This window comes from Trematomus bernacchii, unplaced genomic scaffold (genome assembly GCF_902827165.1).
Source record: "Trematomus bernacchii unplaced genomic scaffold, fTreBer1.1, whole genome shotgun sequence".
In the NCBI taxonomy this organism is placed as follows: Eukaryota; Metazoa; Chordata; class Actinopteri; order Perciformes; family Nototheniidae; genus Trematomus; species Trematomus bernacchii.
Window position 1 is genome coordinate 1,036,993 of NW_022987638.1, and position 144,179 is coordinate 1,181,171.

Genomic DNA, 144,179 nt, shown 5'->3' on the forward strand with positions numbered 1-144,179 from the left:
AACATGATGAACTCGTAATAAACACCAGTGCGACAGCAAAGTTCATCCAGCTCAATTTAGTCCGGATTAAAGAGGTTTCAGAGGGGGTAGGGACTATATGATCTCTCTCAATGGGAATCCAGTGGGGCACCTTGACTCGTGCCTCCACCCTTGTATACAAGTCCTTAGATCGGTGCCTGAAGACCGTCCAAGAGCAATAACTAGCTTATCCTCTTGCGACCCCACTATCCCTGCTCTAGTGGTGCTATGCCCCCCCCGATCTGGAGCACATAGACTTTTTTCCTCTACCCTTTCTATCCGAAACCACACAGTTAACTGTAGTCCTACTCGACCAGCCTACACACCTCCCATCATGTTCATCCCAACGATGAAACACAGTTTTGCTCTACACTTGCATACCACTGCCCACCCATGATCAATTAGCCTATAATTTTATGTATGCACCCCGGACCGACACCAACTCCTCCAGCAATGTAGGGAGCCTGTCGCATCAGGTAATGCACGCACCTCGCACCTGCCTGCACATCGTAAACGGCCACAAGCCACGAGAGTGCTTTTAAACCGTCTCGTTTTTAATAGACGGCGGTGGTGTGAGTTAAAGTTATAGACAAAAGCTGTGATTTTCTCCCTCTGAGTTCACTTCACCAGCTCATGCAGATACGGGGAGGTATTTTACACACATTCCCCGGAGCCGCAGCTGGAGCCGTGTTTTTTTTAGAGGCGCTGGGGGTAATATCTCTGCTTTAGTTAACTGCTAGTGTTGGCCGCTGAAACCCCCGGAATCTCGGCGATTTGTTCATTACAAATCTCTATTTTGATTTCACACAGAAGTTCCACTTTACTGCTGCCCTCATTGAGGTCTTTTTAAACATCTCCGTGTATGCCTGCACGGCACATACGTCCCGAGCAGCTAGGGTGACCAGGTCCCAACAAACCAAATGTGGGACAAGGAGTATGTTTGTGTGGGACAATGTGGGACACCCTCTCAACACCCCCCCCCCCCCCGTTGAAAATGTACTAGCGGTGGTTATTTGCGGTACCGAGGTGGGCCGGTCGAGAGTCCCGGGCTGATTTGTAGTCCCAGTCCGCCGCTGCCCACGGGTAAATGTCTTCCCAGTCTTTGTTGTATGTGCATCTTCTTCTTTTCTTAGCTGTAGTTTCCTCCATTTTCCATAACCTGCTGCGTCGCCTGCGTTATTGACTTTCATTGTTGTTGTTTGGCGGGGCCGCGGCGGTGTGTGTGTGAGTGAGTTACTCTCATTGGTTAACACTTGACCAGCACCCGCCGTGTCTTACAGTTTGATTGACAGCAAACACAGCTCCGTGATGATAGCCTTCCCTGCTTTCTCAACAGCCATTGGATAAATCTGATTTTAGAAAAGCGTTTTAGCCAATCAAAATGAAATATGCGGGACATCGTCTCAATTTGCGGGACGCACCAAAAGTCGTGAAAATGCTGTGCAGTCCCGCGCAAAGCGGGACATCTGGTCACCCTACGAGCAGCACACACAGAGGGAACCAGCCAAGACAGAGTCCCTGGATGATCCCCTGGGGTTACTAGCCCCAAATGTTCATTAACCAAAACGAAACACAGCCGCTTAGCTTCACAGATAATTTTAGGATACCGTCAATCACAGATTCTGGTAAGGCAATGTCCACATGTAGATTTGAAATCACACTTACCAGTCTCTGAAGATCTGTTGGTATCCTGCCGACAACGCCAATTTGTGGAGGAAACTTCTGTGTAGTAATGCATGGAGTCACCGACTCAGGAAGGAGACACGGTGAGAGTTGGAGCTTTGATGTCAAACACTGATGGGTTTATTCAGAGTATTCGGCCGGAGGATTCACATCACAAATCAAAGAGTCAGAGGTTCTGACCACACGGTAGAGTTGCCACGTCAATTCTGAAGAACCTCTCTCTATGCTAGACCTTTTAACAGGTTCACAGAGAGAAATCCACATCTCTGAAGGAGTAGACTAAACACTGAATCATCTGCGTCCGACGCTCATGGCCTCAAGGATTTCACATCCTAGAGCCCACAAACACCGATAAAGAAGTGCTTCAGTGTTCTCACAACAATTACCCTACGTGCCAGTCAAGTTGACCGGTCTCACACTGGTGACAACAACACATATGGCACCAAGGCCTTTCCTTAAAGGAGATAACACATGTCAGAGTAAAAGGTTAGATATCTAGAAGAATTATTCCTTAACTACAATGACATTGCAAAATCCCATACCTACAAATTCAAATCAGAGCTAATATAAATGCGTTTGTTGAGGACAGATTAATTAAAGTTCTTCGTTTTCAGGAACTCTATACTTTCTGACGCGGTCCCTTTAGAAAGGACAGGTGAATAAAGCCATGAACTCTAATGTGCACCTTTTATTTATTTGAACACTTATTTGGAAAATTGACATCAGAACACATTTGCAAATGTCAAGTTGGAAAACCTGCACTGTGACAGATATATGTAAAATAGGGATTTAACATTTTGATGTGCTTGCATTCATTATTTAACATATTCTGAGGTTAGTGGATGATTTTAACATTTGGATACCGTAATCTCTATAGAAAAAGTTATGTTTACCTTTTTTCTTGAAGACTTTAAATGTTCTATGTTAAACCAAAATATCTTGAAGCTATAATTTATTTTAATCTATTTTCTTTTACATTTATATAAGAAATATTTGTATCCTTTGTTTGGTGTTTGCACAAGTTTGTTAAAATGTGATTCAGAGCCTCAGCGTAAATGTAATCCAGTAGATGTGCACTAATATGTAATATCTAAACTTTGAAATTAACATGTTAATTATAAAATGTCCATGTTTAAAATATAAGGACTAGCAGAAGGTGAATATTGTGTTGAATTTCGTTCAAAGTATTTTGACCAATCAGAGTTCTGAGGGAAAACAAATCAGAATTCTCTTTTCTTCTAATTCTGGGATTAAAGTGAAAATTGTGACTTTTTTCTTCGAATTCTGACTTTAATCTCAAAACATAACAAAAAAATAACTTTTGGTGAGTCCTCAAACAAAGTTTCCGTGTCCCTTTGTCTTCTTCAGTGCAATTATATCTGGAGCTGTCTTCAGGACAAGTTGAATGTAATTCTCTTGCAGACCTCCGGACGGCGATCTTTGATAAAATACTACATGCTCTGCTTTCTCTCCCTCTCTACTGGCCTTAGAAAGAAACCACGTATAAAGAGAAAGAGGGAAACACGACTTAAAATCTTGTTTACTTTTTAACCTTCCGACATCAACACTCTCAAATTAAGTTCCACTTACAGATCAGCTATTTGTGGCGCTTTTGACTTCATTAGAGCCGAACATTTCAAAGCTGCTGTTTCCCCTTTAACCCTGCAGTTTGAATAGTAACTCTTCTGGCTCCTCGGCTTCTGTTTGAGCCTAATCCATCAATGTACCCAGTCCAGCTGAAATACATGGGGGCGCCTTTAACAACAGTCAAAAAAGTATAAAAGTATATCTAAACACCTGTTTCGCAGATAACTTGTTGTTCCTACAAGTCCAAAAGAGTAGATGATTATGTTGTTGAAGGTGCCCCTTACTGTCCTTTTTATACAGCCATGTGTAATTCATAAAGACGCTTTGTTCAACAGTAAGGAGTGTGAGGGAATTGATTCAGAGATACTTGCAGATTACAGGTCAGTTACAGATGTATAAATCCTGTAACCTGTGTGTGATTTGGATCTAGCATCTGCAGTCTGTGGCATTGTCAATGCTGAGAGTGAATTGTTGAATATCCGCTTTAATGCAGATGAGCTGTAGTGTAGACAGTCAGTGATGTGTTGATGATGTGATCCTACAATAGATCATCAAGTGTCATCACTCACATGTCTGTTGGAGTTTTGAAGCAAGCTGGGACTCAGTGGTCCCTGCTGCTTCATCACTGATGTACGTATAGGAGGGATAGGGGATAATCAACCTGTGTAACGGTAATTCACACTTTATGCAGCCACTGTCCAGGCGAGCACACGTGTTTAAAGTTGTGCACCCTAATGTTTCAAACTGTCAGCCATCAAAAGCAAAGTGGCTCTATGGATGGCCATCTGTTGTAAACAGATTCACCTTTCATAGCAGGAATTGTAATATTTTGGTGATCCTCTTTTCATCTCGAGCCAACATGACTCTCTCTCTTTGCACACGTCTGCACAGCCCTCCACTTTAGAATATAATTCACTGAAGTTTGCCATATATTGTCGCATATTCATTGTCCTAAGTGTTTTAGCTTTTTAGGTTCTTTGTATATTTAAATTAAAATGTGGTGTAAATACTTTAAATAGTTTCTTAAAAATACTTCTTTCTATTATATTAATATCTTTGACCTACTCTTACAACTTATTTTCTTAGTTTATGTTCGCACCACCTGACACCAAAGCAGATTCCATGTATGTGTAAACGTACCTGGCAACAAACGTGATTCTGATTCTGAACATGGTTTCATAGTCCTCAGCTCTGTTTGGGGGTAGCCACGGGCTTTGTTAGCTCAGCATTTATTCTTTGATAATAATGTAGTGCCGAGAGAAGGGAGTCGGAGGCGGTGCATCGGAGGTACAAATCTGGCTTTATTGAGCAGCAGAAATACACATGCTGTCGGGTCGAGCCGAGAAGAGTAGAGAAAGTGAAAGGGGGAACACACAGTAGGTACACAGTAGGTACCGTAAACACATGTGTCCGTGCGGAAACAATACCCCCAACCTGTAGTTCCATGATTGGATTATGTAACCCCAGTGTATGAATCAGTGATCACTACAATAAGATGATTTCTTTGTATTACTTACAGACAACTAAAGACAGAATTATTGGAAAGAAAAGAAGGAAGCACTCAGATTCAGCCAGCCCTTGGGATGATGTAGTTTATTTGAATGATAATACCACACATCAATCTGACCTCAAACACTACATGTCAGCTCTGTGTTTCAGTTTGTTGTGAAGCGTTACATGATTGGATCCATCAGTTGTAATCTGGTTCCAGTGTGAATGGAAACAGTGTGAGCTGTGCTGTGAAGGATTGGATTACAGCTCCTCACACAGAAACACACTTCCTGTCCTGCATCCTCTTCTTCTCTTTCATCATGAAATAACACACTCTTCCTCCTACAGCAGAGGAAGGCCATAACAGTTATACACATTCCTCTCATGTCATGTTTTTAAATGGATGGTTGTATCAAAATATTTTGGTTGATGTTTGGATCGTTCTCATAACTGAAAATATTGAATAGTAGGGGGATCTGCAAAAGCTGTGTTAACTCTCCTGATAAACTCCCACTTGTTTCTATGAGCTTTCTTCCTTCAACTGTATCCTTTATTTTATCTCTGTTTTCATGTAATCATTCCTTCTTACCTAACTCCCTTTCTTCTTTGATTATTTCTTTCCTTCCTTCCTTCCTTTCTTTCCTTGCTTCCTCACCTCTCTTGTCCCCTGCTCTCACCCTGCCTCTCTCCACCTCTCTCTCTCTCTCTCTCTCTCTCTCTCTCTCTCTCTCTCTCTCTCTCTCTCTCTCTCTCTCTCTCTCTCTCTCTCTCTCTCTCTCTCTCTCCTCTCTCTCTCTCTCTCTTTTCTTCTGGCTCAGTGAGTCGCAGTAAATCCTATTGTGATGGTAAACTGAAATTCGGAGAGAGAGAGAGCAGTCCTGTTTTAGCTCTGGTCTTGTTTCAGTTTGAGGAATAAAGCGGTGTTTCGGACTTCCTCCTCTCAGTAACCTGTTGCCGCTCCTCACAGCCTCGGTAGTTTTGGTTGGAGTCTGCCGGAGAACCAGCCTCTCTCTAAGGAATGCACTTTGCAGGACCCGCAGCCCGGTGCTCGGACACCTCCTTCCTTCTTTTTCTTATAGAGAAGTTTTAAATGAATGAAGGAAATGCGCTCGTGAAGGATAACCGGTTTTCCGCAGTCCGGTCCCCCCCTCAGTCCGCCGGGCCGCCGACGGGCTGAGGAGCCAGCAGCCGGGATACAGCGCTCCCTGGCCGGCATGGAGAACGGAGTCCGGGCGGGGCTCCGGCAGCAGGCGGGCGGCTGGGTGCTGCTGGAGGCCCGGCTGCAGGGCGGAGCGCCCTGGGGCTTCACCCTGCAGGGAGGCCTGGAGCACGGAGAGCCGCTCATCATCTCCAAGGTGGGACTCCATACTGTCATGTGTCTGTCATCTCTACAGGGGGAAAAGTACTCAGATGGTGTACTTAAGTAAAAGTAGAAGTACCAGAGTGTAGGAATAATCTGTTACAGTAAAAGTAGGCCTACTGCATTCAAAATGTTACTCAAGTAAAAGTAAAAAAGTATTGCCATCTAAAACTAGTCATTGTGCAGATTAGTCCATTTCAGAATAATATATATGATATGTTTTATAATGATTGATCATGAAAGTGTTCTCAAAGCTGGTAAAGGTACAGCTAGTTGTAATGACTTTGTATACTGCAGGGTAGCTTGTGAATTTACTCCAGGTGGAACTAAAGTCTGATTTAACACTTGATTATATTTCACATCATTCATCCACATCTGTAAAGTAACTAAAGGTATTAAAAACTTGTAGTGGAGTAATAGTAAAAAGTAGCATAACATGGAAATACTCAAGTAAGCAACAAGTACCTCAATATTGGACTTTAGTACAATACTTGAGTAAATGTACTTAATTAACACCACTGCTACTGAGACCATGCAGTGTCTCTGTTGTGTAATAACCCTAATATACTAACAAATATAGTCAAACTATAATTTATTTGTGTTTATCTATGACCAATGATTGTTTCGATAGGAGGCGTATACAATGTTATGATTCCTTTTAAGGTAAAGTAAAATACTAAAATAAATAAAAAATCCTACTCTATTTGATAAGAATTTTAAACAAAAGGCGTGCATGTTTATTATTATTTTTGTAATTCCTTTCTGTAAGTGTTTTCCATGTCCTCCTTGTGACCTATATTGAGTCTGTGATTTAAAGGGCAGGGCCTGCTCCAACATTTTTATATTTCACTTCCTTAAAGTCGTACAACAGGCAGATTTAAAATAATCAAAATCAAAGCAAAGGAGGAAGAGATTTCCTGATTTTAATTATGGGTCAACATTCTCATTTACCCTCAACAACAACAAGAGTACAGGAAAGTGCTTAAAAACCAGCTGGATACCTGTTTCACCCTTTCAGGTGGTTGAATCATCATTAATAATGTGAGGGATAGCCTGAAGTATTATGGCAGTGTGATTTTGATTTAAAATGTAGCCTTGTATAGATGTTGCCACGGTGAGTCTGCTGTACCATAATATTTTAATAACTGCTGACCTGTCGTGATTTCTACTAAAACCAGAAATCACGATGATTTCCTCTGTGTGTGTGTGTGTGTGTCTGTGCGCGTGTGTTTGTGGGTGCGCTTGTGTGTGTGTGTTTGGAGGTTATTCTGGGATGGAGGCCAAACTGCTGTAAAATAGGACAAGAATGTGAAAAATGTGTTTTCCTCCATGCTTTGGAACAAACTCATGCTTTTATTTGGTTCTATGATACTGGAATAGAATCTCAGATAACATCTGATAAAAACATTGATTGTTGATTGATTGATTGATTTTAAATAGGATTAGCGTTAGTGCTACCTCCACTCTGAATCTCTTCTTCCTCCTCTTTGAGTCAACAGAGAACTGATCAGTGGGGATCTCCATCACGTGTTGAGCGGTCACACAGCTGTGTGTGCTGTGTGTGTCTCAGCTGTTAGACCTTTGTATGTTGCTTTCTGCTCCCGCTCACCCACACGGAGTAACCATTCAGATTATGTTATTAGTTCTTAAAACTCTATTTATGTTTCACCTGTCATGAAAACTACTCAGCTATAAAACACTGATTTGATTGAGTGAGGTAGGCCGATGGGATCCCACCAGCCATGACATGACATGACACACACACATACACACACACACACACACACACACACACACACACACACACACACACACACACACACACACTCACGACCTTAGCTTGTTTATCATCAGTGCAGTGCATTTCATTGGCTCAGAGGTCACAGTAAAGGTTCCGCTCAGGTTAAACAGTCTTAATGAGTGTTAATCTGAAGGTCCCATGACTGGCATCACACTGGATGAGCACCAACACTGCAATGGTTACACATTCAAATTGAGGGGCTCTCACCACAGTGGCCTGGGTCCTTTATAGAAGCTGCCCACTGCTCCTAATACTAGGATGAGTTAGAAGATTTTCACTGTGTGTGCAGCGCTGTGTAAAATGTGGCGACATTAAAGAAGATTTCATATGTATCCTTTATTTCCATTTGCATTCCATCTATAGCAGCAGCTCTTAGAGTTGCTGTGCTCATGAATCAACGGAACTGTGGAACTATCTGGAGAGCAGCTCAGGCACCAAGGAGAGGCAAACATACTTTTAGGGACACAATCTGGACATGATGAGTGATATACATTCCACCTACATTCATTTTGATTGGTTTACCTTAAAAGAGGTGAAAAACAGACCCAAGGATTATTAGACCTTCATTTGCAATGCGTTAATTTCCGCTTCTGATAGATAGATGGATAGATGGATAGATAGAGAGATAGATAGATGGATAGATAGAGAGATAGATAGATAGATAGATAGATAGATAGATAGATAGATAGATAGATAGATAGTTAGATAGAGAGATAGAGAGATAGATAGATAGATAGATAGATAGATAGATAGATAGATATATAGAGAGATAGAGAGATAGAGAGAGAGATAGAGAGATAGATAGATAGAGAGATAGATAGATAGAGAGATAGAGAGATAGATAGATAGAGAGATGGATAGATGGATAGATAGATGGATAGATAGAGATAGAGAGATAGAGAGATAGATAGATGGATAGAGAGAGAGATAGAGAGATAGAGAGATAGATAGATAGATAGATAGATAGAGAGATGGATAGATGGATAGATAGATAGATAGATAGATAGAGAGATAGATGGATAGAGAGAGAGATAGATAGATAGAGAGATAGATAGATAGATAGATAGATGGATAGAGAGAGAGATAGATAGATAGATAGATGGATGGATAGATAGATCGATAGATAGATACTTATTGATCCCAATTTGGGAAATCATTTTGTTACAAAGCAGCAGTGTGTTCAGACATTAAAATACAAATACTTAAAAAGTGGAATAGAGAAAATAACAATTACAAATAAAATAAAATAAAATACAATTCAAATTCTGCCGTCAGGTCCAGTAATAACATAACATTAAGATGGCTTTTTAACGACTACATTCCAAAATTAAGTTTTCCAAACTGTTATACACATGCATTTCTTTTTTGTTATACTTACAAATACACACACAGGCATTTGTGTTACAAATGCACACACACAATACACCCATGCTAGGGATGATTAATAATCTTACCCACAAAATGTTTTCCAACTTTAGGAAAGGGGATCACAAAATCTGCTTTAAATCACAAACCTAACATTGAGCAAGTCCCTACAGTTGGTCACCTTATCCAGGGCTCTGTAGCTTCAATGATTTGCTTGTTTGCCTTTCATATATACTAATAGTGTAGTAACAGACCAGAGGCAGACGTCCCTGAGTGTGTGGCATTTGTCCTAACCACTTTGATTCTTTGCTTAACTTTTAGATATTTAGCTTTCCCCCCCTTTAAAATATTGGAGATATTGACCTATCATTTTCCTCCAGTTGAAACAATCTAAAAGGGTTCAAACTCATTTTGGTTGAACTGCATCACTCGCATCCACACCAAAGCACCCTGTGATGAAGGCTGGGTGTAGATACTGCTTCAATTTTTGATTCAAGCCAACACAAAACTATTGAGAACCTTTCAGTAACAGAACCTTTTTCTAGGCAGAACCCCCCCCCCCCCCCCCCCGCTCTGTCTGAGGATTTCTTCCCAAATCACACAGTCTTTATTGATTAGAGGAGGTATGTTGTTATAGTCACGGTATGAGCTCTGTTTGGATATCTCGGCTGCAGGATAATGAATTTCAGCTGGAATACCGAAGTCCGTAACACACACAGACACACACAGGGTTACTGAGTGATCTGCACGCCTTATTTGGGTATATTTATTCCTGAATCAGGCACACAGTGAAGGCATGTGCACTGCTCCTCAGAGCTGAGCAGCAGTTTACATTTTAACTCTCTGTTTTTCTTTCACAGCTCTGAGAGGATGTTTCATTTCTCGAATAACAACACATCATGTACTCAGACATACTTCTGAACAATTTTGATTCTTCTGTAAACACATCTGTATCATTCAGTGGCCTGGGCCTCACCTCATTCTCACATTGGGTGATACATGTTATGAACTGCCATGTTGTCTTGTGTAATGTTGTGAGTTCCCCCTCAGGGCCATCACACATAGTTGATTCAAGTCACTCAGTGAATACAGTTCATGAGCAAAAACACTTCAGTGTGTGGGCCAAGACACACTATGTTTTGAATGAAAGGTAACACATGTTGTAATTCAGCAGGGTCAGACACACCCTGTGAGAAATTCTTGGCAGTTGTTTTAACATTCAAAGAGTCCAGATAGGCGGGGTTCATTGTTTCAGAACAGAGCTAGAAACCACTGTCGATCACTGGAAACAGTTGAGGGTTGTCAAAACAAATACGGGCACTTTGGTGTTCGGTACTGCCGGTTCCCTCAGGGTAACGCAGACCTCTGATCTGTGAGGTCATATAGAGGTACCTGAGGGGAGCAAAGTTTAGTTTCAGAAATCTAGATTTAGGCAAAGACAGGATGTATGTCAATGAGTCAATGAAGAAGCAAATAATGCAAACTGTATTTACCTCGATCTGTACTAGTTTCGGGCTTACTTTTAACTATAGTCAGAGGTTTCTTGTATTAGCATCTTGTAGCCATGACAGGAACCACATGCTGTTTCTCTTACATCACGAGGTAACATTTACATTTCAATAGTAGGGCTGATTCCACTGGAGCTTTCTGAACCTTTCCTCTCAGGTTCAGAGCGAATCCGGTATTGTTTGCTAAATGACAGGTGTACAATACAAATACACACATGATAAGGAAGGAAAATAAATCCTTCTTATTATCTTGATTCGGTCCTAGTTGTGGTCAGATCTCATGCTGATTAGATACGCTGGGGGAATTAGAACAAACATGGTGCATGGAAGCAATTTTGGGTACTGTGCATGGGCCACTTGGACTTGGCTGACGAGAGTCACCTCAGAGACGCAGGACAGCAGAGGCATCCATGCACTAAAATACAATTCATACTCTGGACATCTGACATTGGATGTTGGGAGGTCTCACTCTCAGTGGTGCTGGTAAGCCTGAAGCATGCGCTCTCCTCACTTCACCCTGCAGAGGAACCTCTCTGACAGGCAGCCTGAGGCGCCGTTTACACGAGGAGAAAACGGCTTGTATCTGCATAGTTTCGCGTGCGTATAGCCCTATTATTTAGACGAGGCCGATAGAAACTGACCACACAAACGATAACGGGTCCCAAGGTGGATAGATTTGCAAACGAAACGCTCTGGGGGGTCAACCGAGTCCGTTTAATCGCCTCTATACGAATATTGCCTGAAAAAATAACGACAGCCCCGCCTCTTCGCACCTCTTCCCACCTCTCCCCCGCCTCATTGCTGATTTGTTTCTACAACAACAACAACAAGAATGGCGGATCACAGGGTTGCTGTTGTGCTCCAGACGCTACTGACCATGATTAATATGTTAGTAGCTACAACTACGGTGCTTCTACGACAACCACAAGCAACTAGTGGACATGAAGAACCACATACACGACATGTGGCTAAATCCACCGCGGAGAACAACCAGAAAGGCGACCAGGAGAAAGTTTTGGGTAAGACCGGGCAGAACTAGCAGTTGGTGGGACAATTTTGTCAATGGCGTTGTCGTGGACGATGAATGGAGGGAGAACTTCCGCATGTCCAAAGCCTCTGTCGTTGCCCTGACTGAAGAACTGCGCCCATATATCGAGAAGAAAACTACAAACATGAGGGCGCCAATTGATCCACTGAAAAGGGTTGCTGCGGTTCTAAATTACCTGAGCGACGAGGGAAGGCTACGGAAGACTGCTAACGCCTTCGGAGTTTCCCGCCCGTCTTTGTCCCTCATTATTAGGGAGACATGCAGAGCGATCACCATCCACCTGGGTCCAAAATACATCAAGCTGCCTTTTACTGAGCCCGAGACCGCGGATCTGGTTGAGGGGTTCCATTGTACACATGGCATGCCACAATGTTTAGGAGCAGTGGACGGAACCCACATCGAAATCAAGCAGCCATCTAACGACTCCACTAGTTACATCAACAGGAAAGGAAAATATTCCTTTAATGTACAGGCTGTCTGTGATTACAGGTACCGATTCATGGATGTCGTGGTAAAGTGGCCTGGGAGTGTGCATGATGCACGGGTCTTTGCTAATTCCAAGCTAAACATGTACTTAAAAACTGGAAAGATCCCTGCTCTGAAAAAACAGATTGTGGACGAAGAGGAGGCCATACCATGTATGTACATAGACTGTACATTTTTTTTAAAGGTGTTTATTAAGATGTGATAAACATTCTTTGTTACATTCCCTGTCCTCACTGTGCAGCTCCTTCAGCGACAGGCTGCTGTACAATATTCATATACCTGGCTAGGTATATGTACCTGGCTGCTAAATCTGAGGACTGTTACAGGATTTTTTGTATTATATCCTAACTGTTTTTAGTACTTTTTAATGCATGTCACATGTGTGAAACTAAGCAAATAACTATGTGATTCTCCAATGTCAAAAGTGTGAAACTAAAAATAAAATTGGCTGCAACCACTTCCAGACTTTCTTTGAACTTAATGTGCAACAAATGTCATCATCCTCATGAATGAAGTTATATGGCCCATTCTACCGAGTCAGGTTGTCCATATATATTTTGTACCGTATTTATTTACACATATAGTAAAAGAACCGTACATTTTGATATGGTATTTTCAGACTGTATTGGCCACTAGCGAAACATAGTACATACACTGTAGTAAAAAACTATTATATTAACCTGTTAAGATTGTGTTACCTTCCCTTCTCTAAATAGTATTTTAACCAATATTTGAGGATTTTCAGTAAAAGTAATATAAGCAAATGTTGAATCAAAGTTGAATTTATACAATTCATAAAAAACATAATGAAAACTTTCTTTGTGAAATGCATAATACTGATCATATTGATTCCAGAGATGAAATAGAAGGGAATGAGGCTATAATTTTTTTGGTATTTTGAGCAAAACACTTCATAGACATGTTTTTTATACATCTGAGACTATAATATATGCCTAACAATAGTTTGGGCTTTACCATTAAGGCCCAATGTGACATATCACAGTTCAGATATTTGACACTAGGGGGGGGGTTACTTTTCATAAATGTGGTGTATTTAGTCAAAATTAGGTTTACAAGGTGAAAAGGACTTACAGCCTCCCACACACTGATATAGATATCTCACTGACTGTAATGAGGGAGAAGGAAAGAGAGTGAGGAGAGTGCTTGCGGAGTACATTGACCCTTACATGAAAGACAAGACTGTTCTTTTATTTTAATAAGGTTTTTTATTAATAACATTATTTATAAATGTGTACACAGTAAAAGGGAAAAAAATACCTTTGCTAGCTAAAACAAAAAGTGATTCTCCGGCTGGTTGCTTCCTCCATTAAGTCCAACATCCGGCTTTTTAATCGCAGCTCTTCCTGCACCGCATGTTCAGCTGGAAGCTTCCTCTTCATGCGGTCACTTCTGTGGCCGTCCAGCCGTGCCTATAATAAACCAGAGAAAGTTTGAATTAATACACAATAGGACCATAGCCACCAGATAACAGAACACAAAAGGCATGTTGTGAAATAGCTCTCAATACATTTTACAAATAAAACAGCTCTAAATACTTTCTAATTTTACCAAGCTTAAACCGGTTCAGTTTTTCAGTGGAAGGTACTGCATCATAGTATATAGCAAGCCCTTTAAGATTGAAATCATGAACATACCTGGAGCAGATCCCTGCGATGACTCACAACCGCAGCAGTTGGCAGAGTTCCGTTGGATCTACTCGACTCTGGCAAATCCGTGGAATGCTCCAAACTCGGGGATGAACTTGGTCCGGGCGACGACTCTTCCATGTCGAACAAGTCCCCTTGTACCTGTTTTAGTTTCGCTGTAAGCTGGCCCTGTGAAATTGTGTTCTTCTCGTGAGGGAAATCTTTTTCAGTCGGGGTCCTCGGATATTGCGCCTGAAATAAGTCGGCTATCTCCGTATATTTAGGCTTGCAGGACTCCCAGTCTACATTATCCTGTATTTTTGTCGTCTTATACTCAAGTGTTACACTTAAAAGAAGTTCCACCTCGTCGTCGGACCACGAAAATAGCTCCTTTCTTGCGCGAATAACAGCCATCTTCGTTTGTTTGTTTTGTTTGTGCCTCACACACATCCGGGGGGGATCTTATACTCGCTGCTTTTGGTGTATTTTGTGGCGGAAGTTACAGCGCCACTTACAGTCCCGCCATATGTACTACAGCTTTCGAGCGGTCTCGTGTGGAAGTACAGCGCCACTTACAGTCCCAGCATATGTACTACAGAGTTTCCAGCGGCCTCGTTTGAACAGACACGTTAAATGAAACAAATGCATGTGAACGGAAGACTTTTTTGAATACGAATACTGTGCATAAAACGCAAACGGCCTCGTGTGAGCGGGGCCTGAGATACTGAAGCAGGAAGAGAGAGGCATGTTGAGTTGAGCTGCACGCAGGTCATTTACACCTGGCTGTAATCTGATGAGAGTCTGGATGATCCAACCACATGCTGATTACTGTGTGTGCTTTCGCCTGTTACACCTGCATAAACATGAGTTCTTCCTGATGCACAGATACAGACCACTTTAGTAGTACCAGGTGGACATGGACACTTAACATTGCACTCACATTATATGGTCAGCTTTAACGTCCTCTGTGTTCATAAAGATGAAGACAATGACCAGGCCAACTGCAGCACTGTGAAGCCATTAAAAAAAGAGTTATCTCAAGTTTTATAATGTCAGAGGAACACGGAGCACGTTGCCTGGAGTCTAAATTTGGCATCAAAATGTAGAACAAACTACTGCTACTGTGATCAAATCTGTCCAATGAGTATGTTCTGCAGAGATGTTTTGACTACCATCTCAGGATTTGATTTAGCTCATCTCAAAGAGGAGACAATGTGACCTTAAAGAGGACGAACATTACATGTCATTTGTTAGACGCTTTTATCCAAAGCGACTTACATGCATTCAGTTCTGTGGACAATCCCCACAGGAGCAATTTGGGGTGAAGTGTCTTGCCCAGGGACACAACGACATGCTGACTGCAGTGGGACTCGAACTTGCTATTCCCTGATTCGAAGTCCAACACAATACCCACTGAGCCACAGCCTGCCCACGAACAGACACACACAGACACAAAGTGATAAACACACAGGCGCTAGACGTTCAGATACTGCTGCACACACGCTGACAGGCTGCTAAAAGGCATCATCGGCAGCACTGATAATGCAGGGGGTCATGCTGATAAATACAGAATGTGTGTGTGTTTGTGTGTCTTTTGTTATGGAGTTTGCTTGTTGAAATGACACTAAGATTGTACCAGCTATAGCTCGAGAACATGAAAACTCACTCAATAATGCAAAAATGTTGGTTATCAGTTGATAATTCATGTGTTTAGAAAATATAGGACGAATAAGAAAAAAATTCAAGGACCTTATTTTGCAGTACAGCGCTAGTTTGTCCTTGTATAAGTACTTTATGATACAATTGTTTTTATTTCACACTGATACTTCTTTCCAATGTGTAATGCCTTTCAGGTATATTTTACTTACTTGAACGCATCCACTTCTATAATCAGTTCTCTTTAAACATCCATAATAAGCAGGTGTAGTACAGTTGCCAAAGTTATTTTGAGTTTTAAAAAAATGAAACCCCCTATAGAGAGGCAGACAGGACGTGAGAAGGACAAAGCCATCTGGCAAACAGCCAAACCTTCCACTTTTCCCGACAGTGACACACATGCACACACCACCAGTGTTTATATGGTTCAGTTTGAACCCAGTAGAGACTTAAAGAATGTGTTTGGAGCTCAGGACTGTAATGCATTATGAGCTTTGTAAATCATCAGCTAAAGACATGCACATTGTGGCAGCAAAATCATTGACCTCTGCAGCTCTTATTCCATTTCCTCAGTGAATCTGGCCTTACTTGTTTGTGTGTGTGCAGGTAGAGGAGGGCGGTAAAGCCGACAGTTTGGACCAGCCTCTGCTGACGGGGGATGAGATCGTCATCATCAACGACGTGGAGCTGACCGGGTTCAGACAGGAGGCCATCGCTCTGGTCAAAGGGTCCTACAAGACTCTGCAGCTCACCGTCCGCAGGTACGTGTGTGTGTGTGTGTGTGTGTGTGTGTGTGTGTGTGTGTGTGTGTGTGTGTGTGTGTGTGTGTGTGTGTGTGTGTGTGTGTGTGTGTGTGTGTGTGTGTGTGTGTGTGTGTGTGGTGGTGTGGTGTGTGTGTGTTGTGTGTGTTTGTGTGTGTGTGTGTGTTTTCTTCCGAGGCATATAACAGACCCAGTGTGTGTAAAGGTGTTTTAATCTTGCTTTTATTCAATCTTTTCTTCCTAAATTGCTTCCTTACTTCCTTTTAGCCAGTTGAATCTGTAACTGGTCATTATTCTGGTTGTCAGCACTGTTCACTGTTATCTGCCTCACTGAGTACTTGCTGCTGCCATTACTCTTAAATAGTTCAAAGTTAACTAAATTATATTTCAACATCCTTCATAAATTCACTTTTTTCTTTACATACCGTTGCATTTACCATTTACTAAATGAAGGATTTCTAGACAGATGTGGACAGGTATTAACCACATCTGTTTAGCTTAGAGGAGATGGACACAAACTATATCAGTCACAGTCAGTGGTGAAAAGTAACTGAGTACATTTACTCAAGTACTGTACCTGTTAGAGCCATTTTCTGTGTTGACAATGAGTGTATTATTTTCTTATTAATTTAGATCTTAATATATTCTTTCCATTTATGTATTAGTACCGAATTAAATATTCGGAGGAAAACTTTGATTTACTGTGAGCCACACCTGTTATATAAGGAAGGGGTGGGACTGAGCGTGACGTGGAAATCGTCTCCAGCAATGAACGGGGAATCGGAACAGTCTTTGACCTCACGTTACACTGATCAGTTTGTTTATTTTGTTTGTTTAAATATATGGAAGTAAATAAATCGGCCAAGGAAGGCAAAGAAATCAGCGCCTACAGAGCTTTATTTGGATGGTTTTTAACGTGTGAGTCAAGAAGCGGATCCCTGTTGACGTGGCACAGTTTTAGATATCCCACAAGAATGGGCCACGACAGTACCTAAGTTACATTTTGAGGTACATCCATTTTATGCTACTTCATACTTCTACTCCACTACATTTTGGCTGCAAATATTGTACTTTTTACTAGTTACTTTTGCAGGTTTATATTATTTATAATATACAACTAACTAATACACTGTGATGTACTATTATGGATAGAGACATCTGGCACCATAAAAAGTAATCAATGTGATCAGGATCTGAGATCTTCTCCCATCACCGGTCACAGTCATGTATTTTGGGATGGAGGAGTTGAGGTTGATGCAGGTACAAAGCCAGGAATGTACCTGGGTTTGGGGTGTGACAGCTAGCATGTTGCTACTTCAGCTTTTATTCACCGGAAGACGCGTGAGAGGCATGACACAGGACTTTAGACTTCAGACACACACACACACACACACACACACACACACACACACACACACACACACACACACACACACACACACACACACACACACAGGTAAAGGTATATATATATATATATCCTAAATCCTTGTGTGCTCATATCTATATCTGTTGCGTTCTGTCTGGCTTGTTCAGCAGCAGCTTAGAAGTGGACCTTGGTGTGCGTGCTGTCAGGGGACTGCAGCAGGTCAAACTGCAGTCACACACCTGGGACTCACCTTTGGACTAAAGTGTCTTTTGGCAATCCAAGCAGACAATAACAAGCTCATTTCTAATAACATACACACTTTGTGAGTCAGCTAACAGCTACAGCTCTCACGGTGCAGACAGAAACATCTGGGCTAGGAGAGGATGATAAACCGCTGCTTTTCGGAGAGTTGACCCAGGTTGTCTTTGACAGAGAGCACAGGTAACTGACTCCTCTCTTTGTTATGTCTTTAGGCTTCTTCTATCTACACTGAACAAACTGAAACGTTGACTTTAAAGGTGGGGTAGGTCATTTTGGAGAAACCTGCTCGAGATCGCTAGAATTTGAAAATACACAGCTGGAAGAAATCTGCCACTTCCTTACAGAGCCCCTCCTCCAACACACACAAACGCGCACATGACCAATGAGGGCACGAGATAAGTTTGTGCACAGATGGAAGGCTGACAGGCAGGTAGGCCATCCAGTCATTTTAGCCGGGCCGGCTAAAATGATTGGTCGTGCTTTTTACAGTACTACGGCTTCCACAGATGACATTTTTTTATGGATTTTTTTGTCAAAGCACTTAAGATATTCATTGCTATCGGGATGTTAAGAGCATTCCATGGAATATAACAAAAAGTGTATCTCGAGCCGGTTTCTCAAACTTACCTACCCCACCTTTAAATAAAGGTTTTATGTCAACAAATTCCACATAACTGTGTTAGGTTAGTTGGAAGCAATAATATGAAGTTGAACATAATATGTTTTATTTAATTCAACGTTTCAGGTTTTTCAGTGTATTTCCAACACAGCTGTTGTTTTTTTGAGAGATACATATCCATCAACACCTTGTAGGAAGTGTAGTTTTTGTAAGCTATATATTTTGTCTTAGTCCTTTGTCTTGTGTTCTTCTTAGTTTTCACCTATTAGTCAACCTGCAATACAAAGATATAGTAATCCCAGCGCTGAGCTTTGTGTTGACCTCTGCTTCAGCTCTGCAGCATCAAACACTGCTCACTGTGAAACTGCAATCCACTCCTGTCTGTCCCATCAACACTATTGAATATCATAGTAGGTTTTTAATCGGTTCCTTTTCATCATCGTTTTGTCATATTCGTGGATAAAAAGGGTGATTTGCAACATATATTAGTAGTTTAGTGGGAATGCTGATACAGCATTCCAACTATATGTTATGCTACGGACAAAAAGTTTATTATTCCACCGACTTAATTTGGCCCTCTTCTCCTCCCACATTCAACATCGCAGAAACTCCGTTCAAACATCAAAACGTTCAGCTCGGTCGGGAATCGCAGGCTATTACTTTTATCATTCATAACTTTCATAATTCCAGAGATACATCCCATAATACATCACATTTTTAACATTTTAACTTTAACATTGCGCAGCTCGTTAAGGCAGAGTGCGTGATGTCACAGCTAGAGTGTAGGAAATCTTGAAATTTGCCTTCATATATGTTTTTATAACTGCCATAATTCCCAAACCCTACATTCCTGAGACATAATTTTTCATGACAAACGTAGGAAAACATCTCGTAGCTTGAAAAATGACAAATAATTAAGCAAAAATAATTAAACAAAATGCCTCTTGAGGGCATGAAGTGACAAACATTTTCAACATGTCTCCATTAAAACCCATTGTAATTTCAGGCTGATATTTCCTCACAGCAGCAGCCGCACACCTTTAGTTAAACTGCCAAAAAGGCCACATTATTAACCCGAAAGTACACAAAAATTACACTTCAGATACTCAACTTCCTTGACATGCTTCACGTTTTGAAATTTCACAGATATCTGTTATCATTCTTCCACAAAACGTTCACACGTAAGAGGTTTATCTCTCATTCAGAACAATGGAAACCTTTGATCTCTGGACACCTCGTTAGCTCAAATATAAACACCTGTGTCATGGAACACGATGATGTCATCACTCCAACTGACATGCTCAGAGCAGCAGACTTCAGATAATGGTTAATGGTCGTGCCCTCAACAGCTCTACGTCAATTATGGGGTGTCATCATATGCCGTTCAAGAGAAGAGAGAGAGGGCGATCAAGAGTCAGTTCTAACTGTTCATTTCATTCTCTCTCTCTCTCTCTCTCTCTCTCTCTCTCTCTCTCTCTCTCTCTCTCTCTATCTTCCTCTATCTTCCTCAATATCTTCCTCTATCTTCCTCTTCCTCAATATCTTCCTCTATCTTCCTCTTCCTCAATATCTTCCTCTATCTTCCTCTTCCTCAATATCTTCCTCTCTCTATCTTCCTCTTCCTCAATATCTTCCTCTCTCTATCTTCCTCTTCCTCAATATCTTCCTCTCTCTATCTTCCTCTTCCTCAATATCTTTCTCTCTCCATCTTCCTCTTCCTCAATATCTTCCTCTCTCCATCTTCCTCTTCCTCAATATCTTCCTCTCTCCATCTTCCTCTTCCTCAATATCTTCCTCTTCCTCTTCCTCAATCTCTCTTCCTCAATCTCAGGTATTCCTCCGTCTGCCTGTCTCTCTCTCTCTCTCTCTCTCTCTCTCTCTCTCTCTCTCTCTCTCTCTCTCTCTCTCTCTCTCTCTCTCCTCTCTCCTCTCTCTCTCTCTTCTCTCCTCTCTCCTCTCTCTCACACACAATGTTCCAAACGGCCCAAAACTTCACAGGTTTGGTAACGATGCAGCCATCAACGCATCTAAGCGTATTATGGGGTGTCATCAATGCCGTTTGCCATGGCGACAGACCACTCGCCATGAAACACGATGTCGCTGTAAGTCAATGGACACGGTCCAATCGTCCCCCAATCTTCACTTGTATATCACCGGTCCATGCCTCAACAGCTCTACGCCAAATTTGAAATCTCACCATATGCCGTTTCCATGGAAACGCATTCCTCGCCAATTATGGGTGTGTCATCAAATGCCGTTGCCATGCGACAGACCACTCGCCATGAAGCACGATGTCGCTGTAAGTCCAATGGAAACGGTCCGATCGTCCCCCAAACTTCGCTTGTATATCACTGGTCCAGCCCTCAACAGCTCTACGTCAATTATGGGGTTTCTTCAAATGCCGTTGCCATGGCAACACAATGCTCGCCATGAAACACGGTTTTCTCATAACTTCAGTGAAAATGTTCCAAACGGCCCAAAACTTCACAGGTTTGGTAACGATGCAGCCATCAACGCATCTAAGCGTATTATGGGGTGTCATCAAATGCTGTTGCCATGGCGACAGATCATTCACCATCAAGTTAGTTCAAAAGTTTGCAGTTAAAATATTCTGCTGCTTTTCCAAGCCTTTTTACTTTCTTTTCTTCACTCATCACACATTCAAGCCCCCAGTGTTCATGTATCATTTCAATCTAAAGTCTTCACTTTCTTCTTACACATTACATTTCAGCATAGCAGTTTAGCGTCAGCTTTTCAGCATAAAGCATTCCCACTAGCAATTTCTTCAGGAATTGCATTCTCTAGTTTCTATTTAGTGTTCATTGACAAAATTAACACAGCTTGAAGTGCTTCCATTGTCAGTCACCCTTAGAGTGAGAATATCACTCTACTTATTTAACCTTCTCCACACTGAACAATCATAATAATTAATAAATTAATATCTCACATTTTATGTGGCCCTAATCCTCTTCCGTACTTAATATATAAATATTTTAATAACAATCCAATACTAAAGTGAAATGTTTTTGAAAAATAAAGATTATGATTTTTGTATTATTAGCTACTTCATTATTGCTTGCCTTTTATCTGCTATGTCTCTTTTGCTGTAACGTTGTACGCTGACAAGTTAATGAATCTGATTTGGTTTTGTATTTCTCAGCCAGCTGCTCATCATCACTGCCAGTATCATCACTTGATCACATGGCATTTGTTATAGACGCTAATGTTCCTCACATAACGGAAGTAATCTGCACAAAATGGTGCTTTTAATGAAGAACTGCAATTAATTCATTTACAGACAAAATTGTTTCAACAGCTGAAGTACTTCTAAAACAACAGTAGTAGTAATTGCATTAATTGTAATTATTAGGCAGATGATTATTCGTAATTCCATCCCAACATTAAATCAATAGCCTTCTTGGAATATTACCAATTGTATTCCTCTTTAGATGATGTTACCACATTTTATTTACCTGTTATGGTCTGCTGTTATAGGACGATTAGCAGAATATTCCTGAGCTGCTCAGCCTTTCTGGTTGGTTTTGTCTCAAGACACTCTGGGGGCCCCATGCAGAAGAGACCTGTACCCCCCCCATTTTTGTATTCACATCCATACAAATTGACAGCCTTATGCAGCCATGCAGCCTTGTATATTTGGAAACTTGTGCATCTCCTCTTTAATTTGAATGAACATACTGTGAACAAGGTTTCACCAAAAAGCATGAGGTTCAAGGTTCAACCTGAGGTTATACGACGCCTGCCTTCCTCTGCCTGTGTGTGTGTGTGTGTGTGTGTGTGTGTGTGTGTGTGTGTGTGTGTGTGTGTGTGTGTGTGTGTGTGTGTGTGTGCCTTGCGGCTGCTTGTGTCTCTTTGATCCTGTTAGCAGTCTGCTCTTCATGGTGTTTGGTTACACATGAAGAGTTTTCGTTTTCCTGGAGGCACCTGAGCTACTCCAATAGCATGCATCATTTTTAAGTAATTCCCTAATTGCAATATTTTGTGTCAGAGCAGGATGTCTAAACTCACATTTTGGGCCAGCTTTTAACCTCAGAAATGGCTTGGCTTCTTTAGGGTCAAACTCAGCGGGACAGAATGTGAATGCTCTCAGTCTGTGGTCTGTAGTGGTCATTAGCAGCACTGCCTCTGTGAGCTGCAGCAGCTTTGAATGTTGGCCATGTTTTATACATAACCAACAGAGCAGTACACTGTGTCCCACCCTTATAGAGTATGAACTGCACGTGCCTTTTCAGATCCAAGGCCCAACTTTCATTTCATATTGAGGGATGCAGTTTTCCACATATTTGTAAACTGATCACCACCCAGCACCCTGTGTGTTTAAAACTACCTGTTTGTTCATTCATCTCACCTAAATCCATCTTTAAATAAACCAAAGCTTTGGACAAATAACAAATGTGACTTGTTGATTTTCCATTCATTTAGCCATATGACATTCAGCATGTGGTGAGATTTCTCCTCCATATGAATGACCCCACCATGCTGGGGCTGCTCTGCAGTCGGTCAGCTGGTGTCATGGAGCAGCGGTGGGAACGTGTTCCTGTTCTGCAGGAGTATTTGCATGTTCTTTGTTTTGTTTTGTTTGTGTGACTCAGACAGAATGCAAAGCTGACCGGGCCAGTCCGTGTGTTCTGGAAAGATTTGTCTCAAACCACGGAGATTCACCTCCACCCAATAAACTAAAAAACCTTTCTGCCATGAAGAGCACGATACCTTTAATCATAATGACTTTGATATACACTACACAGCATGAACGTGTTTAGAAAAATAGCCTATTGGCCAGAGTTTTTGGGGAGTTTTTCCTTGTACGCTGCATGTATGTATGTATATATCTATTTATATATATATATATATATTACAGAACAACAGCATAATCAACAGTAATACAAAAAGCTGAAGATGTTTCAAACTAATAATAATTATTCTTGTTCTTAAAATCAATGTGGTGTAGGTCTTTGACATGCCTTTAAAAATGGTGGCGGTCTTCAGGTGCTCCCCCAGCAAATATATGTGCAGGGAGGAAACTAAATCCACCAATCCCCTGAAAATGCCAGGGTTGAAGAGTCAGTGTCGTCATGCCCACGCAAAGCCAGCTCAAAAGCCCCAGCACAGTACTTCAGTCATACAGTGTACTAGGAAAAGCATATATTTTGTGCAAATTATTTTAAAATCATATTTTACACATATTTCTGGGTGCATATATATATTTGTATGTAAATGTACAAGTTTTAACACTGTCATATTATTTGCCAGTGTGAGGCTGACTGCAGGTATTCCCTCCGTCTGTCTGTCTGTCTCTCTCTCTCTCTCTCTCTCTCTCTCTCTCTCTCTCTCTCTCTCTCTCTCTCTCTCTCTCTCTCTCTCTCTCTCTCTCTCTCTTTGTCCTCTTCCATTCATCTCCAGTATCTCTCTGTCTCTGTGCTCTTTTGTTGTTGCTTGACGTAATCGAGCTTAATGAATGTTTGAGTTTCTCGCTGAAAAAGAAGAGGAAGAAGTCATTACAGGGACGGACCGCCACAAAACCGTTTCCTGGGCAACTGCTCTATGTGCGTGTCTGTGTGTTGACAGCATTGTGGGACACAGAGCTCTCCCCACAGGGACGGGGGGACGGGGGTTCATCTGTCAGCCCTCTTTTAGAGAGTCACTGTGTACATGTTAGTGATCCTAAAACGTCTTTTAAAGTCAGACTGCTGTGGAGAGGATCACAAAGCTAACATGTAACCCACCAGGTCCTGGTGGCTCCTAGCCCTTTAACGTAGGAATTAGGACGACCTTTTCAAGGAGCTTTATAACTTTGTTTAACTCAGTGGGCGGCACGCTGTAGTACAGAAGAGAACTAGAGAATACAATTCCTGAAGAAATTGCTAGTGGGAATGCTTTATGCTGAAATGTAATGTGTAAGAAGACAGTGAAGAATTTAGATTGAAATGATACATGAACACTGGGGGCTTGAATGTGTGATGAGAGAAGAAAAGAGAGTAAAAAGGCTTGGAAAAGCAGCAGAATATTTGAACTGCAAACTTACTAAAGTGAAATGTTTTTGAAAAATAAAGAAGATGATTTTTGTATTATTAGCTACTTTATTATTGCTTGCCTTTTATCTGCTATGTCTCTTTTGCTGTAACGTTGTACGCTGACTAGTTAATGAATCTGATTTGGTTCTGTATTTCTCAGCCAGCTGCTCATCATCACTGCCAGTATCATCACTTGATCACATGGCATTTGTTATAGACGCTAATGTTCCTCACATAACGGAAGTAATCTGCACAAAATGGTGTTTTTAATGAAGAACTGCAATTAATTCATTTACAGCCAAAATTGTTTCAACAGCTGAAGTACTTCTAAAACAACAGTAGTAGTAATTGCATTAATTGTAATTATTAGGCAGATGACCCCCACTCTGGGGGCCCCATGCAGAAGAGACCTGTACCCCCCCCATTTTTGTATTCACATCCATACAAATTGACAGCCTTATGCAGCCTTGTATATTTGGAAACTTGTGCATCTCCTCTTTAATTTGAATGAACATACTGTGAACAAGGTTTCACCAAAAAGCATGAGGTTCAAGGTTCAACCTGAGGTTATACGACGCCTGCCTTCCTCTGCCTGTGTGTGTGTGTGTGTGTGTGTGTGTGTGTGTGTGTGTGTGTGTGTGTGTGTGTGTGTGTGTGTGGTGTGTGTGTGTGTGTGTGTGTGTGTGTGTGTGTGTGTGTGTGTGTGTGTGTGTGTGTGTGTGTGTGTGTTCAGGTGTCTTCAGGGTGTTGTGGCTGCCACACATTCCTCTGACCAGCTCGACAGGTTTCACTCTAATGGGTGTGTGTGCGTGTGTGTTTGTTGTACACAACTTTGTTCTGAATACTCATCAGTGGAATGTCCCCGGCGAATAATATAACTTTGGGTGTGTTACTGTGTGTGTTTGTCAGTTGTGTATTGTCTGTATTATTCTCTCTGTTGAAAAGGATTGTAGATTTAAATGGCTCTGCTGGGTGGAGGGAGGAAGAGCTCTGACTTCATTGAAGATGGATTATTGAAATATCTCTATGGCAGTGAGACGAGCCTATCCAGTAGGGTTTTGTTTCTCTCATCACCTACTGTAGTGTCTTGCAGTAAATCCCCCCAGCATTCACGTTCAAAGGGTCCGTAGTGAGGGTCTGAGCTGTATAATACTACACACTAATACAGAGCTTTGTCACATATTCTAAATCCAATGTATACAACAAGTACTATATGAACTTCTAACTTCACTTGCTCTAACCATCAGTGGCCCCAAGCTCTCTCTCTCTTTTTTTCCTTTTTTTGTTATCTGCATTTTAAAGCTCCCATGTCATGCTTTTCCGGTTATTACCCGTCCCCTTGTGTGTTATGAAGGTTTTTATGCATGTAAACGGTGTGCAGAGTCAAAACCCTCAAAGTACACCCTGTAGCGAGTAAAACTCTAACTATACCTCCCCAAAACGCCTCGTTGGAGATACGTCATTGTCCATTTGATTCTTCCGGGTACGGGGTGACGTAACCCCGTACCCGGAACGAAATGGACCAATCCGTGGAGCCGAAGATTTTTTTTCAAATGTTGAAGTTAAAAGCATCAATCTGGTGCACTTTGAGAGCAAAATGAAGAGATCTATGGATACATCTCTCAACACCCATAGGAAACAGAACTGTAAACAGATTTTCTTTTTCTTTATGGATATTTTACAAATCACTCCACTTTTAAACTGTATTCTTATTTTACTGTCATATAGTAGGCTATTTCATAACTGTTTTTCATTTATTGTCTTGTTTTTTTTATAACTATAAGGATCGTATGAAGGTGTGCCTCGGAAATAATCTTTTACATAAAAAGACCAAACCGTTTGAGACCCACTGAGATAACTTAGACTAAAGTTACCTATCTAAACACTCCTTGAGCTCACCTGAGCCTCTCAGTCTGACAGGAGAGGACTCTCCTCCAGCTTGTTGTGGAACAAACAGCTCCTTATGTCCGTTAGTGCAGCTAGCTAACCAGATGTTAACAACACGGTCCCTGCTGGCACCGGTGCTTGCCTCTGTTGCATTCACTGAACACGGGAAATGACAATCCTGCCGTCCTCTCTAGTGTCATGATGAGGTTCAGGTAAAGCACGGTTAATGTATTATATTATTGAGTGAGAATTGTCCGGGGCTACAGAAAAAACATTCGGGGGCCAGGCCAGGCGACGCCACTGGTACCCACATCTTTTAAAACAACGCTTTACAACGAGCGGATACAGATTTGCTGCCGATATTACGTAATTTCGGATGGTGGACCCACAGAGAGTTGCTATCAGAAACAATGCCTGACGTGTTTTGGACGTAATATGGTCTTTTTTTTAGGGCTGTCAAGTTAACGCGTTAACGCAAAAAAAGATTAACGCCACTAATTATTTTAACGCGATTAACGCATGTGTATTTTTTGTCCTCGCCCGCCCCGCCCCGTAGTTTCAGAGCGCATCGAGTTTAAAATACCATCTACAAGCTGATGCTGACAGCCCCGCTCCTACCGCCCGCTTGTGGCAGACCACACTTCCACGCTCACCGGCAGGCCCGGACTGGCCATCGGGAGGACCGGGAGGGTGTGTGTATGTGTGGCGCGACTCGAGCGAGGCACACCTTACGTGTTGTTGTTGTTGTTGTTAGCATCTGGTGCTAGCTAGCTGCGCTAACGGATATAAGGAGCTGTTTCAATGAAAACAGAGGAGCGGCATTTCGCCGACAACTGCGCCGAGCACTTGACTTTATGCAGGTAGCCAGACAGTGGGACATTGTACGAAAAGTCAGCACACTCAGCACGGATAGTGCGCGCAACATGATTGCAGCGTCCAGGCAGCTCCCATTCGAGCATATATGCCTTGAGCTGCACATAGCTCCAACGATCCATCACAGTGTCTCCACATTCTCTCTTTCTCACACACACACACACACACACACACACACACACACACACACACACACACACACACACACACACACACACACACACACACACACACACAGTATTATTGTATGAGAGGTTCCAGGTTGAATCGAATATTTGTAATGTTCAGGTTGTTGTGTTTAATATTCATGAGAATATTTGTCATTGTTCAAATGATAATAAACAAACATATAAAGCATATTTGTCCACTCATATCTTGATAAGAGTATTAAAAACTTGAAAAATATCCCTCTAAGGTACATTTAGAACAGATAAAAAAATGTGCGATTAATTTGCGATTAATCGCAATTAACTATGGACAATCGTGCAATTAATCGCGATTAAATATTTTAATCGACTGACAGCCCTACTTTTTTTACATTAGCAAGCATCGCTAACACTCAGAGCTAACCTGTACTGGAGAGCAAATGTGTTTAAAAAGCAAGAAATAAAAAAAGGAACTCACCTTGTGGTAAACCCGCAAGAGAAAAATAATTTGAGCTCCATACTGTTTCAGAAATAATCCTTGATGTGGTTTAGAACAGGATGGCGTTTTATCACAGCAGAATTTAACTTTATCTCCGGTAGAATTCTGATCAGGCATTAGCTCCGCCTCCTCTTTTTTTTTGTTTTCAAGCTAAGTCCGCATTTCTCTAAACAGGGCTGGAATAGAGGGATATGAGGGATGTCTAAAATGCATGATATGTTTGTATTTTGAGAAAAACACATCATAGACATGTTTTTATATATTTTTATATATCTGAGACCCATAATATATGCCTAAAAATAGCATGATAGGTGCACTTTAATACTCAAACGTGTCACATCTTACCACCTGGTCATTATACATTTTTCGTGTTGAAATGTATACACCGGTTCAACTAACAAAGTCTCAGCGCCGAGCTAGCCTATCACATCCCTGACCTGTCTCTGCACTGAGCTCAGATTAATACAGCTGCTAATACTGTAACTGGACTGGTGCTTTAAAGAAGCTATAAGACAGGAACAGATAGAGACTTGTTGGAAAACATTTACCTCAGGAGTAGGTAAAGACAAAAACAGAGCAAGAACTTCAACAAATCTATTTATGGTGATATGTCAGTGTCCACAACGTGTTTCAGCTGCCCCCAAGTGGCAAACACATTATGTTCTTAGGTTAAGTACAGATGTACCAATAATTAGTCACTGCGCTAAGTAAACCTGTGTGTGTGTGTGTGTGTGTGTGTGTGTGTGTGTGTGTGTGTGTGTGTGTGTGTGTGTGTGTGTGTGTGTGTGTGTTTGTGTGTGTGTGTGGGGGGGGGGGACAGATGATTGGCTCAAATTCTTAAACCGAAGGTAATTTACTTCTCTGTTTGTTTGGATAATTAAAGGGCTTAAAGGAGTTTTTCTACTGCCAGGATCATGTGACCTGTACTCTCTATCACTGTTTTTGATACCATCAACCATCTTGGGACTGCAGCTCCATGAGCCACTGTTCTGACCAAATTATGAATGTGATGTGAAGTGAAAGAGAAACAGACATGCAGACAGTCCTGTTTGAACCGGTCAGACCTGAACGCAGCAGGCCTGCTTTATTTTGGCAATCATGGAGTGATGGTTGTAGATTAGCCAATCTGCTCTGAGCCAGCATTTTTTTGGGGGTTTTCCACCTCTCTTCAATGTAGAGCCATTTGGCGATCCGCTTTTATTTTGGAAATTTACATTATAAACATATGTAAGCAAACCTCTTGCTTCAAGTGTAAGCCAGTGTATAAATGATGAAACAACATGCAGCATGAGGAGGGATCGTAACCACGTTGTGCCTCTCTCCTCAGGGAGTTGGATCCAGGATACATCAAGGAGTTTGGTACTTCACGTCCCTCCCTGCCTGCTCTTCCTCCTCCATCCACTCTATCACCGTCACCCCCATCACCCCCATCACCACAAACACCACCCTCATCCCACCACAGTACACCATGCTCGTCAGGAGGAGTTCAACTGCGCATCAAGAAAAGGTAGGAGACGGCTGAGACCCTGAACCCTCCCTCGTGGCTGCTATCAGAGTTTAGGCTACTGTTAGCAGCTCAGTCCAGCTCTGTTGGACTTTTAACTTAACACTCCATCAATCCTAGCTAATATTGGCTACTCAATATAGTGCTCAGCACACACAGTGATCAGTTCCCTATACGGTGGCCGACAGGTGCAAACGCATTACAACGGCCAAAAACACTTCCATTAGGAGAAACGTGCTACACTTTCAAAATGTATTCAAATATAAAAGACAAATGTGCCGAAACACATGAAAATAAGAAACATCTTTACTAACTTGACGAAACACGAACAGCGTTTACTCAAAGCGCTGCCTAAACGAAACGCTGCAATAGCTCAAAACACAACAGAGGACACTGAAAAGTGACACACACAGCTGGGAGACCAGGGGACACTAAAAAGTGACGCACACAGCTGGGACCGGAGCGCTTGGTGACGTTCAGGATTATAAAGCTGGACAACTTTCTCTGTTGCAGAGTTAGTCTGTCTCATGACTGTAAGTGTTTGTCAGTATATCTGAAATGACTAGGTTAGCTACGTTAGCTAGTGTAACGTCCGAGGTGTTAAGGCTTCAAGAATACTTCTGTGTAACAAAAACTCAGGAACTTAGTACTTTTTGGAGCGTCACAGATAGCGCCTCCGTTTATTCTCGTCGAGTCACACCACACTCTCCTTCACCACTCCAGGACAGACTGCGCATGCTCACAACACATGACCTCTCAACCCAATGCTTACATGCGTCCCCCCTTCCTGAAAGAAATGTCCCCATTTCCACACACATGGTGAGAACACAACAAAACATTAAAAAACAATACACAACCACGAAAAAAACCCAAAACATAACAAAACTACACAATACCCTGCAGAATAATACATGCAAGCATGATGTACATTTGACGAAAACATTTTTTTTGAATAAAAACAATGACAACAAAACACATCCACAGCCCAAATAAAACATCAACTAGGTATGACATAACCCATTCCCCTGTCCTGCACACTTGAAACATGAAAAAAACACAATTATGCAGCATAGAATACACAGGAGAAAATAATCACACAAGCATGTAAACACCAGTCATTCAGCCCATAACAAAGTCCATAAAGCGGACAGGAGGCCGCGCTAACCTCCCAGCCCGGGACACCGTCGGTGCGGCTTGTTCGAGCTCAGGGGAATCACCAGCCCCAGAACCCGGCCCAAGATCACAGTCACTTTCTCCATCGGAAAACCTCAAGCGTCCAGAGCTCTGTAACTGCATCTTGCAACGGAAGAGGCTGAGAAAGGTTTAAGAGAGACCTTGATGGTCCCTCCAAGGGAAAGGCTACCGGCAGGTTGTATCGCCGTAGTCTGTCGTAATGAACAGTTTGGAGAGAGGCTTCATCCCCAAACGGGCTACTTAGTTGGTACGTCACCCCCACTTCATCACCCCTATCCATTCGCCTCTGCACCAGATAAGGCCCCTTCCAGTGGGGAGCCAGCTTACGGCGGCTCTCAGTGGGATCATTTAACCACACCAAATCCCCGACTTCATACGGGTCACACCACACTCTCCTTCACCACTCCAGGACAGACTGCGCATGCTCACAACACATGACCTCTCAACCCAATGCTTACACTAGCTAGCTTACAGCAGATCTGCAGTAATATCAGAAGGAGTCATGTGATCACATCGTTAAAATAAGCCGATTAAACATTTTAGGTACGTTTCCAGTGACACAGTTACAGTTGGCCAACTTCATCATCCCTGAACATCAGCGTTTGGTTTAAGCAGCGCTTTTAGTAAATGCTGCATATGTTTTGTCAAGCTGGTGAATGTCTTCTAAATGCTGCACATGTGTTGTTAAGTTGGTGAATATCTTTTTTCATTTGCATGTGTTTGGGCACATTTGTGCATTTTTAAGTGCAATCTGTTTTTCTGAATGGAAATGTTTTGGGCTGCTGTAGAGCGTTTGCACCTGTCAGCCACCGTAGTTCTCATCTTTAAAATCTCTCCTCTTGTAGTGTTGAACTTAAACGAAATGTAAATACAAATAATAAATGCCAATTATAATACATTTAAAAAAAGTTATTTGAAGAGAGAGGGACGGCCCATGTGAGACAACTCCTGTCTGGAAGCTGATAACAGTTTCTTCTGTCATATATAAATCTCCTTATTTTTCTAACCTTATTGTACTGGTTAAAACAGGAAGTGATGTCAGATAAGGGACAGGTTTAGTGCGGTCAGCTGAAGAGGTCATCATCTCTGGGTTAGCATGTCCTGTCGGTGCTTCCTTTGTGTGTCTCGGCAGAGGATTCATCATTGTCCTGTTGTGTGTTTGTGACTCAGGGTTCGGAAAGGAAAACAAACTGTGCGAGCAGTCTGATAAGTTGCTATGGTAACCACCTCCTGTGTCTCTATTAGCTGCTCAGTTCAGCTGTTTGTTAGTTTGCTTTAGTTTGTGATTTTGTCACTGTCCAAGAATCATTTATGTACTATAGGGATATCACCAGTAACCGAAAAGTGATGTTCCATCCAAATATTGACCTGAATATGATCGAAGCTGGGATAAGAATCAAAACAGGGAAAGCAAAGTAAGTAAATGATTTAAAAGACATCAGGTTATTTACACAATAGTATATTATGTGTATGACATAGTACCGACATTTCATTATTTAAATATCACACCAGAACAGTGTTTTAGGTGTGTGAAAACGGTGCATCTGTTGAACTCCTTTCAGGTACATATCTTCAGACGATGGCCTGTAGACAGGTAACTTGAAACTTCAGAGTGTGATCTGTTATTCACTTTTAGAAGCGGCGCAAATAAGCCAATATTTGGTGCAGACAGTGGACATGGACAGTGTGGTGCTCCTTCTAACCTCGCTAACAGGAGGGTTTACATGTTTACGCATAAAAGTATAGTTAATACCCACTATGTTGGCGAACGTACTACAGAGGTCACAGCTACAGGGAAAACCGTGCTTTTGTGGACTGGAACATTTTCTCTAGAAAAGAAGGAGGAAAAAGCCTGTTTTAGAATAGAATAGAATATAGAATATAGAATATCTTTATTGTCATCACACATCAGTGTAACGAAATTCAGTTGGCATCTCTCACTGCAGTACATAAATAAGAACACATCCATAAAAGCAGTGATGAAGCAGAGATAGTAGCAATAATCAGGGTCATCACTTAAATGCAATTTACCAGAATGTTAAAATACATTTTTAAAGATGATTTAATAAAGAAAAACTACAATGTTTAAATATAAATAGTTACAAAAAATATCTGTTTGATACTTAATAAATATACAAATAAATAACATATGATATTTTTGGCTGCAGTCTTTGATGGGAGGTAGTGTGTTTGTATGTGTGCATGTTCAAAGTTATAGTGAGTTTTGTGGTTGGACAGGGATGGGAGGGATGGAGGCCACAGCTCTGGGAAAGAAGCTGTTCTTCAGTCTGTTGGTGCGTGACTTTATTGACCTGAACCATCTGCCGGACGGCAGCGGTTCGAACAGTGAGTGGCCGGGGTGTGTGATGTCTCTGATGATACTGCTGGCTTTCTTCTGCAGTCGACTTTTGTAGATGTTGTCAAGGTTGGGCAGCTCAGTCCCAACGATGCGCTGAGCAGCCTTCACCACCCGTTGCAGGTCCTTCCGCTCTGCGGCTGTGCAGCTGGTGTACCACACAGTTATGCAGCTGGTCAGGGTGCTTTCAATAGTCGACCGATAGAAGTTTACCATCAGTTTTTGTGGAAGCCTGGCCTGTCTCAGTTTCCTCAGGAAAAACAGTCTCTGCTGTGCCTTTTTCACCAGGTTTGAGGTGTTTGAGGTCCATGTTAAATTATTGGAGATGTTGACTCCAAGGAACCGTAGGTCCTCCACGCTCTCCACTGCTTCTCCACGGATGTGGAGGGGAAGATGAACTTCCTTTTTTGTCCTCCTGAAATCAACAATGAGCTCCTTAGTTTTGGAGGTGTTAAGGACAAGGTTGTGCTCCTTACACCAGTCCCTCAGATGTTTCACCTCGAGCCTGTAGGCTGTCTCCTTATTGTCTGTAATAAGACCGACTACTGTGGTGTCGTCTGCAAATTTGACTAGTTGGAGGTGTGGATGGGGGTGCAGTCGTTGGTAAAGAGTGTGAAGAGCATGGGACTAAGCACACAGCCTTGTGGGGTTCCTGTGTTTGAAACGTCTCTGTCAACATGTGCAGCAGTGCAATTGGAACTGTATAAAAATGTACTATTATTTTTGTTCTATTATTTAGCATTTCCACATTTCTTGGACAGATGACAGTTTAAATATGGGAGAGGATCACCAGCATCTAACTCCAGATAATCTAAAATGGGTATCATCTGTTAAATGAGATGGGCAGACAGCAAGCAGCTAGCGACATTAGATGGCACCCACCTGTCACTCAAAGTGGTCCCTCCCCTTATTATATCTGACAACAAGCTGTGATATAATTAAACATATGAACAAGAAAGGGCCAACACACTTTGTGTGTGTGTGTGTGTGTGTGTGTGTGTGTGTGTGGTGTGTGTTGTGTGTGTGTGTGTGTGTGTGTGTGTGTGTGTGTGTGTGTGTGTGTGTGTGTGTGTGTGTGTGTGTGTGTGTGTGTGTGTGTGTGATGAACAGCTCAGCCTCTGGAGGGTGCTAGTGTCACTACAGACTTGTACCCTGTTTTCTTTTTCTTTCTAAAACCTTAAGTAGGATTGATTGATTGATTGATTGAAAAGTGTATTAACAGCTTGTATATTGGGTACAGTACAGTACAGCTCAAAACATACAATTGTTAAGGGGATGCAGACCAGAGAAAGACTTTCGTCTTGTTTACATCAGGGTCCCCCATTTCCAATTCATCATATCATTTAAGACATATAAGACATATTTGACATACAGATGACTTATTTACAATTTACATACAGGTGGTTTTTTACATACAGATGGCTTATTTACAATTTTCATTTTAGATTTCGTTCTAATACATCCTAACCGGACATTTAAGACATACCAAGTCTACAGATATACAGTTAGTAACAGAGTCTAAAATGCGAGTATATACATAGATGGGGGGGGGAAGCTGTCCATTGTACGACAGGTTGAGATTTGTACCATTACCGGGGCCAGTTTTGCAATGCTCTCCCCCGAAGGTGCTCTTTAAGAGAGGTTTTGAAGGTAAGTATAGTTTTACTTTCCTTTACCGTTGTGGGAAGAGCGTTCCACCTTGATGTGGCAGAATTGCGAAACGTGTATTCCCCCTTTTTTGTGCCAAATCTGGGTTTTACATGATTTGTGGAGCTCCCTCTGGTGTTATGATCATGGTATTCCTTGACCTTTGGGAAGAATTTTGACATGTACATGGGTACCATAGAGGTGTAGTGGATCTTGTAGACCAGGCCCATTGCAAGTAGCTGTACTCTGTCGTCTACTCTAAGCCATATAGGTTGTCAAAGTGGGCAGAGGTGAGGTGGGTTCTAGATGAAAGGTCAAGCAGTAGTCTGACCAGTTTATTTTGCGATGTTTGAAGTTTTATTTTTAGCGCCTTGGAGGTGCTATGGTACCATGACGTGCAAGCATAGTCATAGTACCCTTGAATGAGTGCTCCTGCCAGAGTTTTCAGGGTGCTTTTGTTTACCAGAGAGGAGATCCGGTATAGGAATCTAGTTCTTTGATTGACATTTTTTATTACATTGGATGCCATTTTGTCACAGGAGAGGTTTGCCTCAAGAATAGATCCTAGGTATGTAATTTCCTTCTTACTAGTGACAATAATGTCACCCACTGCAACTGAGAAGTCGTCGGATTTGCTGAGATTATGTTTCGAACCGAAGAGAATGGACTCTGTTTTACCCAGGTGTAATGATAATTTATTATCGGCGAGCCAGTTGCAGATTCTGCCGAGCTCGGAGCTGAGGGTTTTTTCAACCTGCAATCTGCTCCTGTCAGAGACCAGCAGGGCTGAGTCGTCCGCGAACAGGAACAAGTTGCAGTTACATGCTGATGACATGTCATTTGCATAAATTAGGAACAGTAACGGACCTAATATGCTTCCTTGTGGAACACCACAGCTCACTGGGAGGGGGGGGGATAGAGTACCGTTTACCTCCACCAGGAGATGTTCTCATTGCTCAAAGTAGTTCAAATACCTGAAATATTTGGAACTGTGAAGTTACAGATACATGGTCTTGTGATCTGGAAAACTCACAGCTCCATGATATTTAGAATACTTTTATGTTGGAAGGGTGACAGTTCTATTGAACGTCAGGTTTAAAGGTATTCCTCAGCTTCCTGCTGAAGTGCCTTTAAGCAGCAACATGTTTTCAGGTGATTGGAACAACAGAGTCGTTCAAATGTATGCTAATGAAGCTCTGGCTCTTTCCACCCACAATCCCCTGGGCTCTGGGTGGCTATCAGATACAAAAAGAGAGAGTAGGGGGTTGAGTGGGCAGGAAGTGGGCTCTCAGAGCCCCATGAGGCTGAGTGTTCATTTTGAGAGGACACTGTGTTTATCTGACTCCTTCTTTCCTCTCCTCTTTTCTCCTTTCCTGTCCTACCTTGCTCTTTGCACCTTGTTCAATCCTATCATCTCTTTTCCTGTGTTGTCCTTCTCATCTGTCCTTAATCTCTCTCTTTTCTTCTTTCTCCTCCTCTCCTTTCTATGAATCTCTCCTTTCCTCTCCTAACATGTTTCTTTAGTTGAATCATCACATTTTTCTAAAACGACTTCATTGTGTAATTGCACAAAACACATGCATGCGCAGTACCATCACACTCCCTCACACACGCACAGCTGGGCTCTGTTAGTTAGCTGTCGGACACTTCCGGCAGCACGCGTACAGAACGCTCCGGCACATCTATCAGCCTTTCTGAGTTTCCTCTACAACCTGCTGCTTTCCTGTCGCCTGACGTGTCCTTCCTCAGCCAGGCATCATCTGGCCTGTCTAGGTCATGGTCCAGCAACCTTCACTGTCAAAAAAGACATTTTGCCCCCTTTGCCACAAAATTAAATATGTCTGGAGCCCAAGACATATTTGACAACACAGATTCTCAAGTTGTATACTATATGCAATAACTAGTTTGTAGCATCTGCAAACTTATATATCGACAACGCAGAAACATGTTGAAAGTCTATTGCTATTTTTACCTGGAAATGTCTTTCAAAATTACACTTTTGTGGTTTGCTAATTTATCCCAATATACAGTATCAAGCATAGGTAACCCAGCATTGCTGTAACTTATCTTTCTGGATTTATTTATGGTTAGTTTTCGTAAAATGTAGGATTAGCCTCCCCCATAGACGTAGTGGGATGTGAGGCATATTTTAGCTGTCCACTGGAAAAATAGCTCTTATTTATGTCAAAGTTATTTTTGTCAAAGGTACAGGAAGAAACGGCATAGGGGCTGATGAGCACTATCTGGTTCTAGAGCCACGGGTTGCCTACCCCTGGTCTAGGTGGTGCCTAGACCCCCTACGGCACTCCCATGCTGTACCTAGCCTACAATATCCCCTGGTAACATGGTATGAAGGATCAATAATGTCCAATAATGATCAATAACTGTTGTTTGGTTTCTTGCAGTTTCAGTGCCAAGTGTAGCAGTGGTTCAATTGTTGACTAGAACTTTGTTGCCAGCCTATCAAAAAACAGGATTAGTAACGATACATTTCCTTCATAGACACAGCATTTCCATATATATTTTACGCACAGGAAAGCTATTGGCATAGTTTCACAAACATGTGGAGTGTCCCCAGTATCCACTGTAGCCCACCTACTCTCTCCCATTTTGGTTCAGAGTAGATCTAAGCGATTATTATTCTTGAGGAACAGTTTCCCACGGCAACAGATAAGGTCCCTGTTCATAGAGACACACCCTGCACACACACCCTGCACTAACACACTAACACACACACACACACACACACGCACACACACACACACACACACACACACACACACACACACACACACACACACACACACACACACACACATACACACACACACACACCACACACACACACACACACACACACACACACACACACACACACACACACACACACACACACACACACACACCATGACACATTCAGGAATTCACTGATTTGAGTGCCATGAAACATGGGTGCCTGTTGAAGAACTAGAAGGAGCTACATCTCACATTTATCCTGCAGCAGTTTCTTCTTCTCTGTCTGATGACAGGATGGTCACAACCAAAAACATGAGAACAGATGAACTGATATTAGTTTGGAACAGACACGCATGAGTATTGACTGATATATGCAGTCTCAGCTTTAGTCCTACTCAAAGGGGTCCTGGTGGTCCACCTGTCTTTGAGGAGGCTTTAGTGGTCCCAGGAGAGATGCTGGGTTCCTTAAAAGGCTACCAGATGTTGTAACAGAGGTCCAAAGACATTACGAGAAAATGCACTGGTCTTCGAGAAAGCTTAGGGTTTTTGCGTTGATTCCAGGGACCTTGAGATCTCCCCAGGAAGGTTCAGTAGTCCTAGAATAAATCATAGTTGTCCTCACAGACTCCTTTACCGTTTGTGAATGAAAGATGTTCTCGAGGAAGCATCGAGTCCTTCAGTGGGTTGTGGAAGAGATGAAAATATTCCTTAAGGAAAGTGGAGTCGAGAGTGATTTCCAGAGATCCTTGAGAAGTTACCAGAGGTCTTTGAGTAGGGACTGTTTCACCACGAGGACAGAAAACATTTAGTCATTTTAGTTTTTAAAGGTTACCGGTTTCAGCTCGTTTTTAATATTGAAACAAAATGAAGATTCCATAACAGGCAAGCAGAACTAGGCGATGCTCTGAGCTACATGCTAGCTACAGCTCTTTTAAGCTTGTCAACTTACTAGCATTAGCTAGTTAGCACATACAAGTCAACTAAGGATGATGGGAATGTCATTCGTTATATTGGACGTATTGAAACTTTGACCTGATGCCGCCAGAGGAAAGCTTGAGTATCATCAAAGTCACTAGCATTGACTTTCTAGTGTGTCTGTAGCAAATGTCCTGGCCATCCATCTGATAGTTGTCAAGTTGGATTGAAGGGAAATATCCTTCCAAATAATCACTTTTCAAATTAAGGAACCATTAACAAAGACAGTCATTTGCTGCATTTCCCCACTACTGGTCAGTGATTCCTATCTTCTGACATCATGTTTGTTTTTGTGTTTTGGACTCCAGTCTTGCAGTGATAATCTAACAATCAATAAGAGTCAGTTCATTGTTCAGTGTGGAGCACACGCTGCATCATGGGACATGTTCCCCCCCGCGGCTCTGCTCAGCTGTCCTCTGTGTTCACAAACTATCTCTCTTTGCACTTGCACTTCCTCAAGTTATTCTCTGTTTTATTTTTATTTTTAGACTGTTAGACAGGAAAGAAGATATTGTGGATTTCCATTTCTCTCGTCCTCCTGTCTTCCCTCTCTTCCCATTCCTTTACCTCTCTCCCTATTTCCGCATGATGTCTCTGAAAATCTTTCAGTTGCTTCATTCCACAGTATCTTCTCCCTAACAACTCTTATCTCCCTCCATCTCCCCTCCCTTTCTTGCTACTCCTTCTTTCTCACTATCTTGTAGCCGTCCTCCCTCTCTCTCTCTTCAGACTCTGAATGTCCCTCGCTCACACACTGTATCAACAGCTACCATCCAGAACAAGCCAGTCCAAGGATGTTTACTTTATGCTTTTATCATACAGCCTAATGACTTCTAATTGCTCCGTTTGCTTAACGAGCTCAGGGACCAATGCAATGCGACTTGACCAGGCAGCCCTAGACTGGAGCGACAGCAACAAGACAGATCAGAGTACAGTGGAGACGGATCAGCAGTGCAGAGTCTCTGCAATGGAGTTTTGATGGACATGAGGAATAGCTGAAGATAGAACATCCAGTAAAAAGGCAATTCTTCTTGTCTGGGTTGCACATTTTTCAAAGGATTGACTGACAGTGGACTGCAGCATGTGGGACACATTTAACAAGGAGAGAGGTGTTTGTGTGTATTACATATACAGTTGATTGAGTTAAAGCAGAGAAGAAGCAGGTAGGGTATCTTAGGTTAAAGTTTAAAAGAGGAAAAGTACAGCACAAAGGTAAGAAAAGATATCGCAAAAAAGAAAATAAAGGTCCAAGTTGTGTAGTGGGCTATGCATCCAAGTATTCTAATTTCATGAGAGAACAAGACGTTTTTGGAAGTACTCTTCTACACAGGAGATCATGTTAGCTGTTGGGTTGGTGCAGTTGACATAGACAACATATATTTTCTTGTAGCTTTCTAGAAGGAAACATCAAACAAACAGTCCCACTTCAAGGGTGTGGAAATGGGACTTTCTGGGATTTTCTAAAAGAAGACGAACCAATTTGACAGGAAGAGTACAGCTAAGAAGAAAGCAGGAGAGAAGAGTCATTTGAATTGTAGCCATGGAACTGCTGGAGGCGTTCTACCGCAGGAAGCTCCGGAAAAAGCAGAAGAAAGCAGAGCTGGGCCGGTCTGACGGGGCGCTCTGCCGATCCCCGTCAGAGGCCAACGTCAGCGTCCTGGCCACCGGCCTCATCTCCAGGGTCTTGCGGTTCACCTCCAGGTAACACAGGGCACATGCTGAGTTTAGTCAGAAACACAGAAGACATTTAGACAAGTTGGAAGCCTGGATTAGCTTTGATCTGTTCAAGAAAAGTTTTGCAGAAAGAGATTTTACATAATAAATACTCAGAAGTAAGTTAACAATAGACTGGTGCATTATGCTTTAGTATTTGTGCAAGAAAGAAAACTGTTTGAGGATCTCTTTGTAACTCAATCCATAACTGTTGGCTTGGATCAAACTAATTATAATGGTTGCTGGAGAAATGGAGTCTGACTTTAGTCCTAACCTTTTCATTTTGACAAATTTGCACACTGAATATTCTGGACTTATATTGTAGCACAAACTAAAACAACTACCTGACCCTCTTCTGGTTTTTTACAATCTTTAAAACAGAAAGGATCTAAAGCAGAGTGTGGCTAGACACAGTTTGGGTGGGGGGTCAGTTAATGGAAGACATGTAAAGTAAACCGGGGGTTTATTATAACTGGAAAGATATATGTATTTAGGACAACAAACTACATTTTTAACTTTGATATGCCAAAACATTTATGACAGGATGTGACATTCATTACTCAGACATGACATAAGGACTCCGAAAGGATATCTATGTTTTGGACCCTGGTTGCTTGTGAATGCAGCGTCAGGACATGTCAGTGACGTCCAGGTTTCAAAAATGATATTTTGATTTAAAACTCTGTGGTAAAACTCAAATGTTACCACACTGTCTTCAGGCCAGTCCCCAGAGAGGGTGAATATCTGCACACGTGTCACAGCCATGATAACTTGTCGAGGTATTCCAGTCACGTCCGGCTGTACCCAGGTTCCTGCTGTCCGCAGACATGCAGGCTTTCATGTCTCTGTCTCCTACTTACTCAGATACAATCTCTTCCTGTTTATCTGTGTGGATAAATACAGAACATTTCACATCAGACGAGGGAACCACCATGCAATTCAACGTCTCTCTTATCACAACACATTCAAATAATGATGGTGAGGTCATAAATATTCTTATTTGAACTAAACACAAAAATGTACCAATTTAATGAATATCAGCGCCAGCGAGGCCGCTGCTTTATATTTTTCACAATGTGCGGCATTCACATACAGTACTTTTCACTTCACATTTTGACATTACATTACTGTTACAGAGGTCAAATATTGTATTTCTCTTTGGATTATCATCAAGGTAAATTCAACTCTTCTCAAACACCCAATTTACATTAAACGTCAATCAGAGAAGCAGTCATGTTGCCCTTTGAGCCACATGAGAGCTGTCAATGTGAACTATTTGCAGTGTTGAGTTTCAGTGACAGTAGCTTAACAATGGCAAAACATTTACTGAAGAAAAAGAGGAACTGAAACGAACAGAATGGAGAATATGACATGGATGATAGGAATGTTTCTCTGTGAACTGGCATTATACATAATTTATCAAGACAAAATTCAGGACATATTGAGTCTGGATTTACAGAAAACAGTGTGTCAAGTAGGACTGTGCAATTAATCGTATTTTAATCGCAATTACGATTTTGGCCTGCCACAATTACGAAAACAACATAATAGAAAAAAACGATTATTTTGTTTTGCTAGGTTGTGACAGTGCACTGCAACATATTTGATCTAATGTATTTGTATTTATCATATTTATATATGTTTAGTAGCTTGTTGAAGTGCGCTCCAAAATATTTGTTGATCTTGTTTATTGGTATTTATTATTTTGATATTATTTATTTAAATGTAGATATAAATGTATCATTTATTTATTTTTGTATTGGTTTTTCAGTTGAATTATACGTTCAGGGAAATCAACAGTTAAAAAGATACTGTTCAAATTATTATTTGTATTTAAAAGTTCAATAAATGGATGTTTTCAAGGTCAATGAATAATCCTATTTAATAATCGTGATATCAATTATTGACCAAAATAATCGTGATTATGATTTTTGCCATAATCGCACAGCCCTAGTGTCAAGTGTGCGTGCGTGCGTGAAGACAACATTTTTAATGTTGAAATTGTCTTTTTTCTGGGCGGAGCTTTAAAAAAAAAAAGACTTTCTTTGAATGAGGACCTGTGCAAGAAGGAAAGGACACAAACTAGATCAAAATAGAAACCATGACTGTGCATGAGTCGCAGCTCTGTGCTCATCAACTCGTCTTTCCAGAGACAAACGGATGTGCTTCTTTTTTCTTGGCCTGATGTCTTTTTTCCATTAAATCCAGCGTTTTCTTATTTTGTTGAAACATAATGATCAACGCTGGCAGCTGGCTCAGCTACAGATGTACAGATATGGGGGTGGGATGATTTGTTAATCAATCTTGACAAAAATAAAAATAAATGTGTACTTCCCAAAAAATCACGATTCCTTTAGAAAATGGCTCTTTTGCATTTCTCCTCTTCTGTTGTTTTCTTTCATTTAGTACTTTTTTCACCTTTTCTCTCGTGTCATGTGCCGATGGTGGAACAGAAAATGACACAGAGCTGTTTACATCATGGCTGACTGTGTGATGGTTTTCGTCCCCGCTAGCTGTATCATACACTTTCCTTGAGTTTTACGTCAGAATGTGGACTGGAAGTAAAGGAGTGCGTGTACACAAACCCTCTCTCTGTGTTTCCTCTCACAGACGCAGTGAGCCAGCGTCTCGGCCTCACTCCTGGCACTCCACAAAGCTGGGGGAGGGTCCGCAGCAGGTGGACCGGGGCGGGATGGACACCATGAGCAGCGCCTGGCACCACAACTACCACGCCAGGTCCGTCTACATTTCTAGAACAGACCACTCTGACAATGCATATCCATCGTTAGGGCCCTTGGTAGAGCTCTTTGCTAGCTGTGTAGCTATGTTGCTACCAGAGGTAAATCTGTCAAAATCAGTGCCAAAATAGAGACAGCAGCCTTTTGTATTCTTTTTTATTTTGTATTTAATGGTTTTGCACCATTTAAAAATACACATACATAACAGATAACAAATGATAAATAGTGCAGGAAGAGGCAAAAAACCCATTGGGATTATTTAAAGCTTCCACCTAAATAATGTAAAAAAATCACAATTGTATATAAAACACAAGATCAATATACAAAAAACTGCTTAAATTCAATAACAAAGACACATTTTAAGAACAACATATGCTATACCTACAATGTACGTTAAATGACACTGATGTGAATATGAAAACCACGCAACCCAGATCTTTTCCCCCAAGAACAGTTTGAGCTTATGGTCTTTCACATTCACGTCACATTATACCTTATATCTCAGCTCCTAGCTCAAAGTCCTATGAATGATCTCTGCACGTGTTTTTTTAACTTGTTGGTACAGTTTCCATGGTGCTCCATGTGTTTTTACTGTCGCTCGCAGGAAAAAAAGTTCTTGACTGCACGGTTTAACTGTGATCTCACAAACACAGTGTGAATTTAAAGACTTTGCCAGTGTCTCAGCCAATCACGGTTACTCTTACACACACCAGATGATTTAGTATTTTACTGAACATGCACAGTGTTTCCATTTGAAATGTTTTGAGGCGACATAGGTCAACAGACGGATCAATGTGAGGAGCTCACAGGTGCTGTCTGTCTGTGATATGACGTGACCTTTGACATCTGACTGTCTGTGCACACGCTGTGTTTTCATTCTGAAGTGAAAATATCTGTTTGTACCAACACTGACCACAAGATTTTACATTACACCTTACAATATGTGATTGAACTTCTTTGGGAAAAGAACATTTTCAGAATGAGAGGGCCTTTTTGGAAAAAGGCCTTTTTTTGGAAAGTGAGGATATTTTTGGGAAAGAGAGGACTGTTTCAGAAAGTAAGGAACTTCCTGGGGAGAGAGGACATTTTTGGAAGGTTTTTACAATTTCTAGAAAATGTTCTTTGACGTCATCTTACTGTTGGTTAAAAAATATCATTATTTAGTGTTGTGTGTGAAGCAGAGCAGCTTCAGAAGGAATTACATCACTATTTATTTTAAACAGCAGTGAAGAGAAAATAAAAGCCTATGAGGTGTGTGTGTGTGTGTGTGTGTGTGTGTGTGTGTGTGTGTGTGTGTGTGTGTGTGTGTGTGTGTGTGTGTGTGTGTGTGTGTGTGTGTGTGTGTGTGTGTGTGTGTGTGTGTGTGTGTGTGTGTGTGTGTGTCTTTGTTGGATAGGGCATTGACGTGGATGCCTGCAGTAAGGGGCATGCCCTTCCCCCCCAACTCCCGGTCTCCCATGACAACATCTCCCCACACACACACTGTTGAATGTCGTGTCATGTTAGTAAAGTGGCGATTTTAATAAAAGGTTTGTGGTGACCTTTCTGCAGCTCTACTTTAACAGAAGTTAGGAAACAGAAAGTAGAAAGAGAGACAGAGAGTACAGAGTGGAGACACAGAGAAACTGGTGAAGACGGAGACTGTCCCCTTTCCAGTAATTGCATTGTGTGTTCGGTTGAAGGACTTGGTGGGTCAAACTGTGACGTACACACATGCACACAGGCACACACCACACACACACACACACACACACACACACACACACACACACACACACACACACACACACACACACACACACACACACACACACACACACACACACACACACATTAAAATTCCGGCAGATTCAGCAGCAAATCACAGACTTTTCGTCCTTTTGAAACATGCAAGTGGTTACATAATTTATCTTGTTAGTATCATGTCTAAATATTCCTAATTTCTTTTTTCTTTTATTTAATTGAAATTCTTACGACGCCAATCTGACCCTGTTCCAACCTGTTACCTGTCTGTATGAATATGTACATATGAATATTTACACATTAAACTAAACACTGCAGCAGGACCCCCTCTTGATTTCATTCATTGCATGGATTAGGAAATTAAACATAAGCAAAACTGTTTAATAGTATTTTCTGAGCAAATAGTATTTCAATTCACTCTACATTTTAAATAAGCTTTATTGGATGACAGTTCAGAAACCTTTATTACCAAAGCAGTACAGATTATCATTAACATTGAGATGATTATCAAAAAATATATACCATAATATGCAAAAGTGTTGACATGCCCATCAGCCTAACGCTGATGATAAATGTTAATGTGAATGTAAAATGTAATTAACATGCCAAACTGAGCTATGTGAATATAGGAGTTTTTACCTGCTAAATATCAGCATGTTACGGCCTTAGTGAGCTCAAAGCACAAAGCACAGTTGTGTTTAAGTTTAAAGGTCTCTTATCATGCAAAATGCACTTTTTTATGTCTTTTATACATAAATATGTGTCCCCTTTGTGTCAGAAAATACAACCCTCTCTCTTTTCCTCCGTACCCAAATCTTAAAAAACTGGGCTACAACGGAGCTGATCCAGATTTGCTGCGGTCATGACGACATTACTAAAATGTGGGCTGGCTTTACACCCACGGCCCTATCAGAAACGTTGCTGTATCAGAAACAATGCACGACGTGTTTTGGAAGTAATATAGTCTTTGTTTACATTAGCAGGCATGGCTAACACTCAGAGCTAACCTGTACTGGAGAGAGTATGTGCAGGATTTAAAAAGGAACTCACCTTGTGGTAAACCTGAAAGAGAAAAAGTGTTTGAGCTCCATACTGTTTCAGAGGTAATCCTTGATGTGGTTTTGAACATGGTATGGCGTTTCATCACGGCAGCATTTAGCTGAGTTTCTGACGAATTCTGAGCAGGCACAAGCTCCCCCTCCCCCTCTTTTTTCTTTTAAAGCTAAGGACCCCGAACCTGCAGTTCTCTATCAGGGCTGAGATCTCTATCATATGGCTATGAGGCATGGCTATAATGAGTGATCTGTTTGGTATTTTGAGCAAAACACTTCATAGACATGTTTTTTATACATTTTTATATATCTGAGACCTATAATATATGCCTACAAATAGTATAATAGGAGACCTTTAAGTCTGTGTGGTAATTTAGCAACATTCCCATTGCCAGAGCTTTCCTGAGTCTCCTTCTGAAAGAGTAAATGTTGTGTCTCTGTGTCAGTGCCTCCACCACAGACCTGTCCGGGGGCTACGACTCCGGCGGCAGCTCCCTGAGGAAGAGTCCGGACCAGTACAGCTCGAGGGGCAGCATGGACAGCCTGGACCCCCCCCAGTCCACTCACCTTAACCCCGGAGCTCAGAACCACCACACAAACAGCGGACCCCACCCCGCCTACTCCTCCTGCCACCAGCTTTCCTCTGCCAGGTACCTTCACCCCCCCCCCTTATTTTAGTTACAGGCGTAAATTAGAATAAGTGAACGTTGACTGCTTTTTCACACTTAAATACTGGTATCATGGGTGAAAATCCATTGTTGTTTTATCCATCCATCCTGTCTTCTTTATAACATAGACTTCTGCAAACTGTGATTAAAATGTATATGCGGGACGGTGAAACCCAACATAATCTGGGAGGAAACACTTTCCCTTTAATTGATAATGTTCTTTTCTGTATAGGAACGTTATTATTTAAGGGGACATTGTTCTTGTAACTAAAGTTGGTGTTGAAGCTATCACCAGTCATACTTATTTAAAGGTTTTATGTTGGGGCATGATTGGGGGTCATCGCTGCTCCACTGACATACCCCACGCCAAGATGGCAACTTTGAGAACCGCCCACATTAAGCCTTAAAACATAAAGCAACAACCATACAGAAACATATGACATCACAGAGACTACTTATTATTCAATTATTTATTCATTATTATTCAACCCATTTTCCCCAATTCACCCCTTAGACACTACAGGAAAGAATGAAAGGACCATGGGAGCTTTATTTAGTACGATGCATTAAGCTTTTGTATAATTAACCGGTTGCTTTGTGTTCTCCTTCTGAAAATACAAAGTCCAGCTTCACCAGCCATTTGCTTCAGAGCTGTAGATATCTCAATGTCATGACTTTAAATGGAATCTCTCGTCATGTTCCAGGTCCTCCAACAGCATCGACCACCTGCACAGCAAGCGAGACTCCGCCTACTCCTCCTTCTCCACCAGCTCCAGCATCCCAGAGTACCTGGCCTCCACGCCTTCCTTCAGCCCGGAGCGCTCATATTCTCTCGAGACGGTCCTTCAGAGAGAGAGAAGAGGTGGAGACATGCAGCAGGCGGACGTGTGCTACGCCCAGACGGTGTATGACGTCCAGAGGGGCCACGAACACCAGCTGAGCTCCACCTCCGCCGCATTGCTAAGCAACAGAGAATCCAGAGGCGAGGGAGAAGCGAGGCCGGGGCACAGCCGAGAGCTACAAGGTGAACTTCCTGTTTCAGGAATAGTTTTGGGATGTTCTAATTCTTATCTGATTACATCATTGCTTCTCTTTGTGTTCTTGGTGCATTAGGTGGGGTCTGTTACCGTGGCAGCAGCAGTGGCAGCAGCAGCAGTGGCAGCAGCAGTGGGGGTGTACCGGCATCACAAAGACACAGTGTGGGGCCAATATGGGGCCCCTCAGCCAGCCGCAGCTCATACGAGAACCTGAAGGGGGCGCCAGCTCCACCGATGCGCAGCGATAGCTACGCAGCCATCAGGAACCACGAGAGACCCAACTCCTGGTCCAGTCTGGATCACGCCCGCTCACTACGGTCAGTCACATCAGGGGGATATCCATTCTCATCCAACAAAACTCTAATAAAAACAATGGTGATGAGCATTTAATTCAAGAGCACAATGTCCGCCCTAACTTCAGTCATTCACGTTCCAAAATGAGTTTTAGATCCATTTAAGCTTCCAGACCTGCAGATATGAAACTGGGCTACACTGTCTCTTAAGTTAAATAGGTATTAATTCATTTACAGTAAAATCAACTCATTATTTTATTCTTGTATTAATAAATGATGTGCATCATAGCTGATGGGCTAAGAATGTGGCGGTTTTTATATATCTTTTTTTATTGACCAGGTGATATAAGTTAAAGTGGACCTATCATGCTATATTTGAAAAATATATTGTAGGGCCATAAAACATGTCTGTGAAGTTTTTTTTTTCAAAATACCAAACAGATCATGCATTTTAGCCATGCCTCATTTCGCTCTATTTGCTCTTTTCCAGCCCTGTTTTTGCAAGGGCTGATTCTGTGACGTAGCTTTAATGCAAATGAGCTGCAGCTGACCACGCCCCCCTGCAGGAGAGGGGAGCGTGCTCTGAGATCAGCTGCTGGGCTCTCAGAAGAGGGGGAGGAAAAGAGAGAGTCCGTCCTCCGTGTATTATTCTTATATTATTATATAGAGTCATTATTCATTTGTTTTAAAGCTCAATAAATAACAAAGAAGACCTTTGACCGGCACTTTTCTAATTTTGTCCAGAAGATTTAAACTTTAACGGACATGTTGACCGGCGAAAAAAAATCTACTTCATAAACATGTCCGTGGTAAAATGTTTAGAACACACAAGCAGAAATCTGCCGGAGTCTTCTGGCACATGTCCCTTGAAAATGAAGTCTAGCCATAGATTCTTGTCTTTTTCCAGGGATGGCATTGCATGCAGTCCCTTATCCCGATTCTTACAGCCAACAACAGCACAACGTTTAACTCCCTTAGACATCCTGGCAAGAGCAGGCAAAAACACAGATGTGACTGGAGGAGATTTAGCTTTCCGACAGCCTATATGCGAATGAGAGGTTGGGCAATGGCCGTGGCCGTGGCCCAACCTCTCATCCCCCTGATAGGTGGAGAGTTGCCCATATAGGCGGAGCACCCCTTTTCTGACGTCAGAGAAATTCAAATCTCTCTCAGCTCCGTTGCAGCCCCGTTTTTAGAGATTTGGAGATGGAGGAAAATAGAGAGGGTTGTGTTTTCTGACACTTGGTGAGTTCCCTGGAACACCGGGGACACATATTCATGTATAAAAGACGTACAAAAGTGCATTTTGCATGATAGGTCCCCTTTAAGTAGTAGAGTAAAAAATACAGGTGTTTGTAAAGTACTAGTTAAACAAACAACAACCTTTGTAAATGACATTGTAATTACTTGTACAATTTAATACATTATGAAATATTCTAAGATACATTACATAGCCTATTATGCTACAGTACAGTAAAAATGCAATATATGATACAATGATATTAACACATTACACTATGATACAATTAGGATATCATGATACGATAAGAAACATCTCGCAACAATATGCTGCTATCCTATAAAACTATACAATAGATAGAATCTGCAATAAAATGCTATGATTAAATACATTTGGATCAAATCAATACAACACAATGCAATATGCTACGCTATGTTACCATTCTCTACGATCCAGTATAACACAATACATTATAGAATTGCCCTGTAAGGTACAATATGATATAAAACAGTTAGTATAAATTGTTGTTGTAAAATACTTGTGTAAAATGAACTTCCACTATAATGAATTGTGTTTTATATATTTTATTCAGGTCTCTGCAGAAAGGTTCCTGGCATCACTCCAGTGGCCCTGTAGCATCAAGTGCAGGTATATATCAATTCTATCTCCATGATTGTACACTTTTTTAATCTGCTCTAGCAATTAAAGGTTGCTAAAAAGCCCCAAATACAGAGCTCTGCTATCTTCTTCCCCTGAATGACCCCCAACAACACTGACTCGGTTCCTCTGGTTGCAGCTAAATGCTCGTACGGGGCCGAGGGCCAGCTCCACACCGTGATAGAGAAGAGTCCGGAGAGCAGCCCCACCATAAAGCCCCGGCTGGGCGGAGGCTTTCCCAGCCCCCCCTCCTGTCCTGGCCCTACCTCTGGACCTGCAGGCCCCGGCCCCCAGCTCATTGTGCCCACAGGGATACACCCTGTCCCCCAACATCAGCCCCTCAATGCAAAGATACCCGGTCCTATCCAGGGGCCAGGCTCCTTGGGAGGCTACCCTGCTCCCACCCAGCAGCAGCAGGGCATCGAGGGGAGAGAGGAAGGAACAACCGAGGGACGGGAGGAAAGAAGGATATCAGCTACAGAAAACGGATACCAAAACAACCCTTCTTCTTTACTGTACTCCTATCCCTCTTCTTCAACAGCTCCCTTCACTCAGCCCAGGCCTCGAGCACAACAGGCAGACAGGTAATACTATACTTAGTGTCATTACTTCCTACCAGTAGCTGTAGCAGTTGTGTAGCTTAGTGTGTAGTTCGTTCCCAAGAGTCATACTTAAATAAAATAATTGCTAAATGCACAACTTCATGCTATTTGTTGGTGTTTCCGATTCTATAATATTCTATTCTATAATACTAACTCAGTCTTCTACCTTTATCAGGCCTTACCAGGAAGAGTCTTACTCTGAACTCTACAGACCCTACATGAAAACAGCTAGAGATCCATCAGAGGAACACACAACCCGCCAGGGACCTCATGGTCAAAGCTTCCAAGGGTCCCAAATTCAAACAAGCAAGAGACCCCACAGCTTAGTGTTCCAGGAAGAGAGCCAGGATTTCAATATTCCCCACATCCAATCGGCCGCTGGACACAGGGCCCCATCCTCAGAAGAATGGAGGGACCCCTGCATACCTGTCCAGTCGAGGGGAGACAGGAGAAGGTAAAGTATTGGGGAATTACTTTTGGTGACTGAAACCAGAGTCCTTCATTGATCTGCCACCTTCTTTAGGTCAGAATTCTAGTTAGAGTACTTCAACGTGGTCCATAGGAGGCTTCCAGATTGAGATATCTTTGCAGAAAACCAAAAGCATGCTCAAGGATTGTAATCTTTTAACCATTGGAGAGGATGACATTGGAGAGGCTTTTTTTTTGTTGTCATTAAACTCATGCACTAACATCATGCTACTCGGCACCACAACCAGATACAGCCACAACAACACAATAGCATACCCTATTTTCAACACATTTCTATCTATAACAGCAGCTACCTGACGGTTAATGGCTGTTTAGCTCATTCAATGCTTGTATGTTTTGTATGTATCAGGCAAAATCAATAAATATCAGAAATGATTTTCCCTCCAGTACTTTTCCTCAATGGTTTCTTCCTATCGCCCTACAGATCAATGGACCAGACCAGTACTCTTTCAGAGCCAGTGACATCACCTAGGCTCGCACAGGGACAGGTTCTTCCTACCCACACACCTGCTCCCCTCTCCTGCCCCCCCCCTTTTCCCAGTTACCTCAGTGACTGGGACCACCAAGAGGAGGACAAAGACAGAGAACACCCACTGACCCGTCTGGAGATCGCCCTTGCTGAGGTCCAGCGAGGCTCTAGCCCCAACAGTGTCATCTCTGCAGGTAGCCATGGCAACAGCAGCGTTGGCGATGGCAGCCAGGGACCTGTACGCAGCCTCTCTGTCCTGGAGAAGGTCAGTCGCTTTGAGCGTCGGGAACGCACCGGGAAGCAGCGCAGTCACAGCACCACCACCGCACAGGACAAAGCCTCACATCTGAGGGTAACTCAAACCAAGCTGTGATTTGGTCACCAATTCAGCGTAACTTCTCTCAAATTGGAAGTTCTTGACCCTTGTTGGCTGTGACACTGTTTCACTGCTTGATTTTTTATGATTTTGAATTAGATGACTGAGAAGGGTCGTAACTCCCCATGTGGACCAGATGACCTCAGAAATATGCTGGAGAGAAGCAACAGCAGGACTAAAGCCCACCGGACTCTGAGCTACAGAGGAGGCAGCAGTGAACACCCAAAATACAGGTAATTGATACAACTATATAGATATAGTTACTATAATTTATCACAATAAATATTAGTAATCATTTATGACAAGTTCCCACCCTACCATGTAGGACCCCAGCAGATCCCAGTTCAGCCCTCCAGAGGAGCCGCAGCACCTTCCAGCTTGTTGAATCCAGAGAGGTCGACAGCAGTAAAGAATTCCCCTGCATGCAGGACATACTGGGCCCCATGGGGGACACGTCCTTCAACAGGTCAGTCTTACACAGATCAGAGTCCTTTAGTTAGCATCACCAAAAAAGTAAGAGTCCTCCTACAGGTCAGGGTCCTTTAACGTCTCAGAGTCCTTCAACAGGTCAGAGTCCTCCTACAGGTCAGAGTCCTTTAACTGCTCAGAGTCCTTCAACAGGTCAGGGTCTTACAACAGGTCAGGGTCCTCCTACAAGTCAGAGTCCTTTAACTGCTCAGAGTCCTTCAACAGGTCAGGGTCCTCCTACAGGTCAGAGTCCTTTAACTGCTCAGAGTCCTTCAACAGATCAGGGTCTTACAATAGGTCAGGGTCCTCCTACAGGTCAGAGTCCTTTAACTGCTCAGAGTCCTTCAACAGGTCAGGGTCTTACAACAGGTCAGGGTCCTCCTACAAGTCAGAGTCCTTTAACTGCTCAGAGTCCTTCAACAGGTCAGGGTCCTCCTACAGGTCAGAGTCCTTTAACTGCTCAGAGTCCTTCAACAGATCAGGGTCTTACAACAGGTCAGGGTCCTCCTACAGGTCAGAGTCCTTTAACTGCTCAGAGTCCTTCAACAGGTCAGGGTCTTACAACAGGTCAGGGTCCTCCTACAAGTCAGAGTCCTTTAACTGATCAGAGTCCTTCAACAGGTCAGGGTCCTCCTACAGGTCAGAGTCCTTTAACTGCTCAGAGTCCTTCAACAGGTCAGGGTCTTACAACAGGTCAGGGTCCTCCTACAGGTCAGATTCTTCTAATCAGTATCATAAGTCTCACACAGGAAACTTGTCTCTATCAGATCTTACAGGGACTCTTTGAAAGATGCCCAGTCTAAGGTCCTGGGTTCCACCTCCTTCAGAAGGAGAGACCTGCGCTCTTCAATCAGCCCTACACCTCCTCCAACTCCCCCTCCCACAGCTCCTCCTCCCGTCTCCTCCTCTATCACCGATCAGACTCAACATGTCTCTGCCAAGAACCACTCGCTGGAAAAGAAAGGTCCAAAAACCATGCCCAAACCACAGGGTGTCGTCATGGCACCACAGCTGCTCCCCCTGGTCACTTCCCTTCACACTCCAAAGGAGCGGCATGTGGTCAACCCGGAAACTAGAGGCCCGAGCCCCCCTGCCCTCCCCAATGTCCCACCAGTTGGTCCTCCTGGTCTGACGAGAATCTGCGGCCGCAAACGTCTGAATTTAGACCAAAAGAAGCGATCATACTCTGAGCCAGAGAACATGAATGAGGTCGGGGTTTCAGATGCTGAGACTGCTGCCCTCTTCAGGCGTGGAGGAGGTAAGTGAAGCAGATTTAAAAGTCACTATTGCTCGACATGCCTCATGGTGTTGACAACACTCTAGGGGCTTGGTTTAGAGAGGCATATAGTTACCTGTTGCATTGTCAGAAACGTAGCTAGGTTTTTGCACAAACTAGCTAAACGTTGGTTAAAAAGTAATAACTGGATGAGTCAAGCATTTGGTTTCCAGAAATGATATAGTCATTCTGCTAAATTAGGCTTGCTAAGAGTTGACATCAGTGGTAACCTAGCTGCAGCAATAGCTCTATACCCACAGCTTAGTTTTCAGATTCAGATGTATTTGTTATCTTATGTATAAAGTGTTATTGTATGGCTGCTATGTGTTGACAAAGTTCAGCATCAATGCATTTAATAAGATTGGCTTTTTATTTCATATTGGACAAAAACAAATATTAACATAATTTAATATTGTACCTAATAAAGGTTTACTTCTGGAAACGTTATTGAATACTAAGTTTAGCAAAGACTGAGCCCAGCCCTAAGGAGAACCTATATGCTGTTTATAAATATATATATATATATATATGTATATAGATATATATATCTATATATATATAGATATATATATATATATATATATATAGATATATATTTATATATATATATAAATATATATATATATAAATATATATATATATATATATATATATAGATATATATTTATATATATATATACAGTATAACATCTATATAACGTACATTATATGTAACAGATATATCATTTAGTGTCCGCATGTGACTGAACATGCGCTCTGATCTTCTGTCGTCAGATACCAGCGTGGCAGACCGTCGGAGGATGTTTGAGCTGGAGGCAAATCGAGTCGGGGGCGGGCCTCTGCAAAATGCCACTTCAAGGCCCGACTTGCGACAGCTTCAGCACGACGCTCTGGCTGATTACATGGAGAGGAAGAGAAGCGTGAAAAGAGACAAGGGAGGACAGAGGAGTGGACTGAGGCCCCGGAGTGCTTATCTACAGCCTGAAACCAGCAACCATACAGGTGGGTTGGGGTACGAAGGGAAGTAGAATGAGGATTTAGGTGTGGTGGATGGATTAAGGATAGATGGTAGATGAAGTAAATATTGAATTGATAGACCAACCTTTGTGTTCTTGATTGTTTTTCCCTTCTTATCTTCTTCCTCTCTTTCCCTCCATCTCTACAGCGTCCTACTGTCAATCAGACACCCGCAGTCTCTCCCCCACCTCCAGCCTGCTCTCCCTCCAGGACTCTGTTGCAGATCGAAGCTTCTCCTCCTGCTCCGCCCTCCCTCCTGGAGAGGACCTGTGGAGCCTCCAGTCCAACCTCTTCTACCCAGGCAGGGTGACCACTCCAAGGCCAGCATCGCACTCATCTACTGGGTAATATAAACCATACCAGCTGCATCTAACATCAATCTTTTACCATGCCAGCAATGAGGCTTGTTTGTTTTGGCCTTTCAGGTGGAGGGCTATCCCTGTGGTCCAGACTAAAATACAGTATCTCAACAACATGGACTGCTATGAACGACTTCAGACCTCCAGCAGTTCAAAGTGTTCAATAATTCAGTGACAAACTAAACTTCTGTTGTTAAACTTGTACAGTATTATTACAATTGATCAACTCCTTCAAAGTCCAAGTCACTTTATTTTCAATTTCTCTGTGTGTGTGATACAAACAGGGAGACCAAAGTGCTATTTTCACTGTCCCCAAGAATAAGGATATATAACAATATATACATATATGTATATATACATACTTACACACACACCTGAACACCCTCTTAAATATATATATATATATACAGGGGTGCACATAACTGGTACACAGGTACGCATGTGCGGCAAACATCTGAAATGCGTACCGTCACTTGTCTCACTAAGCGCATTTGCGTACCGGCGGACTTGTGAAGCATTTCCAGAAGGCGCTTCGATCACTGGACGACAGAGCCAGTCGCCGTGCGCACAGACGGGGCTGCTGTTAACGTCGGTGTGTACAACGGAATTGTGCCACAACTTCTGGCACGAGTTCCACGCGAGTGCTCCACTAGCGCCCACCCCCACCCCTCCCGTCGACGTTCAATACCCACCCCAGCCCTGTCGACGTTCGCGAAACAGAGGGGCTGAACACATAACCTTGCGTGGGCAGCCCTGAGTACCAAACATTGTCTCCTGGTACTCATTTGAGTAACTCACTAAGAAAGTTATGTGCACCCCTGTATATATATATATATACACACACATACTGTACATACTCATACAGATATGTAGACATATACACACATTATGAGTTAGAAATTAAAAATGTTCTAGTCTGGTAGACTTAAATGGATTCATATAATGTCAATGAATGAATGAATATATGACAAAGTTCCTGGTTTCTTCTCCCAGTGCTTCTTCTGACTCCCTCCCTGAGCTCCAGCACGGGTTCCTCCAGGACGGGCTCCTCCAGGATGTCCCTCCTGAAGCAGGGCTCAGGAGACAGACCTCCAGCAGCAAAGACGTGCAGCAGTCTGCCTCAGAGCACCCCCTCCACCTGGGCCTGTCCGAGCAGCTGAACGGGGCTCTGCAGAGGGCCGGCTCCGCTCGAGGCTCGGGGAGGTCAGCCTCCACTGAGGACCTCCTGGAGAGGTCTGAGGAAAGACAGATGACTCCTCAACACTGCCGCTCACGCTCCTCCCCTACAGCCCAGAGACTCCATCAGGTAACACTGCACGCCTACTCATAATCCATTTCAAATGATCACTATCGTTGTTGCGAGTTGCAAGTTAGCAGGAAAAATATTTGCCCTATTATAATATAACCGAGAAATAAAATAATCATAATATGAAATGATTTGTTGATGAGTGTTCAACAAGAGTTACTTTCCAGATCTGGATGAATGATGTGAAATCTAATCAAGTGTTAAATCAGACTTTAGTTCCACCTGGAGTAAATTCACAAGCTACCCTGCAGTATACAAAGTCATTCAAACTAGCTGCACCTTTACCAGCTTTGATAACACTTTCATGATCAATCATTATAAAACATATCGTATATATTATTCTGAAATGGACCAATCTGCACAATGACTACTTTTACTGTCGCTACTTTCACTATATTTTCATGATAATTATTTTCTACTTTACTTGAGCAACATTTTGAATGCAGGACTTTTACTGTAACAGAGTATTCCTACACTCTGGTACTTCTACTTTTACTCAAGTACAAGATCTGAGTACTTCTTCAGCCTCTGGTAGTTTTGATAATGCCAGTATTAAGTGTTGGCTGGTTGTTGGTGCAGACGGTTACTCGGGAGTTCAAGTGCAGTGCCTGATAGAGATGTGCCTGTGTGGCTGCTTCAATGGGTTTAGAAGTGAGTCTGTGCACACATGAAAATGTTATGGCCTCAATAAACTCAAAGCCCTTTTAAAAGTGTATAAATCAGGTTTGATGAATGCTTTAGAAAGGACAAGTTCAAACTGGCCGACACCTTTTTGAGGTTAGTCAGCGTTTGCATTACCAAGTGCCTTACTGCAACTAGCGCGTGGAGAAATAGGAACCTTCTCTAATGTGTTTCCTGGAGAATTCCCCAATGTAACACTGAGATTTTCACCAAATAATCCTGGCAATAATGATCTTCTTTCTTTGTCATAGGGCCTACTTGTGAATGTCTCTTAGTACATGTTTGACAATATGTGATTTATTACAATGTGTGCATAGTCCAGTGGGGTGCCTGTTTGATTTAACCCTGTGCTTCCTGTTCTCTTCTCTCGGGCTAAATTGTCACTTAGATTCCAGTATTTTCGCTCAATAAGGCGTTTATAGTTATGTATGATAGTTTTATCCTCTGTTTGGTATCTGTATGTCCGATAAAGTTCTTATAGGGATTACTTAGTCAACATGTCTACTTTCCCATTTCCTTCTGCCGTTACAAGAGCAGGGACCCCTAGGAAGGACATTTCAAATTCCATACAATGTAAGTGCGGGTTAAAATGCTAAATTACATACACAAGAACCTGCCTATATCAGCAAAAAAAGCAGCCCCTAAATAATTGTTCTGATATTTCCAACATCACATGCAGCACAAATTCTATATCGCGCAATATAAACTAAAGTGAAACATAATTGTGTTAACCCCCAATGATTAAGATCCATAATTTAATGTATTCATCCTCGTTCCATCGTTCAACTGAATGTCCTGAAGTCGGGCCAGCAGTTTTTCCTCACTCCTGCTAACAGACAAACAGACACACAAAGCAAGAGGAAAATCTAGTCAACTTCTTGGCATAGTTAATAAAAAACAAACTGTACATATTGCTTCAGAAAAGAGTATAATGTTTAATAAGGACACAATAAAGGTGTACCAGTTGTTGGCCACCTATTGGTCCAAAATGCAATATCCTACTCAAATGGAGTAAAGAATGGATGTAGACATTCCCGGCCCTCATGGTATATCCAGTTCATTCATGACATGTTGCCATTAAGGGACATTAGGCGCAGAGGCACACAGGAAATACCCAGAGTCTTCAAAGTTTCCTGTGAGGTGCCAGAGAGCCGGTGGCTGGGCGCTGTCCGATGTGGATGACTGCAAAGATAACACACATAACTTCATCATACACACGTCTACAGAGTTCTTAAAGAATGCAGTAAAAGGATGAATTGCTCTTCAATCTGCTTCAGTGATCAGAGCATGCTGTGCCACATAAACATCATTACACTTCAGTCAGACAAACAGACACTCTGTCCTCTAACTTTAGACCCCGTCCACACGGAGATGAAACGGGTTGTATCCGCTACAGTTCTCTATCGTATAGATCATAGAAACATATAGTTCATCCACACGAGGCCGACACGGAAACGTGGATAACGATAACGGCTCCCAAGGTGGGTAGATCTGCGGTGTGTGTGTACGCCCTATACGATCATTTCCTGATAATGATGACGCCATAGCCCGCCTCTCCCCACCTCTGCTGCTCACCCCTGCGTCACCCGCGTCATTGCTGATGTGTTTCGCCAACAGCAACAACAATGGCGGATCACAGGGTTGCTTTCGTGCTCCAGACGCTATCTCTTCGATTTACAAACGGCATCTATTGCACGTCTGTCCGTCCTGGGAGAGGGATCCCTCCTCTGTTGCTCTCCTCGAGGTTTCTCCCATTTTTCCCTTTGAAATGTGGGTTTTTCTCTGGAAGTGTTTCCTTGTACGATGTGAGGGTCTAAGGACAGAGGGTGTCGTTTTCTCATACTGATATTCTGAACAAACTGTGCTGTTGTATTTGCTGTAAAGTGTCTTTACTGTAGGGTATTTTATTATATGTACAGCACTTTGGCTCGACCAAAAATCGTTTAAAAATGTGCTATATAAATAAAACTTGATTTGATTTGATTTGATTACTGACCATGCTACAGATGTTAGTGCAAAATCTACAGCTCCTCTACCACAACCATCAGCAACAAGTGGACATGGAGAACTACATGAACTACATGTTGCTAAATCCACCGCGGGGCATAAACAGAAGGGCAACCAGGCAACCATGGCAACCATGCTCGGGAGGTCTTATTCGCTGCTTTTGGTGTATTTTGTGCGGAAGTACAGCGCCACTTACAGGCCCGGCATATGTACTACAGCGTCTCCAGCGTGTCGAGCGGTCTCGTGTGGACGGACACGTTTATTGAGCCGATTCCGTGTGGACGGAATACTTTTTTGACATCGAATTCGGTTCATTTTCGTTTTCGTCTCCGTTTCGTCTCCGTGTAGACAGGGCCTTAAACAATACATCTCACTGCAGCCTAAGGCTCTGATGTTTTTAATTAAGAAGTCTTTGAACACACCAGCAAGGACCATTTTGGAGGCTGTATACTAACCCTACAACTCACTGCTTTGGTGTATGTTTTACCACACACACATATGTATGCCCAATTTTAAAATTTTAAATACTCAATGTAGGAAGCAACTTTATTGTACTAAAGTCAAAGCAGAAGTGTAGGAATACTCTGTTACAAGTATAAGTCCTGCATTCAAAATATTACTCAAATAAAAGTACAAAAGTATTATCATCAAAATATTATCAAAGTAGTGATTGTGCAGATTGGTCCATTTCAGAATAATATATATGATATGTTTTATAATGATTGATCATGAAAGTGTTCTCAAAGCTGGAAAGGTGCAGCTAGTTTGAATGACTTTGTATACTGCAGGGTAGCTTGTGGATTTACTCCAGGTGGAACTAAAGTCTGATTTAACACTTGATTATATTTCACATCATTCATCCAGATCTGTAAAGTAACTAAAGGTGTTAAATACATGTAGTGGAGGAAAAGTACACCATTTACCTCTGAACTGTAGTGGAGTAGAAGTACAAAGTCTCAAAAAGTTCTAGTATCTCAAAATTGTACTTGAGTAAATGTACTTAGTTACTTGACACCAGTGGTTTTGGTTTGAGCACTGAAGCTACTGACAGCTCTGACTCAGGAGCATCAGACTCCAGTTTAGTGTGTGATGAGGTCTGTGGTCCCTCAGGGATCGCAGGGGCCACTACCGGGATTTTGTTTTCCAATCCGTAAGAGACACAGAAGCAAAAACTTGTTTAGAGCAGCAGGTGCGTAAGGTTTATATTTAAAAAAAACACATAATTAAAAACAATAATTTGGTACTATTAACTATACAATTAAACAAAGGTAAACAATAAAGTTCCAGGAACAAATGAATATCAGGGCACCCGGGGACCTAGTGGTTAAGACACATCCCGTCTGAATGCAATCATTATTGTTCAATTCAAGCCACAGACCTCTGCTGCTCATTGTCCCCCTCTTTCTCCTGCTTAACTCTCCTGTTGCAATCGAGCTCACGTTTTAGCACAGACTCTAGAAAGTGCCCAGCCAACAACCACAACCTGTTGAAGTTATTTTTATATTTATTACAACCATAAAAAAAACCTTATCAAAAGCCCATTGTTATTATACCATAAAGGTGAGGGGAAAGAATGGAGACATTACAGATGCTTTTCTTGATTTATGTCTGCACTAAACTACTCTCATGATGACTATAACAGTATAACAATGCTCTTAAGTTATTGAAGTATTCAAATTAAGATGAGAACAAGACAAAGATTGCACATGGTTTTTAAAATGCAATAGGATAAGATCAAACCTTACTGATTCTGGGGGGTTTACAATAGTAATGACTCACTGTGTGTGTGTGTGTGTGTGTGTGTGTGTGTGTGTGTGTGTGTGTGTGTGTGTGTGTGTGTGTGTGTGTGTGTGTGTGTGTGTGTGTGTGTGTGTGTGTGTGTGTGTGTGTGTGTGTGTGTGTGTGTGTGTGTGTGTGTGTGTGTGTGTGTGTGTGTGTGTGTGTGTGTGTGTGTGTGTGTGCGTGTTGCAGGACCCTGCAGGTGACGGCAGGATGTTGGGGGTCTGTTATCCTGAACCTGGACGCCCCTCTCTGGCTGAGGACAGGTAGGTCCCATCCACACTCTGGTCATGTGATCGTATACAAACAGCTGATGGTTCTAATCCCTCACCTGCCCCTCCCTGTCATCTCATTTATCATGTTTCTCAGTTCAGTAAATGTTGGGCAGTCATGATCTTTATTTCTGCTGATCCAAAACTCATTCTATGAAGTCATATGAAAACAAGTGGGTTTAAAAAAGCTAGGAATGTATATTCTCAGGATCATTTTTCTAAGTGTTTGCTTTTGTAACCCTCATCATGGCCATCATGTACCTCATGTATCTCTCTTAATAGAGATATTAAAATATACTGCGAAGAAAACCCAAATGTATTTAGTTCTATTTAGAATGTGTGGCTGTGGTCCACTCCAGCCTCTTGTGACAGAAAAGCGTGTTACAACAACACACACAGAAAAGGCAAAGAATGAGATGAGGAAGTAGAGGTAGAGAAAGAGATTAACAGAGAAGATTAAACATAAGATAAGAGAACATATTTTGGGGAGGATAGATGAAGGGAAGAAGGGACAGAGTAAAAAGGTAGATGTGAAGGAGGTAAAGAGCAAATCAAGGAAGGTAATGAAGGGAAGTGCATGAGGTGAAAAGGAAGGAGAAATGGGGGAAACAAGAAGGAAAGGTCCTTGGAAAGGAGGCACACGGGGAGATGGAGGAGGAAGGTGAATAAGGAGACAAAGAAATCAAGGAGTCAGATGACCAGAAAGAAAGAAGGGAAGAAAGATTTAAGAGGAGTGAGGTTCTAAAGGGCAGAGTGAGTGAGAGGAGTGAAGAAGGGAGGAACTGAGGAATCTAAAGAAGCAGAGAAAACTCCCTGACACGGAGAAAGAAAAATAAACAAGTCCAGTGACATAATTCACTTGAAACTCTCAAATATGTTCCCCCTATAAATGTGAAGGTCAAAGGTCACTTCAGGAATGTGAATGATCTCTGGGCTGAAGAAATAAGAAAGTGACAATTCTAATACACAACACTTCTAAAACTTTAGATGTATTCCTTTCCAACCTGTCAGCGCCCCCCACAGACTGTGCGGGTCATTACAGCCAATCTGAGCGCGCTGCACAGAACCAAGCACACGCCTGAGTCTGTACAGATGAAGCTTACAAGCAGGAAGGAATGTGACCCGGACATATTATAACAATATCATTAGCATTTATTCGTTTTTCTCAAATATCTGTCTCCGGTATGGTTTGTTTTGAATTGTGTACGATGCTCTCGATGTTCTTTTTGTTTTGTCTTTTTCTAAACCATATTCGATTGTTAAATGAAGTCAAATGTAATTCTCTGACACAGCAACAACAAAACTAAACATATTACCTTCATCATGTTCCCCCATTTATTTAATTCTCTCTTAATGTGTCTGTCTTTCAGACCTGCAGTGGTCCAACTATCAGATGGACTCTTCTCTCTGCGAGGCTCCAGAACCAGTCTGAACTCCGTCCAGCCTGCAGGACCTTCACAAGGTGATTCAAAACATTCTGTTAACTGCATTTAAACTGAGAAGACAAATGTCTGAGCACACAGAGATGTCTCTCACATTTTGATGTTCTTCTAGTTTGGGGTCAAACTGTCATTTAAAAAAATATATATATGTTATTATTTTCAGCAGTTACAAAGTGATACAATACTAAAACATTTAGGACAAAACAACAACACATAATAAAACCCACACAACAGACCAGACCAGACCGGGATAGAAAGAAATGAGAAAAAGAACAGTAACTCGTGCGGTACTCATGTGTGAAAACTAATTCCGTTAGATGTATGCCCATAGTTATAACACTGAACCATTCCTCCCTCATGTATAGTGCTATTATATGGGGACCAGTTCCTAACAAACTCATCCAGAGTTTCTCTTAAGACATGTGATCATCTCTCCAATAGAAAAATGGACATCCGTTTTTCAAACCATGATAAGGTATCAGGCAGATCTTCATCCATTTCTGTAATATAGTGAGGCCTGCAGCATACAAAGCAATAAAGTGCCTGTGTCTGCGTTCATAATTTGAATCTAATCCCAGAGCAAAGTAATATGGATTTTGAGATGAATCCATACCAAACACTTTCTTAATCTCGCTTCGAATTGACCCCCAAAAATATATAATTTAGGGCACGACCGCATGAGATTTCTTTGAATCTGGAACCTTGAGCACATGAACATATGTGAGAGCACTGTGACTCCTCTCTGACTCTTCCTTGTGTTCTGATCCAAGACCCAGGCTCCTCCCACACTCCTGTCACTTGTAGGGAGCGACAGAGGCTCAGCGAGCGGCAGAGAGCCAGCAGCACCTCCACCTTGGCGGCCTCTGTGGGCCTGCCCTCCCCCCTCTCCCCCCCTGGAGCTCTGGACAGTGGCAGCGCTGAGTGGCATGCAAGTGAGCGGCTGAGCCAGGCCAACCTGGACGCCATCACCTTCCCCGGAACACTCAGCAACACGACCCTGGTGACGGAGGGACAGACCAGACACAGTTTCAGTGACTCCAGAGGATTAGAAGACACTGCGGGAGACATGTGTAGAGAGAGAGCGTCCAGTTTAGACATGATAGCAGGGTGTTCTGCAGAAAACAGCAAACAAGTTTCACCGGTGATGCCAACACACCTGCCCCATATCCAGCTGGCATCCCCACCAAACAGGAAGGACAGCAGAACCACTCCATCGTCTCCGCCCCCATCCTACCATCCGTCCATCCCCCAGCACCTGTCCTCCCTGCGGATCTCTGAGTCCAGCCTCTTCAGCTCCAGCGACCAGCCGCAGCCGGTAGAGTCTACGCCAGGCCGACCGCTGGACGACTTTGATGAGGTGTTCCTTCAAAATCCTGACCCTCCATCACCACATATCAAAGAGACAAGCCTCCTGGAGGACTTCCCTCCTCCTCCTCCCCTGAAGTTGGAGGAGGAAGCTGGACACCAGACTGTTGGGAGGTTTGTTGAAGAATGATTTTAAACCTCAATCTAAATATAATGATTATGGACCTTTTAGATTATTTTTTTACTGACTGAATTAATTAACTTGTTCTCTGTTCTCGTCCCTTTATTCAGTCCAAGCATGGAGTTCTTAAACAACTCCCTGCCCTCCCCTCCATTGTCACCTTCTTCCTTCTCAATTCCTCTGTCTGAACCCATCCTCCTTCCTAGCCTGACGCCACAGCCCTCAACCTTCACCACATCCACCCAACCCTTGGACAGCCTCAGTCTGGAGTACCAGCACCTGCCCAGGAGGGAGAAGACCTGGGACGAGCTGCGAGTGGAGGCGCTGGCCCGGCAGCTGGTGGGTTCCTCCAGTCAGCACTTTGTTTGGATAAAGGATGCTGTACCTTCTATACAGCTGATTTCACTCATAGTTACTTCTGATAATACCTTTGTTTTTCTACATCTATTTCTGACTCTGTTTTACTTGGCTCAAACTTTATTTGTGTTGTCCAAAATGATGACTCAACGTTTGTCATCTTGTGTCCTCTGACTCCTTTTGTGTAGTAAAATTCACTTAATGTATCCCCGCTCATTTTCAAACTTCCATTTGAATCCTTTATACATCCATGGTTTAAGTGCTGATGTCTCAGTTCTTCCGGTTTAGCATTAGTATTTAAACATTTTATTTTATTTGAGATAATTTACAGATACACTGCGCCTATGGATTGGTTTTACAGCATTTATCCGCTGGACACTTTATTATAACTCTCACTTCTTTGTTTCCAGGTGTTGCAGGACAGCTCTCTGGCGCCCCTCCTGGACACGTGGGGGGGTAAATCCACCGTAGAGCTTATGGAGGAGACTTTTCCAAACAGCAGATTGGTTGGTAACTCACTGTGGCAAGGCAGTGGCAGATTGGAGGACAGGTAATTCCCTCATGTGTTTTGCCTTTGTATATTCTTCTACTTGCCTGAGTTTTATTTATCAAAACTATTTTCTGTGTGAATGTTTCATTTATATTCCTGATCGTGAACTGATGAAAAAGAAAAATCTCACCGGCTTAAGTTTCAAAACAGGATTCATGTATTTATGATCCTCTCAAGAATGGAAGTAGTCATCACATACAGAGCATCAACTAGTTCCTGAACAGTGTCCTTCACATGCTGATATACAAGAGAGGGAGTTACACAGTCACAAGATGGAGGAATATAGTTCAAGGTTGTTTATTTAGTCATAATATAAAGCAGTATACAATGTTTAGTTCAGATTAGCTAAAGCCCACGTCAGAAATGATCACGCTTGTCATATGTCTTTCTCCATAGAGGCTGATCATCATGTTAATCGTTGTCACATAGCCTTATATGCCTAAAAAACTGTGTCATGCTTCTCTTCTAGGTAATCATACATCCTGCCATATACATTGTTATACACTTGGGCCTTTGTTATCATGTGCACCTCCTTGAAAGAGTACATTCAGTATTTTCCCAACAATTGTCATTTATGATGTCTAGGATCCAAGATGGCGTCTGTGATCCTGCACAGAGCTCGGCGGCTGCTCCAGGGAAAGAGACAGATCTGGATGAGCATGAGAAGGACCTGAACACCAAGAAGGTCTGAGGCTTCTCTCATTTCATCATCTGAATAATAATTATCATAATTATATGAGCTATATCTATAATTATATAGATATAGCTCACAAAGTCTTTCATAATCATATATAATATAATAAAGATTATAAAAACTATTTGTATTATTAATATTCTTCTTATTGTTATTATTACTATAATAAATATTAGCTATTAAATATGACTATTATAGTTACGATTATAAAATATATTCTTATTATTAATATTATACATATTAGCTTTTAACGATTATAATAAAGACTATAAAGACTATTATTAACTGTATGATTTGCTGAGCAGTTGGAGCTGTGTGAGGCTCTGCGGGGCAGCTTGGCGGCGCTGCGGCAGGAGAAGGAGGCGCTGAGTGAGGAGCAGAGGGGGCACCAGGAGCTGGGGGCCGGCGTGGAGACGCTGCTGCAGGGACACCTCAGACCCAACGAGAGGGACAAGTACAGCATGTTCATAGGTACGCGGCTGACGCTCACTCTAACAGAATGAATTTAAGAAGCCAGAAATATGTCAACATGCTGCAGTGTATCACAGTGTGAGTTGTGCTGCCTGTGTTCCAGGGGATCTGGAGAGGATGGTCAACCTGCTGCTGTCTCTGTGCAGCCGGCTGTCCAGGATCCACAGAGCTCTGCTGGCTCTGGAGAGAGAGGAGCAGACGCAGGAGGACAAGGCCAGCGAGAGGGTGAGACAGGACAGGACGCTCTGCTACTCAGTGACTCAGTGACTCAGTGACTCAGTGACTCTGTTCCTCTGTGACTCTGTGACTCAGTGACTCTGTGACTCTGTGACTCAGTGACTCAGTGACTCAGTGACTCTGTGACTCTGTGACTCAGTGACTCAGTGACTCAGTGACTCTGTTCCTCTGTGACTCTGTGACTCAGTGACTCTGTGACTCTGTGACTCAGTGACTCAGTGACTCTGTGACTCTGTGACTCAGTGACTCAGTGACTCAGTGACTCTGTGACTCAGTGACTCTGTGACTCTGTGACTCAGTGACTCAGTGACTCAGTGACTCTGTGACTCTGTGACTCAGTGACTCAGTGACTCTGTTCCTCTGTGACTCTGTGACTCAGTGACTCTGTGACTCTGTGACTCAGTGACTCAGTGACTCTGTGACTCTGTGACTCAGTGACTCAGTGACTCTGTTCCTCTGTGACTCTGTGACTCAGTGACTCTGTGACTCTGTGACTCAGTGACTCTGTGACTCTGTGACTCAGTGACTCAGTGACTCTGTGACTCTGTGACTCAGTGACTCAGTGACTCTGTTCCTCTGTGACTCTGTGACTCAGTGACTCTGTGACTCAGTGACTCTGTGACTCTGTGACTCTGTGACTCAGTGACTCTGTGACTCTGTGACTCAGTGACTCAGTGACTCTGTGACTCTGTGACTCAGTGACTCAGTGACTCTGTGACTCAGTGACTCAGTGACTCAGTGACTCAGTGACTCTGTTCCTCTGTGACTCTGTGACTCTGTGACTCAGTGACTCTGTGACTCAGTGACTCAGTGACTCAGTGACTCTGTTCCTCTGTGACTCTGTGACTCTGTGACTCAGTGACTCAGTGACTCAGTGACTCAGTGACTCAGTGACTCTGTGACTCTGTGACTCAGTGACTCAGTGACTCTGTGACTCTGTTCCTCTGTGACTCTGTGACTCTGTGACTCTGTGACTCTGTGACTCTGTTAGCCATGAGCCTGTGTACCTTCCCATCCATGTGTCTGCAGAGGACTCATGAGCTGGGTTTAATGTCTCCTGTGACTTTGAAGAAATCTTTCATCAACAGAGTGGCCATTTGTTTATCAATTACGCCCCTTAAATTCTTGAAGAGAAACTTTATTTTCTGCATGTCTCCATGACGATGGAAGTGCAGCATCATTTAAGTCCCGGCTTCCATTTATTTCAATTCAATAGAGTCCTTAATTTAGTATCATATATAAAACTCATGTTATTAAGGTTATTAATGATGTTCATCTATATAAAAAAAGAGTGTGAAATGATTCTGATCATGGCTAGCCTGGATTGCAGTCACAGTCCTGAATTGCACTATGGAATGAAGCCTTTTAAAAACGGGATCTCTACTGGAGCAAGCATGCACAATACCAGGACCCTGATACTGAACTTAATCAGAGTCTATGTTGCCGTTGGAAAAGCACAGTTTACCTGCTTTTAACTGCAGCATGGCTGAATTTCCACTGTGCCAGTCCATCATGCCAGAGGACCAAAGGGACTGCAGGTCCGAGAAGGATACTGCTGCTGTTTGAAATGCAGATCCATGTTGCCATGAACAGTATCAAATATGAGTAATAACAAGATGTTGTGTCAGCTGACGTATATCTGGCTGTCTCCTCCTGTTCAGGACTGCCTCCATCACAAGCGCTCTCTGCTCCTCGCTCAGACCGAAGACGCCCGGGAGCTGAAGGACAACCTGGACCGGCGGCAGCGAGTGGTCCACACCATCGTGTCCAGCTACCTCACTGAGCCGCAGCTCCAGGACTACCAGCGCTTCGTCAGCACCAAACCATGCCTTCTGATTCGCCAGCGGCACCTGGACGAGCTCATCCGGCAGGGGGAGGAGCAGCTGACGCGATTAGCTGAGAGCCTGCCACAGGAGCTGGCAGAGGCCCGCGGTTGGTCGAGAGGGTGTCTGTTCTCGTCATCTAGCATCGCCCACTGGTCCTCTGCTTATCAACCTGCTGTGATTCCAGGCCCCGCCCACTTAGTCAGGTCCACCACTGTGACTTCACTGTGATGTCACAGACAATTGCAAGTAGCAGGGTGGGAAGGATTGACTTTTGGCTCCATAAAGAGAAGGAGCTTTAATGAAGGAAGAGTAAACAACTATGCAGACTTTACACATGAAGAATAAACTCCTTTAATGTGCCTCGTTCTATAAACACTTGACTGTATGTTAACCTCACCGAAACATCAGCAACCCACGCTGTGGCTCAACACAACTTTTTTCACATCTTCACAAGAAATGATTTAGATCAGAGAAAATGGGTCACCCGAAAAATGTATTCTCACTTGCCTCTGAGGGTGTCTGAAGACCCGAAGGGATTTAATAAAACTAGCTATAATACTGCAGACTGATTCGACAACATTAGCACCCTGATATAAATGTAACATAAGAAAAGCCACGATCACTCTGGAATTGTCCTTACACCACCCTGACGGTGCTTTCAGGAACCTTATTCAGACGTTCTTCCAGGAACTTTTTCTTCAGTAAACTGGTGTTTTTTTAAGACAAAATATTATCATCTTCAGAATAAGATATCATTTGTCATCTTGTTAAATATTTAGGGATTTTAACAAAATCAGCCCAGTTTTTGCACATGTACAGTCAAAGTAAATGAACACCAAAATTAAAGGGGCACTGTTTTTATTTTACTGCTACGAGAAGAATCAAAACTGAGTGTGCAGATCCTGAAGAGTAACTGATCACTGTCACATGCTACTGTAACACTGCTACTGTAACACTGCTACTGTAACTCTGCTACTGTAACACTGTTACTGTAACACTGTTACTGTAACTCTGCTACTGTAACACTGCTACTGTAACACTGTTACTGTAACACTGCTACTGTAACACTGTTACTGTAACACTGCTACTGTAACTCTACTGTAACACTGCTACTGTAACTATACTGTAACACTGCTACTGTAACTCTGCTCCTGTAACACTGCTACTGTAACACTGCTACTGTAACTCTACTGTAACACTGCTACTGTAACTATACTGTAACACTGCTACTGTAACTCTGCTACTGTAACACTGCTACTGTAACACTGCTACTGTAACTCTACTGTAACACTGCTACTGTAACTCTGCTCCTGCATCGATAACTGTTGTTGCAGACCTTACACTGAATTATGTTTTCCTTGTGCCTCTTTAAACGCTGATGTGATGAAACATTTGATGTCAAAAATGGAGTTTGTATTCCAAAGATGTTCACAGGATGAGTTGTTTGCATCAACATTGTTTAATTTTGGATGTGATTTTATGGTTTTTTTTCCCTGTTCAAAGTTTCAAGATTAGCAAGAGCCACAACTGAATCCCAAAATCTTAAATTCTGAATAATCGCTTATTCAGTTTCTGATCAATTGGTCAGATATTTAATCCATAAAATACCAAGAATTTCAAATTCCACAATTAACTATGTCAACAAATATTTAACGTATATTATAAAAGAAAAACAGAAAGGAAGCAACAATTAAACAATCAATGAAAATGCTGACAGATGTCCCGTAAATCACCTGAATCCTTAAACTCGCTCAGTTTCAGCTGCTGAAACTATGAAAGATGAACGTTTTTTTGTATTATTGTATTTCATTAGTGTTGTTTGTTTGTATATGTGAAATAAAGCAATGTTTAGTAATCTAGTTTTAAGCCCTGTTCTGATCAAACTGTCAGAGAAACACAGGCTGCACATTACAACACTGTGGAATTCATTTAGTGGGAATGCTGACACAGCATTCCAACTATCTGTTATGCTACGCACAAAATTCTTTATTATTCCGCCAGGTTATTTTGCACCTCTTCTTCTCCCACATTCCACATCGCAGAAACTCCGTTCAAACATCAAAACGTTCAGCTCGGTTGGGAATCGATGGCTATTACTTTTCTCATTCATAACTTTCATAATTCCAGAGATACATCCCATAATTCATCAAATTTTGAACATGGAAGTCAATGGAGAAACTCTTCAGACTTGAACAATCTTCATGCAACTTCAACTGCTAACTGCTCCTTCATACTTTCACTCAGAAACCTCATTCCAACTTTAAACTGTTACACATCTTTCTGACATTATTCGTGTAACACAACTTTTAAATCTGATTCGTACTTTTAGAGATATTAAACATTGTTCAGACCTTGGTAAAGAGGCCTTCTTCAGATTTTAGAGTGCGTGATGTCACAGCTAGAGTGGAGGACAGATTTAATTTTGCCTTCATATTTTCTTTTAAACCTGCCATAATTCCCAAACCCTACATTCCTGAGACATCATTTTTCATGAGAAACGTAGGAAAACATCTCGTAGCTTGAGGGCATGAAGTGACAAAAACTTTCAACATGTCTCCATTAAACCCCATTGTAAGTTCAGACTCATCCATCCCCACCACAGCAGCCGCACACCTTTAGTTAATCTGCCACAAAGAATACATTATTAACCCGAAAGTACACAAAAAGTACACTTCAGATGCTCAAGTTCCTTGACATGCTTCACGCTTTGAAATTTCACCGATATCTGTTAAGCCCGCGTCACACTGTCCCGAAATTGACACCCGATGGACACACGATAAAGGAAATGTTCAAATTCGGCTCTGATCGTATTTGAAAAAAACATCGGGCCATTCTTGAGGGCATCTTAAGCCATCGTATGACGCCGGTGGAGTTTCTCAGGCTCTGGCAGCAACTTCGTGAGCAGCAACTTCGTAAGGCACATCTTGTCAAATCGTGTCATCTTCGTGTTATCATCGGTGCCATCGGGCCATTCGCCCTCACTCTGATCGGGGCGAATGCCCGATGGCACCGATGATAACAAGATGCCCTCACGATGGCCTTACGAAGGGCAAAATTGACACACAAATTCAACACGAAAATGAACCTTCGCAAGGTCCTTCTGCAATTTTTTGGCATGCCAAAGATTTTGCCACCGCTCACGAAGTTGCTGCCGGAGCCAGAGAAACTCCACCAGCGGTCATACGATGGCTTAAGATGCCCTCACGAATGGCTCGATGTTGTTACGATCAGAGCCGAATTTGAACATTTCCTTTATCGTGTGTCCATCGGGTTGTTTTATTGCACAACAAAATCATGTAAACATATTATGTAAATAACCCAATTTGTGTTCTGTGAAACTGAAAAGGATATAATATATTATTTTGAAGGCGAGTTGACAGGAAGTTGTTGTTGCTATGGAAACAACATTACGGAGAAAACTTAATATCTTCTACATATAAAGACGGATAAAGTAAAGAACAAAGTCTGAAAATATCAGTACAGTATCATAGTACTTTAACATAATTGTTTTTGTTACTTTCGTTGCAGTTGTATGTCTTAAATGTAATGTAAATGTTGCCTTCGTGTGTGGTTCGGGGCCATCTTCGTGCGAAATTCACAATTCCATATTTGTGTGTCCATCGGGTGTCAATTTCGGGACAGTGTGACGCGGGCTTTACGGTTCTTCAACAAAACGTTCACCACTCGCCATGAAACACGGTTTTCTCATAACTTCAGTGAAAATGCTCCAAACGGCCCAAAACTTCACAGGTTTGGAAAGGATGCAGCCATCAACGCATCTAAGCGTATTATGGGATGTCATCAAATGCCGTTGGCATGGCGACAGATCATTCGCCATCAAGTTAGTTCAAAAGTTTGCAGTTAAAATATTCTGCTGCTTTTCCAAGCCTTTTTACTTTCTTTTCTTCTCTCATCACACATTCAAGCCCCCAGTATTCATGTATCATTTCAATCTAAATTCTTCACTTTCTTCTTACACATTACATTTCAGCATAAAGCATTCCCACTAGCAATTTCTTCAGGAATTGCATTCTCTAGTTACTATTACTACTGCTATTACTTGTTTTATAAATGAGAAACAAAATACTTCATTTAAATCTCTTTCTTACGTTTTTTATTCAGTAAAGTATCAGCATCAACTCGGACTCTCTCAGTTACTGATCAGACAAGGACACTCGTGGGATCATTCCTCATGTTTTCTTGAACTCTTCAAAGATGAAGGCTATAGCACATTTTAAAGGAGCACTGCAGCAGTGTTGTGCTTCACTCCTTTAAAGCTGGGGGGGCTTGATAGAAACAGATTTAAATGTAATGCAAGGCAGCAGAGGTGCAGATGTCCTTTCTGTCCATAGTATAAATGAGCAGCACTGCACTGCCACTGTCAAAATGAATTCACTTTTTGTATTTATTTAATTATCCAGCACTTTTCACTGTAAAAGGAAATGTTAATTTCCTCAGATTTCACAGAAAGTAGTGCTAATGTGGACGTGGCAGGCTCTTTGATTAATTCAAACTGTTATGATTGCATAAAAAGAAACTATGGCCGTGTTTTTTTATACAGTGACATTGTTTCTAAAAAATATATATATCACCTTGCTACAGTAAACTATTGGAATGATCTTTATCTTTGAAATGTGGTTGTCATGGATTGAAAGATGCTGGAACCAGGAACTAGTTATTGTGTGGTCATGAAAAACTTAAATAACAAAAGAAATTGGCACAACCAAAACGGTTTTAGTTAGTTTTTATACTGTAAATGTTGCAAATATGTGCTCAGTTATTGTTATTTTGCGCACGAAAAGGTGCAGAACTCAACACTAAAAAATATACAGACATTAAAAAGACATTTTAGTAATAAATAGAGTAAAATGTTGCAACGCTTTAATGTATATTACTCTTTTAGGGACACTAACAAGTATTTCTCATTATCACAATGAAATCATATTTTGAGACCTTCATTAAGAGTTCACTGTTCTTTCTGGGACTCTGTTTTCCATAGAACACATCTCCCCACTCTTCTTCAGATCAGTTCATCTGGGGAATCTGAATGTGGAGATTTGGGCACCACACTGGAGCCTAAGCTGTTCTAACGTCTTTTATAAAATGGTTCCTAATACCTTGCAAGGTTTCATGAAATAAACACAGCAACACACAGACGACATGTATAAAGATGCAGATATTTATGTACATTTACCTCGATACCGCAATTATTTTGCAATAATTGTTTAAATCGTGTTTGCACTCTTCTTTGCTAGTACAGCGGTGTTTGTCTCGGGACAGGTGCGGCTCTCTAACAATCGAGGTTGCAGTCAGTGGAATTTGAACTCTCATGAAAGCAGAGAAATCATAGATTAGGTGGGGCTGCTAATACATTACAAGCATTATTTGAATCCTCCTGGCAGCATGTTTGTGTTAACTGTAGGTCCATGCTACATGTTTCTAACATGCTAACGCTACAAGCTAGCTGCTCAATTGCTTTGTGGGAATCAATAATGGTGCTAATTTCTGGTTTGCTTTATTTAAAAAGTATTGCTATGCTGTTCCATTACGTTGATGTTGTGACCTAATTGTTGCCGTTATAAGAGGGTCAAATTGCAGCCATGAATCTCCTGGGGGCGCTAGAGGAAAGAAACAAAGCCATCAGGGTTCATCCTCTGGGGACAATGACTGTCTGAACCAGGTTTAAGGGCAACCCATCAAAAAGTCCACAGTTTGTAGAAACAATGGCAGTTACATAAGTTATATGTTATATGTGTTCATTTAGGCACTTGAATTTTCTGATGGAGTTCAGAAACCATAATATACAAAATATTTTTGCATTTCAACAAATTGCTGTGATTATACAAACCAGAACTTTTTTTAATTTGCGTTCACGAACATGACATGTACAAATGTTCCATATATTGCAATTGCAAACGAGGAAGCACACGGAAGTCCTGTTTATACTTTCCTGACCTGTACATCTTAACTGTTTTTCATTTACAGTTTTTTTATCTCATAAACAATGTTATAGGGAGGGAATCAAAGCTATATTTTGGAAAAGAGAAGATCTTTTCTTTTTTTACCAACGGAAAGGGAGATTTATGGGAGTCGTTGCTTTTCTTCTTTGATGTTCAGGTTTCTATAACTCAATGAAGGTTGTGCTTACACACACGCTCCACCCAACAATGTGCACCTATCAGGTGTGCCAAGGGTGTAACTCTGTATAAATACATAAATGCATACTTGATGAACAGCAGACTTGATTTTTCTGTTAACTTCAACGGACAGTGACAATGGAACAAGAACCAATGGTTCTAGGAGGGTGGGGTGAGCCACAGGATGCAGATTTGTGATCAGGTGAGCTTCAATCTACTTCATGATCTACCCAAACTCTTTGGTTTGCATATCAGTCTGGAATTATTTCACGTTTTAATTCATTCATACACAGGTGAAGGGCGAAGTGGAGGTAAAGATAAACGGAAATGAGAAATATACGGAATTCAAAGTATTACAAAGTAAGTCACAGACTGGGGGATATAAGTATGTCATCCAGGTAAATAATAACAATTGTATTGTGTGTCTCTCTAAAAAATACTTGTCAAATTAATCATGATCTCCAGTTTCAGGCAGAAATTTGGGACAATTATTTTGACAGAAACCTTAAAACTGAACTAACTGGCTGCTAGAGTTAACTTTGATTTAAACATTTGTAGAATACTAAGAGCTTTATTGAGTAGGGGTAACTGTATAAAGGGTTAAACTCATATATTTATAACTTAGGGTTTAATGTAATTGTAAACTATTGTGCCACTAAAAAGTTTCATTAACAACTCAGGAGTGAGCCAGTTTCAATTTCCTATTGAGGCCCATCAGCTGCAGAGAGTTAACTAATTAAAGGGGCGTGGCCCCACAGCTGTGACAACACAGAAATCAGGTGTCCATTTTAGGTAGCACTTTCCTGGAGCGTCAGACTGACAAAGACTGACAAAGGGTGTTTCTCAATCGCGAGTAAAGCTGCTTCAGAGCCACTATTTCAAGCATACTACGTCATCGAGTGCCGCCGAAGTACTGTTCCAATCTCCAGCATACTTGGAAATCTACCGAGCCCGGTGTACTCCGTTTGGAGAAATATCGAGGCTGCACATGAGTAGACTTCGCGGTCTTAAAATCCCCACAATGCTTTGCGCACGGACCAATTTCCCCAAATCTGTGGCGGAAGATGTAAGGCGGGGCCTCTCATATGACGCACACCTGCACACTTGCTAGCGTGTTCCACACTTCGTTTTCCGAATGCCAGGAAGTATTCTTGACTCGCTTCTGAAGCAAGATGCTCGGCAGACATGTGCTACCAAGCAAGCGTACTCGCGATTGAGAAACACCCAAAGACTGTCACTACCCGATCGGTCCACCTGCCCGATCTGTACTGCGCATGTGCGAGAAGGTCCGCCATATTTGACAACTACATACGGCAACTCTACTAGGACACTTGACACAGTGGCTTTTGGCAAAGCAGAAAAAGAACCGAGAGAGATTATTGTTATTACAACGTGACTTCACTATTATTCAACAACTCTTTTTATTGGGTTCTTTTATTTGGGGTTAAATACATTGTCAGAATAAGTGAGACATGGATTATAATAAAAAGAGTTGTTAAATAATAGTGAAGTCACGTTGTAATAATAACTCATCTCTCTCGGTTCTTTTTCTGCTTTGCCAAAAGCCACTGTGTCAAGTGTCCTAGTAGAGTTGCCGTATGTAGTTGTCCAATATGGCGGACCATCTCGCACATGCGCAGTACAGATCGGGCAGGTGGACCGATCGGGTAGTGACAATAGAGTCCTGTTGGAGTCACGAGGGAGGCAAAGATGAGGTAAATCCTACTTTAAATGAGCTGGTGTTTTTATCCACTCTTGCTAAAAACATGTGTATATTCTAGTGATGGCAAAATGAAGCTTTGAATGAAGCATCGAACCACTTGGACAATTGTGTCGGAAATAGGTTCATTTCTCGAAGCTTCAGTTACAGCGACCTCTCCTGGCGAAGTGCAAGGCTGTGTGGGTTTAACGTATCTTTGCCTTGAAAAATATTCGATGCACACACACACTAAGACTGAATATCATGTTCTATTTGCAATTAAAGATTGATAATTGTGTGTATTGGGTTATTGAGAAGAGACTAGAGAGTGCTGGACATTTTTTGGGCGGAGAGGGCCTTTTATCAGTTATTAAAGTATTAAAGTTGAAAAGCAATGATTAAAAGTTCACCCATTCCGGGCTTTGTACCAGCTGCGCAGAGGACATCACCACATTCGGGCCGCCGTCTCTATCCACTGGGCTATCTATTCCTTAAACTATTGAACTGTTTTTATATTAGTCATAATTGTCTTTTTGTTCACAACTTCTCCACATTTCGAAGTGTTTCCCGAGCCAGAACGACCTATCTTTCTTCCTGGCTTGCTCTATAATGATCCAATTCAAATGCAATACCAACAACAACTCAACAGCAACAACGCAAACTACGACAACAACCCACACATTGCGCATTGTTTAGAGCGGTTATAAAGTGTTGAAGCGCTCAAATTCGAAACTGTTTCAACCTGTCACCTGTCAGAATAGAGACAAGGCAGTGCATTGAATCGCCTGATTGGACGGCGAACCAGTGAGTTGATTCATTCAAGAAATGAAGCAGTTACTGGTTCGGGCGTCACATGTCACGTGATTTGAAGCAGTTGCTGCTTCTGACGTCATATGTCACGTGATTTGAAGCAAGCTTCGAATCACTGCTTCTATGGAATAGGAAGTCCAGGGTTGAAGCTCCGTTCGAAGCTTCAGTGTCAAACTGCCATCACTAGTATATTCTCCATTCCTGTTCATGTGTCTTCTCGCAATTATTACTGGCCCCGTGCATCTCCTAATCGTTATAACCGGCCTGCTCTCGTCTATCCCACATGCTCCACTGAGATCCAACATCTAGTTACAAGTGGCCTGTGGAACTGCCAGTCAGCTGTTCCTAAGGCTGACTTCATCTCTGGCTACGCTTCCCTGCAGTCTCTGGATTTCCTTGCTCTCACTGAGACCTGGATTACTCCATCCAACACATCCACCCCAGCAGCTCTCTCCACAGCATATTTCTTCTCCCATACACAGTGGCGGCTCCAGAGTATTTTTGTTGGGTAATCTATGGTAGGGCTAACCCATACAGTGGTGGGTCAGTATTTGCAATGTAATTACATACACGCTATATCGCGTCCCTTGACAGTGAAACGCCACGCGTGAGGTTTAGATTATTTCCCTGTCTCAATCCAAATTGAACTGTATGAAATAAAAAGGCACATTTGTCTTGTAGTAAATAAAAAGGGCGACCTGGAGCCAATCCTGCAATTTCCCCACAGGTGAAAGAGTTGACATGCTGAAAACCCAACCCCTGTGCAGGGGGGTCTTGGGGATTCTCCCCCAGGAGATTTTTTGAAATACTAACATAAAATACACATTCTGGTACTCTCTTGAGAAGAAAAATAAATAAATCTATTACTACACATTTAAAAAAATGAATGCCATTTTAGTTTTTTGTTACTTTGTTCTGAAAGCTGAACCTGCTGCTCCTCTCAGAGAAGAGGGAAGAGGCTGTGTGAATTACTTTACATTGTGGATAAGGGTGGATAGCCCCCATTGTTCTGTGTGTCAAAATGAAAGACAGCCCACACACCTATCAATCATCAAACCGTGGGGTCTTATTTCATTACGTGTTGATTTCTATCAACAAGTAATGTTGTATCGATGTATATAGAGGTGTACTACAGCAAAAGTATTCTCCGTCGGGACTTCCTGCAACAACACCACGCCGTTATCGTGATTCTGATTGGCCAGAAGACATTATCAAAGATGTTTTATTGAGAAGACGATCACTACGTGACAAAAGTTTTCAAAACCGTTTCTAGTCTTCGGTATTTCCAGACAAGTGGCTGCTGAAATCAATCTTACTAACTGCTGTCTGTGCAATTTACTCGGCGCGAGTTGGCGGACTTTATTTTGCTTACTTTAACATCATTTTTCATGGTGGGGCTAAGGTGGGGCTAAGCCATTTCTTGGTATGGCTGTAGCCTACCCCAGCCATACCCTGGCGCCGCCACTGCCCATACACCCAGACCCACTGGCAGAGGAGGTGGCACTGGTCTCCTGCTCTCTCCCAAATGGAGCCTAACTTCACTCCTTCCACCTTTGAATTCCATGCCGTTACTGTAACCCATCCTATATAATTAATCATTGTTGTTCTCTACCGTCCACCAGGCGCCTTGGGGGACTTCTTGGAGGAATTAGATCATCTCCTCTCACACATCCCTGAAACTGGCCCTCCTGCGGTACTTCTCGGAGACTTCAACCTCCAGACAGGGAAGATATCTGAACTAACATCTCTTTTAACCGCCTTTGCTTTCTCACTGTCTCCATCCCCAACAACTCATAAAGCTGGCAATAACAAACTAATCTCTTCTAACTCTGCACCTGTCCGCCGTAACCTTTTTCCGACCCACCATTGCTCACCACTGGGTCACCTGACCCACCGTTCACCCACACACTAACCTCCTTTTCCCCTCTCTCTCCAAGTGAGGTTCTTACCCTCATTACCTCTGCCCGTCCTACCACCTGTCCTCTGGACCCTATCCCCTCAAACCTCCTTCAGACTATCGCTCCTGATATTCTACCGTTTCTCACCCATTTCATCAACACTTCTCTAACTTCTGGTCACTTTCCAAACAGTCTCAAGGAGGTAAGAGTAAACCCTCTCCTAAAGAAACCCACTCTGAACCTGTCTGATGTTATAAACTACAGGCCTGTCTCTCTCCTCCCGTTCCTGTCTAAAACACTTGAACGCGCTGTCTTTAAACAACTCTCCTGTTATCTCCATCAGAACGACCTTCTGGATCCGCACCAGTCTGGTTTCAAGGCAGGTCACTCCACAGAAACTGCTCTCCTCGCTGTCTCTGAGGAACTGCACACTGCTAAAGCAGCCTCCCTCTCCCCTGTCATCATCCTTTTGGACCTGTCTGCTGCATTCGACACGGTGAACCATCAGATCCTCCTTCGCACTCTCCAAGAACTTGGAGTTTCAGGCTCTGCACTTTCCCTCCTCATAAATACCTCGAAGACCGTACCTACAAGGTAACTTGGAGAGGGTCCGAGTCCGACCCTTGTCAATTAACTACAGGGGTCCCTCAGGGCTCTGTCCTTGGTCCCCTCCTCTTCTCTCTGTACACAAACTCGCTCGGATCTGTCATTAGCCCGCATGGTTTTTCATACCATTGCTACGCTGACGACACCCAATTAATTCTGTCTTTTCCCCGTTCTGAAACCCAGGTCGTCGCACGCATCTCTGCTTGTCTAGCAGACATCTCTCGGTGGATGTCTGCTCACCACCTCAAGCTCAACCTTGACAAGACTGAGCTGCTTTTTCTTCCGGGAACAGATTGTCCCACTCTTGTCCTAACAATCAACATTGGCCCCTCTGTTGTTTCCCCGACTCAGACTGCAAGGAATCTGGATGTGACCCTAGATAACAACCTGTTCTTCACTGCAAACATCGCTGCTACAACCCGCTGCTGCAGATACACTCTTTACAACATCAGGAGGATACGTCCCCTCCTGACCCAGAAAGCAACGCAACTTCTGGTCATCTCACGCCTAGACTACTGCAACTCCCTCCTGGCTGGTCTACCTGCATGTGCCATCCGACCTCTGCAGCTCATCCAGAATGCAGCGGCTCGTCTGGTCTTCAACCTTCCTAAATTCTCCCACACCACGCCACTCCTCCGCTCCCTTCACTGGTTTCCAGTAACTGCTAGAATCCACTTCAAGACACTGGTACTTGTGTACCATGCTGTGAATGGATCTGGCCCAATGGATCATGGTTAAACCATACACCCCAGCACATGCACTCCACTCTGCATCGGCCAAACGGCTCGCTGCACCCGCACTACGAGGGGGACCCAAGTTCCCATCAGCAAAAACACATCAGTTTGCTATCCTGGCTCCAAAATGGTGGAATGAGCTCCCCATTGACATCAGAACAGCAGAAAGCTTACACATCTTCCGGCGCAGACTAAAAACTCATCTCTTTCGACTCCACTTCGAGCAATAAAATTACTAACAAAGCACTTATATACTAACAAAGGACTGGCTTATCTAAAGCATTTATTGTAAGTCGCTTTGGATAAAAGCGTCAGCTAAATGCAATGTAATGTAATGTAATGAATAAAATGTCATGTCAAATCAAGGGTAGGACAGTCGTACAGTTAACTACATCCCTCATGTCCAATCTTTCCGATTTCCCTCACTTTTTACTGCATGTTTTTGTTGGGGGGAGGACTACCTTCATCTGCATATCTTACAAGGATTATTGGATGAGACGGAAGACCCAATACAATTGCTCAATGTGATGCAGAAAACCAAATACAACCTGTTTCAACAGGCAGCAGTCTCAAATTAAAACATAAATGAGTTCACATTTTATGTATTGATCAAATCAAATCAAATCAAATCAAGTTTTATTTATATAGCACATTTTTAAACGATTTTTGGTCGAGCCAAAGTGCTGTACATATAATAAAATACCCTACAGTAAAGACACTTTACAGCAAATACAACAGCACAGTTTGTTCAGAATATCAGTATGAGAAAACGACACCCTCTGTCCTTAGACCCTCACATCGTACAAGGAAACACTTCCAGAGAAAAACCCACATTTCAAAGGGAAAAATGGGAGAAACCTCGGGGAGAGCAACAGAGGAGGGATCCCTCTCCCAGGACGGACAGACGTGCAATAGATGCCGTGTGTAAATCGAAGAGATAATACATTTGACAGCGTAGGTAGACCGAATGTTAGGAAATGCATGTGTCTATAATAAGAAGATGAATCCACGAAGATGTCAACAACAATCCTGTGGGAGCCATCAGGGAAGCAGCATGACGAGACCCAGGCAGGACTGCAGAGACAGGCCCAGCCACGACCCGAAGTCCACGACTTAATCCAGAACTCAGGATAGAGGATCCAGGGCACAGGACCACAGCAAGAGGATCAGCCTCGACTCCGGATCCCGGCCTCGATATAGACACAAAAAGAAAGATTTGGCTGGGTTAATCGGAACATGAGAATACAGGGTTGGAATACACAGACACAGACAGACAGAAGGAAGAACAAGCACTCCCTTGGGATAGGTTAAGGGAAAAGGGTAGCAAGTAAGAGAGTAAGAAACAGAGGGGGAGAGGCACACGCAGGGAGCAAGGTCCCCACTGGAGCCTTAGTTGGAAATTGGTGAGAGATAGGGAGAAAGCTGTGGATACGGCCATAACACTCCCCTGCCTGGATAAGCCACTCTGCAAACCTGTTTCCCTCTAATAAAACCTTGAGAGGTTAGAGAGGGAAAAGGTTTTTGGATAAAGAGAGGATAGAAAGAATCGATTATCGATTATTATTATTATTAGAATATGAGAAGTAGAGAGAGAAAAGATTTAGAAGAATGAGTAGTAGTAATAACCTTATTTTTCAATATAAGATCCAAATGTTTAGGATTTAAGTGAAGGCCAGAGAGAAGAAGTGAGTTTTAAGTGTCGATTTAAAAACCCCTAGGGTCTGGGCCGACCTCACATGGAGGGGCAAAGTGTTCCAGAGCCTAGGGCCAGCTGCTGCGAAGGCTCGGTGCCCTCGGGTTTTAAGCCTAGTCTTGGACACTACCAGCAGCAGCTGGTCAGCATACCTTAAAGCTCTGGCTGGGGTGTAGTGATGGAGGAGTTCGGCTATATAGGCGGGAGCCAGCCCATTTAGTGCTTTAAAAACAAATAAAAGGAGTTTAAAATCTATTCTGAACCGAATTGGAAGCCAGTGCAATGAGGCCAGAATTGGGGTGATGTGGTCACGCTTTTTATGGCCAGTGAGAAGACGTGCAGCTGCGTTCTGAACTAGCTGCAGGCGTCTAATTGAGGCCTGGTCCATACCCACATACAGAGCGTTGCAATAGTCCAGTCTCGAGGTAACAAAGGCGTTAATAACCCTTTCTAAGTCTTTAAAAGATAAATACGACTTGGTTTTAGCCAATAGTCGTATTTAAAAAAAGCAGGATTTGACTACGGTGCTGACCTGCTTATCGAATTTAAAAGCGCTATTAAAGGTCACTCCAAGGTTCATGACAGAGGGGAGGATGTTTTTATTAAGAGAGCCCAGAATGTCAACCGGAGAGGCTGGAGGTTGGGGTCCAAAAAAGATGACCTCAGTCTTGCTCTCGTTGAGGTTGAGAAAGTTTTTGCTCAGCCAGGATTTAATCTCTGTTAAGCAGTCCATCAACTGCTGTAGTGAGTTGGCATTTTGATTGAGAGGCAGATAGATCTGTACATCATCAGCATAACAATGGAAGGGGATATTGTGTTTAGTGAGAATTGAGCCTAGGGGCAGTACAGTATGTACAGTAAAAAAAGGATGGGGCCCAGAATCGAGCCTTGGGGAACCCCACAGGTAAGAGGGGCTTTAGCAGAGGAGAAAATACCCAACTGCACTGAGAAGCTACGGTCAGTCAGGTAAGACCTGAACCATGCAAGGGCAGAGCCTGTGATGCCAGCGGACTGTTCAAGCCGTGACAGCAGGATGCTGTGATCCACAGTGTCAAAGGCAGCTGTCAGGTCTAACAGCACCAAGACAGCTGGGCTACCTGAGTCGGCGGCTAGGAGCAGATCATTAAAAACTCTTAAAAGGGCTGTTTCAGTGCTGTGCATGGGTTTGAAGCCAGACTGAAACTTTTCATGGATTCCATGTGTGGTTAAAAACGACTGCAGCTGGGCGTAGACTACTCGCTCCAGGGCTTTAGATAAAAAAGGTAGCTGGGAGATGGGCCTAAAATTTGCGAGAATGGAGGGATCGAGATTTTTCTTTTTAAGTAATGGCTGCACCACGGCATGTTTGAAGGCAGCTGGGACACATCCTGAGGTAAGAGTGGTGTTTACAAGCAATAAAACACTTGCTCCAACTGACTCAAAAACATCTCTAAGAAAGCGAGAGGGAATGCTGTCTGAGGTGCAGTTTGTCGGCCGCAGGTGCTTGACTACATCCGAGAGAGAAGAGAGGGATACAGGCTCAAAGTGGTCGAGGACAGCAGGGCACAGAAAAGGAGCAGGATCTGGGGTAGCACTAGTGTGGGCTAGCCTAAGAGCAGATACTTTTTCATAAAAAATGTAAGAAACTTATCACAGAGAGTAGTTGATGGCACAATTGGAGAAGCATTGATACTTTGAGATGAAGAGATTTGTGTTTATTCAGCAAGATCACTGCACCACCTTCTAAAGAAATATTATTAAGATTAAAGCATTTAATAAAATCTCTATATTTGTGCTGTGGTTTTTTCATGCAGCATTTGATTTGCTTTTTAAGTCAGATTTGTAAAGACTAGCTGTCTTGGCTGGATGATAGAAATGAATGGATGGATAAACAAGGTAAATAAATCCCTAATCCACACCTGAACACAGACAAATGGTATGAATGTTCACATGGTTTGAATTTGAAATGCACAAACCAGGAAATATTTGTTTGACTGTCAGCAACGTGACAAGCCCTGGAGGAGTTCAGACAAAAATCCAGAAAATCTAGAAATGACATGGACGCTGACTGAAGAAGTGTTTCTCTACTTTCCTGACATGTTCTCTTCACTGAATCACTGCAGAATCAAAACACACTGTAATGTTCTTTTGAAATAAAGTTGTGTGTGTGTGTAAACTACAGAGGACTAAAAATAGTGACAGCTTCAAAAAAAAACTAATAGAATAGATAGTAATAGAACTATAATAAATCTGGTTAATCTTGAACAGAATAGTTTCATTATGTTTCAGGGGCAGGCAGTTTAAAGAAAGAAGAATGTACAAAGAGATTTTCTTTCTGTTGTGTCTGATATGTGAAACTGCTGCAGGCCAGGGTGTACAGGGTGTCATTGTGAACAAAAAAGGTTGGGAAAAGAAACAAGAAACACAAACCGTTTTAATTACAGCAGTGGTTCAAACTGTTTCATGTCAAATACCCCTACATTGACACAAATCAGACCAGGGGAAATCTTTGGAACTTTTCGATTTTCAACACAAAACATAAAGCAGAATATAACAGTTTCAGAGGGGATTGTGTACTCTTAATATTATAAATCGACCAAGAACCTGGAGCAATACCAACAGATGGCACAAAATCTCACAGTCATAAATATACTTTGTTTGGATGTCCTCACTGTGGGAACACGTCTTTGTGTGTCCCTGCCTGCCCCTTAACCATACACCTGAAACTTTGTACAGTATCAGATTGCCTGGAAAGAAAAGAAACACTGCCAGTTTTTATCCTGGCACTTTATATACAGAACAACGATGTTATAAGCAGCTCCCGTTCCTAACATGTATTGGTGCTGTGGATCATGGTTGAAGGAGTATTAGTCAAAATGAAACTTTTCTGGGCAAGATCAATCACTTTTGTTTTGATCAATCACATATTTCTACAATTGGTACATCACATCTCTTACATCTGTGACTTACTGGGTCAGACAGACATAGTCAAAGTCATCTCTGATACCAGAATACTGACAACATTTGAGCTAATTACTTTCGGAAGATTTTCTTTTGGTCCATGACTTTTACTAGTAACAGAGTGTTTTTACACTGTAGTGTTGCTACTTTCTGAAGTAAAAACCCTAAATACTTCTCCCACCACAGGCCTCAGTCCAGCTTCAGAGCTGTCACTATTGTTCAGGAAACTAGCACTGAACACACACACATGCACACACTGTATTTCAAAGGAACATTACACAGTGTGTTGTGATACTGCAGTAAAGACAACTTTTTCATGTCAGGAAAGTAGAAAACGCATCTACAGTCAGTGTTGATGTATTGTCTAGTTTGGATTCTGTCTGACCCTCCTCCAGGCCCGTCACATACGGGGTGTGGACTGGTAGCTGGAGAGGGGCCTGTTCACCTCCTGGGCCACTGCCGTGGTGCCCTTGAGCAAAGCCCCGACCCCCTAACTGCCCCCTGGCAGCTTCTTCACTCTGCCACCTCTACTATCTGCATGTGGTTCTGTTTGTGCATGTATATGTATATCCTCTGTTCATTTAGATCGAAATGGGTTGTAAAAGTGGAAAAAGTCCTTTCCCCTATTAATTAATAAAGTATGTCTTCTTCTTCTCCTGCAGCAACACATATGTCCTGGTTAGAGTATAATTTGTGTTGTGTAGTGCCGAGAGAAGGGAGTCGGAGGCGGTGCATCGAAGGTGCAAATCTCGCTTTATTGAGCAGCAGAAATTGACATGCTGTCGGGTCGCAGCCCGAGAAGAGAAGAGAAAGCGAAAGGGAGGACACGCAGTAAGTACACAGGAGGTACAGTCAACATTTGTGTCCGTGCGGAACAATACCCCCAACCTGTAGTTCCATGATTGGATTATGTAACCCAGTGTATTAATCAGTGATCACTACAGTTGAAAACTTATTTACATTTTTGTTAATGACCCTTCCACTGACACAAATCAGAAATTGGTAGAATATTTGCTTTTAGATGTTTCCTTACAGAAAGTATATAAAAAGCCATGATCAAAAGAATAACCCATTCTGTCAGTGTGGTAGGCCTACTTATGGATATAATTCTCGTGAGAATAAATATTTCCTTCTGGAACCCCTTCAAGATCCCCAGGGGGTCCCCAGGGGATACCTTTGCCCCATTTTGGGAACCCCTGCATTACAGTCAGTGGTGTAAAGTAACTAATTACATTTACTCAAGTACTGTAGGCTACTTAACTACATTTTTGGGAGACTTGTGACTTTACTTGAGTATTTCAATGTTTGGTATTTTAAATACATTTAGATGCTAATACTTTTACTTTATTAACATTTTTGAATGCAGGACTTTTACTTGTAATTCTCCACCTCTGATCACAGTAGGGTTTGGTGTTGATATGGCTCTCTATACAGTGTAGCGTTGCTGCTTGATATTCTGCTGATTTTTCACATGTGCCTGAACGCAACACCCTCGCCTTGTGGAATGACGTGTCAAGAAAGAGCCGGAAGCTTCCAGTCTGTCCAAAATGGCTTACCAGACCCTACAGCAGGAGTATTTACAGATTCCTGTTGTTACCCGGGCATATACAACCGCCTGTGTCCTCACGACTGCTGCAGTGGTAAGACACATTCCCATGTTCTCTGTGTGTGGGGGGGGGGGTTAGCCTGCTGCCGGCTAACATGGCAGGCTAACGTCAGTACTGAGCTGCTAGCTCGGTGCTGTAGCTCCAGCAGCTGAGGAGAGACGTGTCCCTGTGTGCTTCCTCAGGGGGTTACATATCTATGGTAGTCTCAGGGTAGCTCCGTGTGTCGCTCCCTGACAGCAGAGCCCTGTTATATATGACCAGTGAGGCTCAGCGGGGCTCCTGGAGGGCTCTGTCTGTCTGTCTGTCTGTCTGTCTGTCTGTCTGTCTGTCTGTCATATTCCATGTATTCCTACTGCATTCAGGTCTTTTTTAAAATCAGTTTAGATTTTATTTTAAAGATTATTTTATGTACATTATACAACTTGGTAAGCTAAGTTTTATCTTTAACAGTGCATCATATGTTGTTATAAACTGATTATATTTGTTATGGTACAATCTGAGAATGCAAAGCCGTCACTCAAACTGCACCTACCTACCTACCTACCTACCTACCTACCTACCTACCTACCTACCTACCTACCTACCTACCTATGAAATCGCATCCAGCTGTGGAATCACAGTTTTTGAGACTAGGGTTTAATGGTTTGATACTTTGCTTGGCTTTTTGTCAGATGAATATTAATGTCTGGATCATTATTGTACAAAACATGTTCATTTTGTCTGTTCTCACAGCAACTAGAGATCATCACACCATTTCAGCTCTACTTTAATCCGGATTTGATTCTAAGGAATTACCAGGTGAGCAATCTGAACCGCTGCTCATCCTCAGCCTCTGCAGATCACACACAGAAACATTTCACACACTTCACACAGCCTTAATAACTCAGCTACCTGTAAATATAGAATTGTTAACGTTTAGCTGAAATGAAATTGCCTTCATGTGTCTACTACAGCTCCATAATTATGCTACATATATTTTCTGTAAATCGTGTCCTGTGGTGTCCTCCTAAGAAAAACTGAAACCTGAAGGGATACATTTCAATTGTATATGTTTGGTTTAATGATTGCATCTGTCTACGTAGCTTTATAATGACACAGCCAATCAAATCAAGCATAAAGCAGTTAGGTCTGCAGTCTATGACAACAACAGCCCCCCCATGAACTCTCCTGCTAAAGTCTCCTTCTTATCTCATGCACAAAAACGTAACAATTGCCCATTGGCTACCTGTCAGCTGCTGTCAATCGCACGCATGTGTGTACACACACACACACACACACACACACACACACACACACACACACACACACACACACACACACACACACACACATCTAGCTGGATGATATTGAAAGGAGCAGTTTCTAAATACTATCCATGTCAATTTTGTCTACAAAAATGATAACTTAATTGGATTTCATAACAACAATAAGTTAAATCAATGTTATATGATATTACATTAAAACTGTAGTTTACCTAGATCAGTGGTCATCACCTGTGATTCAAACAAATACAATGAGTTATTATATTTGTCTTCAAAGTAAAGTTTCTGATACACACTGCTGTGAGCCTGATATGTATCCTTCATGTCATGTGGCCTGTTTCACATCTCTGCTGGCTCTCTGCAGCTCTTTGAACACTTAGAGCTCAGGGAGTTAACACTGAAGAAGGCAGCAAGCAACAACAAGCATCTGTCCATTCAAACCACCTAGCCCTATGTTCCCATTGAGAGCAGCTAACAGCTCTAGCTCCAACAGGGTTTACATCTAGAGAGAAAGTCTTGATGTTGGACATTGACAGCCCGTCCCAAAATGATTATTATGAACATAAACACCTAACATGACCATTGTTATCAGGGCAGAGCTCATGCAGGTAGACATACAGTCATTTCAGTTGTTACCGTCCTGCAACATCCACAGATGCCATATTGTTTTCTTTTTCATCGGAGCACTACATTTTTTCATTGCTGTTTGGATGTTAGGAGTATTTCCTCAATTCTAACTACAACATGTTTCTAAAATACATGACCCACCCTAGCTTTAAACACAGCCTCTAAAATGTTTGAATGAAGGAAATGAGCAGGATTTGTTTGCTACTCTGTGTTTTTATCATGTACAGATGAATGTTCTCTTTCTTTCTCTTTTTGTAGGTATGGCGACTAATAACCAACTTCCTGTTTTTTGGTCCAGTTGGCTTCAATTTCCTGTTCAATATGATATTTCTGTATCCTTCTCAGTTCCACGTCTCACTTAGTTTGCATGTGAAGTATGTTTGCATACTTTCTGTTTCACAGGGAAGGCCTCCATGTGGCTTCTGAGGTGGCAGGACAGTGTCAATATCATAGACTGTATACATAAAGTCAATATTACATCATACAGATCCTAATGTAGGAGCAATGATACAAATACTATGGTGTGGCACTTCTTCAGTGTTAAGGTGGAGATGTGTACAATGGTTGTGTTACTGTGTAGATTTCCTTAACGCTTTGTTGCAGGTACAGATACTGTCGCATGCTGGAGGAGGGCTCCTTTAGGGGCCGCACGGCTGACTTTGTCTTCATGTTCCTCTTTGGGGGGCTTCTCATGACTGTATCCTTCCCAACAATGTTTCAATAAAAGACCACTCTCACATGCAGGTAGTGAGGTCTTTAGAGAACAATTCCACAACTTCTTATGCATGCATGTAGGCCACTTAGAGTATAGATGTCCCTTGATGCCAGAGGTGGAAGAAATACTCTGATTATTTACTTAGGTCAAAGTAGAAATACTACAGTGTAAAAATACTCTATTACAAGTAAAAGTCCTGCATACAAAATCTTACTTGGGTAAAAGTTGTTAAGGAAAGTACAAAAGTATTGGCATCAAATGATACTTAAAGTACCAAAAGTAAAAGTACTTTTTAATGCGTAATGTCCCCTTTCAGAATCTCCTATATTCGATGACTATTATTATTCATGCATTAATGTGTTCATCACTGCTGGTAAAGGCAGAGCTCATTTAGTTACTTTATGTACTACTACTGGATATATTAACCTTTAATTATATATCATAGTTTATGTATTTGTTTATCTATATGTTGTATTAGCAAATAATCTGAATCTGTGAAGTAACTAGTAATTCATTGTGTTGAATAAATGTAGTGAGTAAAAGTAAAGAATTGGCTTCTAAATTGTAGTGGATAGAAGTATGAAGTAGCATAAAATGGAAATCCTTAAGTAAAGTACAAGTACCACAAAATGGTACTTTAGTACAGTTCTTGATTACTGACCAGTGACCACCACTTAAACGTCCCCAGCTCAGACAGCTTCTTGTCATAAAGTAAAGCTGCTCCATGTCAGCTCCTGTCAGACAGCGACATGTTTGAGTTCTCCCGTAACCCTCCATGTCCAGAGTCCTGTCTGTGCCATGTTCTTTAACCAGGTTTCAGATATTTGGAACGTTTGTGAGTCTGGTGTTCCTGGGCCAAGCCTTCACCATCATGCTGGTGTACGTGTGGAGCCGGAGGAACCCCAACGTTCGCATGAATTTCTTCGGCCTGCTCAATTTCCAGGCACCCTTCCTACCGTGGGTGCTGATGGGATTCTCACTTCTGCTGGGCAACTCCATCATTGTGGATCTTTTAGGTACCTATTCCTATTGCCTGCAGCCATTACTCAGTATTTCAGTGATGTGCTAAGATCCAGAGCGAGTTGTGGTGGTTGGTGTTCTACAGTCTGAACAGTGATGGTGTTAATGTGTTTAAACGTTCTCAAGGTATCGCTGTGGGTCATGTGTACTTCTTTCTGGAGGATGTTTTCCCCAACCAGCCGGGTGGTGGAAGATGGCTGAGGACCCCGTCCATCATGTGAGTCTCTAGGGTCTTCTTACATTTCTGGTGAATAAAACTGAAGATGTAAGCATGTAAGATTCAGAATCAGAATACCTTTATTCATCCCACAGGGGGACATTGTTACAGCAAAAGTAAAGATAGAGATTACAAAATAAATTAAGATTAGATAAAAGGCACGCACATAAAAAAAAAAAAGTGTACTTTACAAAGTACACATTCGTTATAAAAAAGATTATAATTTACAAAGTACACATTCAGGTAGAAAAGTAGCAGCAGCATTATTTATGAACTAAATTAAGAGTAACATAGAATGAAGTGTGGTAGAAGCTAGATAACAGAGGTCAAATGGTGTATTGCACAGAGTTACTGACAGATCCTAGTTGGAGTATTGTTCAATATATTATACACCCTACAATTTGAAAGTGTAGGAATATTTGAGTTTTCCTCTGAGGATCCTGAACCTTCTTAGGTTTGACTGAGTGTAGACTTTGGCCTGATTGCTGCTCTAGATCAGCGTTTACATCCTCCTCTGTCCCCCACAGAAAGATGCTGTTTGACACACCAGAGGAAGATGCCAACTACAACCCCTTGCCGGAGGAGCGCCCGGGGGGGTTTGCCTGGGGAGAGGGACAGCGCCTTGGAGGTTAAACGGCCCCCAGGCGGTCCCTGTCTATTAGGTCACTTCCAAGGACATTCCCTCAGAGAGATGAAGGGACAAACATGGTCTTTGTTTCTGACTTGTTTGATTAGTTGTGGATGAAGAATGCCAAACAGCCAGAGCTGCTTTTGAGATAACCGTCTGTTGTCTTTGTATATGGGCTCAAATCATCCCCAGAAACTCTTCTTGAAGCAAGATGGTTGCTCTAAGACTATTTAAGAGAAGATCTCTTCACATGGAACTCTGGAATGAGAGCCTCTGGGCTCAGGTGATGTTCATCTTCATATAAAAAAAAAAAAATATTGATATAAAACAACTGTCATATAAATGGAAAACATGACGGTGATAAAATAGCAAAGTGAATTTATTCAGATTGCGAGTGCATTTTCTTTCTCATTTACCTTTTAAAAAAAATAAATGTGTGTGGCAAATGAAGCTTTGGTTTGATCTCTTTGAACTGCTGCAGTTTGGCTGGAAACCAAAGATGTCTCAATGAGATGAACTGATTCATACAAATAACATGAGGGTCAGTAGACCCTGTAACTCTATTCTGTGACACAGCAGGTCATTGTTGTATACAGATATCAAGATTTGTACTGTGTCCTCAACTTTAGCTTTTCATCATCCATCAATTACGGTGAAGTTTTCACAGCTGAATTAGCTTTGTATTCCTTTATACAAACAGCCTTAAATCAGATACATGTAGGTTTGTCATACGCTGAACGGATGAGTCTCATGTGTATGACAACATCATTTGGTATGTTACCATGTGATCCGGTTCACTGGCCATGCAGCATGTGGGAATGGATTATAAACCCTGATGAAGAATGATTGGCCTGTGTGTTGCTCTTGAGAAGGGATGAAAGATATGTGGTGATGCATTTGTCCAATTGATAGTAGGAATTAACCCTTGTATTGTCTTTATTTCTGTACTGAATCATAACATGTGGGCCTTTAATGTAGTTTCTACTAATCTGGGACTATTGTAGAGCAGACTGAGATGAGTAATGGACTGTAATGAAGTGTTTGTTTTTTTATTTACAGGTGATGGTGTTAATATGTTGTTTTTTGAACTTCCCAATAATCTTAAGAAAACAGCTTTACACATTTTTACAGAATATCATTATACATGGAAGCCAAGTTATTATCTTATCTAAAAATGCACTGTATTTCAAAAATTATGTTAACATTTGTATATCATTTATGTACATGCTTTGAGTGTCTTGTTTTGATCTTACTATTACAGCATTTTGTATAAAGTACATTAGATTTATTTATCCTAAACGATATGCCAGATACACATTAAAGTTAACTTTACAACTTCAAAGATGAGTTCAGTGTGATCTCACTGTAGATCAGTGGGGGCGCTAACGGGCTGTAGATATTGTTCCTCTACCTTGTAACGAAAGAGTAAGTCAAATGTTGCGTTCGTAATTTTCGGAAGACAGGATTTAAGGGATGTGTTCATGGATGATATTGTATATGCGGTCGTGTCCAATAGTGGCTTGAGTTGGTTGTAGTTTATCTTTCTGCAATTGTACATTTAGTGGGCAGTTGTAATGCTTCTAGCTGGTGTTTGCTAAATTCAACAGATGAAGTGACATAGGAGATACTCTTATTTCCCAGCTTTATTGTAGATCCCAAACGCATCTGAAAGAGCAGGCTTGCTTTAGCAAAGCGTAAAGATGCAACTGGCTCTAAGTAAAACGTTTGGCCAGAAACCAGTTAAATTTCAATTAGAAGAAGATGGAGACTTTTACATGGTTGGGTCAGAGGTATGTGACTATCTTTTCATTAACTCTGAGTGCTTAGCTCCGTAATTTAAGCCTCGGTTATCTATTATTCTGGCTAGTTGATGCTAGCATGCTAACCAGCCCATAGATTCATAAACAAAGAAACACATGAAACCGGCCGGAGAGCTGCCGCTCAACGCAACATGTTCTATTCTGTTCAAAAGCTCATTAATAACAGCTAACAACATGAGCTTTTGCTGTTTTGCTATAGAGATGATGGCGTGAGATGCTATACCATTAAGTTGCATCAACATGAAGTAACGGTAACGTGCAATAGGGTAACTTACTTCCTTTGAGAATAAATGTGTTATCCCCTGTTTTTGATATTGATATGGTTCATCATGTGAACATTGAAACCACTTTTGAAGCTAAACCACTTAAGATGTTCATTTTTAAAGCAATATTTAAAGCTTTTCATTAATGTCCACAGTAGTAAACTGTACTTTATGTACATTCTAAACCTTCCGCTATTGGACAGTGGTGAAATGTACTCAAGTAATGTACTTTAGTATGATTTGGGGGGTACTACAGTTTCTGTTACTTTGTACTTCTACTTCACTACATTTCAGAGGAAAAGTGTATGTTGTCCCTGGGGGAGAAGTTCCTGTGAACAGCTGGTCCCAAAACACCTCTGCTCAATATGTCTTTCAAAGGAGAGAAACACTTGGCAATCAGTCATTCATGTTTTTATAGTTGAAATCATACTTCATTAATACATGATGTACTTTATATATTTCCTGTTGATCGGATTCCAAAACAGTGATTCATTTTAATTAGAAGTATTGAAAATGTAGATAACCCTGTTTATTATCTTCCTGATAACCAGAGAACCATATGGTTTTATTTCATTTTAAGAGAAGATTTGTGTTTCTTGAGGTTTTTATTTTTCTATTTGTTTGTTATTGTTTTTCATTTTGGTTTGGTCTCCAGGTTGGAAACTACCTGCGTATGTTCAGAGGATCTCTGTATAAGAGATACCCATCTTTATGGAGGAGGCTGGCCTCCGTGGAGGAGAGGAAGAAGATCGTAGCATCGTCACACGGTGAGTCTCTTTGGGTTTTCTACACCGGATACTGATCAAGTCATTATGGGCCACTTCTAGTCTGAACGCTCCATAGGTTGTCTATCATGTGTGATCATTCTGCTATAAACTGTTTTCATATTAAAGTGAGTATTCAACCTAAACACTATCTCAAGGGTATGTGTAAGGTAAAAACATCTTCATATTTTACACCAATAGCCAGTTTCAGATTTGACTTTATCAGGAAGAATGGTGTTGAGGTGGTGAATCTGCTTAGCTGCTGGTTAACATGGAAGATAGCTGCCATGGTAACCAGCTGACAGACCATCCAAAGAAACCAGGATAATCTGGCGCATTAGTTACAACTGTAAATGTAGCCATGACAGAGGTGGAGAAGTACTCAGATCTGGTACTTGAGTAAAGGTAGAAGTACTCAGATCTGGTACTCAAGTAAAAGTAGAAGTACTCAGATCTTGTATTCAAGTAAAAGTAGAAGTACCAGAGTGTAGGAATACTCTGTTACAGTAAAAGTCCTGCATTCAAAATGTTACTCAAGTAAAAGTACAAAAGTATTAGCATGAAAATATAGTGAAAGTAGTGAAAGTAAAAGTAGTCATTGTGCAGATTGGTCCATTTCAGAATAATATATATATAGCTTGTGAATTTACTCCAGGTGGAACTGAAATACTACAGTCAAGAAAAAGTACCTACATTACATTACATTTAGCTGACGCTTTTATCCAAAGCGACTTATAAGTGCATTCGACCAAGAAGATACAAACTGGAAGAAAACAAAATCATATAAGCACATCAGGTTTCATAGAGCCAAAACATTTCAAGTGCTACTCAACTGGCTTTAGATAAGCCAGTCCTTTGTTAGTATATAAGTGCTTTGTTAGTCATTCTATCGCTCGAAGTGGAGTCTAAAAATTGTATTTAGGTACAGTACTTGAGTCAATCTACTTAGTTACTTAACACCACTGAGGTGTGTGTGTGTGTGTGTGTGTGTGTGTGTGTGTGTGTGTGTGTGTGTGTGTGTGTGTGTGTGTGTGTGTGTGTGTGTGTGTGTGTGTGTGTGTGTGTGTGTGTGTGTGTGTGTGTGTGTGTGTGTGTGTGTGTGTGTGTGTGTGTGTGTGTGTGTGTGTGTGTGTGTGTGTGTGTGTGTGTGTGTGTGTGTGTGTGTGTGTGTGTGTGTGTGTGTGTGTGTGTGTGTGTGTGTGTGTGTGTGTGTGTGTGTGTGTGTGTGTGTGTGTGTGTGTGTGTGTGTGTAGCCACCAGTGTCACTCTGCTGAAGGCCTCAGAGTGTGAGGAGATCTTTGAGGGGAATGATGAGAAATACAAGGCGGTGTCCATCAGCACAGAGCCCCCGGCGTACCTCAGGTAAAGCTGACTTATTAGTTCTGTTATAATTACACTTTTTCCCCCTTGCTCTATATGTAGGTGTTATCCAAACCTGTAGCTTGCACGGCAACCATCCAGAGACCCTTCATACTTTTCTCTGCACTGGCATTAGGTCTACCATCGATGGATAGAGGTTAAAGGGAAACCGCACTAAAACCCAAAACCTCATGAAGGGAGTGTTCCAAAACCTGTCATCATCATTTCATCACAATGATACCAGTAAGCCCACATGAATAACTGCAGGTGGGCGATTGGAAGGACATATATCTGATTACCTGATATTGAACTGTTGGTTCTGTTTGTTTTAGAGCTTGCAAGAATTCAGGATATCTTACTTTTTTCTTGGGAATCCTTTAACTTTATGGAAGTACAACACATAATTGCTTGTGCAATAGTGCAGGGCAATGCAGCTTCAAATAATATCTTGTGTGTATATATATGTATATATACAGCTCTGGAAAAATGAAGAGACCACTCCAAATTTGTATTAAACCTCAATCTCTACATGTACGGCAGCCATTCCATTCCAGTGTCTGTTGAATTCCAACACAGAAATGTTATCAGTAGTTTATAGAATAACATTTAAAAAAGACCTATAAATAGTCAAACCAGAGAAACTGCACATTTTGCAGTGGACCAGAGCTGTATGTACAGTATCTCGAGTAGGGATGCTCCAATCGACAATTTTGGGGCCGATCGCCGGAATCAGTATCGGCCGATACCGATCGAGTGGGCGGGGCCTATGGGGATCTTCCATTTAAAGTGATGTTTAATGGCGCGTTTCCACTACAGCGCGCAGCCCGGTTTAAGAGGGCTGTGACGTCAGCGGCCCGTCTTTGGTTGCGTTTCCACTTGGCCTGGTACCGGCCGGCGGGTCCTAATTCACAGTTTTTCTGGCCTCATAAAATCGTGGGTCCAGGGCCAGAGACAACGAGGCTGAGTCGGGCTGAGTATGCTAAACTAGAGAGAGCGTCGCTGGCAAGGGGGCTACAACTACAGCAAGATGAACATATTTGACCGTGATTTAATTGTAATACACGTTTCAAAATGATGCCGAAGTAACAACATACTGATACCGGTTAGTAAAAACCATGAATTAATGCTTTGACAAGTCTGCAGACAGACGGCAGGCGAAAAACCTTTTAAAATGCTTGTTTTCTAAATGGAGATTGGCTAAGCTAACGCAATATATGCTCCGACCGTCCACACTCACAACAACGGCCTATACAGACATAAATAAAGCAGCGACTGTATTCGCCATGACACAGGCAGTCTGTGGTTTGTACTTGTTTAACTTTTGTCTAGTTTCTGAACAGATATGAGGAGCTGTGAGCTCTGAGTGCTAACAGCTAACGGCTGTGTTGTGTTTCTGGGGTCCTCTGAAGATCACGTCACGGCTCCGCCTACACTGCGTTACTATAGATACTGCCCCAGTTCCTAAACTGTAATGGAAATGCGCCATAAAGTGAGCCAGTCCTAACGAGGCCCAGCCATACCGAGCGGGGCCGAGCGAGGCCGTGTAGTGGAAACGCGCCATTAAACTCAGTTAATGGGGCTCATTTACTGGCGCTTCCACAAACAACAACCAACATAATTATTACATTCAGATGAAGTACATTATTCAAGTTTACATTAACTTTGGATAATAACACGGGAGAAATGAGCTGAAGCGCTCTCTTTTCCTCTCTCCCCCTCTCTCTCTCTCCCTCTCTCTCCCTCTCTCCCCCTCCCTCTCTCTCTCTCTCTCTCTCTCCCCTGACAGCCTGACAGTATCTCCTGCAGCTCACTGATCCAGTAATGTGTGAGGCCGACAGTGAAGAATAAATATATTTATAACTAGTTTAGCTTGTTCCAGATGTAGATCAAATAGCTAAGTGTGTTAGGTCTAACTCTTGTGTGTGTTGCTCCGCTCACCGGTCCGTCACAGCGGGTGGAGCTGCAGGATTTCTGCTTCACACACGTTGCATACCGCTATTTTATTGTCTTTTTCGGACACCTTAAAATACTGCCAGACTGGTGACGCCATTTTGGCGAGCTTGTTTTGCCGTGCACAGAGAAAAGTGTCATGTATTTTACGTCATGCGATCGGCTCTCGCGATCGGCATTTTTAGAGAGCACCGATCGATCGGCAGAGAGTGAGTATCGGCCGATATCGATCGGCGGCCGAATGATCGGAGCATCCCTAAACTCGAGTGTGCGTGCCTCAGTCCGTCTGTCCTGCATTTAACCCGGCCTGCTTTTAAAGCATAACTATATTATTCAATAGAGAATCGAATTAAAGTTAAATACATCTTGTGACATTGCACGTAAATTATATTTGAATATACTGGATATATTCAATACATCATCCACCCATTTGTATTATTACCCTTGTCAACATCGTGTGTCCTTCTCTCAGGGAGCAGAAGGGCAAGAGGAGCAGTCAGTGGGTGCCCACCCTGCCCAACAGCTCCCACCACCTGGATGCTGTGCCCTGCTCCACCACCATCAACCGCAACCGCATGGGCCGGGACAAGAAGAGGACCTTCCCCCTGTGGTGAGACAGCTGTGGCTTTGCACTCTGAGCTGCTGTTAATCCAACCTCATTGTGTCATGTACAGGGTTTACATACAGTCACATTCTGTAAGATAAAGAAGTACAATTAGCCCTCTCAGATTGTATGGAAACAAAATTCCAGTTTTAAACAAATATTCCAGCCACTGTTTGATATGAGAGCAAAGAACTGGTACTGAACAAACAAACTGGTGATGAGGAAGAGTCCGGACAGGGCAACCAGGGCTACCTCAGTATCATCAATTACATCAATGGTTTTTCAAAGAGGGCCAGATTTGATAATGTGAATATGCCCGGGGGCCATTGTCCCTTCTGACATTTTTTAAACATAAAAATAACATACAAATACACTGTTATATCACCATTTTCATTGTCACATTTATCTTTATTTTTCAAAAGACAATATAACTAAATATAAGCCACTCAGGCAAGCGTGAACAACCCTAAAAACAAATTCATATCTGGAGTCAGATAACATTGAACAGACTATTGGAAATACCTTAACTTTGTAGCGGGTTTGACCTGTTTTTAGTAAACTGGGGTGCCAGTCAGAATCAGGTCTGAAAAATAATCATCTAAAAATATTCAACAGAAATGTTTCAGCCAAACCATACACAAATGAATTAATTCGGGAAATATCTCCATCACCGAAATGCAATACAAAATAAATCACACATCAATTTTCATTTTCGTCAGATATATTTCATGGGGAAAAACCAGACATTTAAGATCGGTGTGTGTGCAGTGTGTGCTGTGTGTGTGCAGTGTGTGTGCTGTGTGTGTGCAGTGTTTCGTGAAAAGAGTCAATATATACTGTTCAATCCGCTTTAGCAAAGAGTCCAGCTGGTTACAACCCCAACAAAAGTTCAATCCAGTTCATAGGCCCACAAACAAAGGTAACTGAAAAAGTTTTACTGCGGATCCACCCAGAACCAAAAAGCAGCGTCTTTAACAGAAAAGGCAAAGTGCGGCAGGAGAGCGGCCCTTAGAGCGGGGGATGCCGCCATGCGGGAAAGGAGGAAATACATTTGAAAGATGTATTCTGTTTGAGCGTCCTACAGGGCCATCAATATGACATTATAAGACCGAAGCTGCAGGCCATATGAAATCTGAGGACGGGCCAGACTTTGGACATACCTTAGTGACATTATGACCTGGAACAGCAGGGTGTCTCTTATGAATCTTATACTGTATATGAAAACAGTATTTATCTTGACCTTTCACCACATTCACCATTCTACTAGTGTGTGGAGGATTCTATCAGGGAAACTGCAGCATATTAAAGGTAGAGGGAGCGGTGAAGCTGGTGAACAAAGGCCAAGTTGTCCTGAAAGTAGTTTGAACTGTCAGAAACATGCGAGTGTTGTATTATAGAGAGACGTGTGGAACCATCTTTAGGCGGCACTGATGTTGTCGTTGTCTGCTCAGCTTTGATGACCACGACCCCGCAGTGATCCATGAGAACGCAGCGCAGGTGGAGGCGCTGGTTCCCATCCGGCTGGACATGGAAATCGATGGACAGAAACTGAGAGATGCCTTCACTTGGAACATGAATGGTATAAGTGTCAACTAGCTTGACAACATCCAAAACAATCCCGATAAGGAAGTTAGTCATATTTGTTATTTTATTTTAGAGCTTTGTCTCACCTCCTCTCTCTGCCCCCCTCAGAGAAGCTGATGACCCCGGAGATGTTTGCAGAGATCTTGTGTGATGACCTGGACCTGAATCCTCTGGCCTTCGTCCCTGCCATCGCCTCCGCCATCCGTCAGCAGATCGAGTCGTACCCCAACGACGGCATCCTGGAGGAGCAGCAGGACCAGAGGGTCATCATCAAGGTGGGTGCTGGGCCAAACCACCCAGCTAAGGGGAATAAACCAACCTAAAATCAAATCTCAAAGACTCCCATTGACATAGAGATTAAGGGCCCGTGTCCAAATAGCAGCGGCCGCTTCCAGAGTTTCATCAAGAAAATGCTCCCAGTGCTTTTTAATTGTTTCTATGACAACGATATCTTAATATTGTAAGTTAAGTTGTTAATGGAGACATGTCATGGCCACTGATCATAATTCCATTGTTGAGGTCTACTAGAATAGATTTATATTGTGCATTTTTCCAAACTCACGTTGGTTTCTCATACAGCATCTCTGTAAACTACGTGTATTCACTGAATTTCACTCTCTGCCTTTAACGGCTCGTTGTAGCTCCAATAGCTCCAGCCCCCACCCTCCCTGTGAGCACAGTGTGCTCTGATTGGTCGGGACGTTGTGAATCGCGCTGAGCTCCGTGGAGGTGTTGTTTCCTTGTTTAGCGATACACAGCCAAACACAGCCAAACTCATCCTGAGTACACACAAACTCACATCCGAAGTAAAAACAATAAGTGTGTCTTGATATTGAGTAAGAAAAAGGTTGATAAACGCTGTGAGAATGGGTCTGCAGAGAGAATATCACCGCGATCCCAACTGTCTGTTATCAGCCTGCAGCCAGGGAGGAGAAATCAGCTGAGCTGCCTGCACTGAGTGTGTGTGTGAGGAAGTCCGTGGATTGGTCAATTTGGACCAATCAGCGGGGGCTTAACGTAACGGCTCCGCGGACGTAACGTAACGGCTCCACGGATTGGTCCATTTCGTTCCGGGTACGGGGTTACGTCACCCCGTACCCGGAAGAATCAAATGGACAATGACGTATCTCCAACGAGGCGTTTTGGGGAGGTATTTTCTGTGTTAGAGTTTTACTCGCTACAGGGTGTACTTTGAGGGTTTTGACTCTGCACACCGTTTACATGCATAAAAACCTTCATAACACACAAGGGGACGGGTAATAACCGGAAAAGCATGACACCTCTTCTTTAAAGAGAGAGGAAACAAAGACACACACTGCTACTGCAGGATTAAGTTGGTAAGACATGAGCCGCTTTCACACCAAGTACTTTGCCGTACTTAGTGCCGGCACTTAGTTCCCAGCACTTAGTTCCCAGCACTTAGTTCCCAGCACTTAGTACCCCCATGGAACTAAAGAGCAGATCGCGTTCACACCGGAATAAGTCCCTGAGGGAGGATTAGCCAAATGAAGCCGCTGATGTCACTTCTTCTTCTTCTGCTTTGGGTTTACTGGCAGGCCGCAAACCACTTCACGGCGTATACTGCCACCCGGAGTCCCCGGCCGGAAGTCCCCGGAGTTGGGGACTGGCTTCAGTAGAAGCTGCTGGGACTCCCAGCAGCTTCTACTGAAGCCTTCCGAGTAAATCGCCAGAACGCCGGCACCTCCTCATCTCCACCGCTCCAATGTTTTTTTTTGTGTTGCCATAAGTTAGTCTCTCTCCGTTGGTGCACGGGGCTAATGCTAATGCCATCAAATACAATGGCAAAACTTTTCCGAGTTTTACGGGGCGTGGTTTGCAATCCGCCCAGCTAATCAGAAATTGGAACTTTTTTCTCCGCAGGAAAGTACCACCTCTCTAGCAGGCACTAAAAAGGGGGTAAAAGTTCTCATGAACTAAGTTCTCTTTTTGGTGTGAACGCAAAATCCCAGGAACTATCGGAAGTAAACAGGAAAAGTACGGGGAAAAGTACTCTGGTGTGAAAGCGCCTATGGGAGTGTTCATAATGTGTGTCTGTTTTCCTCAGCTGAACATCCACGTGGGGAACATTTCTCTGGTGGACCAGTTTGAGTGGGACATGTCTGAGAGAGAGAACTCCCCCGAGTCCTTCGCCCTGAAGCTGTGCTCTGAGCTGGGTCTGGGGGGGGAATTTGTTACCACCATCGCCTACAGCATCCGCGGTCAGATCAGCTGGCACCAGAGGACCTACGCCTTCAGGTATGAGTATGAAATATGTTTCATTAGCAATACATGCAGCTGTCACTGCATTTGGAGGCCCAGTTTATCTGAGCAAGGGGTCTCATTCCCGTCTTTCTATATTTACCCTTTACTGATTCATTGCTGCCATGCTTGTGTTTGCTCGCAGTGAGAACCCCCTCCCAACAGTAGAGATAGCCATCCGCAACACAGGAGACGCAGACCAGTGGTGCCCCCTGCTGGAGACCCTCACAGACGCTGAGATGGAGAAGAAGATCCGAGACCAGGACAGGAACACCAGGTGAGACAGAAACAGAGAGAATTAAAGACAACGGACTGTCAGAACATTTTTGATTGAAGGAATTATAATCATAAAGTAAACATACTATACTTTTAAAGGAAAATACATTTAATTGTAATCAGCGTTTCCGCCAGGGGGGCGTCTTGGCGTCATTTGACAAAAAAAATAATAATTTGAGAGAAGATCGAGAGTTTTTATCGCTTGAAATGGCGAAAAAGAAAAAGGACAAGGACATCTGGTGGGATTATTTTCGACGCCAGCAAAGTGCGTTCCTGTGACGGAAAAAACAAAACACCGCCGCATCTTCCAAGGACCATGCCAGGAGCTGTGTCCCTGTCGGCAGGGAGACGTAAAGAGATAGTATAAGGGACGGCGCAATTCAAGTCACGTAACACGAAGTGACGTCACCCCCCCCCCCGGCTCTCGGGGTGGACACCCTCTCGCCCTGGTCTGGCGGAAACACTGATTGTAATGGTAAAACTTCATTAACTGGTGATGCAGCAGACTTTCATTATATAATAAACCTAGCCGATAGTTGGTAATCAGGCATTGTGACCACTCTGAGATAAACTAGTAGTGTTCATTTAACTTGTTTCTCCACTCCAACTCTTTCATTGCTGCTGTTTTTTAAAGATAAATGTCCTAATATTCAGGTTTCAGACACGTTAATAATTCTTTATATCCATTGCATTATTTATCGTTGCCATGGTGAATAGTGGTCAGAGCTCCATGATAATGGCTTTCTTCATTAACCTACATCTAACTCAGAGTGAAAAAACATTTGTATTAATTACAAATATTCTTTTGAACAGACCACAATTCAAATACTCCAAATCGTTCACTGTATAGTTAAAAGTCTCGTCAAGCCAGAAAATAATGATCCATCCATCAGATCATTCCAACAGTTTGGAGAATCCTTGAAGTAATGTGAATAAAATGTTTTCCAGGCGTATGAGAAGACTGGCCAACACCGCTCCGTCCTGGTAGAGGCCCAAGCTCCAGGACTACTGTTACTGAAGAAGCAACACACACACACACACACACACACACTCACACTCACACTCACACTCACACTCACACTCACACACATCTCACTGACTAAAACACACACATTAAGGCATTCCTCTACACACAGTCATCAGAACACTTTAACACCTGTCAGCTGGTGTTGCAGGAGGTTTATCTGACTGTTACAGAACTGTTACACACATGTCTAGTGGAAACAATATATATGAGAGAGATGAAGAGCGTTTGTGTAACATGAGGGTGGCTCTTACAAAAGTCATTGTAAATTCTTCAGACCTGGATGGCATGTGGAACAGAGCTCTGCCGTGGTAACATCTCAGTGGAAATGCATTACAGATGTTTTCACAGCTAGCATCCTGTATATAAGTGTAAATGGGTTAAGAGTATCTGTTTGGAATAAGACCTATACATGTTGATGTTCCATATGACCAGCAGCTGGAATTACTAAGGCTGGGTAATCAAAGGGATCATTTTGAGATCAATACATCTGTACATAGTCTAGCTGCCAGCTCATAGTCAGAGTCCTGTTGTGAACCTGGAAATGTTGAGTACCCCAAAGTGTTATGATAGAAATGTATAGTAGCGGTCTCCAGCACATAGAAACTGCCAGATGCTAACCTGCATATGTTGGGTAATTTGCACAATTAGCATAAGTTGCGTTAGCTGGCATTATGCAGACAAAATGAATACAAATGGCTTTGCCGATTTGGACAACTTTGGAGTGGTTTTTGAGGTTATGAGGACATTGAATCAAATTCTGAAATGTTCAGGATCCAAAATGGCAGTTTTATCCAGAAAGTGGCCATATTTCTTTCCCTGGGAATTTTGATTAACTTGGGGTCAATTTTAAAGTCAAAGACTGATTTGACATCCGGCAGTTTCTATGTGCTGGGGACCTGTACTATACATTTCTATCATAAAACGTTGGGGTACTCAACATTTCCGAGTTCACAGTGCTGGCAAGTAGACTATTATTCAAGAAAAAACAAAGGGTCACACAATAACTTTAGATTCTCCAAAGAGGATTTAGTCTTCTTTGTCATATATAATTGTAAACTGAATGTCTTTGGGCTTTAGTCGGCTGTCGGACAGAAATGTGAAGATGTTACCATGGGCTCCGAGGAGGTTGTAGGGAGCCTTTTTTTACTATTTCTTTAAAGATTATACAATATTATCTGACCCGTGCACATCAATGCTTTGGTGCTGGATACCCAAAATGGCTACATGATGCCCCTCTGTGTAGACTATTAGAACCATTTGAAAAGTGCAGTAATCCAGTGAATGTTAGTGAGCCACTTCACAGTGATTTTGAGAACTTCTGTACTGTGGCAGGTGTTATGTTCATACCTGACAGAAATAACCAGTGTGTGTGTGTGTGTGTGTGTCAAATGTAACTCAAACACTCACTGGTGATGTTAGCGGCAGTAGCTGAGAGCTGTTGGGTGCCTGCAGCCAATCATAGGGCTGATTTGATTTCTGCATGCAGACTCCTGATCTTACTTCCAGATTGTGATCAGGGTGCACCAGGGTTTATTTGCATGCATAAATCTAAATATAGGTAGATGATACTGTAACCCTGAGCATGAGGGCCTCACAGTGTCTCAGACTGCTGCCTCTTGTAGCTGACAAGAACCAATGGTGTCTTTTAAAGTGATTATTTCAAACTTGAACATATTCCAGAGAATGATGTTAAAATATCTACTGTCACTTGTTTTTTGTAAAATTGCTTTACCTTTATAGTGGACTTCTTTTTTTTATATGAAAATGACAATAAAGAAATAACAAATGTTATTCAGTTGTGTTTCACATTTTGATATTGTACTAATTTCTCTAAACCATGAAATTAATAACTTTGCATCAATTTGGTTATGCTTATATGTGTTAGTCTTACTTTTTAAAACAATAGATGAAAGTTAATAACTGAACTGTTTTTAAAGAAATCTCATCTCTGAGAGCTGACGGTGCAGCGGTGAGAATGACCCCGCAGCAGTGCTAGGGTAATGTGGAGTTGACAGTTCTGGTTTTAAATATATTTCAGAGGTGTGAGAACTGATCCATAAATTCATCAGTCTCGAGTCAGGCTCAGTGTGAGCACTGCTTTGCCCCTGGGAGGGAGCACAGATCTTACAGCCTCACATCCACATGTAATCAGGGTGAGGTTTGTTGCAGCAGGTCTTCACTCAACAGGAATTCAACTTAAGTGTAACAGTTGTAAATATGCAGTGGGGTTTATTTGTAAATCATTTTGTATAATCACACACATTCTGTGTTTTATATTAAAGTGGACCTATCATGCTATATTTGAAAAATATATTGTAGGGCCATACCTATATAAAACATGTCTGTGAAGTTTGTTTTCAAAATACCAAACAGATCATGCATTTTAGCCATGCCTCATTTCGCTCTATTTGCTCTATTCCAGCCCTGTTTTTGCAAGGGCTGATTCTGTGGCAAATGAGCTGCAGCTGACCACGCCCCCCTGCAAAGGAGGGGGGCGTGGCACGAGGGTCATGTTACCATGCTGTTACCATGCCACGCAACCTCTCATTCCCCTGATAGGTGGAGAGTTGCCCATATAGGCGGAGCACCCCGTTTCTGACGTCAGAACAATTTCAAATCTGGATCAGTTTTTATCAGATCCTTTGCAGCCCCGTTTTTAGAGATTTGGGTATGGAGGAAAAGAGAGAGGGTTGTGTTTTCTGATACTTGGTGAGTTCCCTGGAACACCGGGGACACATTCATGTATAAAAGACGTACAAAAGTGCATTTTGCATGATAGGTCCCCTTTAAGTAATTCTGTGTTCTTCATTTTATTGAATGTTCAATACCTGACAAGGTCGGAGATCAGTGGGCGGAACCTCTGAAGTGTGGTCGCTGTGCTCAGGAGATTATTGTTGTGAGGACTCCCCCCCCCCCCCCCCCCCCCCCCCCCCCCCCCCCCCTCACGTTTCCTCTTCCCTTTCTGTAAATTGTCCACGTGAGAGGAGTCACTGTGAGGGAAAGCTAATATACTGATTGTTACATCTGTTGTCAGATTGTCAGTAATAAAATGGAGATCGTCAAAACTGTATGCTGGCTCGAGTCATCCATGAACAACGCAAAACACAACGCAGAGACTGATGGTTTATTTGGAGCTTCGGCCGGAGAATTCACAAGACATGTCACGGGCCACGAGTTGACCACATGGTTGAGATGCCACAATCAATTCTGAAGAACTCTACCCCAGACCCATGTATTTAGCTAGTTCTGAGAGAATAATCAACATTGTGCATAACAAGATAGCTGACGCCAACAGGCAGGAACAGGGAGACAAAACACTGAGAGCACAGCAGCCAAGGTTGCAGGTGCGTGTGCTCAGTCAGGACAGTATGAACTGATACACTGGGTCAAAGCTATGGGCCTTGGAAAATATTTCCCCAACAATATCACTAGTTTATAATTAGTGATGCATTGATGTGTCTATGATTTTAATTTTGTAGCTTGTAAAGTACGAGATAACATAAAAAACTATTTTTTTGGTATTAATAATATAAACCCGCTAGTTACTAATGTTGTCAAATAAATGTACTGAGGAAAAATATATATTTTTGCTGCCAAAATGTAGTGGAGTAGAAGTATAAAGTAGAATCATTTGGAAACATTTAATTAAAGTACATGAGTAAAAATGTACTTGAGTAAATGTATTTGGTTACTTTCCACCACTGCATATGTAGGCTACAATATGATTAGTAGGAGGTCCAAAAGTTCACAGTCAATAGAACATGATGACTGTAGATATAAATGCATCTAGACTCTAAACGTAATGAAGGTAGAGTTCTGGTCTCGTCTGGTTCCAGATGTTCTCCTGTCAGGCGATGTGTCGCCTCTGCGCAGCAGTTTTTTGCCAGTTGCTGTCATAAATGTACTTTTTATCCAGCAATAAGCCGTATATCATGATACACTTTTTAGATCTTGGCTGCTGCATGACTACACATTTTAACCAGATGAAAAATTTGAGTGATTGGTTCTCATGTTATCAGAGAAACAAGCAGCACTAACAGCAGCGTTCAGCTCGCTGCCCCTCCACCGGGACATGCTGATTTGTATTTTTGATTCCTACTACACTCCTCATGGCTGCTTGTTTTGGCAATGTAACGTCAGCGGACACTCAGCCTGCAGTCTGGATGTTGAGGCAGCAGAGGTTATCTCTCCGGTTCTTCACGTGTCCCTCAGTAAACCTGGAGAGGCCGCTTCCTGTTTTCCTATCACAAAACTCTGGAATACAAAGATGGAATACAGAAATAATTGTTCTATCTTTGATCTGGGGTATTTTGGTTTGATGTTATCAACTGAACTGATACTATGATCATTCATGTGCTGCCAAGGTGCTAAAGTTGACTAATAATAAATGCATTGAAATTCTTTCTGGGTGAACATGTGCAGGCCTGTTGGCCCTCGGGGAGAGTTCTGCAGACAGTGCATTTATTATTTAGTGCTGCCAGCACAAATGTGCAGTAAATAACTGAGTGCTTTGAAGGAATTCATAAAGATGGAGAGTGTTTTAGACTGGCTTTGGTCATTTAACAGAATGTGCAGGGCATTAAGAAGCCCACAGCAGGGGGATACAGTTGTGCATCTAATGGCTGACAGGAGCAGTCAGGGAACATGCAACCTAAACCAGGGCTATTCACAGTTTAACACTGCATTACACAAACACACTGAACCAAGTCTGTGGAAAGCCATTAGTGCAGAGCCCATATGTCCAGAGTTATTATTTTAAAGGATAAGGCAATGTGAATATATTTCAAGGTAAATCAGTAAAACACTTCACAAAGACAACACAGATCTGCAGCATAACAACGGCGATGATTAATTAGCAACAAATGTTCTATAGCATGTGTCAAGAAATGTGAATTATGCCACTAATGGCTTCCCATACCTCTCTTTCACCGGTAGTATCTCTGCCTCATCTCACAGTTTAAAAAACCCTGCTCTAAATCAAAATTGCAAAAATCGGAAAAGCAAGTTGATTTTTTTATGTTTACTTTTATTGCAAACCTTTACAGATGTAATCAAATAAAATTGAAATACTTTGACTAAATAATTCCATATGAAGGCAAAGAAATCAGTACATGTTGAAAGAACATCAAACTAGATCCTAAACATGTTCAGGACATGTGGACACACACCAGTGTATTGTACAAGTCCATGCAATAATCAGTGTCCTGCACTGAGTACACACAATAACATCTCCAATGAAATTCACTTTATGCACTATCCATAAAATATACAGTAAGTCATCCCAAAGTGAAGGGCTGTCAGTTTCCTCTGATCAGGATGGAAACACAGGATGTGTATCAGACCACATTATGTTGTCTGTGACGATAATATGGTTTTTAATTTTCTTAGAAAGATACAATGTCAGGGCTTTTATAATTAATATACAATAACAATCCAAGAACTGAAACAAAGCTCTTCAACAGATAATGAGGCGTTTAGATGGCTTTATCAAATGAATAAAAGAATATAGGGAAAAAAAACTTTTCTGATTTTGTGTAGGCCTATTACATGAGGAAGCTGAGCTGTAGTGAATTTAGAGTAGTAAGTGTGAATACATTAACCAAAAGTTGACTCTTAAAACTGACTGTCAAAGAAAATCCTTCTCCTGTTGCATGTGACAGGTCACCTAATGTAAAAAAAAAAACAGCAAAGGCAACCCAACCCTTCACCAGTCAGTACCAAGAGAACTTCCTGCTAAACACTTGACTGGAAAATGTTGGCTAGGCTAGGTTAGATGTTCTCTCTCAAGCTTTCTTTTTTACTTACGTATCAAAACTTTATAAAACTTTATTGTGCTGACCTGAGGTGATTACTGCGGTTTTTCACATCATTATTCATTACTATTATATCCCAAAAAGGTCTTTGTTATTCTTTGTTGTGTTGGTGATTTTAAGGACTGAAACCCTAAGATTGTAAATTGAGTCAGAGGTCTCAGAGCAGAGTGGACGGAGCAGGGGTGCAGAGGAACTGTAGGACGACTGCTCATTGTACCATGAGCGCTCCATCACTTATATCCAGTCTGGATGGAGAGTGCTCCTCCATGTCTGAGAGGAGGCCCCCTCCTCCCCTCCAATCAGTTCATAACTGCAACACAATATTTAAAACAAAAACATTCCCCTCTGAGAACTTTTGACTGTGTGACTTACACTTGGTGTCGGTCCTGATGCTAATATTGCTAGCGTTTCACAAAACTGTGATTTTAGAAAAACCTTTCCATCTATCAAAAAAACATTTTCAGTCCAATAAAGTTGGGAGTCTGGAGAGCCGCTTAAAATGTTTTATGTTTTTTCTCCGTTCACATATGGGGAATCAGAATGACCTCAAAGTCGGGTCATTCTGGCTCTTGATCACCCATTCATTCCTATGGGGAAAAGTTTGTTGTTTGTTTTGATTTGCGTGAAACTGGCTAGGCAAATCCTAGCACATCATTCCCGATCGTTCCGCACGTTTTGTTTTAATGTGTTTTTTGTGCGTGTCGTAGCAACGCTCCGGGACTAGTAGCGGTCTTAACTTTAAGGTGGAAGAGGAAGAATAAGATGAAGAGGTATGCAGGATTATAATATGTGTGCAGCTCTGCCAGTAACACACAATAGGAACGCTGACTTTGATTAAAGGTTTTTTCATTGGTGGTGGCATGTGATTTGAAAACCTCAGGTGCTACAACCACATGATGCTGTGTTCACAGACCCTGGTCATTTCAGATATGTTGCACCTTTGATGGTGCTCTGCTGACGAAACTAATATTAGAATAATGTAAATGTTTCCAGGAGAGAGGAACATCTCTGAGAATAAAGTGATCTCACTCTCAGTGTTCAGACCTACAGCAGCCAGGATGCAGGGCTGTTTGGCCCGCCTTCAGACGGGTCCTTCAGAGCAAATATAACATGCTTACATTGAGACGCGGTTAGACATGTCCCCTGGCCTGGATCCTCTGAGAGAACTCTAGCCTCAATACATGTCCCAACTCCGCTAATTAGCAAGGTGCTGCTGGATTTGTGATGCTTTTACTCCAGACATTATAGAGGACTGGTTCCTGCTTCCACTAAATACACAACCCTGACAACACTTCACATCGCAGCATGGGCCGTCACCACCAACCTGAACCTTTGAACCCTCAGAGGTCACTCTGAGATCTGCAGGAGGGTCGCAGGACACTCAGGAAACTTGCCGAGTGGTTTTCAGACTTTAGCCTGAGGGAGAAGCTTTGTCTGGCTTCTCATCATCTCAAACTGACAAAAGAAGCAGATGCTTACTGCCTGTTACTGCACATGTAACCTGCAGTAATACAGTTATGTGAAATCTGTTGACATTATACATTTAATTAAAGTCAACATTTCAGTTTTTTCCGTGTGGGTAGTGACTTTTTAGAGGTGATGTATTTATATAAGTTTTGAGTCATCTTAATTAAATATATTGGCCTTACATATATTTCCGAAATATTCAGAATGTTCTGTTTGTGGATGCAGCTTTAAAAACGGCCATTGCTCTTCACAAGTGTTCCAGTTGTATCTGTATGAACTTATTTATACAAAAAGGCAGAACAGCCAAAGAAGTCCGTTCCGATGCTGCGTGGGAAGCCGTCCAGAACCTTCAGCGCCACGGGGTCAAACTTCCAGTAGTGCTGCCCGCTCAGGAAGTTAGCGTAGCCTATCAGAGAGCGAGAAAAGGTTACATCAAGGGGGCACCATGACTTTGTATACTGCAGGGTAGCTTGTGAATTTACTCCAGGTGGAACTAAAGTCTGATTTAACACTTGGTTATATTTCACATCATTCATCCAGATCTGTAAAGTAACTAAAGATATTAAAAACATGTAGTGGAGTAGAAGTACAAAGTAGCATAAAATGGAAATACTCAAGTCGGTACAAGTACCTCAAGATTGTACAGTGCTTGAGTAAATGTACTAAGTTACTTAACACCATCTACTGTTACAAGTTAAAATGGTTGCTAGGTGAATCCAGTCCTCACCATATTTGTCCCGAAAAGCTGCATCAATATCTCCGGGGATCCCCCCCCACGCGTCCATGCTGCCCGGACGCACATCGTCCACTCGGTTCTCCTGCGGATTGAAGGGCCAGTAAGAGGCGGACTTGAAGAAGTAGACTTTCTCCACGTGGTCCTCCTCCCACTTCAGAGCTGCTTGGATATCTGAGACAGGAAGACCCAGCTGCCGCACTGAATCCGGGCCTGTTATCTTCCTCTCAGCATCAAACACCCAGTAGCTCTCCCCTGTTGTCATCAAAAAGATACACATAAACCCCAAATTAGGACTTCATTCACCTGGACCGTATCGATGGGTTACGTATTGTAACCCTAGTTATATAAGCACAGGCGGAGCCCTCTACTGGACTCTATGGGTACTAGCCCTTGACCTTACTATGCGAGCATTCACCTACTGACTTTAAACGTAGCCGGCCCCTCGGGGCGGGCCTACCTGAGTGCGCGCGCAAGCCCACCGTATATAAGGAGGCCTCGCCTCCTGACTGTCATCCTACACCCTCTTCAGCGAGCAGGATAGGACAGACAGGGCCCCTAGTAGAGGGCTCCGCCTGTTACATTACAATATTACATTATATGTCATTTGTTAGACGCTTTTATCCAAACATACATACATTCAGTTCTGTGGACAATCCCCACAGGAGCAATTTGGGGTGAAATGTCCCAGGGACACAACGACATGCTGACTGCAGTGGGACTCGAACTTGGTAGCCTCCTGATTCGAAGTCCAGCACTCTATCCACTGAGCCACAGCCGCCCTATATAACTAGGGTTACAATACGTAACCCTAGTTATATCTCACAGGCTCCGTCCTCTACTGGACTCTATGGGCAGGGCTGCACATAACTGGTGCGCAGGTGCGCATGCGCACCGCCCGCCAAAAAAGGAGCACCGGATCATTTGAAAAAAGGCGCATTTGCGCACCAACATTGAGAGAGAGAGAAAAGAGAGATGAGAGAGAAAAGAGAGAAGAGAGAGATAGAAAAGAGAGAGAGAGAGAGATTTGCGAGTTGCATAAGAACTGGTAAGATAGCAGGGTTTCCCACACATAGACTTTACTTGGGCGGGCCGCCCAGGTATATTAACGGCCGCCAAAGTATAATTCGCGAGCCATTTAGGTTTAATTTTTTTAATCCGTCCGCGAGCACTACGGCATCTGCGATCCCTCGCTCTACCCCTCGCTATCGCGTGAAGGGTCTGCTTTATGCGCTCCGCACAGTAACCCTGCTGCGAGGCTCCGGCGAACAGTTCATGAGCGTGCTCACTAGCGCACCTCCCCCCGTTCATAAAGTCAAGTACCCCTCAAAAGGTCCGGTTTATTTCATTTTAAGGATGCGCACCAAGCACCATCTCCAGGTGCTCCTTTGAGAACCAGGGCAAAAAAGTGATGTGCACCCCTGATTATGGGTACAGTGGGTGGAGCCCTGATGTCCACCAGTAACTGTAAGTAGGACAGAATAGAGCCCAGCATACAAGATAAGGGCTCTAGACCAGGGGTTCCTGGGGGGTCGCGAGATGATTACAAAATTAAAATTGAAAATTAAAAATAATTAATTCATTTTCTTTATCATTTTATCAATTTTTTTATTTTTTATTATTATGAATAATAACGTGTGCATAGACATTTTTCAGGGGCGGACTTGCCATCTGTATAATGTCCACGCAAAGAGGCTCCCCCTTTGACAATCCACTAGCGCAGTGTTTCTCAAACTTTTTCATACCAAGGACTCTTAACCAATAAAAAAACACTCACGGACCACCTAACTCCACAAATATCCAAAAACAATAGGCCTGCTTACCACTCCAACAGTATATAACAAATGACAGCCTAATAATGACAGCTTAACCTTCTCTATATCGCCTCGTTCACGCATTAAATCAACAATACAAATACAAATACAGATTATATAAGCATTTCGTTCAAATGCGATTTAAAATGATCTCAGGTTTTACACCTCTTATGAAATGTAGACTACATTTATTACGGAGTTTATGTCCGAGCCAACAGACTCACAGATCTTTGGCTACTGAGAGAAATGCAAAATACACCGCATGTAGTACGACACAAACCTCCGCTGTGGATTTTCAAAACAAAATACAGTAAAACTATGGTCGCAGGCCTAAGTCTAACTCTCTGAGGCCTGCATGGTCTACAAAACAAAAATAAAAAAACGTTTATGCAGCCCCAACAACAGCCTCTGTTCATCAATAGACTTCATGCAATGCTTCATCAGATGCATTAGATAATAATCTCTATCTCACTCCTAACACATCTAAATCTACTTTCAGCATAGATAAATGTTCATAAAATACATCCATTGTTTGTTCTATATGCTTCTTGAAATCCAAAAAAACACATCGTTTTTCTAGAACAGATTACAAATCGCCTGAAAATGGTGGCAACATGTTTGACGAAGGTGTTGCGCTGGGCTATATCATGCAATCGAAAGTGAAACTTAAGGTCGCTCCATTGCGGAGATATTCCCGCGAGAGTGCGGAAAACTTAAATTAATTCACTAGCCCCCCCCCTCGCCAGTCTCTCACACTGTTATTTTGCGATGGTGTGAAGAGGGAAGTCTAGACTCTAGACTTCCCTCTTCACACCATCGCTGGAATGCCAACCACTTTGGCCTGTAACAGGCTGTGGTGGATCCTGCTCTTGCTGCCTGGATAGTCTGGATAACTTCGTCAGACAATCCCCCCGTAACCGTGACGGACATCCCAGTTTCCAGGGCTTTTCTCAGCGAGCCGTTCCACCAGAGGAGGTTTTCCAGCCAGCGGATTCGGTCCGTTGGAGGACAGCACCTCCGTCTGTTGCAGATGAACCCATGCAGTTGGGAAGGACCAGGCTTTCCGTAGAGGAGAGAAAGCACCGGCTACGGGAAAGGTGTTGTTTCTACTGTGGCCAGCCGGATCACCAACTCGCTTCATGTCCAGGTAAAGACCAAGCTTACCAGCCAAGAGGAGGGCGCTGGTGAGCAAGCTTCCCACAGACTTTCCTCCTCGACCAGTTACCAAGGTAATTTTTTTTATTAATGATCAGGTCATTGACCAAGGGGTGCTAATAGACTCAGGAGCGGACGAAAGTCTTATGGATTGGGGCTTAGTCAAACAGCTTTGTATAAAGACTGTTCCTCTATCTCGCCCCATTAACGCCAGTGCTTTAGACGGACGTTTGTTGTTTACAGTAACCCACTGCACAGAACCTATCCAGATTACTGTAAATAATGACCACACTGAAGTTATGCAGTTTCACATTTTTGAATCTGCTCAGCATCCGATTATTTTGGGTTTTCCCGTGGTTAAAAATCCACAACCCACACATTGACTGGCGCTCAGGAAAAATGAAGGAGTGGGGAGAGGATTGCATTAACAGGTGTAAACATTCACGCTCTGTTAAAGCACCAACAGACCCTAGTAGGATCATCATAGATCACCCAGACTATCCTGACCTACAGAAAGTACCATCATGTTATCACGATCTAAAGGAAGCCTTTAACAAATCAAAAGCCATGTCGCTACCTCCTCATCGACCTTCTGATTGCCCCATTGATCTCCTACTGGGAGCTCCCATTCCCAAGGGAAGACTGTATTCAATCTCAAGGCCAGAGAGAGCGGCAATGGACGACTGCATTTCCTCTTCTCTCAAATCAGGGATTATCCGCCCTTCATCTTCCCCAGCTGGAGCGAGGTTTTTCTTCATAGGAAAGAAGGACGGTTCTCTGAGACCTTGCATAGACTACAGCCCTCTTAATGACATTAACTATCCTCTGCCACTCATGTCCTCTGCTTTCGAGCTACTTCAGACTGCCAAGATTTTTACCAAGCTAGTCTTAAGAAATGCTTATCACTTGGTTAGAATAAGGGAAGGGGATGAGTGGAAAACAGGATTTAACACTCAGAGCGGTCACTATGAATACCTTGTGATGCCTTTTGGACTGTGCACCGGCTGTGTTTCAGGGTTTTGTGAATGAGGTTTTGCGGGAATTTTTGAATGTTTCTGTGTTTGTGTACCTTGATGACATTTTGATTTTCTCCCCAGACGCAAAGTCTCATGTTAATCATGTCCGTCAGGTTCTGCAGAAACTACTCGAAAATCAATTGTATGTCAAGGCAGAAAAATGTGAGTTCCACGCAGAAAAGGTGGCTTTTCTAGGATACATAATCTCACCAAACCAGATTCAGATGGATCCTGCTAAAGTCAGTGCAGTTTCTAAGTGGCCAACACCAGACTCCAGAAAGAAGGTTCAGCAGTTTCTGGGGTTTGCAAACTTCTATAGAAAGTTTATAAGAAACTTCAGTTCTGTTGCTGCTCCTCTGCATGTTCTCACTTCTCCTAAGGTTCCCTTCAAGTGGACTCCCCAGGCTGACGTCGCCTTCCAGCTCCTCAGGGAAAGGTTCACCACAGCTCCCATTCTCACCATCCCGGATCCCCAGCGCCAGTTTGTGGTCGAGGTCGATGCTTCCAATGAGGGAATTGGAGGAGTATTGTCCCAAAGATCCGTGGAGGACAACAGGATACACCCATGTGCCTTCCTGTCGCGTAAGCTGACGACGGCAGAGAAGAACTATGATGTGGGGAATAAAGAGCTGTTAGCTGTAAAAGCTGCTCTTGAGGAATGGAGACACTGGCTGGAGGGGGCAGAGCAGCCTTTCTTAGTATGGACAGACCATAAGAACCTGGAGTATATTAGAAAGGCTAAACGCCTCAACTCTCGCCAGGCCAGGTGGACTCTATTTTTCAGTAGGTTCGATTTCAACCTCTCTTTTCGCCCCGGATCCCAGAATCAAAAGCCTGATGCCTTTACTCGCCTTTTCGAACCAGAACCGTTTTCTGTAGAGCCCAAGACCATCCTTCCCTTAAACCGTATGGTCGGAGCTTTTTGCTGGCAAATAGTCAGACGTTAAGCAGGCTAATATGTTGAACCCGGCACCTAGCGAGTGTCCAAACAACCTGCTCTTTGTTCCTGTGTCTCTCCACTCCAAGGTCATCCACTGGGCCCACACGTCTGTGCTCTCGTGCCACCCTGGAGTTAAAAGGACTATGTGCAGGATTAAGCAGCAATAAGACCTCGTCCCAGGTCAAGATGGGTCTGCTCCAGCCGCTGCCGATTCCTCAACGTCCCTGGTCACACATATCTATGGACTTTGTGACAGGTCTCCCATCGTCCATAGGCAAAACTACGGTCCTAACAGTGGTGGATCGATTCTCCAAGATGGTTCATTTCATTCCTCTAACCAAGCTTCCCTCTGCCAAAGGTACCGCAGAGGTCATGATGAACCATATATTTAGGATCCATGGATTCCCTAATGACATTGTTTCCGACAGGGGTCCACAATTAATTTCCGCTTTTTGGAAGGAGTTTTGCAAACTCATAGGCTCCACCGTCAGTTTGTCATCAGGTTACCACCCCCAATCAAATGGAGAGTCGGAGCATCTGAACCAGGAACTAGAGACTACACTACGCTGTCTCGTTTTCTAGAACCAGACCACCTGGAGCGACCACCTCACATGGGTTGAGTTTGCTCACAATACTCTTCCCACGGCGGCCACAGGTCTCTCTCCTTTCCATTGTGCCAATGGCTACCAACCTCCGCTGTTCTCAACCAACGAAGGGGAAGTAACGGTACCATCGGCTCATGCCTTGATTAGACGATGTCGCCGAGTTTGGGCTGGAGCTCGCCAATCTCTTCTCAGAAGTTCGACTCGGATGAAGGCTGTAGCAGACGTCCACCGCAGGGCCGCTCCCCTCTACAGTCCGGGTCAAAAGGTGTTGCTTTCCACCAAGGACCGACCACTTCAGGTGGCTTCCAAGAAGTTGGCTCCAAGGTTTGTGGGGCCTTTTTCGGTGACTAAAGTCATCAATCCTGTGTCTGTGCGCTTACGACTTCCCAGGTCCATGAGAGTACATCCTACATTCCACGTCAGCAAGATAAAACCAGTGTATGAGAGCACACTTATTCCCGCCTCCAAGCCCCCTCCACCACCCCAGTTCTTCGAAGGTGGTCTAATTTACAAGGTCCGCAAGCTGCTGGAGGTCCGCAATAGGGGTCGGGGCAAGCAATTCCTGGTGGATTGGAAGGGTTATGGTCTCGAGTAAAGGTGCTGGGTACCTGCGAGGTTTATAGTAGACAAGACTCTCATCCAGGATTTTTATGATCGGCCTGGGCCATCAGGAGTCGGCCCTAGAGGGGGGGGGGTACTGTTGTGCACCGCCAAAAGTGTTAGTCAGTCATGTTTCATGTTGTTATTGTCTTTCACTTCCTGTTTTGTTTTGTCACGTCTCATTTCAGGTTCCTTGACTCCCTTTCCTAATGTGTTCTCCCGCGCTCATCAGCGTCAGCCCCACCCCTGATTGTTTTCACCTGTTCCCAGTTATCTCCTGTTTCCCTCTGTTTGTTGTCAGTTCGTCTTGTCCTGTCCTCATGCTAGAACTCTGCTCATCCATGATTGCCTATCTTGTCACTTGCTTAAATTACGCTCCTGAAACTCTGTCGTAAGTTTCTGTCCTCACGTTGTGAGCGATTTATGTTAAGCCTTTTTTGTCGCCTCTATTAAGAGTGTTGTTTTCTTTTTGTATATCCTTTTTTGGCAAAATAAAGTATATTAATTATACTTTACCTCTGGCTCCCGGGTTGTGCATTTGAGTCCTTATTCCCTTGTGTAACCAAGTTCTTAATCTTAATCATTTTGAGAAAAAGGCCTTCAAAGTTTCCTCTTCTCTGGAATCCATCGATCTGATTGATTATTAGCGGAGCAAATGATCAAAATAGTACAGAGAGAAAATATTTTCTTCAAAGTTGTATTTATCATCTGAATTTGCCGAAACAAGTTTAATATTCTGAAAGCCAAGACTTTGTTTATTTGAAATCAGATGAAAACAAACTGTAACGGACCCTGCCGTGTTATCTATGATTACTATACGCCTTACATTCATAATTTCAGCAGAGGGAGGGGGGGCTGTCATCTTCCCTTTACAAGCTTAACAAATTTATTTATCGTGTGATTTTGGAAATAAAAGTTTCATATTCTAAAAGCCAAGACTTTGTTTATTTAAAATCAAACAAAACACCCGAACCCCGAAAAACTATTTTTTTACGCAAATCCACGTTTATTTTTGAAATGAGCCGTTGCGACTTCCGACTGATTTCGATAGAGCGGGTCACATATATAAAACAATAAAAGTGTTCTGCTGTATAATGGCAGACCTTGGAAGAACCAGATGTTTCCAGACTTGTCTTCATACGCAGCGTCGATGTGGTCAGGGATCCCCCTCCAGTGGCGTGAGGCCAGAGCTGGGTATCCCGCCTGCAGCTGCCCGTCCCGGATGCGCCACACATACGCAGACCTGAAGAAGAACAGCTCCCCCCGGATCATGGACACGGCATCAAAGTTGGTCCTGCATGCGTCCATCTGCAGCACAACAGAAAACAGCGGGGACATTTATTCTGTGGACCAACATGCAGAGACGCAGTGCATGCAGCTTTGAGTCCATTCCCAGGATGATTGTCTCACCACTCCAAGGTCAATCTCATTGGTCTCCGTCATGTCGGGCTGTCTGTGTCGGGGGGGGCCGTACAGATACTGGATGCCCCTCTTGTCGTCCTCGCTGAGCTGCAGAGGGTACGAGTCGCTGTAGAAAGGACACATCACAGCGTCCGGCTCCAGGGAGTGCTGCAGGCCCAGGACGTGGCCGAACTCATGAGCGGCCACCTGGAGGAGATCTGTGCCTGGACGGGACAGCAGGGTGAAGAGGCAGAGACACGGAAATGAGTTATCGGCTCTGTGGTGGTGGGGGTGTCAAACATACGGCCCGACAATTTTCACAACTTTTATGTATTTTGTAAGTATACATTTTGTACATTTACAAGGCAGGGGATAACTGAACTTTCTTCCTTAATTCAACCCGGAGGTCCCCGCCCGCGGGTTAAAAACCTATTAATGTGTCATACCCGATTAACGGGAAGAAACACAGCTAACTGACGATACAAACCATTTTTACCGAAACAAAACACAAGTCTCAAAAGAAGCGTCTAAATGAGCCCTGAGCAAAAAAATGCTAACACACTTATTACAGAACTCTAGGTATAAATACCCTTATTACATATCGGATCTGCACAAACAATATATTAATTAGCAAGCTGAGACTCCACGGTTTGGTCCAAGTTAATCCATAGGTTAATCCAATGTGTCGGTGTCACTTTGAAATGATTATTGATAATCCATCATTCCATTTTTCAACCTGATCTCACCAGAATGCGTGACTCCACCACGACTCCTTAACACTGCATTGCGTGGTGGAGTCACGAACTTTGTTACATTTACGTGTCTGCACCACGCAAACAACCCCAATGTAAAGTGAATGAGGCTCCTTTGTCGTGGTGCACACACGCATTTCTACAACGTCCAGCAGTGAGCTTTTATTCTATAAAACGTTTTTAAAATCTACTGTATAGCTTGTAGTAACTCACAGGAGGCTTCTTTTATTTTATTTGTATTCATAATAATTTTTATTTTTCGTCAGAATGTATTATGGTGCATTATTCACCAATGTTTGTTCTCAAAAAACAATGTATTGTAAGTAATACAACTGTGATTTTTATTAAATTAGTTCGTTTTTAAGGAAGGCCAGAGCTTCAGCTGTGTCAAAGAGATTGTTCCCTTTAGTTAACGTTATTTAAAAGATAATTATATTCCTATTTGATTAAGTACCCTTTATTGTATTACGGACCCAAAGAGCTGAGCGTCCATTCCCATTGGATAACAGAGCATTTTACACCCGGAAGTAAGTATTCTCCTTACTGTCCATTGATTTTATTTACAGTGATATCTGCACTACTCATCAACTCAAAAACACCAGATTATCCTTGTTAATTACACAACATTGATTGGTTTAAATTGTGTACAATGCTTTTGTATTTTCCCCTTTCGATTCGGAGAAACAAATATGTTTTCGGAGTGTGTGGATGGTAGAAGACACTACACTACCCAGAATCCTCAGCTGACCTCCAACTGCATTCCAATGAAAAAAACGTTTCGTCAAAGATCAAATCATACTTTATTCAGCAGTGCTTGCTTTACTCTTTGAAAGTCATCACATGAATGCATTGTAATGAATGGTTTGGCTGCATTAAACATTACACATCTGTCGTAGTTCTTTATTTATCTACAGAGATCGGGCCTCAGAATGGACCGGAAACTATTCTTTTACCGTTCTATTTTAATTTCACAATAAAGTTAGTAGTAATAATTTGTTTTGATATTATTGTTTTTTATTAACTACTAGACCGCTGGGTCATGTTAAGACCATCTTTTCTGTGTTGCTGTGGGTTTTTTACATCGCTTTTGTGTTACAAATATCAAAACAATAACAGAATATATCCGTCGTAAACTAAACCAGAAACAGCAGTATATTTTATTTTGTTAACACTGTAAACTTGACAGCTTTTTAACCCGCACCTCCTACTGGTTAAAGCACGTTATTACACGTTTAGAGTAATGCAATGCAGGTAGATTGGGTTGCTTTTTATTGACTGTTTTAAAATGCCTTTTTCTTAATGTCTTTCATTTTTGTAAAGCACTTTTGAATGTGTTATATTTGATGAAAACATTTCAATATTAAGAGTACATACTCTTAATATAGTGGGAAAGTGGAAGGTCAATGATATAAATAATATAGAATAGAAAATATCAAGAAGATACTGTAAGTGATCTCTACAATAAAACAGTTTAGTGCCTGATAGGAGGATGTGCAAAACAGACAAACTTATAAGGCTTTATTTAAACATTAAAGAATACTTTAGGTTAAGGTCGTCTTTTAAATAAGAAAAAAGCTTTGGGGGTATCTACAGATATTAAGCCTGACAAAGTACTTAACGTCTAATATATTGCATGGTTTGTTTTGGAACTTGACAATCAACTTTCCTTCAATGTTAACTATGTTGAAGCACTTATTTTAACTGATATTATACATATTAATTATACTCTTATAAGATGTATGTAGATAGTATAAGAAATGTGCAGAATATGTTTAATGGTGGAGGTACACAGATATCGATAGATGTCTTGTGATGCACTGTTGATGAACCTGTGACCCAAGTTTTTAATTCATTGCATAACTACACCGTAGTTGTGTATATGATATGTCAATAAACCTTAGAAAATCTTGAAATCTTGAAAGGGATGTGCAAAATAGCCATTATATACAGTTTTTAATGAACTATTAGTAGAGAATAACGAGTAATGAATATGCTTTAGGGATCTGCAGATACATATTTAGTCTTCTCAAGCAGCAACTATCAAATATCTCGCCTGATTGTTGGCTGAATTCACTGAATTTTACTCCGGTGTAACTAAAGTCTGATTTAAGGGTTGTTTATATTTCACATCATTAATCCAAATCTGTAAAGTAACTAAAATAAATGTAGTGGAGTAAAAATACCAGGTTAACCTTAAAGAAAGCCCTCAGGATTATAAAAGACCCCCATCACCCCACAAACTGTTCTGTCTGCTGCCGTCTGGCAGGCGGTACCGCAGCATCCGGACTAAAACCACCAGACTCAGGGACAGTTTCATCCCACAGGCCATAAGACTATTAAACACCTGAACTTAGAAACAACATCCATAACATTCATCTGGCTGCTACTTAGAAATTATTTATCTAATATATCATATTCCAATCACTTGTATATAGACTCTTATTGCACTATTTCACTTTTTACTATTTTACTATTTTTCTTTTTGTATTTACTTGCACTATTTGTTCTGTGTAGCCTATCTGTTTTATTGTGTTGCACTGTTGGAGGAGCCTGTGACCTAAGGGGGGGGGTAGGACACGTTCTAAGCACATGGTGTAGTCCTATAGCTGAGGATTCTGGGTAGTGTAGTGCCTTCTGCCATCCACACACTACGAACAAATATTTGTTTCTCCGAATCGAAAGGGGAAAATACAAAAGCATTGCACACAATTTAAACCAATCAATGTTGTGTAATTAACAAGGATAATCTGGTGTTTTTGAGTTGATGAGTAGTGCAGATATCACTGTAAATAAAATCAATGGACAGTAAGGAGAATACTTACTTCCGGGTGTAAAATGCTCTGTTATCCAATGGGAATGGACGCTCAGCTCTTTGGGTCCGTAATACAATAAAGGGGACTTAATCAAATAGGAATATAATTATCTTTTAAATAACGTTAACTAAAGGGAACAATCTCTTTGACACAGCTGAAGCTCTGGCCTTCCTTAAAAACGAACTAATTTAATAAAAATCACAGTTGTATTACACACAATGCATTGTTTTTTGAGAACAAACATTGGTGAATAATGCACCATAATACATTCTGACGAAAAATAAAAATGATTATGAATACAAATAAAATAAAAGAAGCCTCCTGTGAGTTACTACAAGCTATAAAGTAGATTTTAAAAACGTTTTATAGAATAAAAGCTCACTGCTGGACGTTGTAGAAATGCGTGTGTGCACCACGACAAAGGAGCCTCATTCACTTTACATTGGGGTTGTTTGCGTGGTGCAGACACGTAAATGTAGCAAAGTTCGTGACTCCACCACGCAATGCGGTGTTAAGGAGTCGTGGTGGAGTCACGCATTCTGGTGAGACCAGGTTGCCATTTTTATGTCAATAACGGAGATTTCCTATTAGCTGCTACGATAGCTACCAGAGTGTATGACAGCTTCCGTTTCCGGGGCATTCTGGCTACGCATAACTTATTCACCAATGGGTAATGTTTAGATGGATTTTAGGAACTTCCCCTCGATTCTATTGGCTCTAACGGTTAAAAAGAGATCAAAATCGAACGAGGGGGGCCAGAGATATGGAAAATCCAACCAAATGACCCCAGAAGTGGGTTTTTTCTTTTCTAAATCTCTCTAAAAAGGTCCAATCTAACTTGTTTTGCATCAATCTTGATACAGGGTACTTATTATATGTTATAGTTTGGATTCCTAAAGCTTTTAGTCTACTATCCCATCATTCAAGGGTGGTTTTCACTATACTGTAAGTAATGGGGTTTTTTTGGACGGACACTATCATTTACATTTTTTTTTACTATGTTCAATCTGAATTTACTTTAAAATAAAAAGGTTCTATATTGATTCTGACTTTTCTACAGCCAACTCACAGGTTTATCATTACTTTGAGAACAAAGATGATTAATGTAACCCTTTTAGAAGTGAAGTTATAGTCATTTGTTCTGGGAATGTCATTTTTGAGCCTGAGACCTGAAACACAGGCTCAGGGCTAAACAGGTTAATAGTTCCCACTCTAGTCTGTATGCTGGAGGTCAGGATTAGTGCACACATGTGGAAATGAATGTCAAATCATTTCTAGATCTTGAAAAGTAGTTTTGATCATAAAGTAAAATACAATATTGTTCAGTTCCAGATACCGGGGACTCGATGTGTTATGCCTTTGTGGATTCACTGTGATCTGTCGTAATGCAATGTGTAAATGATAAACTGAGGAACAAAATCTCCAACTTGGGGCGACTGTGGCTGCGAGGGAGTGCGGCCGTATATCCTTGGGCAAGACACTGAACCCTGAGTTACCCTCGATGGCCAACGGTGTGTGTCTGTGTGTGTGTGTGTGTGTGTGTGTGTGTGTGTGTGTGTGTGTGTGTGTGTGTGTGTGTGTGTGTGTGTGTTAGCTTCCCTAGAGCAGGTGGTACTGCTCTGCATGGATGAGGTGTGAATGGGTGAATGACTCGTAGTATGTAAAGAGCTTTGAGGGGTCGAAGACGTAATACAGTCCATTTAGCATGCTCATAATGTTTTGTTCACAATATACATTTCTTGCATAAAAAAAAGAACAATTTGGAGTTATTTTAACTGGTCCGGCCCACTTGAGATCAAGTTTGTCTGTATGTGGCCCCTGAACTAAATACGTTTTATACCCCTGCTTTAGTGTTATCAAATGAGGAACACAAATGAGGGGCATCTTTAAAGAAAACATTTTAAAAGCAGGTGGTTCAACATAAAACCTCAAGGTATTTCATATGTACTCACCCACATTGTTGCCCACTGTCCATTGCTCATCGTAGTCAAAGTGGACTTCGCCCTCTCGGTGTGTCCGAGGGAAATAGGCGTGGGCGAGGATTCCTCCGGGACCATCGAACGGTAAGCTGTCCCCATGCCAGTACCTGCACAATACTTATTTTACTCCACACAATCACTTACAAGTGCACTCTGAAATCTGTGTGCAAACGGCTGCCATCCCAGGGCAGTCATCTTTATATGTGGAATACGTTTCTGCAGGTTTGAGTTAAATATACAGTAAGACCTTTCTAAGACCTTTAGGGAGCATGGTTGAAGCTCACATATGACTTCATTTCTTCTGTTGGACTGATCTAGCTACCTTGTGCAAAATCCAGAGTTGGCATAGATCCAAAGGCTGTTGGGAGGTGTTGACATTGTTCCAGTAGAGAGGCCGGCGGGGGCCAGACTGTGTTTTCTATCCCTGCGAGGCATCAGCTGGGGGCTTTTTGTGGCAGCTTTATGATTTTTACTTCCAAAGCTACTACAATCATTTATACCTAAAGTTCCAATTCTCAATGCACTGTTCTCAAACCAGATCGTGTTTTACTTGCACTTACCCGTACTAGACGAAAGTTTTATGAACAGGAACACGTTTTTTTAAAGAACGGATAAACCATCACATCACACTGTGTGCTCAGACAAATGCTGACACAGCTTGATTTAATGGTAATTTGTTCCAATGCGTGATCAGAACAAATGCAGTTCTTTAAATATAACAATGACCTCATGATCAAAATAATTTGAGTCCTGTGAAAATAATATTTAAGATAAGGCCTACAATTCAGACTATTCGATTTGAGACTTTTTTAATTAACATATGCGAACATACAGTATGTGACAGGTTAGAACATCTCCTTTGATAGTTAACATGAACAAGAGCAAACCTCTCTACATTTTTCCCTAGAAGTTTTATTTCGAGGAGGCATTTATAAGGATTTCTCCGTTTTTATTGTGTTCTTTAATAGGGTTCTAAAAATATATTTTAATGGTAAATGGCCTGCATTTACAAAATGCTTTTCTAGTCTTATCACCACCACTCAAAACAACTCTCAACGCAAGCGAGCACTGATTCCTCCAAAGAGGCTTCCATACAAGGTGCCATCTACTCACACATGCACACACGCACACATGCAGGCCTTTGGCCCATGTTAAATATGTATTTGTAGGAATACCATAATAAAAAGCATTGTTGCCAGGTAAGGGACTTGCTTTGTATATTTTGTCTTTTTGCTAAAGGGAGGGCAGACAGGCAGAAGGCCTGGTAACAGATGTATTCTTTATCCTCCCCTCCTCAACCTTAGCATTTATCTTAAAGCCCTGCTGTGCCTCAGAGAAAAAGAAGGGCTTGCCAGTAGTTATGAAACTGTAATGTGGGAGCACAAAGAAACAAAAATATGATATCACGTGAAAGTATCGTAAACCAAATGCCAAAATGACTCATCTGCGCTTATAAAAAGTGTAGCTGCAGGCGGCTTCTCAATAACGCTGCCAAACAGGCGCTGTCGCTGCATTCATTCATGATCCTAATCTGCCTCACTGGATACATCTGCTTTAGCTTTTCCTGAGAGAAAGATTCATGCTTGCGTTTAAATTAATAAAATCATTTTTCTCAGTGATGATGATGTATTTGCATTGTCCTTGTAGAACCAAATACAAATGTAAAAAAGAACAAAAAATGATTGTCCTAAATTCCCTGTATGCTACGGTTTCTCTTCAAACAGCCTTTGTATTTATATATACACATACATATACTGTAGATACATATAGATGTAGCTGTGAGGTGTGTAGCTGTGATGTGTGTAGCCGTGAGGTGTGTAGCTGTGATGTGTGTAGCCGTGAGGTGTGTAGCTGTGATGTGTGTAGCCGTGAGGTGTGTAGCTGTGATGTGTGTAGCCGTGAGGTGTGTAGCTGTGATGTGTGTAGCCGTGAGGTGTGTAGCTGTGATGTGTGTAGCCGTGAGGTGTGTAGCTGTGATGTGTGTAGCCGTGAGGTGTGTAGCTGTGATGTGTGTAGCCGTGAGGTGTGTAGCCGTGTTGTGTGTAGCTGTGATGTGTGTAGCTGTGATGTGTGTAGCCGTGAGGTGTGTAGCCGTGAGGTGTGTAGCCGTGAGGTGTGTAGCCGTGATGTGTGTAGCCGTGATGTGTGTAGCCGTGATGTGTGTAGCCGTGAGGTGTGTAGCCGTGTTGTGTGTAGCCGTGATGTGTGTAGCCGTGAGGTGTGTAGCCGTGAGGTGTGTAGCCGTGATGTGTGTAGCCGTGAGGTGTGTAGCCGTGTTGTGTGTAGCCGTGATGTGTGTAGCCGTGAGGTGTGTAGCCGTGAGGTGTGTAGCCGTGTTGTGTGTAGCCGTGATGTGTGTAGCCGTGAGGTGTGTAGCTGTGCTGCTGCTGGCTCTCCTACCTGTTGAAGTCTATAATGATGTCGGCCTCTCCAGAGGTGACCTCTGTGAGGGTCAGAGGGGTGACAGCGCTCCACACACTGAAGGCCTCCTGGAGGACCTGCCGCACCTTGCCCTCACTCATCTGCCAGGGGAAATGCTCAATCCTGTTGTGACAAACATAAAGATCGTTTATGATTGCTTATAGGAAGTGTGAGCCTTTAGTGCATGCGTTTTACTTTTAAGAAACCTTTCTTAACACCAGCGTGTTGCAGGTGCACAGACTTCAAGACAAATACTCAAAATCAATAAAATATGAGAGTATTTTTGCATATATGGTAGTCATTTCACGAGTTAATCGTGGTATAGGAGAATGGGCTCTTTCTTGTTGTTCAGCTGTGTGGACAAGCTCAGACAAAACCGGCAGGATGTGATATAAACCTCAGCAACTCCGGCAAGCTCCACTGACACCGTGAGCCGACCCCCCCCACACCAGAGTGATACACTCTGTGGGTGCTGCTGTGTTGCAGCTTGTGTCCCTGTTGAGTTGAACCATCAAGGCCGGTAGTGGTTCTCCAAACAGCATGGGAGTCTCTGTAATGCAGCCAGTCTCTACACACACCACAGAGTTGCAGGAGGACACAGTGCTGACTAGGTTTAAAACTCTGCTCTCTACAGAATGAATCATTCCTTCATTCATTGTAATTACAGGATGAATCTAGAATTTATGATATGGTGGGCAAATTAGGACTGCGTATTCTGCTGATTCGACAAAAAACTGTAAATCGAACAATTTATTCCAGGCCTTCGTGTGATGCTGCGTGTTTCTGTAAAAAACACCCCTTCTTTCCTTTACCCCTTAACTCAGCCTTCATGTTGACCCGCCTGCATACCAGCTGGATGTAGCAGTGTACAAACAGAACATGTGTGCTTCCTACTTGTATGTGAGGTCAGTCTTCTCCCAGCTGGATGTAGCAGTGTACAAACAGAACATATGTGTGCTTCCTACTTGTATGTGAGGTCAGTCTTCTCCCAGCGGCCTCCAAACAGAGCGTATCTCTTCCTGCGCTGCTCCCTCTTCAGGCCTCCCTTCTTCTTCCGATCATAGTATGAGGGGCCGACCTGCGTTAAGCTGGGATAGTCAGGGACCCCACAGCGAGGACGCTTCCAGAACTCTGTGTCATTTTTGGATGCCAGTACAGTCTTCAAATGGTGATCTTTGTTCAGTGTTTCCTGTTGGTGTCTTCCTCTCTTCTTCAGACCAACGTTTCCGTTGCTGTGCGGCTTTACCTACAAACAAAGGCACCATCATCATCTTTTTTGCCATGATAAACGACTATAAATAATATTATTATTTTCCAACTGTGCATTTGTATGCTGATGAAAGAATCTTTAATTGGTTAGACATTACTTTGTCCAAAATAGTTACCTTCAAGCCCCTTGCTAAACAAAAGGGGGCAGGAAGGGGGGAGGACCACAGCCACTGAGCAGCAAGCCTAAGAAGAGGAAACTATAACATGGCCTTATGTTACCTTACATCAAATAGTTGAGAATCAGTGTCATGCAGTGAAGTATACACATTATAATGTTGCTTGTTTTTATGACTAACGGTCTTCTTCTCTCAGATGCATGTGATGACAGCCCCTGAGTGTGTGTCACACTCCCTCCTCGCTGTGACGTCACTCACTGTTTGTCTTCTGTTTTGCTGGTTAGACAGTTTGAAGTCTACATGGTCAGCTGTCCCATTAGCCTATGATTGCTAGCCGTGCTAGTACACCTCAGGTTCAGAGTCACTGAGTAAGCCATTTGAAGAACTAAACAAGCTGGAGCGGGACACACTCTGCTGTGGCTGACAGGATGTCACCAGGGGACAACTGTTGCATCCTTCTATTAACAGTTTTCATATCCTTCAGATGAATAAGGCTTATTTGTCCTGAGCTCGACCAGAAACAGACTTCATGTGATTGTTTTCTGCTTTTTAAACCTCAATTTGATTAATCTACGCCAGAGTTAGTGAAGCTTTAAATCTTCCGAATATATCCTCCATTCTCCATTCATACATTTCCTGTATGTATTGTATTTATTAATAGTTGTATTTATCACTCATCATCAAATGTCTTATTTCATTTGTAAGTCTGTATCAGTTGTGTGTGTACACAATTCAGAACTTAAATAAACAGTTCAAGATGTATTATGTGTACTGCTACAATATCTACAAAAAGTGACGATATGTCATGTATTGTATTGTTGAGTATCACCATCCCAATGTTGCCTACTATTTTCACTCCAAGAGAAATATATCATTGTAATAAAAGAAACGTAGCGTTTCATCTGGTCTCCTGTAGAGGCGTCACCCCCCCATGTGTTTATGCTGCATATTTCTGTAATCTCATGAGGCTTATTAATGACCTGTACATATTTTCACATTATTCATGGGTTTAAGCTGCAACTAGGAAAAGTCCCAACAACCTTATCTCTTTGTGCTGTGAAGCTAACGTTAAAACTAACAGGATTATTTGGACTCCTTTAAAGTCTTATTGACTGGTTGATTGTCCTTCATGATTGTAAAGCAAATAAGACAATCAATCACTGAGATGAGTGAAATGCTTATTCAAAGCTTTAAAGTTTCCAAAAGGATTATGACTCGATGTTTGTTTGAATACTGAACAATCAAAAGCCGCCAAAACACCAGAGTCTCTGGAAGGGAATCAGGTGAGCCAAACCCAGCCGTTATTCTGTCGGGAGGAGACAGGAGGTTTACTGCTTTAATAAAGGTCACTGATAGGTCATATTCAAAGTAGGAGTTCAATCCTCACAGCGGTCTATATGTCTTCCAAACATATGTATCCATCATATGTAAATGTATGGCTCTGATGCAAGTTGACCAACGTCTTAAAAAAGACCTTTTTGTTTTCCAAAGTTTCTGAAGTAATCCTGATGATGTCAGATGTTATCACGTTAAACTAAAACTAAACATTTTTAGATGTTTAGTTTGATTAGTCTTGTCTCAATAATTGTGTTTATAAAATCTAAAATCAATTTAAAAATAAAACACATTATAACTTCCAAAAGCCCAAGGTTACATTTTCAACGTTTTGTTCTTGTCCGAAGATATTCAGTTAGCCCTTTTAATGACAAAGAGAAGAAGCAAGATGGGGAATGCTTTCCAGATCACTGAAACAATGGAGAACTCCGCTCAACATGCACAGCATACATAACAATGGACATCATAGGGTTGAAGAGGTTTTAACCTCTTCATCAAAGTTAAAGCCTGCGGGCCAAGTGTAGCTGACAGGAAGCTCAGTTTACGGTGAGTGACAGAACTAAGGCAAGTGTGTGGGCAAGAAGCAAGGTTTCATTTCAGGAGCATAAACACAGTCACATGCCATCAAAACAAAGCTCTGTGAACGCTGGGGAAATCCTGGAGCGGGCATGTCACCACAGCACAGGTTAATCCATCTCGCAAAACTGATGTGCCCGAGCTTCAACCCTAATTACATGCTGATCCCATCTACAGAGGGCCATTGTTGTTTTCCTAATACTACAGTTTGAATCTATCTAAGAACATATAAATACGGTGTGTGCATGCAGGTATGAACATGTACAGCACTGAAAAAATGTGCAGCACACACCAACACAGACGCAGATCTATTCTTAAGAGCTCCACAAAGCTGCATCCCAGTGAGCAGATGTCTGGAAATCCCCGGTTCAGTCATGACATCAGGTTGTCTGCACTGTAACACGTCTGTGTTATAAAAGCTTTTCCAAGGATGCTGATCCGACACAACTTGGGGTGACTGGGTTTACGACTTACCAAAAACACTGAGCGAAGTGATTTATTCACCACACTGCAACGTTTTGACATTTGACTTTACTCCACTACAGTTTAGGCAAATGTTGTACTTTTTACTCCACTACATTTATTTTACATATTTAGTTACTAGTTACTTTGCAGATTTAGATTATTAATACAAAATATAAATGAACCCATACATTATCATATATTATTATAGGTTAAGCTACTAAGTAGTTTATAAAGTAATTTAAATAAACCCCACCTATACCAAGTGCAACATTGAAGTGATGAACACATTAATGAACCAATCATTTTCATATATTTAATTGTTAAGAAAATCTCACTCGTCACCGGCTTGAGCTTCAATATCAGGATACATGTATTTATTATCATTGCAAGAATGGAAGTAGTCATCACATACAGAGCTGCATGGGACAAATAGTTCCCAGAATAGTGTTCTTCACATGCTTAGAGAGGGTGTTACACAGTCACAAGATGGAGGAATACTGGTTCAAAGCAGTATTCAATGTTTAGTTCAGATTAGCTAAGGCCTGCGTAAGCAATAAACATGACAGTTTACCCCCCAGGACCAAGCTCCGTACTATGGGAGACCGGGCATTCTGCTCGGCTGCTCCCAGTCTGTGGAACGCTCTCCCCGACCACATGAGAGCACCACAGACCGTGGAGGCTTTTAAAAAAGGCCTCAAAACCCATCTGTTCAATAGAGCCTTTTCCTAGACCTTTTATTTGATTTATTACTACCCTTTTATTTATTTTTTATTGTTTGATTTTACTGCTTTTTATTCAATTAAGGGCCCTCAAGTCCCATCTGTTTGCCAAGGCTTTCGGCCCCTAATTGATCTGTTGTTTTGTCTGTCTGACTTTTGTTTTGTTATGTTTGTTTTTGCCCTATTACTGTAAAGCGATCTTGGGTCCCTTGAAAGGCGCTATATAAATGCAAGCTATTATTATTATTATTATTAATTCTACCGTGTTTTGTACTGTTTTATGTTGTTCCATGCTCACTGCTTGTAGCACTTTGGGATTTGAATTCAAATATGTAGTGCGTTATAAATGAAACCCATTATTATATTAGAAGAGTACATTCAGTATTTTCCCAACATTAATACAATCATTTAAAAATACCTGGTGCTTAAGATGGCCATTTTCTATAATGAATACTTTTACTTTTGGTTCTAAAAGTATTTTTAATGCAAATACTTTTTTACTTTTACTCAGGTACAGTCAGGCTCTCACACACACCTCCTATGGCAGATAAAGAGTCGTCCAGACTGGAGATAAATGACAGTGGTAAACCAAGTACTTACATCCTACTTCATAATGTAAACATACTTAGAAATTCAAGTGAGTAAGCTTTCAAATGCTTCAGTGCTAATAAAGGGGTTTGTTCTAGTGAATCCATTTGTAATGAAGCCTGTTTGAAGCTACACTTCCTGCACATGCTGTGCTAGAGATCACAAACTGAACCTGGGGGAGCTGACAAGCAAAATGTAAAATCTAAAACATGCCTGACCTGACAAATGTAGAAAGACCTTTTGTGTTGAGAAGAAACAAAGTGTTTTAGTGCTGTTAAATCATTTAAATACATCAAATCATCAAATATATTGCATTGTGTGTTGTTATCATTATTGAACAAAACACAGGTTGCGTTTCATAAATATTTGATCAAAACAATGATAGAACACTAAATTACACTGGAACTTAAAAAATGCTGAGTTAGACTCAAACACTGATTTAATGCAGATTTGAAGTACAACATATTTAATTTAAACTGTTACTCCAATCTGTTAACATACTGTATCTGCACACTCAACAGTGGTGAAGGGTAACGTAATACATCGTAAGTAGTACTTTACTTGGGTATGTCCAAATGTCATTCCACTGCTGACCCTACTCTATAGCACATAAGCCTATCAGGGAGAAATATCATTATTTTGAATCTCTTACTCATAAATACAGTTGTTATTATTATACATTTTCGCTTGATAAACATATAGCGTTCACTGTCTGACCAGTGGCGAGCCGTGACCTTTATACCTAGGCTCTCTGACCCCCAACCCTTCCCTCGAAAAACAAAACAAAAAAAGAGTTATTACGTCACAGCGTATACTTCAGCAGAATAACAAAACAACGGCCCGGGGTGCAAAACGCATCAATGAAAGCGACCCTCTACCACACAAAACAACACCTGTGAACCCAATTTGTGTTCTTTGACATTGAAAAGGATATTGCATTGTGTTTGTTACTTTCGTTGCAGTTGTATGTCTTAAGTGTAATTTGGCATGCTTTTATTTTGAAGGCAAGTTTACGCTGTTGACAGGAAGTTGTTGTTGCTATGGAAACAAGAAAAGCTTCACAGCGGGCGGAACTTGTCATAAAGTCCGCGATAATAAAACCCACCCATTTAGAGGAGGAGCCGCGGAGGAGCAGCGGGCCGTTTCTCAATCGCGAGGATATTGGCTTCCAAGCCAATATTTCAAGGATGCTACGTCATCGAGTGCTGCCGAAGGACTGTTCCAATCTCCAGCAAACTTGGAATTCCCCCGAGGCCGCGTCCTTGGTTTGGGGGAAATTTCGCGTCCTTAAAATCCCCACAATGCTTTGCGCATGGACCAATTTCCCCAAATCTGTGGCGGAAGATGTAAGGCGGGGCCTCTCATATGACGCACAGCTGCACACTTGCTAGCCTGTTCCACTCTTTGTTTTCCGAATGCCAGGAAGTATTCTTGCCTTGCTTCTGAAGCAAGATGCTCGGCTCGGCTGTGCTACCAAGCCAGCATCCTCGCGATTGAGAAACGGCCGCGGAGTCCGGGCGATGCTGCTCCTCCAAGGAAGAGACACACGTTCACTAAGCCGAACTATATCCGGTCACAGAGATCTGCTATTTTAAAGGAAAGTCAACACATATCGACCCTAAATATAGTCTATATTAAGAACGAGAAAAGTCTTAACATATATATCGTTTTTTGTAAACATATGACAAATGTGCGAGGGTGATGACGTCAGAACAACGTCCTATGTGCCGTCCTACAGCCCCGGCCCAATTTAACCCCTGGGTATTTGTGAGGGAGCTCCTATATGGCATTACCCCGCTGAAGCTCACCAAAGTTTAATATATTTCATAGTTCAAAGTTTTGTCAATTGTTTTGTTTATTGATCAAATACTGGTTTCTAATGGTTTCTGAGGAGTTTTACTGGAATGAAAGAGCACAAAGTGTGTCTACAGAAGCAACAGAGCAGCATACTGCATTAAACCTGACCTTGACAGAGAGGTTGAAGTTCATGTGGAGAGGAGTCTTCAGTAGTCTGTTTTATCTCTTGGGAACAATGCCTAAATCAAATACTACTTTCTAATGGTTTCTTTTTCTAATAAACCTTGCATTGGGTTGGTCACACAGTTCATTCTCTTGTGCTTTGTTTTATCTGAATTATGATAAGGAGTTATCATAAACTGTTTAGTTGTGCTATCTTACAATCAATACTGCATATAGTAAATGTGAGGTAAAGTGTGTCGCCAATGTAACCGGTTAGAACTCGAAGTGGCGATGAGGTCTTACAATGTATGGAAAGGGTCTTGAAAAAGGTCTAAATAAGCCCCAAGCCTGTTTTTCAGGTCTCAGGCTCGAAAATGACATTCCCAGAACAAATGACCATATCTTCCCTTCTAAAAGGGTTAAATTAATAATCTTTTTTCTCAAAGTAATGATAAACCTGTGAGTTGGATGTAGAAAAGTCAGAATCAATATAGATGTTTTTTATTTTAAAGAAAATTCAGATTGAACATAGTAAAAAACTGTAAATGATAGTGTCCGTCCAACAATTATTTGTTACTTATAGTGAAAACTACCCTTGGATGATGGGTTAGTAGACTAAAAGCTTTAGGAATCCAAAGTACAACATATAATAAGTACCCTGTATCAAGATTGATGCAAAACAAGTGACATTTGACCTTTTTAGAGAGATTTAGCAAAAAAAAAAACACTTCTGGGGTCATTTGGGTGGATTTTCCATATCTCTGGCCCCCCTTGCTCGATTTTGATGATTGACACCTCTTTCTAACCGTCAGAGCCAATAGAATCGAGGGAAAGTTCCACATACAGGTTACCAAATAAGGAGTGAGAGAGACGCGTAGCAAAACCGGAAGCTGTGCTAACCTCTGGTGGCTACCATTAGCAGCTAATATTTATTCTCCGATTTTTGCATAAAAATGGAATTATGGATTATCAATAATTTTTTCAAAGTGACAGACACATTATTAACCTATGGATTAACCTTCAGCCGCGTTTTTTCTCGTTTTAATGCCATTGAACACGACTTTTGATCAGAATAACAGCTAAACTGAGCATATCTCGTTAGTTTTTTGCTACCTAAAGCTACGTCGTGTGTTGTCTGTATTTGCTTCCCCTGTCACGAGTTCTGATCGCTCAGTGATGATCCTTATATTTCTATAATCTGTGGAATCTCAGGATGTTATCTAAGCTTGTTTGTGCAGATCCAATAAGTATATCGATCGGTATAGCTAGAGTTCTGTGCTAACGGCCTTAAGATTTGTATGCCCATGGCTAATTCAGAGGCTCAGCGCTAGCTTTGAGGTTTTATTTGAAAAAAAAAGATCAGTTAGCTGAGTTTCTTCCCGTTACATACTGTAGATATGAAACATTCATAGTTTATTCAATCTTAAGAAGCCCTCAGACACTTTTTCTTGCAGATGTTGTGATTTCGGCCCCTTCGGCGGGTCCGTGGGGCTAAAGAGGTTAAAAGGTATTCAGTTTGTCTTCAGGATTCCTGCATATACCCTGTAAAATTGAATTTATTGATGAAATTTAAGAACGGCAAACTAGAGAAGTGAACAGGAATCATTCAGTTATTAAAGAAGTGTCTTTTGGAGGGGGGGCTTAATGCCCACACACAATGTGCTGTCAGGCGTCTGCTGCATGTTGTTAGGAATATGAACCTGATCTTGCTTCTAAAAGGAACATCATGATTAGCATTGGCAGGGCAGGTAGTTTGCTGCAGATACTCAGCATGACAATACATCATATTTAGATATTTAGCTTTCCCAGTGCTCAAAGACGCTTGATGCACGATGTACAAACAGCCTCGGGAGTCTGTGGCCTGATGTGTTTCTCTCGTATCTGCTACTTTCTGCTGTTCCTGAGTCAGCACAGACTTGCCTCTGCCTGCACACTCTGACAGTCTGCTGGCAGCACTGTGCACTCAATATTTATTGAGTTTTGTGATACATTTGTCATGAAATGCAGCTAGGCTTTATTTTAAATTGCATGAAAAACATGATTCCATCATATGCAATATTTGTACACTCTGTCAAACTTACACAGCATCAGTGGTGTAAAGTAAGTAGATTTACTCAAGTACTGTACTGAAGTACAATTTTGAGTATTTCTATTTTTTGCTATACTTTGTACTTCTACCCCACTACAATTCAGAGGTAAATGGTGTACTTTTACTCCACTACATGTATCTAATCCCTTTAGTTACTTTACAGATCTGGATGAATGATGTGAAATCTAATCAAGTGTTAAATCAGACTTTAGTTCCACCTGGAGTAAATGCACAAGCTACCCTGCAGTATACAAAGTCATTCAAACTAGCTGCACCTTTACCAGCTTTGAGAACACTTTCATGATCAATCATTATAAAACATATATATATTATTCTGAAACACAATGACTACTTTTACTTTTGGTACTTTAATTATACTTTGATGATAACACTTTTCTACTTAACTTGAGTAACATTTTGAATGCAGGACATGTACTGTTACAGAGTATTTCTACTTCTACTTTTACTTAAGTACACCATCTGAGTACTTCTACTTTTACCTAAGTACCAGATCTGAGTACTTCTCCCCCTCTGAACTGCATCCTCTTCAGTCCCTCCCCAGCTCAGTGTCTCTCTCCTTGTTCTACTGCTCCTGTGTGGGGCTCACCTGCAGCGGCTTGGATCTGCCGCTCCGCTCCTGGACCGGCACAGATTTGGCGCAGAGGAAAAGGTGCAGAGTGAAGATGCTGCCGCAGAACAGGAGAGTATGCATCGTGTTGTCCCGCAGCAGAAACAATGGCAGTATCAGAGAGAGCTCAGTGGAGCTGAGGAGGAATGAATGACGGCAGAGATGTCTTTGTCCTCTTCAGATGACACTTCTTATGAGCTCCAGAGCTCAACTGCGCTACACACGTGATTTAACCCTTTCCCTCCAGCACACGACAAACAGGGAGCCAAAGAAAAGTTGGTGTATCCTCCTCCAAAGCAGACAGACAGAAACAGCCTGGGGAGAGGAACCTGAACGCACCACAAGAGATGAGCTGTCGAGATGCTTTTGAGGGTTTACTACAGTAACTTCATGTGGCATTCCCTGTTTTTTGTGAAAATAGCTGTACATTTGATATCTGTGGTTATGATCAGTGGTGTAAAGTGTTGCAACACCAGTAATACAGATGAAGTTAACTATACATGTCAGAAAAATAAATAAATACAATAAGCTAAATGATAAGTAAATGCAGGATTCTATATACATGTAAATAGAATAAGATATACAAGAACAGAATGTATTACATATCGTACAGTGAAATACAATTAAATACAGTTTGATCTTGTGATAACTATTAAGATAATTCATTAAATACATTTTAAGATGCAACCAGATGAATGCTTTGGGTTATGGAGGCACTTCACAGAGTTCAGGTGTTTATCAATCAATCAATGTTTATTTATATAGCCCAATATCACAAATGTAACATTTGTCTCAGTGGACTTCACAGTTTGTACAGAATATCAGTATGACAATATGACACCCTCTATCTTTGGACCCTCACATCGTGCAAGGAAGAACTTCCAAAGAAACCCCACAGTTTAAAGGGGAACATGGGAGAAACCTCAGGGAGAGCAACAGAGGAGGGATCCCTCTCCCAGGACGGACAGACGTGCAATAGATGCCGTGTGTAAATTGAAAAGATAATACATTTACAACATAGGTAGACCAAATGTTTGGAAATGCATGTGTCTATAATAAGAAGATGAATCCACAAGGATATCAACAATCCTGTGGGAGCCATCAGGGAAGTAGTATGATGAGAGTCAGGCAGGACCGCAGAGTTCAGATTTTTTGGACGGACACTATAATTTTTTGACTATGTTCAATCTGAATTTACATTCAAATTAAAAAAATCTATATTGATTCTGCCTTTTTTACATCCAACTCACAGGTTTATCATTGCTTTGAGAACAAATATTATGCATTTACCCCTTTTAAAAGGGAAGATATAGTCATTTGTTCTGGGAATGTCATTTTCTAGCCTGAGACCTGAAAAACAGGCTCAGGGCTTAACAGGTTAACAGTCTTATGGCCTGTGGGATGAAACTATCCCTGAGTCTGGTGGTTTTAGTCCTGATGCTGCGGTACCTTTAGTGTTCTTATCCGGACGTAAGAGCCGCAGACTTAATACGAAGCTAAACTCCACTCAAAATGAAGAAAAAGAGTCGTCGTTGTAGTTAAGAAACTTTACTGGTAACTCCTTCACCATGACATATAGTGAAAACTGTAACAATAAATACAGAATGCAAAACGATTTTAGTCTTGTGTTGTCTATTCAAACACCCTTAGTTACATTGTAAATGTATAAAATATAACATTACATTTTTCTTAATTTCTTAAACATCTTTCCATCAAATAGGCCTTGATATATGAACTACAACATGTTAACAATTAAATGTAATTACTTACGACATTGATTGATCAGTCTTTTCATGCAGATGCAAATGAGTCCTAACGGTGCCTAAACATGTGGCTTCCTTGAGTTTCTACCATTTTCTGACAGCATGACAGGAAGTGATGCAAGATTGAAATGAAGTGTTACATTCAAATAACTTTATGAACAGTGTCAAATAAACAAACGTTACAAGTCACCTGAAAGGTGCTGCAAAGCAGTATTTTAACCTTACAAATTATATTAAATGTTTTTTTAAACACCACACTCCCGTCTGACCTCAGTGAGGTCACTTAATACAATATACAAGCCAGTCAGGCCTTGCTTGTCCTCTGAGAGAAGTAAGACAATTTCGGAAATTGGTCTGAGGAATGTCTTCACAGTATCTTGGTCGGCTGTTTTGACCTCGACCTTCCTGACGTTTCCGTCTTTTCCAGGGAACGTTGCGGAGACTCTAGCCATAGGCCAAGAGTTGCGTACATCCTGCTTGTCTCTGCACAGGACCACATCTCCAACTTGTAGGTTTCTGCGAAGTGATGTCCATTTCTGTCTGCGTTGCAAACCAGGTAAGTACTCTCGTTTCCAACGGGTCCAAAATTGGTTTACCAGAACTTGGACTTGTCTCCACTGTTTTGTGTACAGATCTCTCTCTGTGAAGTCGCCTAGAGGTGGTGGAACACCGGTCTTTTGTGTGAGAAGCATCGATGGAGAGAAGATGTGGGGGTTGTCGGGGTCAGTGGATACTGGTACCAAGTGGTCGCGCATTCATGATGGCAGTCACTTCCGCCATTAATGAGAGAGCACTTCATGAGTAAGGCGAGTGTTTAGCTGGAGCAACATAGAATCCAAGATTCTTCTCGCAGTGCCTATCATCCTTTCCCAACAGCCCCCATATGGGAGGCGTGAGGAGGGTTGAACTCCCAGACGCATCCTTGCTCACTTAAATACCTTTGAATATTTCCATCCAGCTGACGTGTATCCATCCCTAGTTCCTTGCTTGCGCCGATGAAGTTAGTCCCACAGTCGGACCTCAACTGCTTAGCTGGGCCTCTTACAGCGAGGAAACGTCTGAGTGCATTTATGCAACTCGACTTTCAGCCTGCTCGCCTCGGGTCCGCCTTGCCGCAATTGACCAAGGGCCAAAGACATCCAGACCCACGTATGTAAACGGAGGGCTAACCTGAACGCGTTCGGGAGGTAAGTCCACCATGAGTTGTTCCTCTACCTTCCCTCTGAGTTTCCTGCATGCAACGCAGTTGTAGAGTACTGAGTTTGAGTCTCCTGCCACCCAAGACACACAATCCCGCAGCCCTTATGGCTCCCTCCGTGATGTGGCGACCCTGGTGCTTCACTTGTTTGTGATAGTGCCGTGTCAACAGTAGTGATACATGGCTGTCTTTAGGTAAAATGATGGGATGCCTTTCATTGGTATCCAGGTTGGTGTGTCGTAGGCAGCCTCCGACATGGATTAACTTGTCTTCAATGATCGGGCTGAGCTGTTGGAGACAGCTGTTTTTGGGTATTAGTTTTTGCACTTGGAGAGCTGCAAGTTCCCTTGCGAAGACTGACCTTTGTGTCGCTTGGAGGACAACATGCATTGCTTGGTCCAGTTCCTCTGGGGTACGAGGATGTTTACACGAGTGCCAACCTTTGCACTTTGAAAAAGAGATCGTTGATCTCAATGGGATTTTTCACCTGGTTAAATAAAGGCTACAAACAAACTTACTGTTTGTGTTCGTCTGTATGCAAGATCTGGCAATGTGGATGAGGAAAGCAACGCCTCTTAGGAGTGAGTGGAGGCTGGAGAAGCGCTGGAAGCGGCCTGGGGTAAGTAGATCTTCGTTCAGGTGAGTATTGTAGGTTTGTACCTCTGGTCTGATTTCAGTGTCATCTTCCGGTTCTATCAGATTGCATTTTTCACATGTTGGAGCTTTCTCGACAGGTAGTGATCTCAGGAAAGGCGGTCCGGTGAACCAGTTGGTTTGTGCGAGACAGGAAGCAGGTAAGGCCCTCGACGCATGGTCGACAGGATTTTCCTTTGACGGGAAGTAACGCCATTGCTCTGGTTTTGAAGACTGCCGTATGCGTTGCACTCTGTTGTGAATGTAGACGTAGAATCGATTGGTTGTATTGTGGATGTAACCAAGGATTACCTTGCTGTCACAATAGAAGTATGTAGCATCAAGCCTGACGTCTAACTCGTCTTGGATAAGATCTGCCATTTCAACAGCTAGGACAGCTGCGCACAGTTCCAATCGTGGGATGGTAGGTTCGGACTGGGGTGCGAGTCTAGAATTACCCATGACGAATCCAACCTCAGTTTGTCCGTCCTGTTGAACCGTCTTCAGGTATGCGACAGCTCCGATTGCTTTCATCGAAGCGTCTGAGAACACACATAGCTCAGTGTGCTCTGCCGCAAAAAGCGACATGTTGGAGTAAGTACTGAAGTAAAAAGATATGATTCTACACTGTATTGAAGTAAACATGTATTATTTGAACTGTCTTACTTTCAAACTCACTGATCCAGAGATTCTGTGTTCCAACACACCAACCTTGTCTGTTTTACCCCTAAAAGCAGATGTCGTCATTAAGGTCGTTAAAGACAACATTACATCGCTTCTTATCATCCCTAAAAGCCAGATGCTGTTTTTAAGTCGTTAAAGACATCGTTAAATAGGTGAAGAACGCATGGGAAGGGAATGTGGTGTAGATAAGGTGGAGATAAACGTTGACTTTTGACCTGGTGAAATTTAGGATCTCACTCTCTGTTCGGAACTCTGATTGACCTCGACCAGAAGTGAATCCAGCCAATCAGGACACTTGGGGGAGGTGAGCAGCTTAAACAGCTCCTCCCCAGGGGCTCTCTAATTCGCTGTCGAATAAAAGGGGAAGGGAACAATTCAACACATCTCCGCCCCAAAATAGGGATATGTATACGGTTGGTTTTGTATGTAAAAATGCTTCTGGTTTGCTGAAGGCTGGTCTAGAGACGTGTAAACCGCATCCCAAACCTGAAGTCTGTACTTCTCGTTTCCTGAAGGCTGGTCTGTCTACCTGTAAACCGCGTCACAAACCTGAAGCCCGGAGTGCTCGAGTACTCTGTATAACTTGTATATGTGTTTGGTTTCCTACTAGAAGTAAACTCAGATAATTTGTTATAACTTTGATTCCGGTGTTTTCAATTCCTTTCTTAATTTAATAGAGATCCAGCCTCATCCAACGAACGGCGCGTAGCAGAGGTGTTCTGCTCTCAATCTGTCAGAGGAATTTCAAACCCCCACTGTCAGTGCGTGAATCAATGCATGATGAATTGTTTCTGTAAGCCATAATGTATCTTCCTCCACCAGCCAGACGTTCCCTGTCCTGTCTCTCTGAGCTTTCTGAAACAAAGGACCTGCCCTATGTTTCCTCCCAGACAGTGAACAGCTGCTTGGTTTTACCCCCTGCACAAACTCTAAAGACAGATGAGCACCTTTTTGTGTTATTACAAGAGTAGACAGAGAATCAATTGTTCCACACACTGTGGTTAACCTGAGATCAGAGCCACAGCACGGGGAATCCAGAGATCAGCCGAGGGCTTCTGAAAACTGAGATGGTGGATGGTCAGTGGTGTGATGTCACTTAGTACATTTACTCAAGTACAGTACTTGAGTACAAAAAATTGCGTTACTTGTACTTAACTTGAGTATTTGCACATTATGCATCTTTATACTTTTACTCCACTATATTTTGTGGGTAAATGTTGTACTTAACAAGTGGTGACTTTCCCGACGTGATGGGAGCTGATCTCTAGAAAGGAACACCGATAGCCAGGGGACAGAATCCAGTCCAGGGGGAGGACACAGAGATACTGGTGACGACTAAGACCATGGCAATATACAAAAGGTGAGCAGACACCTGTTTTGACTATCAAAAATCTGTGATTGATTATACTAAAAATTTTAGAGTTGTCAGCAGCGTTCTCAGTGTTCTTAGTCACGGTGGGAAATACAATACATATTACAAGTTGGGGATATTGGGGAAGTGCTTAGAGAAGGGTATTCAGTCCTGGACCTAGAGCAAAAATAGTGTTTGAGTGAGGCGGGTAGATAAGTCCCGGCCCTTCACTCACTAAATACGAAGACTGTAAGGCTGTAAAAGAAGTATAGGTTAAATTCCCCGTAAGTCAAAATAACATTGATTAATACGGTTGCTTTACAGTGCTTTAATTAAAGACTACGAAGGTGTAAAAAACAGAAGGGTTAAATTCCCCGCAGATCATGATAAGATTGATTAATGCGGTTACCTTTCGTGGTGCTTTAAATGTATAAAATTTCTGTAATTGTTATATGGTGGGTGATAGAGGAGGAGAGAGACGCGACCTCCAACTAATTATTTGGAACGACCGAATCTCATCACAAAACTGTTGTGGGGATAATCAGGCTGATTAAACGTGACGATAAAGACATTTTGTTGACTGAGTTTTAACTCCTTGCCTGAAGTCGCAATCGCCGTGAGGGGATTGTAGAAGCTTGCTTCTGGAAGTCACGCTATCTGTTGAAATAAACATCGCACAATAAAAATTTGCCTGACTGTAATATGATAAGGTATGAAAAGCTCTGTGTGATTTTTTTAAGTCAAATCTGTGTAATACTTGAGAGAAAAATCCAGTAAAAAGAACTGTGGGTGAAGAATTGCAGAAGAAATAGAGACAGAGAGCAACAAGCAGGTGGTATAATGTCTGAGACCCTACCTCCACTCTACGGAGATGATAGCTCACAAATGCCACTTATGAGTATCCCATCTAATACTCCTAAAAGAAAACACATTGTTAGACCTGATATTCAGGGAAAAGGAATGTTGGAAATAGTAATGGTAGATATTGAAAATCTTAAACTGGATCAACCAACCATGTTAGTGAACCCTGCTAATATGGAGCTAAAACATGTAGAAAGAGAATTAGGTCCTAGCATGCAAGCACAGTGCGATAATATGATAAGGACTATTAAACTGACCCCTTTTTGGAAATGGGATTTTCCGTTACACAACAGAAGACTCAATTCAGGCCTTAAAGAACGCTTTACAAACAAGTCAGGGAGAGTTTAATGTGTTGCTATGTTGCTCATGTGGGAGCTTACACTTTTGGGAAGAGATCTCCCCCTTTCTCTGCTCCTGAGGTGCTGCAGACTCAAAGCAGCATACAGGGTCAAAGACAGGCATGACCTCTGGAGAGGAAGAAAATCTAAATCTGAACAGACCACAGAGCCCATTAAAAGGTTTTATGGCCTCAACACAGAGAGGAAGATCTGGAGATTGTAAGGAACTCTCCCAAACTACCCACCCCCACACCATTGAGGGGAAGAGTGTTCCTCTCACCAATAATCAAATCATCTCTTAACCAAGTCAGATTTCAAATATAGCCATAGCTCCAGTTGTTAAGAAAACAGGGAGTACTACAACATTCTGAAAAATTGAATACTAAACATTTAGAATTAAAAGAAAAATTGCACAGTATATTAAATAAATACAAACGAACACGTATCAATATAAGTCAGATAATATAGACGAGGTCAATCGTGGAAGAAGGCTGACATTTAATGCCTGATATATAAGTAATAGTAATAATAAATATATAGCTGATATTAAATAACTGATGTATAAGGCTCGATATTTCTGAAAATAAGAACACCGTTAACGGCGTTCTATTTCAGAAAAAGGGGGAAAAGGATAGGATATACATCAGACAATATGTATGTGAGATTATTACGTTTTTAGGAGAAATTTATCAATTTAAAATACTAGTTTTGGTATTTTTTGTTTTGTTTTGTTTGTTGCTTTTAAGAGAAATTGATACATTTAAAATAATCTAGCTTTGGTTATTTTTTTGTTTTGTTAGTTTGTTCCTTTTTTGTTTTATTTTTATTTTTGTTCTATTTTTTATTTTTTATTCTTATTTTTTGTTTATTATTTTCTGCATAGTCTCTTGTCCACACTCCAGTCTAGTTGGTGCCGCCAATAAACACTAAAGAAGTAGAAAAGATGATTTCAAAACCATATTTCCAGCAACTTAAGGGCTTGGTATGAGACTTCTCCACACAGGCTGCTGACGTCAAAAGGGGGACCCGAGAAACACAAGGCCAACACAGCAGATTACGTCTGGTTGGAGGGGACCTCCCATGCCGTCCGCCCAGATGGAAAGGGAGACAACTGGTACCACTGGAGCCAGTGTGCGGTCGGGAAAAACACCTGCGAGGACCCTAGACGACATCAGAACAGATCTGGCTCTCGTCAAGGCAGTCGACCCAGGAGGCGCCATCAGCAGACCGGAGGAGGAGGATCAGGACATCTCTCCAGCAGTCGACCCGGAAGCCGCCATCAGCGGGCCGGAGGAGGAGGATCGGGACATCTCTCCAGCATCGACCCGGAGGCCGCCATCAGCGGGCGGGCGGAAGACAATCAGGCCACATCTCTCTAGCAGGCACCCCAGAAGCCGCCGTCAGCGGGCTGGGGGGACGAAGACATGGCAAACCAAGACGGCACAGGGAACTCCATTTCCCGCTGAAACAGGTTGATATAGCCGGTGTGGAACTTTGTCTGAACAATCCATTTTTTGGAGGAACTTTCAACTTTATTTTTATATCCCATAAAAAGGGATTTGTATTTTTTTTTTATTCTACAGAACTATGTGTTACCAAAAGAGGGAAAAGTATGATAATGTCTTTTCTAATTTCTGTGGCTACTTTTATTGCCATTTTAGTGACATGTGGTTGTTGTTGGGTGCCTTGTATCTGCTCATTGTGTGTTAGACTCATCAGTTCCACCATTGAGGGAAGAGTAAAGATGACTCAGCTGACAAGGACTTTGCTTTTTAGACATATTTTATTC

General features: G+C 42.2%; 4 protein-coding genes across 9 annotated transcripts; 3 read left to right on the forward strand and 1 right to left on the reverse strand.

The window, feature by feature from the left end:
* Positions 1-5,595: 5,595 nt before the first annotated feature.
* shroom3 (shroom family member 3) lies at positions 5,596-69,669 on the forward strand. 6 transcript variants are annotated; one of them, XM_034133145.1, is made up of 27 exons: positions 5,596-6,134; positions 16,256-16,410; positions 29,421-29,600; positions 42,829-42,954; positions 46,198-46,401; positions 47,124-47,443; positions 47,533-47,773; positions 49,582-49,637; positions 49,786-50,230; positions 50,424-50,702; positions 51,162-51,558; positions 51,682-51,815; positions 51,908-52,048; positions 52,818-53,308; positions 54,101-54,328; positions 54,492-54,687; positions 54,769-54,858; positions 55,696-56,008; positions 60,668-60,741; positions 62,118-62,209; positions 62,960-63,668; positions 63,882-64,014; positions 64,443-64,582; positions 65,168-65,267; positions 65,582-65,747; positions 65,851-65,972; positions 67,646-69,669. In XM_034133145.1, the coding sequence occupies exons 1-27, from the start codon at positions 5,994-5,996 to the stop codon at positions 68,036-68,038; spliced, it is 6,066 nt and encodes a 2,021-aa protein (XP_033989036.1). In that variant the 5' UTR covers positions 5,596-5,993; the 3' UTR covers positions 68,039-69,669. The 6 variants fall into 6 exon arrangements, with proteins under 6 accessions (XP_033989036.1, XP_033989034.1, XP_033989037.1 ...); XM_034133143.1 differs by having other exon boundaries at positions 5,597-6,134; positions 63,786-64,014; XM_034133146.1 differs by lacking the exon at positions 29,421-29,600 and having other exon boundaries at positions 5,597-6,134; positions 63,786-64,014.
* Positions 69,670-85,824: 16,155 nt separating this feature from the next.
* derl2 (derlin 2) lies at positions 85,825-90,853 on the forward strand. The gene is made up of 7 exons (XM_034133159.1): positions 85,825-85,967; positions 86,667-86,732; positions 88,082-88,155; positions 88,427-88,520; positions 89,359-89,554; positions 89,685-89,775; positions 90,303-90,853. The coding sequence occupies exons 1-7, from the start codon at positions 85,875-85,877 to the stop codon at positions 90,406-90,408; spliced, it is 720 nt and encodes a 239-aa protein (XP_033989050.1). The 5' UTR covers positions 85,825-85,874; the 3' UTR covers positions 90,409-90,853.
* Positions 90,854-91,895: 1,042 nt separating this feature from the next.
* On the forward strand, positions 91,896-104,100 carry LOC117484742 (SWI/SNF-related matrix-associated actin-dependent regulator of chromatin subfamily B member 1-like). Its single transcript, XM_034133160.1, has 9 exons — positions 91,896-92,193; positions 93,142-93,253; positions 94,504-94,612; positions 97,032-97,169; positions 98,615-98,742; positions 98,856-99,022; positions 100,813-101,003; positions 101,152-101,283; positions 102,231-104,100. Exons 1-9 carry the CDS (start codon positions 92,104-92,106, stop codon positions 102,268-102,270), a joined length of 1,107 nt encoding a protein of 368 aa, XP_033989051.1. The 5' UTR covers positions 91,896-92,103; the 3' UTR covers positions 102,271-104,100.
* A 3,264-nt stretch (positions 104,101-107,364) lies between these two features.
* On the reverse strand, positions 107,365-137,405 carry LOC117484730 (stromelysin-3-like). Its single transcript, XM_034133142.1, has 9 exons — positions 137,333-137,405; positions 135,542-135,891; positions 126,784-127,064; positions 125,798-125,941; positions 123,371-123,504; positions 117,863-118,077; positions 117,556-117,760; positions 110,317-110,577; positions 107,365-109,995 (listed from the first exon to the last, which is right to left on the reverse strand). Exons 2-9 carry the CDS (start codon positions 135,644-135,646, stop codon positions 109,868-109,870), a joined length of 1,473 nt encoding a protein of 490 aa, XP_033989033.1. The 5' UTR covers positions 135,647-135,891; positions 137,333-137,405; the 3' UTR covers positions 107,365-109,867.
* Between the last annotated feature and the right edge of the window lie 6,774 nt (positions 137,406-144,179).

Excerpts from the sequence above, each read along its gene's own strand:
- LOC117484742 (XM_034133160.1), top strand. The coding sequence starts at position 92,104 with ATGCAACTGGCTCTAAGTAAAACGTTTGGCCAGAAACCAGTTAAATTT. Across the intron at positions 98,743-98,855 it reads CTTCACTTGGAACATGAATG|AGAAGCTGATGACCCCGGAG; the intron begins GTATAAGTGTCA and ends TGCCCCCCTCAG. Across the intron at positions 99,023-100,812 it reads ACCAGAGGGTCATCATCAAG|CTGAACATCCACGTGGGGAA; the intron begins GTGGGTGCTGGG and ends TGTTTTCCTCAG.
- derl2 (XM_034133159.1), top strand. The coding sequence starts at position 85,875 with ATGGCTTACCAGACCCTACAGCAGGAGTATTTACAGATTCCTGTTGTT. Across the intron at positions 85,968-86,666 it reads TCCTCACGACTGCTGCAGTG|CAACTAGAGATCATCACACC; the intron begins GTAAGACACATT and ends CTGTTCTCACAG. Across the intron at positions 88,521-89,358 it reads TTGGGGGGCTTCTCATGACT|ATATTTGGAACGTTTGTGAG; the intron begins GTATCCTTCCCA and ends ACCAGGTTTCAG.
- LOC117484730 (XM_034133142.1), bottom strand. The coding sequence starts at position 135,646 with ATGCATACTCTCCTGTTCTGCGGCAGCATCTTCACTCTGCACCTTTTC. Across the intron at positions 127,065-135,541 it reads GCAGATCCAAGCCGCTGCAG|GTAAAGCCGCACAGCAACGG; the intron begins GTGAGCCCCACA and ends CTTTGTTTGTAG. Across the intron at positions 123,505-125,797 it reads ATCATTATAGACTTCAACAG|GTACTGGCATGGGGACAGCT; the intron begins GTAGGAGAGCCA and ends AGTATTGTGCAG.
- shroom3 (XM_034133143.1), top strand. The coding sequence starts at position 5,994 with ATGGAGAACGGAGTCCGGGCGGGGCTCCGGCAGCAGGCGGGCGGCTGG. Across the intron at positions 29,601-42,828 it reads CAACTGCGCATCAAGAAAAG|ACGCAGTGAGCCAGCGTCTC; the intron begins GTAGGAGACGGC and ends TTCCTCTCACAG. Across the intron at positions 47,444-47,532 it reads GCACAGCCGAGAGCTACAAG|GTGGGGTCTGTTACCGTGGC; the intron begins GTGAACTTCCTG and ends TTGGTGCATTAG.